This window comes from Paramisgurnus dabryanus, chromosome 20 (genome assembly GCF_030506205.2).
Source record: "Paramisgurnus dabryanus chromosome 20, PD_genome_1.1, whole genome shotgun sequence".
Classification (NCBI taxonomy): domain Eukaryota; kingdom Metazoa; phylum Chordata; class Actinopteri; order Cypriniformes; family Cobitidae; genus Paramisgurnus; species Paramisgurnus dabryanus.
The window spans coordinates 29,474,903-29,619,081 of NC_133356.1; the positions used below are offsets into that span (position 1 = coordinate 29,474,903).

The following is a 144,179-nucleotide window of genomic DNA, read 5'->3' on the forward strand; positions in this document are numbered from 1 at the left end:
TTCTATTAAAAACACAAAATCGCAAATGAAATCTATACCCTCGATTGTTTGGATTTGACAGCAGTGTGATTAACGAAAGATCAAATGTTCCTGCTCCTCAAATAATTTTTTCAAGATCCAAGTCATTTTTAGTTCAACTAAGATCTTATCAGTCTGCTCCCTTGACAAGATACCAAAATCTGCCATCAAAAATTAGTGATTTAAATATAAATCCAAACATTCTCATAAGACCAAATGTATAATTTTGAATTAAGTACAGTATGAGAATTTTTTCAGTCAATCAATCAATAAATTCTAAAATTAAGAAGCGAAATGGCCTAAAATATGTCATTTTCTGAACATAATGATCTAAAATAAGTTAGTTCAAATCCAAATGGGGTAGCAGAATAAACTTGAATTAAATTTTACCCTTTTTAATGCATACTTAATTCAAGTTCTCTTATCCCATTGGTAGATTTGTTTCTCTTGTTTTAAGCATAAACTGACTCAATTTTGATATATTTTTTCACCTAAAACCTAAGGTAATTTTGCTTCTCAAGTAAATAAATCTTTTGTTTTATTTTATGAAAAATATAATTTTTAAAGTGTCACGAGCAGCGCAAGAGCAACTTGAAAAACCTGCTTTGGGCTTTTCAGAGCATATCTTGAAATGAAATCCCACTATCAAAGGAGATCGCTGTCTATCTTGTTCCTTTACAAGACACCCAGACACCCAAAGACAAGCTCTGTGGGATTATTTCATTAAGGCGTGTCAGAAGCTGAATTTTAAATCAGTGCCTCCACCTCTTCTCTGTCTCAAGGCTAACCCATTCTCTCTCCATTATCCCTCAGTTAAATCCACACAGTTAAAGGTCAGGCCAGGCACAGGGGAGCTGCTTCTCAACAGTGTTAAAGGGCCGCCTTAATGCAAGTTGTGCTCAATGAGAGGTGTTGCCTGGAGCCTCGGGCCTCAGCGCCGAACGGCCAGCCGCCAGAGAAAGAGGTCACATACATATTCATCAAATTGGATATGCACATGTAAACTGCTTTTAATAGACTTTGACAGCAGACGTTGCGCTTGCCATGCGTGCATGCGTCGAAGTCGGATCACACGGTAGGTGACCCAGTAACTGGGACGCTCATCTTAGACAACAAAGCTTGGAACTGAGCCAACGTGTAGCAATTCTTTGTAGCGGATTAAAAGTCAACATGAGTTTTGGGATAAATACGTTTAACTTGAGGATGTCTTTAAACTAGTCTGGGGTGCGTTTCCCCGAAAACATTGTTAGCCAACTACTGTCGTAATTTTCGTCGTCACTGACAAAGTTCAACGATTTGGTGTTTCCCGAAGTTCAAACGAACATTCGCAAGTTGCATCGCAAACTTGTGTAGTTTGAACGACAGCTCTTCACCTGTCGTTTGAAGCATTGTTCCTTGTTATTATATGGAGACTTATGTTTAACATGCTTTTGAACAAAATAAGCAAAAAACGTGTAGTACATTCTACATCCATCATTCTTAATATATTACAATTTTATGTTACGTCTTTAATTTGTAAACAGAATTAAAGCGCTGCATTTGAAAACTGCGCATGTGCACAGACATATGAGCTTTAAGACCCTGGGGAATCCCTGGGACGAGTGACGTAAGCAGGAACTAGCACATGATTTAAATATCTTGAAAATAAACAAAAGATATGTAAAACACGATAACAAAATCAGTCTTCCGATACAATGTAAGTTATTTACAGCAATAATCTGACATTAAATCGATTTGCATAGATTAATTAGTACTTCACCTCCCACGTGACATCATCAACTATGTTGTTAAACCAACATGGTTCAAACGACAAATGTGCGACAAAGTTAATATGCTTTCGGGAAACAGTCGTGACAAGGTAGTTCATTTTTCCAACTATGCATCGTAGTATGTTGGTTCAGCAGCGAGTCCGTCGTTGTTCGGGAAACACACCCCTGATCCAAACATTGAGAAAATTCGCATTTATAAGATAAAAGCATTCGAAATGTACAGTCTTTCACTTCCACCAATACAAATCAACTATTTTTACATCACATTCAACTAAACGTCCTTCACTAACTTCCTGTTTCAGTTGAAATTATGTTAAAAGCATCAAACAAAGCTACATATTTCAAAACACTTCGTTGGGTCTTTAATATTACTTTGGACTTTGTGAATGCTTTATGAAGCGTCGTGCTTGAGTTCTTTGTACGACATTTTGTCCAGTTTAGCGATATTACATTCCAGAAACTTCCGCCATCCCCCTTATTGTTTAAGCATCATGGTGATTGAATAAGGCAGATAATCAAGACTAAAGCTTTTTGTTTGTTTACCCTTTTCACTTTCTCGCTAAGCTAGCTGTTACAGCCTCCCGGTCGGCATTTCAAAGCCGAAGAAAGAAAAAGCCTTTGACGTGACACTCAAAACCACGAGCGTGAGCCGGCAGCATTGACAATACAGGCGTACTGTGTCTGTGTCTCGCCATCATAAAGCAGTTTGTTGATGGGCTACCTGCCCTAGTCTGACTGGTGCAGGACCGGTAATACAATCTGTCTTATTCAAACAAGAGGAGACTGCCCCCAGGCATCGTACCATGCCCTTAATCACAACAAAAGCTAAGATGGGACTTAGATAGCACATCAGCCTCCCCTCCGATTGCTAATTATGATATCATTTTTCAGCCATAGAGGCTGGAATGGGCCGTTCACCGTGGAAGAAGAGATTCCATGCTCCGAGGGAGTCTGGGAGGAAAAGTTTTCGGTCTCCAGTGGTGTCGTGTGCTGCAAATTATCCTTTCACCGTAACCTGTATTTGCCACTCGTAGACGGCAATAGTCCTCAATCACGGTAAGGAGCACTCAAGCCCCGACATATTTTAGCTGCCTCCACATGCAGCGCCGTACCCGAAAAACTCCCTGGAAGTCCGTCAGCCGGTGTAACATAAGCGCTGAATCGGCCTTTGACAATGAAACCGATGTTGTTCTAAGAGGGCCCCCATGAAAAAAATGATTTAATCATTTTTCTCTTTCTCACTTATTTTCCCAGCATGGGAGCCGAGCGGCATTCCAAAACAGTGAGGGAAAGACATTACGGCAGCCGTTTCCTCACAGGAGAAGGGGAAAGCTCTTACAAGGCAGTTCTTAATAGGATCGTTGAGCGCTGAGGCCTTAAGCAGACTGCTCGTCTCCAAACATCTTCGGGGATAAAATACAGCCTTGGTTGGAGATGGTGTAATACATCTTCCCCCCTAGCAACAGAAATAGAGACCTAGTAAAAGGTCGAGGGGAAGTCGTAGGCGTAGACTCAATTATATTTTTGCAATATTGCTTAAAGGTGAAACGTATAATATGTTTGATGTTTCGATACCTTTTACTATCCCGGTTTAACAGCGGAGACAAATGTAGGTTGACTTTCTGAAAATAGTACAGTGACTGTTTAAGCCATCTCACAAGTTGATTTCTGTTTCACCCAACGATAAAAGTTTGGGGACAACTTGTTTGTAATGATGACCAATAAACAAGGGCGAAGTGTTTGGGGATCCAGTTTACAACTACGGCTTGCGCAGCTTATGGGACAGAAATTATAATCTTCACCTAAATGGGTTTAAATAATGCTTCAGATGATTTGGGGATTTTTTCGCCATGTTTCGGAGTAAACTGTTGGGGCAAATTTTACCTTTATGCTTTACACCTAGAGTCTTACAATGCATCCAAGCTATTCAGTGTGTAGATGTTTTCCCTAATACACAGTTTCTCCACACTAATGGAAATCTCGAACAAGGTGTCCCTTTAGATATGAAGAGCCATTCTTCATTCGTCCTCAAGCACATATTGTCTCCTGATCAATGGCTGACATCCACTTACAATCTTTGAAGTAGTGTGTATATATGTCACAAGTGCTCTTCATGTTACAGTAGATCACTTTACCATTTCCCATTATTTTGGATTTGACAGAGCAACTTAGTGCTGTGCTGGTGTCACAGGCTGAGTGGCACATTAATAGCTGCCCTCGCACAAAGCTTATTGTATTCAGATGATACAGAAACTGAGTACTTGTACATTGTAATTATACTCTCGATGTTGACGGACGAGTCCTATGTTTAAACGCGAGATGAATTACCTTGGTAAATTAACATTGCTCTAATTGCATGCTTCTTAAAATAACTGGGGCTGTGACCCTGACCATCAGAATCAAGCAGTCTAAACCTTTCTCTGATTTAATCACTTTGCCCTTAATAAAGACTATTTTCAGAACAGGGTAAGTGTTGCCTGCAGGTTTCTTTTAGATCGATCTGTCACACAGGGGGAACAGCTCAAGTCTATGTGCCGTCTTACATGGATATGTGCAGTTATGGTGGATGGACCATTTTGATGTATACATACAACCATCATTTCTTGTCCTAAATGTGATCAATGCTTTAAAAGGAAAGGAAAATATATTAGAAATTATAATTTGTACAGTTACACTGTTAGAAAAAATTGTCAAAATATACTATCACTGGGCCAGTGAACAGTACTGTACTGTGCAAAAGTCTTAGGCCACCACCACCAGACGTGTTGTTTTAGAAGTTTTAATGTCCATCCGTATTTATTGTTGAATCTATTTTATTAAGATACAGACAGAAAATACAGGAAATATGTAAAAACAAATTCAGGACTAAATGTCTTCTTTAGGCATCGTCAGTGTTTAGTGTGACCTCTCTTGGCACTAAACACATCTTGAACGTTTTTGAGTAAAAAGACTCCAAAGATTTCTTTAAAATAAAAAAATAGGATTTGATATTATTTAGGTTTAGGAGATCCTGCAGTTTCCTGCTATTGCTCAAGTGGAAGGGGAATTTACCCTAAAAACTTGACACATCAGTTTACATTTTTATACAGTTTTTAATACTATATACACATTTCCTGTATTTTCTGGAGGTATTCAATTAAGAAACTGAAAAACAATTATATGTGATCACTAACACTGCAAAAACAACAAATCTAATTGTGGCATGGTGGCCTAAGACTTTTGCACAGTACTGTATGTATACATTTGTAAAAATTAAGGTTAAATTACTTAAAAAAGGAAGCTATCTGGTTGTCTTAATATTTTTAGTTACTGTAATTAAACTTAAATATATTAGTTGACACAACTGTTTTGCGCTAACTAATATTTTTAAGTTGAATTAACTCAAATGTTAAGGCAATCAGGTAACTTTTCTTTAAGTTGAACCAACATTTTTTTTTACAGTGTACCAATATTTCTATGGAACCACTAAGTAAAAAAAATAATAAGTAAAATAAAATATAAAACTAAAACTAAAATATAAAACTAAAATCAAAATCCTTATGCAAAGCGAACCAAAATCTGAAGAAAAAAAGAAAAAGGTTAATGAGGATTTCTGGTTCCCATGCTTTGCCTGAGGCATTTATTTAGTTTTATTCTGTAAAGACAAAGACTTTTTAATGTTTAATGTTCATTTAACTTTAAACAAACTGTTGCCAGTAAATAACATAAATCTACATAATCTACATAATTTAAATCTACATTAATTTACTGGCAAACAGATGCATTACTACAGCAAATGTTTTACAATGTGCACTGTAAAAATGTCTGTATTTCTGTAGAAATAACAGTATTACAGGGTATTACTGGCAACTAGCTGCCAGTAACTTACTGTAGATTTTACATTTATGTTATTTACTGGCAACAGTTTGTTTAAAGTTAAATAAACATGAAACATTTTCAGTCTTTATCTTCCACAGTAAGTTACTGGCAACCAGCTGCATAATTACAGCTAATTTTTTAGCGTGAGGTACTATTATGAACTCTTTAGACACAAAGTATAAAAGGTACTGCCCCAGTGACAGGGTACATACGTATTTTGACCAATTCGTTTTTGACAGTGTAGACTAAATTAAATAAATACATTTCAAATAATAATGAGAAAATGTATTCATATTTTTATAAATTGTACACTGTAAAAAATTAGCTGTAATTATGCAGCTGATTGCCAGTAACTTACTGTAGAAGATAAAGAGTGAAAATGTTTCATGTTCATTTAACTTTGAACAAACTGTTGCCAGTAAATAACAAAAATGTAAAATCTACAGTAAGTTGGCAGCTAGTTGCCAGTAAAACCCAGTAATACTGTAATTAATACAGACATTTCTACAGTGTAAATTCATCAGTATTGTTTAAATATTTGGCTATTTTAAAAATAAAGTTGTTTTTCTTAATTTCTACCTTGCGTTTTGTAACATATTCCCTTATGACTGTAGTAAGACTATGACTAATATAACTTTTGTAAATAAAAAGTATTACTGTTTTTTATATGTACCATAATAATATAATGGTAAATGGACTGCATTTATATAGCGCTTTTAACAGACTTGTGGCCATCCAAAGCACTTTACATTGCCTCACATTCACGGCAGTGTCAGCCATGCAAGGTGCCATCCAGCTCGTCGGGAGCAGCTGCGGTTAGGTGTCTTGCTCAAGGACACCTCGACACTTGGTCAGGTGGAGCTGGGGATTGAACCACCAACTTTCCGGTTTGTAGAAAACCTACATGAACCACTGAGCCACTGCCGCCCAAAATAATGGTATTCTGTACTTTAAAGTACTATTCAAACATGTTTGCATGTGAATGTGGTAATTGCATATCGAAGAATAATGCATATCAATATCTCTTGCAGTGTCAGTGGACTTGTATTCTTTCAAAAAGTACATCTTCACACCTCAAGAGGTCATATCATTACCTCAGAGGTACCAAAGCTTATATCTTAGTACCTCAAATGTACATATTTGTACCAAAATGGTATACATTAGGACTTTTTAAGAAGTATCCCATCACAGTTACAACTTGAGACCATTTTTTGACCATTTTTTTGCAGTGTGGCATTACCATGAAAATCCAGGACTGCACCACACAACACGGTAAGAAGAAACGTGTGTCTTAAAAAATGGAGGATCGCATAGTCATTTACTGTTAGTTTTATAGACAAAGCATGTTTCTATATTCATTCAGCATGTCTATCTTACTCACAGTCTCTGTTTTTATCCTGTGCTCATATAACCTGTATGATAATCCCATCAACGTCATTTATGTAAATGTAATTACTGAGAAACACGATAGCAAGATGCGGGATATTTATTGCTCAGAGGGGTTTGGCTCTAAACATTCAATTAAAATATTACGTTTCCTCAGATTTAATCAAAAGATAATAAAATACAAGAACCGACTGGCCTTCCACCGCAAAAACGACTGTGAATTACTTGCAAGATGTGTGGATGAGTATTAAAGGCCTTGGTGAAGATGTTTGGTCCCATGCCATGTACTGGGATGTGTGCCAGGGGACTATGCCAGGTTTTGCCAAGGTCGACACAGGTGTACTACAATAGAGACCCTCGGATTCAGACATACATCAAAGAAAAGGGCCGTGCTAAGGTTTCACACTCTGCAATCATTTCGTCAACCTGTCTGAAGGCTTGCTTTTAGCTAACAGCTTCAAAGCCTTTCCTGCGTTTCAATTTTTCCTCTTTATAAATGATTCCACATAAGACTTTTGTTTTCACAACACAACAACTTCAGTAGCGCAGCGACTGCTTTGCGGTTGCCAGATTGAACTTTACATTTGTGAGATAATTTTTTCTCAAGAAACCGAAATTTAGAGAACCAACTGGATTTGTAATTCTAGAAAAAATGCACCATATTGTGCACTATTTTATACAGCATATCTAAATGTTTAACACGGCAGTCTGGATGCTTACAGATGTGTTTCCGAGGCGATAAACCTTTCACTTTGCAGGTGACGTTTGTTCGGGTGCCTGATTCACACTGTTATACACAGATGTCTCACAGGCTTAGATCTGGGGGGGTGTAGAGCATGTGTCCCGCCCACCAACAACAATTTACCAGCACAGCATTGAACCACGCCACCTTTTTAATTACAATAGCTGTTTTTCATACTATATGCAAACCAGAGTACGGTGAGGTGATGAAACAAGTGTGGAGTGAAAAAGACAAAAACAATTTATCATGTTACTGACCTGTCAAGAACTCCCATATGTGCACGTACCTTCCCAGAAGACACTGCTGTGGTGTTACGACTGTAAGTTCAACTTCTGAGAAACAACAACAACTCAACTATCCGTGTTCAACTTCTTTTAATACTTTATAACAGGGCTTAAAAACGAAAAAAATTATCAATCGTTTCACTCCGAGCAGAATCGATATTTTAACGTTTCCGTTTTTGCGTTCCTCATTGAACATTTACGTTCCGAAAACGGTTTACTTAGAAAAAATACCGGTTAATAACGTTATTTTAATTCAGGCTATACTTTAACAAATGCATGCATACAGACTAATTTTCACACAAAAATAATAACATAACACATGATATAAGTAAACTTCAACATTTCATTAATTGTTAAAACCACAAAAGAAATTCCTGCATTCATTTTAAGTATAAACAGCTGAAAAAAACGACCCGTTTTCAATCATGTCTTTTTCTGGTTGAAACCGCAGCATACTCTGCTGGATGTTTATGTTAAATGTGCCTCTGTAAGTTACCTCAGTGATTCCCGGCTACTGTACTTCTCCCCCACATCCTTCAATATTGCAGACAGACTTGTTAAGACAGCTTGTCGTAAGAAAAATAATAACGAAAAGGAATTTCTTGGTGGCGACCCATCTAAAAAGTTATTGACAGTGGTATAAGTCCCCTGGCTTTTTTGAGTTACAGTTTGCATCTTCATATTTCCAAGCAAGTTTTAACTTAAACATACCTCTGAACATTTGATGGGTAGCTTTGTGGTTATTTAAGACAAATGCTATCGTGCCGGAGACTCGATGACTGCTGCGCGGGCATTTCACTCACGCTATGTGTCAAAGTCACTCACGCTTGATGCGTCAAAGTCACATGTTGTACTGTTCAAATCATGATTGGTCACTGATAAGTACAATATTAAAGAAAACGATAAAATAACGTTATTAACCGGTTAATGGTAATTTTAAATAAACGTTTCTGTTCAGAACGATTAAAATTGATTTTGTTTTCGTTTTCGTTTTTGTTCCTGTTAAAATTTCGTTCGTTTCCGGTTTTCGTTTCCGTTCCTTGAACCGGTTCAGAGCCCTGCTTTATAATAACACAAAACATGTATTAAAAATGATATTTAGCTTGTGCTGTAATGTTTCCTACTTTAATATGTGGGGATATCCATTTATTATGTTGAACACATTGATGTGCATTTGTATGCTTGAAAATCATGCTGTTAAAAAGTTAGTTTTGCATTATTTTCTTTCCACTGAGAGTTTCGGATATTCTCATTTTTGTTGAATAATGAGGCACTTTGTCCTAATTTCTTAAAAAATTCACAATTGAATTGCGTCTCAGAGGACAAATCATCTAAAATGCCTTTGAATACTGTTTTGTGAGTTTCTCCTCCTTTGCTTTGTGTGTCTAATCTAGAAACATGACCTCATTCCTACAGCGGGTTTATTCCCATGATTCTCTGCAGCGTTTACCACATTTAGATTTAACCCATGCAAAACTCTGCAACCTATCTGGTGTATGTCGGGTGGAAAAATACCATTTAAAATATGTTGCACTTTAGAGTCAATAAATCTGACCTTTGAAAATGAAAGAGTTTTGATCTGAGCATTCAGTTTTACATAAAATGCAAATGTTATCACCCAGAATGCCGGGTTGATTTGATGCCATGCTAGAAGCGAAACATAAAGTAAAAATAAACAATTGTGCACAGTGAGGTGTGAGGAAGAAAAGTACTCATCCTCTTCCTTTTCTTACACTAAATGAGCTTTTCAACTTCTTAATGCTTCTTTTGTTCTTCATAGGCTTTGCATCCTTTTAAACACTTATTTATAATAATTCTGCCATGGTCTGTCACATGGTACAAGCTACAAAAATGTGTTATATTTACACAGCCTTAATGTACCACAATTTGTGTTTTTCCAATATATCCTGAAAATAATGACAGAGCCACCAGTCTGATGCTTCAGCTTCCAATGCACTATGATGCTTCCTGCACAGTGTATCAAAGATACTGTAAATAGAGGATTTCTTATTAATGATAATTATTTCCTGCCGGTTGTGTTCCAGTAACCTGAGCGCATTACAATACCATTGATCTGAAGATCCTTTAACCGAGCACTTGATCCCCTGGCCTGCGCTTCTCTGAGTCGCACCATGTTTTATTCATCTTTAATTAACTATTTTTATTTTACAATAACATAGATCAACATTATTCCACCAAAATAACAGGCTGCTATGTTGAGTTATAATCAGAGTGGTATAAAACCACACTCAAGGTCTTTATTATACTATACCTACTACAGCCTGTTTGGCAGGTTAAAATGTATTGATTTATATTGCGCTCATATCACTGAAATCAGAGCTGTAGTTATGCAAACATATTCTGTAAATTTATTTCCCCAATAAGCATTAATAAGAGCTTTATGATGCATGGCAGTCAATGCAATAGCTTCATCAATATTTTGTATTTTTTATAGTGCTGGGCAAAGATTAATCGCGATTAATCGCATACAAAATAAAAGTGCATTTTAGCCTAATATATGTGTGTGTATTGTGTATAATTATTATGTATATTTAAACACACACATACATATATACATTTCAAAACATTTTTATTTATATATTTATTTGTATTGTTAATATATAATATAGAATATATACAAAAATATAAATAAATATATATAAAAATGTAAATGCTTCTTAAAAGATGCATGAATGTGTGTTTTTATATATACATAATAATTACAAACAGCACACATTCATATACTATGCAAAAATTACTTTTATTTTGTATGCGATTAATCGTGATTAATCTATGCCCAGCACTAGTTTTTTACCATATTTAATTTCATTATCACAATGATGATTTATTTATTTATTTTACACCACATCAGCCATCATGCACCACATACACCATAATACAAACAAACTGCATATAAACACAAACCATTTTACACAATACAGTAATTCCTAAATATTTGCGAGATAACAATATTTATTTATTATTACTTGACCTGAGTGCATAAATGAAACATACATTGTTATTGAAAATATATTAATAACCGATGACATATCTAAAATAATTAGTTGCTTAAAGGTCTCGTTCTTTCTGTGTTTTTGAAGCTTTGGTTGTGTATACAGTATGCAATATAACATGTGTTCATGTTTCACGTGTAAAAAAACGCGGTATTTTTCACATCATTGACTTATCTGTATAGCGCTGGTTTGTCTTCAAAACGTATTCCTATGGGCGGAGTTTAGTCAAAAACTATTCTAGTGACGTCATTAATGCAGGAAGTAGAGGGCTGTAGTCCAAACCGGCTGTTCGCTGTAGGCTTTGAAAGGGGAATTCTGTTAAAGAAAATATATCGCCTGGCAGTGAACTTTGAGCTTTATCATTTTACAGGTATTATTTAGGATATTATAGCAAGATTACACACTAACTAGGGTTTAAAAAATGGAATCAGAAAGAACGTGACCTTTAAAAAGTAAGTAAGCTGGTTGCCCTAAAATAAATTTGTATTAATTCAACTTAAAAATATTAGTTAACTCCCAAAAGTTGTGTTAAAATGTTGTGTCAACTAATATTTTAAGTTGAATTAACTAAAACATTTTATGCAACAACAGTGTTAACCTTCATTTTGTTTTAACCCAAATAAATAAGTACACTTAACTTAAACCCTGAAAAATGTTCTCCATTACTCAAGTGTTTTAGTTTAATGCACAAATTGGATAATTTCCTTCACTCAACAATACATTTTGAGTTGAATACATTTATTTTAGCTTATTTAAATCTATGGAAGAAAATTTTGACCATCATGCTTGCAGCAAGAATAAATTAACTGCTGCTGGTATATGAGTTTTGTTTTGCTGTTGGTTGTCTTTATTTATACTACTGCAGTTGTTTTTGTTATCATTGTGCTTATTATTTTTGTGGTAAAGTCAAGAGCTCATCTTTTCATTTTATGAGATGAATTACTTAAATTATTTTAAATAATCATTGGACAGAGTCACCATTATTATGGTGATTATTGTCTGTGTGAAGTTGAAACCTTTGCTTTACTTGATGTTACCTTTGCTTTGCAATGTGTCCTCTTTTTTGAGAGTCAATGATTGCAGAGTTTGCATAACATTAAAAGTTTTATGAAACTATGTTTAAATAAGAAGTGTGAAATAGGGATGGCTGATACCACTTTTCTTGCGAGCAATGTGATGCAGATACTTATTTATACACTTTTAACGATAACAATACTGATACCAATGCAGCTTCCATCACGGAAAACTTACATTTTCAATAAACATAATTCTGTATGATTTATATGCTGCTTCCCTCATGGAGCCCTAAAAATTTTCACAGAAAGTTAAAATTGCTTGGTATTACTTTATACTGTTTTGATCCCTAACGTAAAAATACCAGAACATGCACACACACGGGCACTTTTATTTTTTTTCTTATTTACCTCATGGTTACAACAAAGAGAGGGACTACATAATTTAGTTAACTATGTGCTCTTTGTACCTGGATAGGGTTCCCTTCCTGAAATCTCTCCTGTAATGGACAGAGGAAGACTTGGCGGCTTGTTTTTGTTCAGCCTCTTTAAATGTTTTAGGGTGTGTTGTATGTAAATGTTTTTTTTTATAATAACGCTGGTTTCCTATATAGCCATGGTGCTGAAGTGTGTGTTGAATGGCAAGTCACTCGTGCTGCGCAGTCGCAGACTGATCGATGTGTATCGTCAAACACACAGGAACACTTACTTATGATGAAATCATTAATATTATTAAGATATCGATACTTTTTAGATAACACCGATATCAAATTATTAGCTTCTAGGCATCAATTTATCAATACCCGGCAGCGAGTTACCTGGTTTTTTATCAACTTGTCTGAATCAACCCATTTACGTCCAAAATGTTTTGGGGTTAACCATTATAAACATAACAGCAAATTACAGCATATATTTTTTATAAAAAAGAACTATCTTCCAAAACAGAGTTGAACTATTGGCTTTGACAAGGCCAAAATAATTATATGCATAATGACATACTTATGACTCTATTTGAACTTTCCAATCACAACATGTTAAACCAGGGTTGAACAGAAAGTGCATGAACAAAGACACATTCAGTATCCTGTTAATGACATCAGTAGTAAATCATTACATTGTTACTGTAAAGAAATGGCTCTGAGAGTGACCCTTTCTCTATGCAGATTAAAATACATTGTTGTTTGGTTCATTTGCAATAAGAAAATGTGTGCATCAGTTTTCATATCTAAGCCCGCACATGGTTTGACACATTAAGCCCAGATTCATCAATATTATTTCCGCTCTCTTGATTCTCAGTAATTTATAACAGATTTCAGTTACTTTATTCTTTATAGTTAATTCTCTGTGCACATGCATGTGCGTCTCTCGCGAGTCCAGTGCCAGGTCTGTGTGAACTGCAGATGTCTCACAAGCTTATTGAAGTAGATTTGACAGGCTGAGGCGTTCAGCAAAACAGCGAGGAAGCCTGCAGTTCATTTCCATCTCTGCACACATCCTAATTACTCTGACACCACTAATTCATTTACACCACCTTGCACCTTATGAAAAAGAATACCTTAAGCAAAATCTCAGCTTAGAGTTGATATACTGTAAAACATATTTATCTACCATCTCCACTGATCTCACAAGAGTTCATACATATTTTACAAGTTGACTTATTCGCATTCATTTATACATATACTCTAAAAAAACTGGGTTATTTTTTCAACCCAAATGCTGGGTTTTTGGGTAGTTTTGTGTAACCCAATCATTGGGTTCATATAAGATAAACAAGGTTGGTATCAATATATTTATCCATAAAACCATTACTGTTTACTAGAAAAAGCAAATATGTGTGACGACAGACATGACGTGAAACGTTATTACATGCACCGCTATGCTCATTAGCGGTTAGATTGTTTTATAAGTTGCGCCCACAGGATCGTAAACACATTTGTTACTCTTTGTGGGATGTTTAAAATGTCTCATTTAATCAAAATCCAAAATTTCGTCTTAAATATGTGAGTTTTTTTAATCCATATCTATAACAACCTAAGCAAAAAAAACATGTTGTGATTAAGTTACCTGTCGCGGGCATTTTGTACCATCATAAGGGCAGATTCCAGTCAACACTTTTAAAGATTATATACTAAAATTATTTTTTATTTTTGTAAAATAAATGTTTATTAATTATATTTTATTGTGATTAGGTTCTTATATGTTTGGCATGTGTTTTTAATGTGGTGTATTTGACATTTGCAATAAAGTAACAAAACAAAATTAAGATCAAATGAAAAGAATGATATTAACCCATTTATGAAGTAAAATTAACTTAATAAAAATAAAATAAAATAAAAATGAAACCATATTTTTGGCTTAAAAAACAACCAATTTGCTGGTTTAAAATGTACAACCCCACTTGATGGGTCAAGTTAGCCCAGGGTGTGTTCTATCCTATATTTATCCAGCCATTGGGCTAAAGACAACCTAATTTGGGTTGTTTTTAACACAATAATTTTAGAAAGTGGTGAATCCAACATGATCTCAGTCGTGTTAGAGTCACAAAATATTTTATTAATTTATTCGTGTTCATGCAATCAGCTTTTTTTCGTGTCTTGAGCAGGAATGTCTTTGTCGTGTCACTTGCACAAATTTCTAAGTTTTCCGTGCCCATGGCTCTTTTTTGTCCTATTTTTAAATGATTAATTTCGCTTGGGGTTATGTATTGGTTTCTTCATGTTTTTCTTCATCTTTTGAAATTATTCTCGCCTGGAGTTGGGGTTAGAGTTGGGGTTTGGGTTAGGATGTCTAAAAAAATAACCCAAAGTGATTCTAACCAACCCCAAGCAACAATGGTAAACAAAAAGAAAAAAAACTAAGAGAAAACAATATATCAAATGAAACAAAAAAGAAAGTCGTGCAACGGACACGAAAAACTTTTATAGAAATTTATGTGAGTGACACGACAAAAACATTCATGCTCAAGGCACAATTTTGTGCCAAGGAATTTCGTGTCATGGACGCAAATAAATTAATCAAATGTTTTGTGACTGTAAAACAACTTTCTGTGAGATCAGTCTGAGTGAATTGTACAAAAATGTACGATTATCATAAAACTATAATGAAACCCCACCCCTAGCCTCTCCCCATAAACCCAACATCACAGGGGCAAAAGCAAATCATACAAAATGTACGAATGTGGTTTTTTTTCACAATTCCATACTACAAAACTTAATATGCAATGCACTCCTTTATTTAAAGTTAAATATTAAAATAAATATTAACATTAAAAATAGCATTGAATATTATTCAAGTTAACTAAGCACTAACTTTCCTTCCTGCATTGAGTATTTATGTTATTATGCATAGCACTCATGTGAGCATCAGCCTGTCAATCATGCAGCAAACAGACACCGAATGAAGTTCATGCTATGATACCACCATTACTTTTGACCTCTAATCTCAACTCCTCCTGTGCACTAAAAGCAACAAATTCCGCACCAGACTCGAAAAATGCCTTGGTTGCACAAAGGCAGGTTCATGCCTGCATGAGGTCTGGGTGGACAGACCGGTCGGGCGTGGGTGATGGGGTCGGGTGCAGGGTCTGTGCTGACAGCAGTCAGGCCTTCGGCATGTTGTGTCAGCAGTGAGGACGCACTAGCTTCCTGTTTTTAGCGAGCAGGTTCACAGCACAGCAGGGGAATGTGCACACGCTTTCCACCCGTCACCTTCTTTCTCAAACACACGTATCATTAGCTACTACACTTTAAAGTAATCGCCGGCAAAAGACGGCGAGTGCGTCGACACTTTAAAATTCGATTTAGCTGTGCATGTGAAAATGCTCTTTGTGCTGCTTGAATAAATGAATGGGTAATTGTGCCGTCTGCGATGATACGGAGGGGTTGATGGCAGCGTGGCAAAGTCAACGCCAGGTCGTTTTTTCGCATACGGTGTCGTCGCATGCGTTAGTCTATCGATGAGATCTGTCCACACCTTCGTGGTCTGAATGCAGACGTCTGGTTGCGCTGGTGCCAAATTGCCAACACCGATTAATCACATCCAAATGAGCATCCACCACCCAACCGCGTTGAGCTTAATGAGCTCAGAGCTTGTGAGCGGGATGGTTTTCATTGCCCTCCCGTAAGCAGTGAAATAAATGAAGCTGCGTCCACATGTTCTTGTAGATTTCGCATGACCTCTTCACGACGAGCCAAACCCGCAGCGCCGTGCCATGAGCCAAACGGGAGCGACGAAAGGAAAATGATAGGGCGGCGGGTTGTTCGTTCGAAGAGGAGCCGTGTGTATGATTCAGTAGTGTGGTGTTAAATACACAGTCCATCTCAAGCTGAGACATCTACAGTGGCTCCTACAGGCAGTCTCTGTATGGGACCTGGCTCCGATGATGACCAAATAAGGGCCCGTTGGTCAGGGGGCTGCGTAACTCATTGCTGTTTGTGTCTGATGTGGAGATTATGTTACCTGTGCCCAGATCGTGTGCTATATTTCGTAGTGCAGTTGACTTTAGAGAAGCGCTGATGACTGGAAAGTTTGTGAGTGAGAGTCTTTGAGTAATGATGAGATATTAAAACTCCTCACTTTTAAACAGTGTGGTCATTTATTTTCGACTTCATTTTAAAGTGGTGTGCATTATAGAGTGCATTGCTTATTGCAAATGCTGTCCTGTTAAAATAATAGCCAATAAAGAAGATTTTAATAATAAATTATCACTCTTAACTTGTTCCAGACTGAAATGCTTTTAATTTAGTGGAAATATTAATCATTGCTTTTACATTTCAAAAAGTACATGTAGTCCATTCGACTGCTGCTACATATCCCAGGTCTTCTAAAGTCATGTAATAGATTTGAAGAAATGAAAAGTAAATGTGGCTTTGTAAATCTGCACTTTGTTATCTTATTCACAACATGTTAAATGATCTGTCATTTGTAAGTCGCTGTGGATAAAAGGTCAGAGGTGTAACGTATTTTTACTCACTACTACTCTGTACTTTATCAAAGTGATTTTTTTATACTTTGCTTCATACTGATGCATTATATTGTGCTTTTTGTTATACATTTTCATAGATGTTACACTTTAAAAACATAGTACTTTCTTATTAATACTCAAGTAAAACTTTTAGGGGCGGTTTCCCGGACAGGGATTAGACTAGTCCTAGACTAAAATAACTGTACGAGCTGTCCAAACTGAAAACAACTTGCACTGACATATTTTAAAATACATCAGTGCCCTTTGTTTTGCCTCAAAATGCACATGAGTAATGTTTTTAGTAAGGCATGTTTGTTAAATCAAGTAATATTTCCTAATTAAACTAAGGCCTAGTCCTGGTTTAAGATAATCCCTGTCCGGGAAACCGCCCCTTAATTTTTACTTTAGTAAGTAATAGATTTTTTTAAGCATTGAATGAGATTCAAAATGAAATGTAGTGGTGTAAAAAAGTATTTTATTATTTTGTAGAACGTATTGAAGTAAAAGAAAAAATTACTTGATAATTTAAAGGAAAAATTTCTCATAATTTAATCACCCCCATGTCATTCAACATGATTTTTTCTTTCTTTGTTCAGTCAAAAATATTTTTTTTTGAGGAAATCATTACATAATTTTACTCCATATACTGGACTTTAGTGGACCTCAATGGTTTTCAGTTTCAATGCAGCTTTAAAGGGCTCTAAACCATCCAAACTGAGGCATGAGGGTCTCAAAACTATCGTCATTTTCATTAAAAAATTACTTTTTAAAACACAACTTCTTATCTTGCACAAGCCATGTAATGCACCAGCATGACCTTACGTATTACGTAATCACATCGAAATATCACACATGACGTGATTGCAGTTTACACTGCAATTTTAAACTGCATTTAACAGCTCCACTAAAGTCCAGTATATGAAGAAAAATCCTGGAATGTTTTCCTCATAAAAATTTATTTCTTCTCGACTGAAGAAAGAGAAAGACATAAACATTTTGTGACATAGATGAGTAAATGGGTGAGTAAATTATAAAGTTTTTTATGCAAGTGCAGTATTCCAGTATTTAAATGATAGATATGTGACCCTGGACCACAAAACCAGTAATAGGGGTCAATTTTTTTAATTGAGATTTATACATCATCTGAACGTAAATAAATAAGCTTTCCATAGCAATGGTTTGTTAGGAAAGAACAATATTTGGCTAAGATACAACTGTTTCAAAATCTGAGAGTGGCAAAACATTTAAATATTGGGAAAATCACCTTTAAAGTTGTTCAAACCTTGAAAGTCTGACTCTTTAGCAACTGCATCCACTCACAAAAACATTGTGATGTTTTGATATATTTATGGTAGGAAATGTACAAAATCTTCATTAAAAACATCTGAAAATCTTTACTTATTATCCTAATTATTTTTGGCATAAAAAATCAATAATCCTGGCCCATACAACGTATTGTTGGCTACTGCTACAAATAAAGAGTTTGGTCCCAAATCCCAATAAATCTGCACAAGATGAAAAACTGATTATTTTTTCCACAAAATGATATAAATCTATTGACTCAATATATAAATGTGCATTCATCTTTGCCATGTTAAATTCATTTAGTTGACTAGAGGTATACATTGATAAAAAAAAACCATTAATGACAGTAATCAAAACTCTTACTTTGTCATATTTAAAACACTGTCATTGCTGCTGTCATTGGGACATCATCGCTGAACTTTTTTGACAGCGATCAGCTGTAAAATGTTTTGGTCCTGCTCGATTTTCGTTGGCTTGGAGTAAAATAATAAAAAGTTTTTCATAAGATTCCCTGGGGTCAATGTGTTAGCATGACAGAAGCTTGATGCTGTCGTGTGAGAACACGCAACAGCCGGCATTTTTCCATCTCCCAAGTGCCTCTCACGTAAATTATTTGATTTAGATGGCTTACGTTTCTTCCCTGTCACAGAAAACCACGAAGTACAAAGTAGATGAGGAAAACAATGATTCTGTGTGTATTCAACGCACTGCCATTGTTGTTTACAATACGTGGAATAGTGCGCTGTGATTTGTTAAGCGGATTTATTGCATTCTGCAGAGAAGGAAGACTGACGTTTATCACATTTTGGGGGAAAAGGAGACAAGATGACAGAACAACACGGCGGATATTGGATTTAGCGTAAAATTAAGAATTTATTTTGAATATTTACCTGATACAATACTGATTTTGGCGGTAACTCATTTTTTTTTTAATTACGTTTATTGTGTTTTGGAACCAAACTCTTCAAATATACCTGTGCCGTTATGACTGGTTTTGTGGTCACAAATCAGGAAATTTTTACTTTTGACTGTTCTTAATGAGTAAAGAAGAATAAAGATGTTTTGAATGATAAAGTGAAAGTATTTGCTATTCAGTAAATTATGTGTTGTTTAACATTTTCTAATTTAATGTAATTCACTTTATTGGAATATATTTTTCTCAGTTGTAGTTGTAAGTGAATTTGCCATTAGGTTTTTTTTTTGGGTAGAGATCTGTGCTGTTATGAGGGTCACACCTGCAGTGTGCAGATTCCATTTCTTAATGGTTTTTCACATTCTTTCCCATTAAGATGATGTGAGGAGGACCACAGATCTGCCAAAAATTCTCCATGTTCAAGCCAACTGTGCAAAGGTGCTGTCAGATTATCTTGGGCTGTACTTCAATTAAAACTCAGGAGAGCTGGCCAGAAATAAGCCTACACTCCAGTCACAGGCTAAGAGAAAAGAAAAAAGCAGGTGTGAAATGTACAGTCCTCTAACCTTCATTGCCCTTCTGAATTTATTTAGTGGAGATTTTGACAGTGTTGGAGCCATGCAGTGTTCTTGCTGTATATCTAAGCATATCAAACTGAGCTGCGTGTGGCAGAAACGACCACTGGACTGCTATAATAACAAACGTCCATTACATCAACTGATGTGATGTATATACAATGTGATTATTTTTATTTCCAGGGTGACCGAAGTGGTGTGTGACAGCATTGATGTGTAAAAAAAGCAAAGTTTGCATCACATAATAGACAGGGTTTGAGTGAACCAGGCAGTGTTTTGGTGAGATTTGTATGACACAAAGCACTGTGGTATGTCAGTATGCCAATCTTTCAAGCTTTTTTCCACACTGTATAATCATGATACTATTTTATTTTATATAAGTCTCTATTGATTTAAGGCTTTTGTTGCCTTTGACATTTTTCGAGGATCATGCAATCTGCCCTTTTGCACATCAGTTTTTTCAATTATACACTAGTCATAACCAATTACAAACCTTTTAAAACCCTGATAACCTTTCATGTATTGTCTAGTTAAGTTCAGTTTGATCTTGATGCCTGACAATTAAATTGCGGCCTTTCATTAATCTCAGGTTGTCGTCTTTGTTTATGCAGGTTGTCATGATGGCTGTAGGTTGTGTGTGTGCGTGCGAGCGTCTTTATAATAGCATCTGCCATCTCCAAGCTATAGTTGAGAAACCCAAGACATTACCTCAGGTGTCCTTGAGATATTTCCTGAACTGCTTTGAAATGTTTTTAATGGCAAATCACATGTATGGTAATTATTCTGCAATGCAATGAGGATTGTTTTAAGAAATCATTTTGAATATTTAATTTGAGATTTTTTATAAGTCTCTTTGAGTCTTAAAGGTCCCTCCGTATTTCCAATGATGTAAGGTTATTGATGTCATTTATTTTGAAAAGCTCAAACAATGGTGCTCATTTGGGGCGGGACTAACTGTTCTGCAATCAAAAGCAAATTAGGAGAATATTTAGGAAACCTGCTTGAAAACAGTTATGTTTTAGCAGTAATAATATACTTTTTTCTCACTAACTTTGTCCTATCATTTCAATTTCCAGTAAGACAAACCCAGCATTGGGACAAAAAGAGACAAACCCATCCCGTTGGGCTGTAGTTTAAACTATGCTGGGTTGTTTTAACCCATTGTTGGGTCAAATATAAAAAAAAATAGATTAATAAAACCCAAAAGTTAGGTTGGTCCCATTTTGACCCAATAAGCATTTTTAAATTGTGTATTTCCCAAACAATAGATTTTAATGCAAAGTTTTTCTTGAGATAAAAAATTAGATAATCATATTAACAGATGCAGTTTTGATCGTTCACTCGCTCATTGGTAATTGTCAGCCGTCATCATTTGTCCCATCGCAAATCTTTCACCTCATTCACATGGCAGGTATTTTCTGTATTAATCTTGTCTTCTGGCCTCCCACATCTTTACTTCTTGCAAAGCATCTTTTCATGCAAGTAGATGCTGTTGGTGTGGAAGAAATGAATGGGCCTGACACACTGCCAGTGGCTGAGGCGAATCTTTAGACATGACCCCTCCCTAACGGGACGGGGGATTCTTCACTCTGCTCCGAGGCTCCTGCATGCTAATTTGACCCATTGTTTCAGGGTGACTGCTTTCCCAGTGCTTCCGAACAAAAGACCTTTGCGTGGATCTCTGTTTCGCCTTGTTTAATATTTACATTTGAATATTAGCCTGGCTCCACCACAAGGATATCAAAGCTGATGTGAAGAAAGGAATTTTGCCTTTTTCTTTTGATGAGAGGATGTTGAGATGGGATTTGTGTGGATGTTATGAGGTTCACTCCTGCATTCCCTATAGTGCCAAATGCACGTTTGGCAGAAAGGCAGAAAGTATTTGTTTTATACATAAAGTCAATATACATTGCTTTATTTAAGTACCCTATGTAGCAAACCCACTGCATTAAAGATGAAATATGTGTTTTCTGCCAAACTAGCATCACCAAATGAAATTTTCCAGACAGGTTTCTCAACACTTGCCTGCCTGCAACCGGGCGGAAAACCAGTCTCACTTCAAACTCACGCCATTGGTTTAGCCAGTGTCACTTTGTCGGCTCGAATGCAGCAATGTTTTGACAGCTTCATATGTATCCACACACTGAATACATTTTTGTGAATTTTTTTAGACTTACAGAGCATTCAAGGTTTTGTTTATTTCAGTATATGTTTGGATTTCAACCCAGGACTTTTGCGCTGCTGACACAAAACTATACTAATTTGGATACATTTTTGGAGGAAAATAACAATCGCTTACACTTTTAAATAGGCTAGGTTATTTGCATCCCATGTTTGGGTCAAATGGAATAAACCCTGGGTTTCCCAAAAGCTTTGTTAGCCAACTATGGTTGCGAGATCCGTTGTTACAGCATAGTTCAACGATTTGAATGTTTCCTGAAACCATCGCACCAAACGGCATCGCAAACTTGTGTAGTTGTAACAACAGCCCTCCAGCTGTAGTAAGTTACCATAGCTTTGTGTTTGTCAGACATGTAGACTTATGCATTTTACATTTTTTTTATAAAAATCAAGCAACATGCAGAACATTTAAAGGGCAGGTCTAACGGTATTTCATCCGTTCTTACTTATTAACACAATTAAAGAGTTGGATTCCTCTTGCTTAACATGGGCAAAGGTTTATAAAAACAGTTGGAAGTGTGACAGAGTATTTCTTTTCCGTGGCATTCTCATGGATTGGTTACTCAACTGCTTTTTCCTATTTTCAAACCATTGTTGCTTCGGAAATGCCACGGAAAAGAAAGTCTGTGGCAGGGCTACAGAAAAATGCAGAGATCCATGAGAATGCCACGGAAAAATTAGCAAAAAATTCTGTGACTATGCCACGGAAATTCGTGAGATCGGGTTGGACTGAAATATCACCTTGTTCCCAATGAACCCAGTATTATTGACGCAATGGATATGGTTTGGTTGTCCGGGGGAGCAGCGGAGTTGTGCGTGTCTTTGTTTAATGGTGGATTGTACTGAGATAAGGGTCCCAACCAGGTCATGAATCGCAGGCGGTAAGCAAAACTGTATTAAATGTCTGTGTTTTGTTGGCAATCGACGCAAAGTGCATATACTGTATAAATGACATGAGCATGTGACTCGTGAGTTATCCACAGATAGTTGGATAATGTTTTGTGTGTGTTGCTTGCTCGTGACACGCTCCTCCTGCGTTACGCCTCGAGGGGGTCGGGTAGAGCTGATCTCTCTTTTGTAAATCTGATCAAACTAAAGATTTTTCTGAGATATGAAGGACAGGGTACTATTCCATAGGTAGTCAAGATTAACATGAGATAAGCAGAAACAGCATTTTAAAACCTGCTCTAGTACATTGAAGAAGCCAAAGTGGCAAGAAGGAACTATGATTTAGTGAAACATTAGTAAATAAAGCAAAACAATGAAAAACAAAAATTGCCAGTAGATGCCATGTTCGTTATTTATAGCAATAATCTGACATTAATTCGATCTCAAATTGATTCATTTGTAGACGCTGATGTTACTAATGTTGTTGCACAACGTGGACGTACAACAAAGTTACTATGTTTTCGGGAAACAGTTGTGACTAGCTAAATAGTTTCTCCAACGATGCATCCTACCATGGAAGTTAATGGGATAGTTCACACAAAAATGAAAATTTGGTGTTTATTACTCACCCTCAGGCCATCCAATATAATGGTGACATTTTTCTTCAGTAGCACAACCTACAAGGAAGATATTTAGCAGAAACCCCAGTGCTCTGCGATTCATATAATGCAAGTAAATGGTTTCCGCCATTTTGAAAGATACATTCAATACAAAAGCAATCCCCAATGACCCCTGGTGATGTATTGACATCTTGTAAAGCCAATCGATTGGCTTTCGCAATCAATTGAATGTTATTTACTACATTATTAGCGTTAATGCAGAGCCTCTGCTAAACATGAGATCTTGGACGCGATGAGAACGCGATCTTCTTCTTGTGGTGTTTGGTTGCGGATGGAAAATCAGCTTCTCATTGCCTCCTATAGAACAGGAGAGTAAAGCACACTTCTTAGATATACATACAGTACACAGGAAGAATACATAGGAAGTGGGCTTTAGTTGAGTTTTAGGAAGTGCTGAGTTGTTTCAACTCATGGTTGGGTAACAACAACCCAGCATAGGTTTATTTACACCCATGGGTCAAAAACAACCTGGGGTAAAAAAAAGTATGCAAGTATGTTACTGTTGAATATATTCATTGTAATAATAAAAAATAATAACTTCATTCGCCCTATAGATTTTTATTGTACAGTAAGTGCATTTCTATCGATGTGTGCTTTGCTATTTATAAAAAAATAATAATTGCGTTACAATCCATGTATACATTTTCTTACTTTTCAAAATCTTTTTGTTTGTTAACTCCAGCATTCACTCTTTGAATTCTTATAAAGGCACTTAAAGAAGAAGAAAAAGAGGAGCAGTGTACACGGCTGAATGAATCTGACAACAGTCTCATCTTAGTAAACCACCTCATCCCCCAACACAAACCCCATGTTAATTAACACAAACTCCACGTGTCCAACGTGTCTTGCTGCTGTGGACAGTACAATGAACCCGTGCCATGTGACTGCAGCGAGGCTGGCCGACCAATCGTGGATCAGGGTGTCTGCTGGATCCTTCAGGTCAGTGAGGAAGGAAATAGGAAATGCTGCTACTGAAAAGACTACTAGTAATTAGGAGAAACTGTACGTCTGCTGTCAGGATGGGCACGTGCCGTAAAAATGCCTCGCTGAAGCGCCCCTGTCATTTCTGGAACGTGTCCCGAGGAGACAGATTTGTGGCGGGTAGCTGTGCGGTAATTGGAGATTCTTGGGGTGATTAAAATTCATTTTTTGTATTCTTTCGCATCTGCATAGCCACAGGAGAGCCCCGAAGCTCCGCGTCTGTAGGTTTGGGACATGTCTGTAGAATGGATCACTTACTCACCCCCAATCCACCCCTCCACCTTTTATCTGCCTTCTGAACGAATGAAGCAAGACCAGACTTGCTGTTTCATCTAAGGGTGGATGGAGGTCAGAGGTCACTTGTAATGGCTTGTAATGGCAGAACGGTAAGGGAGCACCGGGTGCCGATCCACTCCACTACACACCCTGTTCTTCATGCCCACTGCCCTTCTCACACAAATGACCTGGGTTGGGCCTGTACTCGCTAATGGAGTGTGTCCATGTTTCTAAGTGAAATATAGGAAGCCCAGATATTTCAGTTGATGATCAAAGCTTTTTGCTTGTTTCCTGCCGTGAACATGTGAATGTAAATTATAATGTCTTATCAATGACCAATGAAGCATATGATTAAAAAAATCATAATAATAAATATAATGATATCCCATCCCTAACCTCAATGTCACTCGGGTGCAAAAGCGTACAAATGCATATGAATTAGCAAACATATAAAATTGGTTTGACCAGTATCAGATGGGTAGTTGTTTTGCTCTAAGTTACCTAACCCTAACCCAAATAAGTACAGCTTTAGCCCCCTAAGCAATAGTTGAGTCTCTAATGCCCTAACTCTTTCAAGTGTCGTTAAACACACGGCACATCCATTTAGTACTGCAGAACACACATACAGTATAAACTTACATCGGTATGTTTTGTATTCTCAGTTTGAGGTCTGTAAGCGTACAGTACGCACTCCTGCTCAGCTTTCATCGTGACATCCATCATGGCTTCATGCGGCTCGGCAGCGGTGCAGTCTTGTGTGCTGTGTGTGTTGGTTGCAGCGTGCGGATGTGTGGCTTGCCGTGGTGCAGAGCTGTGGTGAGTTGTGACCGTTGCTGTGTCTTTCCTCTGCGGCTCTGTGTCAGGAAGCAGCTCCACATCGCATGCCTAAGGAGAGAATGACTAAAGTGCCAGCCGTGAGAAATGTGTTCACCTCCTCTTCACAGAGGAAAACAGACACATTTACTCTTTAAACTATAAGGAAAATGCGATATCACTGTGGTGGTACCATTTACGTTACACACAAAAGATGCTTTGTGATATTACCATGGTGCATTTTATAATAACATGTATGCATTAGGCCATTAAGGGAGAGTATAGCTCACTCTTGCCAGTATGTTAAGGGTGTGGAGTCTGTGTGTGTTTTGGGAAGTGGCATTGAGTTCAGCGCTGGTGCAGGAGGTGTGCTGGTGAGAAAGATGATCCGCGTGATGTTGTTTTATTTTCATGTGCAGACAATGGCTGAGGGGCCAGGGATGCGCATACCTGCTGTCTCGTTGACGGGAACAGACATGACCTCCGAATGTGACACCAGAGCCTGCTGGAGAATGGAAATTTAAATCTGCAATTACGCCTAAATACAATGAAATTATGTTGTGAGTAAAAGAGAACCAAAACATCGGATGATGGAAGATGAGTCATATTATCCGAAGCTCAATACGTGACCGATCAAGTCGTCAAACTGTCTGTTATTAATCAGTCATGCATGTTAATTATTCCTTAAAAATGTGTTGCAACTAAAAATGGATAAAATGATTTGTCATTTCTAAAGGGAGCCATGCTTTCACTAAATTGCTCATTCTTAGGGTTAGCAATTAACCTAAATATGTATCAACTTTGAATTACTAAACTTAAACCACTTAAAGCAACACACCACCGTTTTTTTATATTTTACTATGTTCTTACCTCAACTAGATGAATTAATACATACCTTTTTTCAATGTGTGCACTTATTCTTTGAACAGCACCTTGTAAATGTGTTAGCATTTAGCCTAGCACCATTAATTCTTTAGGATCCAAACAGGGAAGAATTTAGAAACCACCAAACACTTCCATGTTCTCCCTATTTAAAGACTGTTACATGAGTAGTTACTCGAGTAAGTATGGTGGCACAAAATAAAATGTGGCGATTTTTTTAGCAGATAAGAAATGAGAACTATATTGTATGGTGAAAGAGCACTTAGTTTGCAGTACTTCGACGTCGGCGCACAGTAACATCATAACTCCTGACTACTCCCCCTCTCGCGCAAACTTCCATCAATATTACTGCGCCCGAGGAAGCGCTGCAAACTAAAGGGGGTTGCACACCGGACGCGCAGCTCAGCGCCACGTTGAGTCGCGTCTAGGACAACTCGGAGGTATCGTACACCGGAAGTGCACATTAAATAGCGTGTACTTAGTCAGATAGGTTATAGGTCAGGGTTTCATTATTTTTTATGATAATCCTACATTTTTTGTATGATTCACTTCCTACAAATTTATACAAATTAGCCAACTTGTAAAATACATAAACATTTCCGTGAGATCAAGCTGGCAATAATTTAGATATCTTAATACAAATGTGGTGATTTCGAAATATATGCCAAATATAATAGTATCTCTCTGTAAAATAATAGAGATGATAGGTGGTGATTTCCTTTGACTTGAGTAATTGCATAGCAACGCCTTAGCAACACAGGCACACAACTTCAGAAAATGTAAAATTTCGTTTTTTATAAAACCATTAAAATGTAAATGATAAAACGTATAAAAATATAATTTATGCAGGTTGGTTATGATGTTCTCGTCTTTTGATGTTCTCAAGGTCTTTTATTGTCACAGCAATTACTTTTGGACTTTTGGTCTCTCTCTCTCTCTCTCTCTCTCTCTCTCTCTCTCTCTCTCATTCTGTTTCATTCTCCCAGCACTCATCACTCAATACAAAGTGGCGACCTTGCTAACTGTGTGAATACAATGAATTCTAATGAGCACATTAAAGACATCTCAGCCTTTAAAAATATGTGTGTTTAAAGATCCACCTCTTAATCTATAAATGACTGCTGTATTCAACTATATGCTGCAGAGTCAATATTTACTTAAGCGTGTGTTTTTTTGATGCGCTGTAATTACTTTCCCCTTCCATTTCTGGCATTGGTTTGGGCATCTGTTTTTTGATCTCATACCGTGCATTGTGTGAAAACATTAAGACGGTGATGTCATAATGGAGGGGCTGTAGGGGGCAGCAGGGCTTTGTCTCGTACACAACGGCAGCTCTTCAAGAGTCTTTTACTTCAGGTCAACACACAGTGTGATGCGTAGCCTCTGAGATATCACAGATACGCCACAGAAGTGAGTGAGATAATGCAGTGGTGGGGCTGGGAATCCCTGTGATGCTGAAATGATGGAACCAAAAGAGACAGAAACTGTATTTAATAACCAATCTTTCAATGTATGCAAATAAATCACTATTTAAAATGATTGATAAACCTAATTAAGACATTTTGCATTTTGTTTATTTTTTTGTAAATGATTTCTTTGATGCTTTAATACTCTTTATTTTTTGTATGACATCATACCACCTTGAAATGTTGTGTATTGTGCAAAGAAACAAAGAAAGCACCAGGTGATGTTTATTCATGCAGTGAAGCCAAACAAATGAAATTTAGAAAAACAAAAGACAGAATTAACATGAAACATTGTGCAATGTGTCTGTTCAAAACTACAAAATAAAAAATAGCAACAGAATAAAAACACAGATTACAAAGAACAAACAAACAACTTGTGCTCCAGGAAAATCACATTTGCTTTGCATTTTCTGATAAATAATGAAAAAAAAAAGAAAAAACTGGCCTACAATCAGACTAGAGCTGTCATTGACTAATGAATGAGGATGCCAAACTCATTGTATTGTAAAAAAATATGCTTTTTCTTGTATACATGTTTTATACACACATTGTAGATACGCAATAAGTCTTCAGGGTGTTTATATGATGAATAAATATGTTTTAAAAGCACTTGGCCAAAATACTCAACTTTTAATAGATTGGTACCACATGCATTTTGGTTAAATAAATTATTCAGAGAAAGTATGCTCCGAAATATAATTTTATATCATTAGCCCATTAAAAGAGCCACACTGGCTTTATACTTCAACATTATGAATTTTATTTACTAATAAATCAAAAGAAATTCATTGGTGTATTTTTTGTGGGTTTGGGGCAACTTGTGTTAGATTATAGAGTTTGTGTGTTTTGTAATGGCCGTGTGTAGGTGACGGCTGGTTCTGCACCGAAGATTTATGGGTTCTGGTCTTTGCCTGTATATTTAAAGTCTCACGACCTGTGCAGATTCACAGTTCAAGAACAAGGTTCAAGCCCTTCATATACACAAACACACTGAAACGAAAGAATAAACCTTATTTGTCGACAGATGGCGTTCATATAAACAAGTCGTATAAATACACATTACATTTTCAAAGTATTTTGTGTAATGGTTAGAAAGGTCCCAGTCATATTAAGCGATACCACTCACTGTAAAAAATGTAACATGAAGTTAAAACACCTTGGTTTTGCAAGTCAATTCAACCTACTATTTTAAGTTTAAACTTGTGAAAAGTTGACATAACTTGTTGAAAATTGTTTAACTTAATTTTTAAGTTAAAGTAACATAAAAATATATGTTGATTTGACGAAAATGCATATTTTTTACTGTGTAGGTATTGCAAAATTACAAGTAAATGTAGCATTTTATAGAAGCATTATGTATTATATACACATGCAGATATACAATAATATAAGTTGCATTTTATGTACATAGATCAAAATGAAATAGCAAAAGTATAATTAAGTTTAATGGGAAATGTTCAAACAAACTTCTCAAATTTTAAAGTGTATAAATGTTAAATAAAATAGAGAGCTAAGTTTAATAACAATGTTTGAACAAAGAATAATTCACATAAATAATAATAACAAAAACAATAAAACCTACCAAGTACAAGCAAAAAACACAGATGCTTTTTCAGATATTGAAAGCGTAGCTCACAATCTATAATAAATGATTGATTATAAACAAAGTACAGCCAATTTGTAACAAACAGCTAAACCCCAAAGTGTTCGGCAGTAAATTCAATGCAATACCCTGAACAGCAATGGTGGCCACTGACAATGAAGCAGGATATAGTCTTTCCCTGACACGCAGTCTCCATAATCCCCTAATGCACACAAACTCTCACAGAGAGATTCAGCTCACATCTCTATTTCTCTTATGCCATTTCTCCAAGGCGCACATACAGCGAGTGATGGATTGCCTCTATGCTAACAGCATTTGCTGTCGTGCTGAGGGCAGACAGACAGGCTGAGTTTATTCAGCTCGAGCTGTATCTCGCAAAGCCTTGCACGCTCTGACCCAACAGTTAAAGACAGAGCATTAAATAACACAACAGATGCATGTTTATTTATCAAGCCCCCAGGCCGGCTCGACTGGTGAGTGAATCAACACCAGGGCCATTTCCATGTGAGCAAATGGCGCATGTCAGGGGTGGAGCAAACATGAATATGGCTGAGAGGGGTTTTTTAATCAAGAGACAATGCAAGATTTTTTTGACCCCCCTGCCAATTGTGCTGGTGCGTAGTGGCGTTACATCTGAATGGTTTTGAGTGAATGTTTTAACTCTTTGTTTGTGTTTGTGTGGTACTAAACTGGTTACATAACTAAACTAAAAACATACATCGTGATGTTAAAACAACTTGGTTTTGCAAGTCAATTCAACCTACTGTACTATTTAAGTTGACATTTCAGTTGTTTAATTTAATTAGTTAAGTTATAGTAACATACAAATATTTTTTGATTTGATAAAAATTCTGGATATTTTTTACAGTTCATTATTAAAAATGCTTCTCGATGTCAGAACCATTTTTGGCTGAATGCCTCCAGGAAGAACCTTTTTGTTTTTTATGTGGTGAAAAGGCTCTTTAGATTAAAAAAAGGTAAAACATTTGTTCTTTTAATAACCTTTAATTAGTGTCTTTTGAGGGACCAAAAATGGTTCTTGTATGGCATTGCATATGGCAACTACACTTACAAGAAAAGGCTTATAATCTTTGAGCTGCTTTTCAGTCTCTTTTTTTATATTTTTCAATGTCTTTGTGTATGGTTTTATGTATATTTTATTGTATATGTACAGTACTATGATCAACACTCATTGTTATATAGTGTTCTAAAAAAAATTACAATACAATACAATAAGCACCTCTGTTTTTTGTAAGAATGGGAACAAGTATGGTCCCAGAAGCTATACAGTTAAATCGCCATTTGGGGACATTCAACAGCATCCTTATTTGGACAAATAATTGAAATAATACCTTGCTTTTTGTAGTTATAATAAGCTATAAGCAAGGTTGCATTGACTGCAGATGTCACCTAAGGAAATGTACAAGCTGAAATAATCTACAGTCTTAATAAACACTAAATAATGTTGTTAAATCTAAAACTACAAACATAATTGTGAGGGTTATGTTTAAGGTATTAAAAAATCTAATTAAGTATAACAACAATAGAATTAAATGAAAAGCGTGTGTGTGTGTGTGTGTGTGTGTGTGTGTGTGTGTGTGTGTGTGTGTGTGTGTGTGTGTGTGTGTGTGTGTGTGTGTGTGTGTGTGTACCTGGTAATTATCACGTTGTGGGGACCAATTGTCCCCACAAAGATAGGAATACCAGTGTTTTTGTGACCTTGTGGGGACATTTTGATGTCCCCATGAGGAAACAAGCTTATAAATCTAACAAGATGATGTTTATTGAAAATCTAAGGTACAAGAAAGGTTTTTGTGATGGTTGGGGTTAGGGAATGGGGCAGGTAAGGGGAATAGAATATACGGTTTGTATGGTATAAAATGCATTACGTCTATGGAATGTCCCCACAAAACATGGAAACCAGAATGTGTGTGTGTGTGTGTGTGTGTGTGTGTGTGTGTGTGTGTGTGTGTGTGTGATCGTATTCAAGGTTTTCCTTTTCTTCCCACCTCCTCTCATGCCAGCAGAGCTCCAACTGTGGCCACTCACCACTGCCTTTCACTGCGCAGACAAAAAGAGGCGACACGGCGCAGCCATGAATAATGTGGTCAAAAAACGCACCGAGTGAAATTGCTGTGTTTTATGAGCCATTAAAATTTTATTCATCCCTCCACCGAAGCAGGTTTTGGCCAGGGGTCGTCATGCTTTAAATAAACTGAAATTACTGCAGCACTTCAACCGATATCAGCATTTACCCTTGTTGTTTGGTATTCTGCTGAGATGGTTTAAAGGACTGAAGCATTGCTATTTTCACCTACTAAAACACCAAAAATGGGGAAACTTTTTAACCTCACAGTTCAGTCCAGCTACACTGACCAGTTTTGAGCTCGGCTTGCACGTATTCTTGCTGACCCTCCCTTCAACTTTGACTCTTGACCCAAAGAGGTATCTGTCATGACAGGAGACTACTTAACACAAAATGGTGCCTGCTTCCAAGGGAGTGTAAAAAACAAGGCACACACACACACACAGAGGATTCTTTCATACCAGCCCTCCGCTTTTGTTTTGGACCGAAGAACGTGTTGCCTTCTTCCCCCTCCCTTTCGCTTTCTTACCCTCTCCTTTTTCTTTCCTTCTCTTTCTTTTTTCAGCTCCTAGCAGCGCTCTCGTTCCGCAGCAGGTAGTGGCTGGAAGCAACGGGATTCTGGGAGATTGTAAGAGAACGCCTTAATGAGCTGAAGGCCTCCTCGACTGGAAACAAATGTATGCAAATGAGATGCACAACCCAAAAAGGATGGTGGTCCAGGAAAAGAAGACAAACTGCAGTGAGAAGTGAATTCCCCCTCCCCAAACCAGCAGCAGGATGAGATCTACTATCTCTCTCTCATCTGAGAACTGGTAACAAAAGCACATTTTCTCATACTCCACCACTGTAGGCAATGCAGCTTTTGTTCAATTACACCCCATGGAATTGTACTTAACTAGTACAGTTAGGTAGAATCAGACGTCAGGGTGCAGTTGTATCTTGTTGTCTTTTTTTCTGTGATCGATTCCTCTAGAGATATTTAATCAGCTTAGTTGTGGAATCATTGGAAATGTCAGGAATATCCTCGTGGATATGGGAATGCTGCCATAGCAATAACGAATGTGTTTTTGCTGAATGTAAACTGCAGTGCTTGAGCAGCACATTTATTTCTAAATGTAACTCTGAGCTAGGCATGATTGAGAAATGTTATTTAGCTGTTGAGAGTGTATTTGTTATGTATGTCTATTACAGCTACAAAATTAAATATAAAACACTTTGCTTGAAATTTTGTGTGTGTATATATATACTTATAAAAGCTATGCATTGGAAACAAAAATAAATAGACAATATTAAAGATATTTTTGTGATTTTTTTCTTCAAGGCAGAATGCATTATTTTTTATTACCCCACCTCATATTAAGACCTTTAATCCGTTGTGTGTCTTTTTTCTGAAGCGTGTCATGTTCTGAAATTACCGCGGTTTTACTTTGTGTGCTTTTAATAAATGCCCGCGAGGGAATGTAATAATTTAAATTTTTTACAAAATATATTTTTGCACGAGTGTGTTTTATTCGTTAACCATCATCTTGCTATGTAAATAAATTTCATTTTTAAACATTCTGAAGGTAGATATGCATCGGATGATGTTGTGCAGATAAAATCACAGGAAAATGTAAACGTAAAACTGATCTGAGGTTTTTGAAAATTAATATAAAATCGAATAATTTGATATCAATATCACGGAGAACTGCACACGTACAGTAAGGTTATTTTGAAATCAATTATATTTTATTGTATATGAATAAAAATATGCTTTTATTTTAAAATATTGTTCACGTTTTATTTTATATTTATAAAATGCGTATTTTGCCCAATCATTAGAATAGAATACTAAACTTTTGAATAACTCCAGTCAATTTTTTTTTAATTGATCAGAAAATACAGCTACATTTTTTGTGATATTAAAGAGTTTAAGCCTGCAGCTCTGTCTATAAACTCTCGTTTGTATTTTTGTGAGCGTCGCGTCAGCAGCGATTATTTCTCGTTAAGTGCTCCGTCTGATTTCACTGCTCTTAAAAGAAAGAAATGGAGAGTCGAGTAATCACAGAAGAGCTTTGTACATGCGACAGACAGACAGTGCATTACTACAGCTCATGCCCCCGGCTAGAGAGAGAGAGAGAGAGAGAGAGAGAGAGAGAGAGAGAGAGAGAGAGAGAGAGAGAGAGAGAGAGAGAGAGAGAGAGAGAGAGAGAGAGAGTAGGGTGGATTACAAAAGAAAACAAGGCTGATCAGTCTGTCCTTTGATAATGAGAGAGAGAGAGAGAGAGAAATGCAGAGTTTTAGTGAGAAAATGAGCGAGGCACCTGATGATGGCGACTTTGACACGTGTTAATTACTCAACAGCTCTCCTCATTAGACATTTGAGATTTGTTCAATTACTGCAGGGAGGATAGCTGACTACTGCTATTATAAGAAAACTACAAATATCCATAATACTGCTATATAATTGGTATATGTACTAATTCCTATAATATATACAAAGATACAAGATTACACCTAGATATAAACGTATATATATAATAGGCTACTGCAAGTTGTGCACACTGAATAACATGCAGAATCATTGCTTATCTAAATAAATAATATTTGCAGGTTATTTTGATCATTATTTTGAGATTTCTCTGATAATGGCATCTATTACTGTCACAGTGCATCGTGTTTAAGCTATTTCTCTAATGGCCAAATTTCTGCTTCTTGTTATCATGTATGTTTCCAGTGGCTGGCTTTCATTTTGCCCGCAACAATGAAACCCAGCATGTATTGGGATCCATTCCTCTGGTAAATTACTTGTTACCTGCTGGCATTTATTTATGTGGCTGTGAATTATAAAGCTTTGTTATAGCTCTGCCTTGGGTGAATTGTTTATGACACCAGTAATCGGAGTAATTGTTATTGTTGAAATGACCTGTCAGCTGGCCCTTGCAGTAGAGCTTGTCCTCCTGACAGATAGTGACAGCAAAGAGGACTCCAGGACCCTCTCCTCTGATGAGTTCTCCGTTGATAATAAGGAGCACTGGGCCTCTGATAATTCGCCTGTCAATGGTGCCTGCACATCCCAGATCCTCAGCCAAATTGTTGTCATTCATTTTGACAAAGACAGCAAAAAAGAGAGGGAGAGATTACTAAAATAAATTAATTTGTTCACACTTCCCCCATCTCTGGGAGGTTGCTTTCCAACCCGACTCGTAAATTGTGCTCGCCTGGTAACGTCTGCGCAGTTCGAAGTGATTCACCTGTGAGTGTTTTTGGAGCACGCAGCATTCGTGAAACTGTGTCAGGCTGATTTAAAATCTCTGTCGACACAATTTCGAAAATTATTGGCTGCCGTGTCAGAAACAACACTGTTTTACTAAAGGCAGAAGAATTTAACCAGAGTCAGATTTCATTTCTATGCAGAAGCTCTTACTGTAGACATATGGCGTTAGCAGGTCAGTCTGACTGCGCTGGCGGGCAGATCAACCTCAGAGAGGCTGAAAATCATAATCAATGTCATCGCCGTCCAATGTGGTGCTTACGGGAGACACATCGTTCTGACTGAGGAATCTGTACGGCCGTGTTAAAAATCTCCAGTGTTTATGTGTTAAATTCAGTTTTCCATCGACTTTAAGGAGTCTGTCACTGAGCTTCAGTGGGAATTGATTGTTTGACGTAACGTGCCTGCTACTTACGTTTCTGTTTTTCTTGTAGCCCCCACACTCATCAATAGTGGATAAAATCACAGACAAGGCGATCCGTCATATTTAATTGAGCCTTTGAGTTTCTGATAATAATCTTTACTACTTCCTGAACCATATGAAAACTATGGAAATAGAATTATTTTGTATCTCTTATGTCACTTCATTTGGTTTAAGTGTCTTAGCTTTCTAGAAATTGCACTTAATAGTCGGTTAATCCGATTTTTTTGAGCTGGTACACACCACTACTACCGCTCTTGAATGACAAATGTGGATTATAAATATCGTTTTAAGAGTAAAAACAGGAGAATGAGTTTTGCAGAGGTGAAATTGGGATGTGAGATGAATAAGGCTCAAGTAGCAGGTGATGACATTGGCGTGATCGTGCCGATTCCATTATTTGGGAATTCTAGACACAGTGATGTCAGTGCATGCTTTCTCATACATAAATCAGATTGTATTTTTACTTTTATTGAACCGTGATTTTGTTTAAGGAATGCCATTACAGTGCTTCCAAGCTCAACACAACCGCATGGCATAGTTTTTCAATCCCCTCCTTTAAGCTTTCATTTTTTATTCAAATGATACCATTAGCAATCTATCCATTTATCACGGATGCAAAAATTGGGTTTTAAACAATGCCATTAATTATCATTTCCAGATGCAGCGTACACAGCAAAGTTGATTATGGTGATTTGAATATAACACAAGCCCACACAGATGGTTGGACTCTAGGAAAGTGAAGCCTATTTGAATAGGTTAGCAGACATTAATGGCAATAATGATTTATTCGTCCGGCCTGGGTTTTAATGATATTGTTATTTCACAGAGTTATGTATGCATAATCCGGAGTCCCAAACAGCAAATAAACTCTCCCACATTATGTGATCTCAGGGCCGCATAATGATTTGTAAAACGATCATATATTGTGTATGCAATATTTGTTGTATATCGTGGAAATAAAAAATCTATTCAAATACAGCAATCTATAAAAGCCGCATATATATATGTGCATAAGTTTTATTTTATTGTAAGAATCTGATGCACATAGACGCCCTGTCCACATCTGTTTTGTATTAATAACAGTATTTTTACAGAGCAGTCTCTTCAAGAGAAAAGGCCGGTCTGTGTAGGTGAGTTTTGTCCTCTGATGAGGCGTGGGGTCTCCACAGGGTCAGACACACTATGACACCTTCACCAGCCACCCCACCTCCCCTCTCTCAAACACTCACATGCGCACCTCCCTTCTGTCACCGAAGTCTCCCCCGTTGCATTGTGGGAAACGGGCACTGTAGTAAATTTGAATGCATTGTTTATTCCCCCAAATTCATCTGCAGAGGTGTTTCCTGTGGGAACATCAGAGGCTGGTTACCCTTTGTGTATACTGATCTCTGTTTAATCAGTGAGATATGGTGGTGAAGGTTGTTATGGTGAGAGTTGTCCAGATGCTGTCAACGGGTTGTTGCTTAGGGCAATATTTGGGTTATGATGTCATAAAGCTCACTGATGATCTGAATGTTATGTACAAAAATGCAGCAGGAAGTTAAAACAACTTGGTTTTGCAAGTCAATTCTACATACTATTTTAAAGAGGACATAACATGAAAATCTGACTCTTTCCATGTTTAAGTGCTATAATTGGTTCCCCAGTGCTTTTATCAACCTGGAAAATGTGATAAAGATCAACCCAGTAACTAGTTTTGGTAAACCATTCTCTGCAAGCATGTGAAAAGTTATGTCATTGAAATTTGGCTCCCCTTGTGATGTCAGAAGGGAATTATACCGCCCCTTAATCTGCACTATCCAACCACAGCACTACCATTTAGTGCAGAGATCAGCTCATATACATTTAATCATAACAAAAAACGCCACATTTTTTAACCTGTAAACCTGTATGTTTTGACCTGTAAATAGTTGACATAACTTAAAAAATTAAGTTAAACAACTTTAAGTTAAAAATAGCATAGAATATATGTTGATTTGACAGAAATGCTGCAATTATTTTTAAATTGAGCCTACCCACATTTTAAATGCTGAATTTATCTTGAGTCATTTGATGTTTCTTTTTTTACTGTGGACCGTGAAAGGTGAAATTTTGAAGATTCTTCACACAGCTGTTTTTATAGAAGAACGGTCCATAGTGTGCACAGCTGTCAAACTCTAAAATAAATAGTACCATAAAAGTAGTCCATATTATTCAATAGCTTTGTACGAGGAACACACTGAAATGAATATGATTCACTAAAATCTTCACCTCCAGCAAGCTTCCCTAAGCTCCAAAATTTATTTCAAATTAGCCAACAAGCTGATCCTTTTGTGGTAAGTACAATGTGGTTGGAGCGACATGAAAGTGAGTTAAAAGAAAAAAATATTTCGATTTTGGGTGAACTATTTCTTTAAGCCATGAACAGCCATTAGTTTGATACAGAGAGGCAGAATGAGGGCGAGAAAAAATGCTGGCATGCTTTGTGAGGTAGCAGGTGCCAGAAGAGAGGCTAATAAACACCAGCTACAAGCTGGATACTCACTCCAAATAATGTCTTTTGGCCATGCCTGGGCCATTGATGTAACAATCCTATGTTTCAGTAATGACGCCCATGTTGGGCATCAGTTACTGATCTCTCTGGCATCCATTCTCTATCTCCATTTTTTTTTCCGTTTTGGCTCTTCCTCATTCTTACCTTGCCGTCCTTCTCTCTTCTTCTTCTCTTCGGATGCGATGCAGGCCAGTTGGGACTTAATCAGAACCAGATGGACACGGTGTCGAAATTGTCCAAAGGGGTCTGAGAACGTGGGGAGCTGTCAGGCCTGTGGAGAGAGTGGAATTCTTCAGTAATAAAACGTGGATTTATCACCTCTCTACCACAGTCATAGCCTCGCCGTGCCTCTCTCTGTTAAAGCCGATAGAGAGAGAGAGGGGAGGCCACTGTCCATTATTCTCACAAAACTCAACCTCGGCTCCTCGGCAAGGCGCAAACTAGCAGCCTTCAGAGAAGGCGCATTAACCCAAAGCTTTCGCCTCCCCTACCGAGTCAAATGAACCTGCTAAAATAGCCGCTTTTCACAATAGGCTGTGTAATTGAAACCAGAATGTGGAGGATTTGATAAATTGCTTGACCCTGAAGGAATGTTAGAGCCATAAATTTTAAGTGCATTTTGGCTATGTGTTTGGGTAAATGCATGTCTGTGCATGCATCTTTCGGTGCGCAGGCGCGTCTGTGTTTTTATTATTTTAAATAATAGTGGGTTTTCACTGTCGTTTTGGTCAGGACACGCACACACACACATATTCGACAAAACCTTTGTGGGCCTTAAACCACCTTTCCATTCAAAGATCAAATGGTCCATAAATCTTCAGAACTCTATAGAGTTCCTTCACGTAGTTGCTGGTTTACATTAAAGACTGAAAAATCCTTGGAAGGCAAATCATCCAGTGCATTTTGAAGCATCAAAACATGTGGCAGAATGCGAGTCACATTCACTCTTTCATTACTAAAACATATACTGTATATATTAAACATGATATCATTTGTATACAATATTATAGTACCATTTACAATCTATATAAATAAACATTTTTCATTAGGGAAACAGGAATAGCTATAGTTTTGGGTGAGAAAAAAATAAATAATAATAATAATTGTTACTAATTTTCCTAATTCATTTCAGAGCTTGCATGACTCCAATGCTGTTATAGCCAATCCTGTTCGGGCACTGTGAGGTCAATGCAATGTAAACACAGCGTACAATTTATGACGCTTGCCACGACTAAACCAGAGGTCTGTATATTTTCACAATCATAATTGCTTTTTGCACCTTTTCAATCATGAAGAGCTTTTTTTGTTTTGTTTTCACCCTGACTGATGCATGCACAAGGGCACAAGGGTATTTTCACCTCATTCTTAACAAAGTTTTAATTTACGCCGTTTTTTTCTGTTTAAAGGACCACACTACACTTGGGAATTCATACCGCAGGGTTTCTCACTTGTTGACAGTAGTTACCTGTGCCCTGGTGGACCCTTGGCCCCGGTATAAAATGGCTTCCATCATGGGCCAGGCACATAAATATTTCCCTTTCTATTTTCCAAAATAGCTTTTAATTTAACAAGTTTTATGGCTCTAATATTAAGTGCATGTGTTTTACAAGACACCATGTCCTCTGAGTCACCCCAAGGTTCTTTTTTACCTTATGGAGAAGAGGAAAAGAGGAGGGGGGAGAAGTTTAACCGGGCCTCTCCCGGACACTCCCCCTACTCCCCTTGGCCCGGGCCTCTCCTTCTAAGGGACGGCCATACGGAGAGTCAGGGATTCTTGGATGGGCAGCTCCCTCTGTCCACACTAGTGTACTCTGGCCCCATGACCTCTCCCATGGGTTTCTGAAAGTCCAAAAAAACTCTCGATAACGATGGGGATTCCATGTGCGGAGAGGCAAAAAAGGCCAGAGTTTGTAATACTTCAACATGGGGTCTCAAGGTTATAATAAATATGGATTTCACTTTGCTAAACTTAACTTCTATACGGTTAAGACATGGCTCCCGCAGGCTTTGGAGTTGTGAATGAATACTTTATATTCATTCTTCAAAGTAGATTAAAGCTGGACATTTTCCCACTTTCATATGGACACTTGGCATCCTTTACAAGTTGGTCAAGCTCATTCATGTAGATTTATACACTCAAATATTTTAAAGAAATGCAAATAAAATCTATTCACTAATTTAAGTATAATTCTTAAAGTTTTTTGATTGGTAATGTAAATGTGCATGCACGAAATGAAGACCTGAGATTTGAACCGGCCATAGACCACTCTTGATTTGACCCCATTCTTCCCCCTCCTCTCCCTCCTCCCCTAGGGACAAATTGAAGTCAAGTTGTTCTCTATGTCAGGATTAAGTGTCTGTTTGCTTTTTGCTCACATGCAGTTGGCGGTCAAAACAGCTTCACTTTGCAAACAAAGGATCTCAACTTGTCCCTGTTACAAGCAAAATGGAAACCAAATTTGAATCTCTGTTGCTCATCTGGGTTGGTCATGTGGCGAGTCTGCCCTCTCTTTCTCTGGGCTTGCTGGCTTCCATTTAAAGGCATGTGTGAAAAGGAGGCTTTACTGGTCATCTCTCATTCTCTCTCTCTCTCTCTATCTCTCTCTCTCCAGGATGCTGGATTGAGTTATCCACACATTTCAGTACAACGATGCTCCTCTATGATTTAAGCTTTTATGCAACCTTTTTTAAGATGGAGTTCTGAAAAATTTTATGCATTTGAAATAGTAAAATAGTCAAAGTCCCTCTCTTTGCTTGCGCTGTTACCTTGTATTTAAATCAGTAGCTATTTCCAGCTCCAGCATAAATAAGCAGAAGTTCATACTTTCCAAGCTTTTCTTGATATACATATTCTGCTTATTGCATGTCTGTCAACATCTGACATATTTATGAGATTTTTTTATTTATTAAATTAATTTAACTTAGATATTAAAATTCAATAGGATATTTAATAATTAATTCAGTTTTATATAAAAATAACACATTGTCGATTTTTGTAAGTGCATTGATAGACAGATGTATTTTGAGAGTACAAAAATACACAATCAGTATGAGATAAGAATCTACACGATCTGTGTGCGCATGAAGAATAAACAATAGAGGTTTTCATAACAGAAAAACAAACACCTTCTCAAAAAAACATCTCCATGACGCCTTTCTCAGCTCTGAAATTCAACATGTCATAAATCTGCCCCTTTGAATACGTGTGGCAAGTTGCTGTGTCCATAATACCATATAACATAAGCACACTGCAGTTGATTGGTAGACATAAACATTGACTGCAGCGTGGACGCAGTTTAGCACCCAGCTACAATTCATCCGTAAACTGAACTGCTGCTGTAAGTGAAAAATCAAGGTCTGTTGTCCCAGGAGTGAGTATGGACGAAACCACAACAATAAGAGCGGGGAAGAGTAACAGCCAGAGACCAAAAGGTTTTACAGGGACATCAAAACTTTGTTTTATTTACATGATTTTTTATGTATTAGTTTTATGGTTCTAATGTTAATTTTTCCAAAGTCTATTCCTAGGGGTAAGTGTATTATTGTGATATTATATTTCTTATATTCAGACTCTTGTAAAGAAAAATCACACCAGGCAGAATATTGGCCAGTAAGACGGGGTCTAACTACAAATGTAAAATATTGGTGTCCTTTGCCGTGTAAAAGAAATTAGCATAACTCAGTTAAAGAGTGGAAACTGATGATGAATGATAATGTAGTCAGGAAATAGAAGTAACATTTTTAATACAACATCACAGCATCACATAAATCAAGAACAAAGACCGGATTTACATAAAACATGGCTCAAGCTGATGGATGTCGTTGTCAATGTAATATCTAGTCGAAAACACCTGGTGGCATTAGACCGGTTCAACCAAACTTAGCTTTGACTGTCCTCATAACCCCTTTGGGCCAACACCCTTCAGTTCAAATAATGCTTTTATACCGGATCTCAGATGTGCAACTCGGGTTACTCGTGCAGTCAAAGTGCTTATTATTTATCTTCAAGTTGTGTTTTACCCATTGACATGCCATTTAGTGGCAATGACCCTGCTTACACAAACCCTAATAAATTTTCAAATGTTACAGCTTGTAACACTAACATTCTTAGATGGATCTCAGGCTAATCCATCACAAACCTAACAATAGGCTGCCTGGACTGCGACACGAGGCACTAAAAGCTTTTATGCTAAATGTGTAGCCTTGTTTAAAGTAACGTGTGAGGGGTCGAGGCGAGGGATGTCCTATCATATGGATTTGTTTCCTTTACATACTGTATAAGCTGAGAGGGATTTATCTTAGACGTAAACAGGTTTGTCTACAGGAGTGAAGGTGACACATCTTGCATTCTGTTTAATTTTCTCACACATCACCGAATTTGTCTCTTACACTTTAGCTAAGTCTGAAAAGGGTTTGACTGTGTTATTTCAACATATAGGTAGACTTCAATTGACTGGATTACAGGAAGATAATAATATTAAGACAGACACATGGCAAGCCTAAAACAGAATAAAGAACGATTTACAATAAATAAAAAAATATGGAACATAGAACAATAGTCAATCTTTATCTATTTTCCATAACAGTCGTAAAGACATTAACTTGCGGCCTTAGGAACAGATAAGATTGAGTTCATTTCAGATGTCATTCTTTAAATGTCTTGGAAAAATAGGACTGGCATCAGAATGTCATCCACTCTCCACTCCAGCTCGAAAGTTTATAAAGACTTTTCCACTTGCTTTAATGTTTGGTTTAGGGTAAGTAGCCGATGGGCTCCCTACTGTTACATGACAAACTCCACAGCAGTGTGTTCACACTATTTCTAACTGAACCTCTTGTGCAGAGTCAGTCAGCCACTCTGATAGACTACATTGCTTTTTATAAACTGTCTATGGACCATAAACTACACAGCAGAAAGCGTGGCTTTGGGTTGAGCATGTCTGTGCAGGAACAGGACATTTGGAAGCATAGTTCTTCTGTTCAGCACATTTTAAAGTGTACATATTTACCAATTTCTTTGGACAAATATTTTGTAGTCAGGACTTCATAAAAGAAATGTTTCGAATTATAATAATATTGCACATCCATGTGTTGCCTGAAAGGGTGCACATTTAAAGTGCTAATATAACATAAACAGTCTTTTTGGTATAAACTTGTGGCCTGTCACATGGTCCAACGCCAGATTCAATCTCAGATATTGCAAAGTATTAAACTCCAAGGCGTTCATCGTGCAACCGTAAGCTCATAGTGAATGATGACTGAAAAGAAAACAAAACAAATGACTAAATGTATGAATATGAAGATTTTCAAATAAATGTATGAATGAGCCAACAGGATAATCCATTGTGATTTTTTTTAGCAGTGATGTAATCTCTCCACTCATGTTCAGGTTTAATGAGTGCTGTCATTCATGCTAAGATTGATCCTGCTATAAAGATAATAACACAACAACAAGAATTCAAAGCTCCTGATGCATTGTAATGATACCTGTAAAAAATTTAAGTTCATATTCGTGATTGTCTTGTGATGAAGTAGCCTATAATAAATCAAAATCTCATTGTCTACATGCCTCTTTTAAAAAAGAAGTTGTTTCCGTGCGCTTGCACGGTGTTTACAAGTAATGTAGTCGTGATAAAGTGTGAAAACGACTCTCGTTGATTAAAAGTATAAGGAAAAAACAGCTGCATACGACAAACTTATAATTAGTCTACTTAATAAACATTGCGGATCCGTTTCTGAAGCCTTTGCGTGCGCCTTGCTGCAACAATAACTAAGTATTTGCGTTTGATACACGCACTGCGACTTCATGGTGGGAAAGTGAAAACACGAAACTCCGACAAACTGACAAGGTGAGATAGTTTCTCGCTGACATTCTTAACCCGTCACGGATGTGTGCCTGATAATTATGCGCGCTGTAAGGCACAGATACACTTTGGGTGTTACTTTGAAATCGCTACCGGATTTAATTCATCATTAGGAAATGGTTGTCTTAAAACGGAGCTGGATGTGTGAATAAACAACTGTTTCATTTACAGCATTACTAGAGAATCAGTCCTGAACACAAAGACGCCGTTTGCATAGAGGAAACCATGCTTCAAAAAATACTACATGAAACTGAAGGCTTGTGTGCGTTTGTGTGTGTGCGTGCGTGCGTGCGTGCGTGAGTGATTACAATATTGTTTGATATTACCTTAAATCGGCAAATACAAAAATGCATTTTGTTTGACAACGCTGGAATGACTTATTAAGGTATGTAGGCCTAACTATTTTTTGTAAATTCTTTACAATATTAATTTAATATTCTATTATGGACATTTGCTTTGCTTGTGTAATGTAGACTGTGTGATAAATAACAGATCAGCACGTCATTAAGGCTTACGCATATAAATAAACTAAATGAAAATTAGAATGTTGATAATATTTCGTTGTTAAATAATAAGAGCTAAATTATTTTATATACATTTTTATTATTGTAAAGTGTTACACGCATTTAATTATTCAAGATGTATACGTTTGTGTTTTAATTAAATTATGAATTCACTGTCATTTAAATATACTTAATATAATTATTCTCTTTTTGCACCACAGACTGCAGGGCATTCAAGACGAAACTGAACACTATAATAATAGGCTACTGTAATTTAATACTGTAATATTGAAACCTTTCTTTTTTATGTGTCTGTTTTGGCCATTCTTGGCCCGCTGACCATCAGATTCTCGCACCAAAACCGGCACATCAAAAAGAAACGTTCCCATAGACCGAATTACAGCCTCCGAGAATAAATAAATGAGGAGCCCACTGGCCTCGGGTCAGAGGTTTATCACTCTTCTGCTATGCGAGTGGAATTTGTGACTCTCTGCCTTGTCTCAACTTGCAGCTCACATATTTACCTAAAGCAGTGGTGACCTTTTCACCTTCAGTTCCAGTCACGTGACAAACAGGGATTTTCTACTGTATCACAGTTTCTGTTTACACTCGACGCTTCTTTGTTTTCGAAATAATTGTATTTTTGTTTTTACAGGACATATCCTTTCATCGATTATATGCTCCATTGCATATATTAATAACGTAAATAAAACGTTTTTTAAAATGTTTTAATAGTAAATAATATTTAATACATATTGCATATAAATAAATAGCATTTTAACAACATGACCAACACAAATAAACGAAATAAATATATTATTTTAAAGACTAAAACTTGTTATATCCAGCAGCAACATGTTTTATTATTTACATTTTTATTTATTTCAATTGGAAACCTGTTTCACTTTAAATAAAATATACATTTCACAAAATATGATATATAATTTCCATTTTTCTTTTTTGTTTACAGAAATGCTTTCGCAAATACTATTTGCTTACGTAAGTGTTTGAGTTTCTTTAAACCTTTAAAAGTTCTCATAACTTGATAGGCTCTTTGAGGTTTAGTCTTTGAACATGTGTTGCGTTTATCTTTCTCCCCTAACAACTGATGCATCGTAACTTCACTGTCTCACCGCGGATCAAAGCGGCGAAAGAACATAAGTGGTTATTGTATACGCGAAACATAATACTTCATAACATAAAAGAGAGCGGAGAGATGATGCTGCTGAGTGCGTTTTGGCATTCATCAGGACTGTTGGGCAGGTGGGGGTCGGAGAGCTCTCATTAAAGCCTAACACACAACGGCTATTATTGGATCGGATCTCACCAGGTGAAGATGGGAGACGGGCTGGCGCACCTTTCACTGACATCCGAGGCTGCTTTACCAGCTCTTGTCCTTCGTAAGCCGCAGCCGTTGTGACCTTGATAGTGAGTGAGTGAGAGAGAAAGAGAGGGAGAGATACCAAGTGCGCGGTTATTTTGCACCATATATGCTAATTTGGTGAGGACCAGAACAGCAGTCTGTATAAATAGGATTTAATTTGTTTAACTAAAGTGGAGTGTTTAACTTTATTTGTTACAAATAAAATAATAATAATAATAATAACAATAACAATAATAATAATGTTAATCTCTCTAGAAAATGTATTACGCTTGTGTATTAATTACGCTGACAGCAGCCACAACAAAGCTAAAAGGTTCAGTAGCCTACCAGTAAACAAATAAACATAGCATTGCCGCCCTTTATTTCAAGTAGCGTAAAATGTAAAAACATAAACGTAAAATGTTAACACATGCAATCCTATTTCATTTAAATATTTACCTTTGGCTTTTTTAATTAACAACAATAAAATTCTTAATTTGCCATTAAAATAATTGTATGACCAATTTTATCCTCATCTTACTTCAGTTTTTATAAATATAGGGACCTTCGTTTAATCTCAGTTTCGTTGTGTGCTACACATGCTGCATTATCCGTGCTGGATGGAAAGGACGCATTTGCTCACCAAACCTCTAGCAGCTATGATATAATTACTTCATTTGCGTGCTTCATTTTGGTCTCAGTGTCTAAATTCAGTGCAATGTATAAAAAAATAAGATGCCACATGGTGTTTTGAAAATGTTGCTCTGGGCTATTGGCACAATAACAAGTAAATATAATTGCGTTAAGTCCTATCAATAGTCTTTACCAACCCTTACAAGAGCCTCATCTGCGTCATGCGTTAATAACTTAATTTGTTCTGTTTAGACACGCAAAGTGTCGCCACAGAAATAAAACGTAAAAAAAGCTGTCAAAAATGCTGCTAATAAACTGGAATTTGGTGTGCTTTGGGTTTCACAAGGTTTTTACAAAGTATATTTACTGTGACATTTAAAAAAAAATTAATTGTGGAGTAGACCAACTACGAAGCTGTTTAATAAGCGCTTATTAAATTGAACGGACAAGAAAGCAATCCTGCATACTCTAACCCCAGAATGCATGGCCCGCTTTCATTGATCACCCCCTTATGAGATAATGCAATTACAAACATCAATAAGGAGCTGCGAGGGGAATCATTACGTGGTGACAGTGATAGATGATAGTCTCTCCAACAATCCTGGAGCCCAGGGGCTTTCAGGGGTGGGCGAAGTCACCAAGGAAACAGATGACATCCAAAATGGCCATGGTGCAGTTTCGGACACTCCATCTCATCTCTCCAATCTTCTTTCTAGCAGCTCACCAGCTGCCATATAACATTATTCTGTGTTAATACACTTCCGTTGCTGCAGCAAAATTATACTTTTACATTCGCACATCAAACATTTTGCCCCACTTTTATGCATTAAATGGCATGTCTTTATATTTAGGGTAATTTCTTATTTGATTTATGAGATTGTTAAACGAATTCCTTATATTCCTTGTATTATATGTATAGATTTATTTAGATGTGATTAAACAATAAAATTAAAACTTTGTCCTTAAAAATGGCAATGTTTATTTGATATACAAGTGATGGTAAATACTTTATTTAGACAACTAAGTGGGCTGTTTTGGTTATACAACACTTTCCATGCATTTGATTGTAAATTATTAGATTTTTTCACATGGTTTGTTATGAAATCATATGTGTATAATGGTGTCATTATTAATTAAATTGCATTGTTTATTTTAGTCATTAAAATAAGTTACAATTTCTGAGAACATAAATGTGCTGAGGTTATGTTTTGTTTCTGCAGTATTTCTCACCAGCATACAAAAAGTCACAGACACAAACACAGTTCATGGCGAGTGGACATAACCCTCTCAAACATGACCAGTGAATCCGACGACATTTGCATTTGCCAGTGCTACTGCTGGCGTGCTGGGAGGACACATGACCCTTTGTGAAAGTTTTCAAACTGAAGCAAAACTACTTGAATACAGAGTACAGAAGGCAGAAACATGCAACAGCACAACCCATGTAGCTTTTTATGGGAGGCAGAAAGTCCTGTTTGGGCACCTCTGTGCTTATGGAACACATTTCTTTCAGTCATTACTCACAGAGTTCAGTATGTGGTCAAAGGCAGATAAAAGCTTTCTTCTTTCTTCTTAAACAACAGATGGAAAAGGCGTCGTCATTATATGTCTTTGACTGAGAATAAATGAAGAAAATCAATATTCATGTATTGCGAAGGGCAGTTGTTGCAAAGGTCACGAATCGTCGATTAATAAATTAACCGAGCCAACATCTAAACTCTTAACATGCCGTTTTATGCTCACTCTCTGATATAGTTGACACTTTTATTAAGGGATTTATGATATATGCAAAAAAAAAAAATCACTAACACTAAACTACATTAAAAAAACAGATACAAATGTTATTACAATGAGCTTATAGTTCGTTGATAGCCTGTTACAAGACATAACCACAATAAAATATGTGTTTATAAACCATATTGCAAAAAATCTAATTAAGTAGCCTACATACAGGCTAATGTTGATTAATATTATTCAGTATCTTAATTCATAGCAAAATATGGCCAAATTAAAAAGCTTATCATGTACGTGTTAACCTTAAATTATCAAAAATATTTTAATATAGTTATCATTTCAGTCCATAACGAAAAAACTTGAACGCACATTACACATACACATGCTCCCTTAAGGACAGTTTTCCAGATCCCCTAAAGATGGCAGTCAAACATGGGATTTATCTCCGCCTGTCTCCAGAGCAGCGAGTGGCGAACGGTTGAGGAATTCAAATCTGAGGAGCTGAAGCAGCGTCATTAAACCGTCGCCTGTGTCCCGCGTCGCTTGAGAGGAAAACATTCAGGAGAGAGACGGTAATAAAAACACAATAGCGATAGAAAACTGAGGGACGGGTTTGTGAAAGGGAACTTATTGATTTATTATGGGAGTGTAGTTTAAACTGGCACCCTTAAGCTACAAGACGGGTAACTTTTAAGCATTCCCTCAGGAAAATGCCACATTCCCTTTATTGGTCGTATCGAGACCACCGTAAACACACATTTCGATGAGTTGTGTCTGTTTTAGCGTCATTTAAGCGCCCAGTTTTCGCGGGTAGCTAAAAACAGCCGTCGTCTGGATAATGCCGTTTCGAGCGCTCTTGACGGAGCCATTGAGTGAGTGAAATAAGGCGTGAGGGGGAACTAATCTTCCCATTTAAGTGTTTGTGGCAATTTTATCTAAATGAATTTTAATGCTAAACGGGGGATAATTCTTCCTTTATCCGTCCCTCAACCTCATCTAGCCCCCAGTCTGAGCCTCTGTCAAATGGGCCGAACATTTGTTGCACATTAGCAATGTTAAACTTCAGTATGCAGCATTCAGGCAAACCTCGTCGTCATCTCTTTTTTCTTTAAGATTTTTGCAGACAAACCTCATTGCAACCTGTTTGCTTCTGAATTCCTCAGCTCTATTTACGCTATGCACGATGCCCCTTTTATAAAAGTTGTGAGCTACTTACCTTCTGCATTTAAAGGCAGCATGCAGGTAACGTTTACATTACACATATGCGTTATTATAATTGGGCTAACTACAACAAAAATGTGCAATTGCAAGTAACTCATAAAATAATTACATTAACTAGATGTTGTTTATTTGTATTACTCAATACTCAATTGCTGTAACATGGTCACTTTAATTTAAGGTGCTGCCAAGAGTTCTGGGATATATACTACGTGTGTGTGTGTGTGTGTGTGTGTGTGTGTGTGTGTGTGTACCTGGTAATTATCACGTTGTGGGGACCAATTGTCCCCACAAAGATAGGAATACCAGTATTTTTGTGACCTTGTGGGGACATTTTGATGTCCCCATGAGGAAACAAGCTTATAAATCAAACAGAATGATGTTTATTGAAAATGTGAAGTAGCTGAATGGTTTCTGTGATGGTTGGGGTTAGGGAATGGGGCAGGTAAGGGGAATAGAATATACAGTTTGTACAGTATAAAATGCATTACGTCTATGGAATGTCCCCACAAAACATGGAAACCAGAATGTGTGTGTGTGTGTGTGTGTGTGTGTGTGTGTGTGTGTGTGTGTGTGTGTGTGTGTGTGTGAGAGAGTTCTAAAACACAAATACTAGTTAATTATGTACCTGTGATTTGAACACCAACATAAGCTTTAGGTTTAAATATCTGTTACGACTTCCAATTTTGGTAATTTGACCAACAGGCTTAGTTTTGGATGGGAAAAGGATGTAATGTTTTCAAAACAGAAAACCGCAAATTAAAAATAAAACCAGTCTGCTGCTCACAGTTGCTATCCAATGGCAATAATCCAATCTACCTTATCATTCATAATTCATAATTAGACCCAGACCTCAGATGCTCTCAGATTTTTCGAAAATGTGTTTTCTGAATAAAAATATATATACACACACACACATATACATAAATCATAAAAAATAACCAGTATCTTTCAAATAAACCCATGCCCGTAATCCAAAAATTTATAAAATATAGCTTCTGTTCCCTCTTTTTACACAAAATTTATTCATTTACAATGTATACATAAAGTCTTCAAAGTTCAAACAAGTGATAGCAACATGTTTAACCAATATCCCAGAAAACAGGCTTGCTTAATCAAAGCATATGTATATGAATCCCAGATCCCATTTATAACTTAAATGCTGAAAGTTTGATGGGCTGGCCTTACGCACTCAGACTCACACACAATCACACACACAGACTTGTTCTTCACATTCAGCTTCTTCTCATACATCCAGTAATGGTAAATGAAAACAGTTTTCATTGGTTCCGATGTTGATGTGTTAAGCAGGGGGTGGTTCCATAAGGGAGTACAAACAATTTAGGAATGCAGAATGGAGAGCTCCTGAAAGACTGGGGGGATGTGGCTCAGACAGGTGGACGTCACACTGTTTTCCTAAGGCCCTGATGGCTCACAGGAAATCCACCCTCCCAAAGGACAAAAAAATGGCCTGGCAAAACGTGTATTCAATGACTTATTGATTTATTCACATATATTTTTTTCTTATTTAAACGCAATGTGATTTATGGAGGAGGCCAAAAGTCTATGGAGATGGCACACACATAGTGTGGAAAGAAAAAGTTCACATCCTTTTTTAAAAAAATCTATTAGAAACAACATAATATGCAGAACAATACGATAGCATTTACAATACTTTTTTCCCAGTTCTTATGAAAGTCCAATGCAATTTTACAACAGTATACAGTATGTCCTCATCCCTCCCACCTAGAGGCTGATATAGTAATAAATTCAATCTTTCTCTCTCTTTCTTTCTCTCACTCACCCACTCTTTGTTTCTAAGCAAAGGGCACATCCATTTAAAGTGTCCCATAGTATACAGAAATCGGCTTCTTTCTTGGTCCAAGTCTCTAGCCAAGATTCAAGCTCCTCAGTCTCTGTAATGAGTCTTTATGTGATGGGTGTGAGCACCGGGAAAACCAATCGCAGCTCCTCTTCTATCCGTCACAATCATTTAAAGAATCCATTTTAGTAAGTTACTGGGCATGGATGTCCATGAATTGTCCTCCCATTGTAGGGTCTCCAGGATTGAACATAGGGGGGCTAGAGGCTGACATGGGCATGGCAGGGTGAGGTGGTCCTCCGTGCATCAACATCGCTGGGTGGTGAGGGTGTCCAGGGATGTAGGAACGCATGGGAGGGCCGTGCCGCAATTGAGCAGGGTGGTGGGGCATCTGAGAGGCGCTGTAGCCTGGTTGCCCCATAGCCATACCCACGGGGCCACCGTGTGACAGGTAATCCCCTGGCATGCCTTGCAGTCCTACAGAGAAGAGAGATAAGGTTTAGGTTATTAAAGCTGGATCTGGAAAACATGACATTATTTTGAAGTTTATGGATCTATTCATAAGGAAGGTCATCATGCCAATAATTCCCTTCACAAGGAAAATATTATCCTGCAATCACAGTGTCAGAAAGTGTGACTGAGTCATGTGGTTGTAAGAGAAGCATTCGAAAAAAGGACTGTCCTTTGTAATGAATGGGAAGAGAGTAGAGGAGGAATACATGTAGTGGGAGAGGGTGTCTCTCTAGAGACTAACTCAGTGGCCTTGAACACAGCACTTTGCTACTGCATGCACCAGGGATCTGTACTCAGTGCTATATCCATCAGGCCTGGAATCAGCTGTAGTCCTACTAGCCTATTCAACCAGAAGGCTGCCCTTCACTAAGGTCAATACCAAATAACTACATTAAAAAATAAACAATGTTTTGAATATTCACAATATATTCACAATCATTTTTCCATGATATAACAACATTGTGAATTTTACTGTGTTACTCTTGCTTGTACTACAACTTGCATGTATGAGAAGTATTAAGACCTAGTTGAAATTAAAATCAAATTAAAAAATGAAACTGTTTTAATATATCTATTAACAACTCAAAACTTCAACTTATCGATTTAAGACTTTGTTTGGGTCATCAATGTTCCACATACATGTTTAAAAATATAGCCATTTTAGAGGAAATACAAACATATGTAGATATAATTTAAAATTGTTAAAATGTATATGTTCTATTTAGGAATGATTTATTATTTTCTGGGCAAGCATAAATAAGTGCGCACTCTCCATTAACCGCTTTCAGGTCAAAGTAATACCATTATGACATCTAACATTGAATAAATCGGAGGTGGAAATTAACTGGTATACGTTCCAAGCACGAGCAAAGTCTTTTTGCCAGAGGAGACCACAACAATGACAAATGAGGTAAAATAAGCCATGCTTTTATTCTGTCTTCTCCCCTCACTTATCTCACTTTAAACACAATGAGCAAAGGTCTGTGGCTCGCTCCGAGAGTCCCTCTGAGAAACACCGCCATTGTGCTCAAATTAAAGACGAAAGGTGAAAATTTACAAAGGCCGTCACTTGAGAGGCCTCACCTGGGTGAGTGCACGTGCCATGAGCAGAAAGGCCAATAACCTTGTGACAGCAGCAATACAAAGCAACAAATCAACCTCTAGTTTAAAAAAAACCCTTTTGTGATTGCTCTAGTTATGGGTCTTTAGGTTGCAGCTTTCAAATTGCATGTAGAACGGTTTGTGCTTTGCACTAGCACGTGAAGCCGTAATCTGTATGCCCCTGCAATTATTCTTTGCTGAAGGCCTGACCCGAGCTTTTGAGAGGTCGTCAGCTGTATTTGATTTCAATCTGTGAACATGTCGTTTGGTGAATATCGTTGTGAAGGAAAACATGCACTCTATCAGAAAAACAATGCTTGGCTGTTAAAAGGGCACACGTTGCAAATGCGGGTTTTCACTTAATAAGTTAATCAATACATTGAGTTCTTTGCCTGTCTATTTTCAGAGGCGCAATGGGACCGAATCAACAGGGGCTGTTTGACACAGACAATACAGGAGCCAAATCCTTCCCCCCTTAAAAGTAAAAGTTCAGAGTAGAAAAATGGGTACCTTGACCCTGCAAAAGGTTAACAAACTTCTGCTTAATGGTTGGGAGGAATGAAAATTCAAACAAAGAAGTCTCCAGCAGGGCTTCCAGCTCACCAAAGCATACCAGCGGCGTTCAAGTATGGGTGGGGAGGGGAACATTTTTGTCCATATGCCCATAATTAATGCTCTCTGCATTCGCTATTGTCTTGAAATTAAAACGAAAAGAATTTTGGCCACCCTTGGCTAATTTTGTTGAAGAAACACAAAGAACGGTAAGGGGAAATTGCCATAAAACAGTCATTCCCTCGTTTATCAAAAGCTTGCCCTCTTCTGCTCGAATAGCTAGGCTTTACCCACGCTGACAGGTGTATTGTTTCTGAGAGCTATAAGCTCTATAATCGTCATGGGCAGAAAGCATAACGCTTTCCTAAGTAGGTTTAATTGGCTTTGGTTTTAAGTAATGTTGCAGTGTGACTGCTTGGAACCCCTTAATTTCAGATCCTGAGACTTTGCAGCAAATAACTGCTTAATCTCGCCTTGAGGAAAATTCCTCAACTAATGAAAATTGCTTATAAAATAAAATGAAGCCTTGGTCTCTTAATCAAATAAGATAACGTTTTTGTAATAACCTATTAATTTAATTGGTCATGAAGTATAAAACACATCACTTACATTTAATTGACCTAGAAACTGAAGTAACAATATTTAAATTAGACAAGCTAGGACATTTTAGTGATGAAGCCATAAAGACCAGGCAGTCTTCGCAATGGCGACATATTTCTGTCACACTCTGCCTCCTTTTCTCTCCTCATTTCCCCTCATTCGCTCGCTCTCGTTTTCCCCTCAACCCTTCTCATCTAAGATTCCACACGCGGCCCAATTATAGAATTCGGCAAGCAAATTGAGGCTGTTTAAAGCAGGTTTCTCTTCTGTCTTCTGGGAACTACGGCAGCTGCTGTAAGCAGCCATTTGGACACGAGGAAACACTCACAGCGTTTAGATATGCACACAAAGACGATGCACAGGGGCGTGACGTTTTAAAGCTCTTGGTTAAATACAGTGAAGTAGAGAGTATCTTCGAAAACAGAGGCGTTCTGTGCGTGGCTGCATTAATGATCGCTATTTTTGTATGCCGAATAAGTCAAATCCATTTGTCACGCTGCTTGTGATGGCATATTTAATTTGGATATAGTCAATTAGGCTGGACTAAGCTGTGTACCCTGCTGCGCACACCTCCATTTTGCACTCCTTCATCTCCCCTGCCTTTGCTATTAGTAATCCTATTAGGAAAGACAGACAAGAAAACAGTGGACCAAGTCAGGGTCGATAGAAGCAGCTCCACCTAAAACATTCCATGAAAGACTGACATAATTTCCAAATGTGTGGCTATGTGTTTGGCTGTGAGGTGAGAGAGAGAGAGATTCTTTGTATGTCGCCTCGCAGGTTGGTGTATAAATGTAACCCATGCATCAACTGTAGGGAGACAGATTTATGACACTTCGGGGACATGCACTTTTCCTTCCTTGCACTGCTGCAGACTGCTTACATTTTGCCAATCAGTCTGTTGCTATGGTAACGCACCCCTCCCCTTCTCCGACCAAAACCCCAATCTCAATCCCCACACCCTCCATTTGCCTCTTTCCCCATACAGCTATCCCTCCTCCCTCTCTCTCTCTCGCCCACACTGATTTTCCTTTACTACTCAATGTACTGTTTAATCATCTGGCCAAGTTCACAAGTCAGAAAGGAGAGCACAAATCACAAAAAACACAAACTCCTGATCAAGGCTTGTCACCCACAAGAAGAAATATTAGTATTGGTAAGCAAGAAAAAGCAGCATGTTGTTTAGAAGGAAAAGATCCATTCCTCTCCCATTTCATGAAAGCAAATCAAGTGTATTGTCACATCGTGAATGTTTGGTGACCCTGCTTTTGTACTTACTTCCCCCATTGCTTTGCGATTGGTTAACTAGTAGGTTACATGTAGTGCCACTGTCCCTCCATGCCCATATTCATGCCCATCCCACTCATAGGCCCTAGAAGGAGAGAAAACAATCGAAGAAGAAGATGCGGAAAGATGAGAAAATAAACAGACCACGACTCAAGAGACAAGAGGTCTAGAAACAAAAGCATGATCCCAGTTTATTAAAAAGAAAGGAGTGGAAAACCATATGGTACAAATGAGACAATACAAGTAAACAAACCAGTAAATAATGCATTCAGAGGCTAAAGGTTGGAAAAAAGCCTGGCTTTGGACAAATCCTGCGGCTTAACGGGTAAGGTGGGAGGGGGATGAGTGGTAAGTGACCAGTTGTTCAGGATGGAAGAGGCGTTGATACAGAGAGGAGAGCAAATTCTGGTAGGATGGGTATTAGACAAGAAAGGTTTTTAAAAGGAAATGTGGGGGTACAAAGGGATTCGATGCATTTGAACACACCTGTGCTAACCAAGGGTCAGACCAAAAAGGGGGTAGTGAGGGGGGAAGGTGGGAGATATCAGAGGAGAAGAAGGCACGCCAAGGTCTTACCAGGTGGTCTTATTCCCATGTGCTGCTGGCCGTCCATCACAAAGCCTCCCATGGGTTGACCATCTGGGTTGTAGGGAGCTCCTTGACTTACTGCAGGAGGGCATGGTAAGGGAATGTGGGGGAAACGAACAGTGGTCAATTAGTGGTTTTAATTAAGTTTCAGTCACAGGAGAAACATCATCTGTTAATGTACGCACAGACTGGGGCATTCTGCTCAGTTTCTTTTGGTTTTGTGGGATATAACACACCTGACAGAACATGCCCAACAAAGCTCAAGTACTATGAAAAACACTATAGGATACATTTTGTGACAACACAAACTTGATCTTAACAATGACAGTACTCGTGAAATTAGTAAAAATATATATATATGAATGAGAAGAAAAACCAAAGTGATAAATACTTTCCCACATGAGCTAATTGAGATGTACTTATGTGATTTTACACATTTTTTTAAGTGTCTGTGCATTGGGTTATTTGGTCAAAAACAACAGCTCAACCCCAATGAATGCCTTTGAACTTTACTGAGACCCTAATGCAACCCTGCCCTCTGAACCCTATTACAGGTAATAAACTTTACAGCAGTCCACAACAAGCCATGCACCCAGGGCACTTCTAACTAAGGAGGAACTGAGAAGAAGCTGGGAGGCCAAACACGCTCACTAGACATAAAATGACATATTAATCTTTCCTTAGTTTGGCCAAATAGGTTTCCACCTTTCAGTTGTTTTAGATGAGCTTAACACGGAGCAGTCAAATATTGTTGTTGATGTTTCTAGTTATAGTTATATCCACTGGATATGTTTGCTTACTTCCCTCCATCATTGGGTTATATAGCGCCCAAGTCAGCATGATTAGTGCTTTGGGTTAATTGGATGGATTTTAGTGGTCAATCGTTGTTGACATCCAGGCTAGGCTAAGCATTTACCGGCAGGTGGGCCTCCGGGTTCATGGCTTGCAGGAGGCTTTCGCCTGCAGGACTTGAATACAGAAACTATGGGGGACTTGCCTGCTCGGTTGGACTGGTCGATCATCGGCTGCACTATTCTCCTTCTTGCGTTAATGAACCTATAAAACACAAAAAGAAGCAATGTATGATCAGATTCTTGAATGCATGAAGGAAAAGTTGGCTGAAAGTCTTTTCATAAACACAGTCACGTCCAAGCCTGCTGTTGCCCGGACCAGCCCAGATAACTAATCAGAGGGGTTATTGAGGGATTTTTTTTCTCTAATCCTCTAGTACTCCAGTGGGAGTGTCAGAGAGAAGTTGTTCCATAACACAGAAATGTTCACAAAGCTTATGACTTGTACAAACTTGTGCCGGCTCAATATATATTACCAACTAAGAACAAGTGTACAAAAGCACTTTTAAGAAAGTGGTGTTTTTCCTCTTTGTATGCATGTTCAAAAGAATTTTTCCTGCTTTATTTTAAACAGTCAAGTCATTCGAAACCCTCGTGCCAGATGTAACAGTTGATTTCCACAACAGGAATTAATTTGTTTAGGGGATGTTTGCTAACAGAGAAAGTGTTGCATTGTCAAAGAACACACTACAATTCGTGTTTTCTTTTCCTTTCTTTTCCCTAGAGAAAGAATAATACAACTGCAGGTTCATAAGGTGATCTTTTCTTCTCTAAAAGAATCGTCTGGCCTTACATGCACTGCATTTCTGCATATCGTGCATAATGTTTGTGACAAAAACATATCTGGCCCCTGTGGCTTCTGACCCCCAACCTCCGCACACCATACATTGGTCTTGTTCTGCCTAAATCCCCTCTGGTGACCCTTTGACCCCTGTCACCTCCAGGAGACCAAGCTCAGGGGTTCCAACTTGATTTATGTCCTCCTGCTGTTACCACAGTTGGACACTTCCATTTCATCCTTTGAGGGGGGAATTAGTAGACTTTTAAGGAAACAATAGGCCTGCTACTCTTTTCAGGCTCAGAAAGAGAGGAAAGCCTTGGGGTGGAGGGAGAGAGTAAGAAAAAGCGACAGACCTAAAAATAAAGAGGAAAATGCAGATCTAATAGACAATGAGATGTTCACATAGGCATCTGCAAAGCGGCTTCCTAATTATAAAGCGGTTAGTTACGACTCAAAATTCTGATTGGTTGAGAGCATTTCTATGAAAAATCCATATAAACACTCCTGTAACTATACTTTCTTTACTAACTAATGCTGTTGATATGTTACTTAAGGTTAATGAACTATATTATTATATATTGTGAACATTTTTATTAATAAATGTTACCTTTGCTTCCCATTGTATCTAAGAATAACCCTTTCCCATATTAAAATTACTGTAATGCACTGCGTCTTGTGGGCCTTCAACCTTTATTTAAATGTTCTTTGCTCCTTTAAATCTATTTCAACAGAGGACACAAGTTTCCCATATACTTATCACCAATATCAACTTAAAGTTTGAAAAAAAAACATGGAGGAATGTACTGACATGGCAGTGCACCATCAAATGAGGGAATGTCTGGAGTTTTATCACCAGCAGTGGGCTGGAGTACAGGGGGAGTCTCGGGACTAGGCATTCCTTTTACTGCCTTCATCTCAGGCTGGGGTCAAAGGGGGGGCACTGTTGTCTATCTGCTGACCTCTGCCGTTTGGATTTTCCTCCCTCGCTCTCTCTCTGCCTTTTTCTGCTCACTTTTTTGAAATGTGGAAATGGCTGTTCTTTCTCTTTTTTTTTTTTGAAGGTATCTTAAGCTTCCTCTCTCGCTCTTCACTATATCTAAGGCCAGATGCGCAGAATGCTGGAACAAAGGACAAGTGCTACACAATACCAGGCAGGGGGATAGAGGGGGGTGGTAGGAGTGCGAGGAAAAAGAAAAAGAATGGTCATGCTCTGTTCTGTGAGCCAGGCGGACGCCCTGGCGCTGACGGTTAAGAAGGCAATCAAAAGGAGCAGAGAGCCATACGGGCCCGCTAAATCTGCCGCCTCCATTAGGAGTAAAAGTTCACCTTTGCACGACCTCTTCGCGCTATAGGACTGCGTTTATGGCCTGTTCAGTTTCTACTTCCCATAGGCACACAATGAACACAACTATTCAGCCCAGCTTGGGACAATGGGGGGCTATTTTAAAGCAAAACGCCACTAGTGGCACCTCTGAAATAAGATAAAAAGAGGAGGGTTAAAAATACAGGGCTTTACTAAAAAGGAGAAGAAAAAGATTGAATTGAGAGCTTTTATGAGCCAAATGAACCTTGATAGAGGCCAGAGTTTGGTCTTTCTCATCTTGTTGTGTGTGCGTGTGTTTCGTAATGTGCTGGAGAACTGTTCCTCATTCCCGTCTTTACTGACAGCCGATCTGATCTCTGTCTGGTCTGCCAGGCCCTCTGCTAATATCCCACTCTCATTACAAACGCACAGGTGTAGCACAAACGGCACGTGAAATGGCCAATTAAAAGCAAGAAATTGTCTTTTTCATCAGCTGCCTTTGTCGCGTGACCAATTAGAGAATAATTTAATAAGCCCCGCTGGAAAGATCCGGATTGAAGATACAAAAGGTTACGTTTCAGTATGTCTATCTAAATGCATATGAAGTGTGCCATTTTTCTCAGAAATGCCCTCTTCGTTCGCTTGTTCGCTCTCCCTCAGATGTGTGAGGTGGTGCACGCATGACAACAGAGGACCAAATTCACTCATGAAATCACATTTCAACACACTCAGCTACATTTACATGTATATTAAAAACCCACAAACAGGCATATAATACTGACGGAATAGAGTGATCGGATAAATCAGATCTGCATCTGCGGCTCCGCAGGAATCTCACCGCAACAAATGCATTCGAACTAAAGAATGCATAGATGTTATGAGCTTAGTGTAATTGTTGCTTAAAATAAAGTTAAAGCGCTTTATCAAGTACCCCTAGGACTAGCTCGTAACTTGGTGTTAGAAAGTAACTAAAAGTAGCATGCTGTAAGCGCAACTAGATGTTTCATAACACTCGTTAATTTATTTTAACTAGCTGATGATTCACATTACAAAACTCATCTGATGACCAATTGTATTATCAGTGACTGCGCCAGAGATCTATTTACTTATTTCGCATGTTGGCATGCCTTAAAGGAAATTTCATAAATACAATCATCTCGTCTCGGCCTCAAAGTCATAAAAGTCCACCTTGGCTCCTCCCCTGTCAGAGTCAATCTGGGGTCAGTTGCTGTGTCCTGCCTGTGTTTAAATAAACTAGTCCAGCTGTTTGCTGCACAAATTCCATTTACACTCTTTACTCCCCCCGATCCGTCCGCTTTCTCTCTCTCTCTCTCTCTCTCACACACACACACACATTTACACACTCCCTTTAATCAGCGCATAGCACCCAGCATTGGAGGAGTGGTGATAACCTGTTTCATTGCTTGAGGTTTGCAGGAGGGAACAGGACGTGCATAAAGGACCAACGTACTGACACCCGCTCGCATCTCTCACCTCCAGACAATTCCATTCAACCCCATCACACCGTCTGCCTCCCCTCGCACTGCATATTGCTGCTTTTCTCACCTCTCCTCGCTTTGTTAATAACACCGGCCTCCCCCTCAACCCCAGTGTTGCATCTAAGACAAGCATGCATAGTTGGTGTCCCATAAGAATAATAGAAATGGTTCTTTCCTATGATACAAAGTTTATCAAAGCTAAAGTTTTTTACTGAAGTGACCATTGCATTTGATGCAAATCAAAACATCAACCGCGTGTTTTTGTGTGTTTAGGACCAAAATGAACAATTGGGACTAGATGAAATAATTTTTTGGACACCATCAACTCATCTTTTGTCTTTCTTTGCTGTAGTTGCCAACACCAGCTCCTGCATTATAAAAACCCATAAGAGCATAAACACAATATTAGTGTATTTCCTTAATCAAAAATAGCTTACTTAAATAGGTAAAGGGTTTATAGCAGCACTACTGGTTTTTACGTCCTGTGACCTGCCAAATTTAGCTGTGGCTCTCACTTTCAACCATCGCAAGTTCAGGAATCAACAATAATCAATCCCACTTTTAAATGCAGTTGTCCCTCCCTAAAAGGTTTTCCTTGGTTCTAATTCCCACAGACATTATAGGGATTACCTGGCCCATTCCAAGCACAGCAGAGCAGCCTGTCCAAAGAAAACAGAGGAGACGCAAAAGGGGCTTTTGGGTAAGTCTCAAGCAGAGGCTGGTCTAATCCCTGTTGCATCAGCCCCCCTCCAACAGAGGCTGGCCATTACTTCGGCAAACTCACCCCAAGTGCACCCCCACAAGCTCTGCTCGCCAAACAAAGTCGAAACCTTTCCATTAACAGAGCTGTGAAGTCCCATCTAAAGCTGCTTTTAAAGAGTGGGGCCGCCGCCTGGGGGCTGAGGAACACGCTTTATAAACACGCTGCCGATTGGTGAGAAAGTGCGAGAGGCGCAGTGGTGATCGCAATGAGTTGCTCGGGAGAAGAACGCAGCCAGGAACATGCAGGAAGACCACAGACCTGAACGCCTCCAGCCTGAGGCGAAATCATCGCTGTGATCTTACTCTATTGCAGCATTCAAACCGACCATTGAAAGACAAACTGCGCTATTGCGATGTGCTGGATGTGCTTCAGAGAAAGGAAGAAAGACAAGGTTCCCCACTACTCTGGAACTGGGGACTGTGAGGTCATTCTTGGCATGAACACGGCCTGCCTGCTCTCTTCTGATTCCCCACCCAGTCCAGAGAGAGTGAGTGAGAGAAAGCAAGCAAGCAATAATACATCAGTGAGGGAGGGCACCATCGCTTGCCCACTTCATAAACACAACATTGGAACCTTCTCCATTCCCTGCCAGTCTCTATCTCTGAGGGCTTTTTATGTTGGGTTATGCCACAGGCTAGCATTTGGGCACTACCTCTCTGTCTGGGCAAACAACCAGAGTGCATGGGTTTGTGTGTGTGTGGCAGCCATAGGAAATGACATCACGGCGGCAAGTTTATGGTTCTCCACCTAGCTGTCACTGTGCAGGAGTGGAGAGCTCTTGTTGGCACAGCCAATTCTATTGACACGCACATAATTTAATGACTTATGATCACACTTGCACATAAGACCTTACTGGCATTACAAACTATCGACTAACAGCCGGTGTAGAAACAGTTTTTTCCTCAATAACAAATGTCATGTTAATTTGAATAACGAGCAGAGACTATCAATGAAAGCACAGCATGTGTGTGGTCTGACCAGTTTAGTCACTTTTTATAGCAATGTATTTAATATACTGAATAATAAACAATTACAGGGCATTTGGTATTTAATATATAGTGGGATTTTGGACTAATGAATTGCACAATCAGTATGATGCGGCAAAAACCAAGCGGACAACAAAATTGCTCATTACTTTTCATCGCACTTGATGATTGCGGCACTCTGACTTATTTGAAAGTAGTAGCTTTTATGTTTTGTTGCTTTATTGCGTCGCATTCGGTTATAGGACACTGTGCTGAAGATAATGTAGGTGTATGCAAAGTATGTTAAAATTCTTGTTTCTTAGCACTCAAATCAACTTGCCAAAGCAGCATTTGCTCAGCCAATGAGCTTAGGGGAAAATTGTTTGTCCGACCAACAGAAGATAGGTGTAACTTTTAAGAAACCTGCTTGTCGGAAGTAATTTCCGATATTTGGTGACGTTTCTGTTGCAGAAATAATAATAATTCAGGCAAAACCATATTCGGTTAATATTTATAATACAAATATAGAACGTGTTACTCGCTCTTGTATGCTTATTTTGGTGGTTGTTGTTGGAGAGGTGAAGTTCGGCATGACCTTGCAATCACTGTAATGCTAAAAGCTCATTAGCTAATCAGTGGTCTGCTCGCTAATCAGCAGTCCAATCTGTTCCTAGATTTATAAACATAACCAATATGCTGTAGTGCAAAGCCGTCTGTCATGTTCACATTCCCTCACAAAAGAGAGGATAAAAAGGAGAGAAATGAAGAAAAAAAATGTAGGCAGTGCCTGGGGCTCATTGTGATGTAAGACAGAGAGAGAGAGTGAGCAAGAGAGGAGGGGTGCACCCTTGTACGGTTCACAGACTCGGTACGAAGGCATTCGCACACACATGCACACACACATATCCTACGACAACTTACTGCCAAGTCATCCATGCACATATATCTCCACATATAGGAGACAGAGAAACTACTTTAACTGCGCTGTTCTCATTTGCACACGCACATTCGCGCGCAGTCCAACGCACACACGCATGCACAAACACACCGAGAACCACTCCAACTTGTCTGCTGTTGACACAACACAGATAGAGATCAGGTCTGAGCAAGTGCTGAAATTCCAGTATGGCAGAATTGTTAGCAAATACTCGAGAACTGCATGAGCTCAACTGCGCAGAAAGGCAAACAATCCTTATATCCATCCAGGTTTAAGGAGCTGAGCTCTCCACAATGTCTCCATCTTTGCCTGATGCAGCGAGGGGATTTTCAGGGTGTAGGCTGCGTCGGCATACTTGGTGTCTCTCTGGTGTAAATATGTCTTTTGTTTGCCGGGTTTGACCCCAGGGTGTGTTGGTATTTTGTTGAAAGGCCACGGATATTCAAGCTAAAGCACCTTGACAGATAGGTTGTGCGAAGACCGCTTCGGGACACCTAGACCTGCTCGCGTCCTGTGAGCCGGTGCTCATGCATGGCCATGCACACACACATATTTGTGTACAACTCGCTCAGGCGCGTTGCATACAAAAATAATTATAGTTTTAGAAACGCATACACACACAAACAGCTCATTGCTCAAATAAGGCTTTTAGGTGGCTCACAAGTCCTCAACTTTCTCAGATGGGATTTTTTTGACTTGCACAAATACTATAAACCACTAAAATGTAACATCAAATTTAATAAGAATATTTTGACTATTTTGAAAATCTGCTAATGTATTATTTTGGAAACTCTGACCCCGGTTTTTGTGATATTATTTAGGAGACATGTGTGACATTACTAAGGTATATAGTGAGATACTAGGGAGATGTGATTTTTCTTTCCTTTAGTTAAAAATGTTGTCTGTCATCTCCTTAAGATACCTGTTGGGTCAAAGGTCACATTTTCCCTTTAGGCTAAAGGAACGTTGCCAAATGCTACACACGAAGAGCGCACAGAGCTTTTCTTGAACAAGTTTCAACTTCTCTTGACATGGGCGGGCTTGGCTGTCAGAGAAGTGAAGCATGCCAGTCATCCAGTTCTCGCTCTCTTTATTTCTCTCTCTTGTTTCTTCTCTAAGGCGCAGAAACCTGATCCCGGGTGTGTGGACGCTGTTTCTCTAAAGTAGCCCCGCCACACTTCACTCCATGCTTTTAAGACTTTCATAAAAGCCGCCTTATTGACAAAACAATCCATCCCTAAGGTTTAAACAGCATCTTTAAAGGGATTATTAAATTCCGTCAGGAAGGGAAGAATGGGCAACATGTGAAACCCGATGACCGGCCCATTGATTTTACATCACTGATCTTTATGGAGTGTTCTGAGAATGCTTCGTCTTATCGTAACGGCTCAAAACTTTACTCTTTCTGTCTACCCCTTTCGGTTTTATTGCTCCACCGTTTTGTCTTTACATAGAAGCTTTCATGATTGTATGTAAATTGAGTAACAACTGACTGTACCTCCACATCTTAATACGCTTGCAAATGATCCCTATTAAAGCTCTGACATCTGCCTCCAAAAATAGCCCGGGCCGACGATCCATATTCCCTCCTCGACGCCACATTCGCTCACTGCGCCTCGGACTACTCTGTCTGCTCATGCGTGCCCTTTGTGTGCGTATGCGTGTGTTTCTGTGCTCATGTGTGCGTAAGGGTGTGACTAAGTGTGACTATTGGGTATCATTCGGGTTTGACTAACGGTTTTTGAGCATTCTCAATGCATGCTGACTAGAGTATGCACACATACGCATGCTTATTGTTAATACGTGAGCCTGGATTTGAAGCAGTCCCTTACGTTATGTTAGCGCAAATAATTCATGAGTGATCCGCACCTCATGCGGCCTTTAGCATTTCTTATTTAATCTTCAGTCTGCGGATTCTCTAAGTCCTCATCAATAATAAACACATACATGTGTGTTAACAAGTCTAAGGGAGCAGAGCATCTTAAGGGAACTGTAATTATTGGTTCATCCTTTGTTTAGCTTTGACTGTTTGTTTGGTGTTACACTTTAGTTGGCACCTGTTCAGTTTTGGTTTATACATCAGCAAACATTTTGCTTAGAGAAACGATTAAATAATACGGATGTTTTTGTAATTAATTGTAACATTTTACTGTTGTTAATGTAGAGTTACTAGTCCAATAAACAGAATCACAGCTAGGGAAATTGCCTCTAAAAATCAGCAGGTCAGGAAGTAACATCACCAGGGGTTGCCATAGAGACACCCAATGGTGAGCTTTTACAATACCCAACCACAGGTCTATGAACAGCAGATTCTACTTTCTGTCCACAACATCTCTCTCTCGCTCGCTCTCTTTTCATACACACATTCAGCTGCACCCTTACACACATACCTAAACACACACACACAGTCTAGGAAAGGACAGCAAGATCTCAGCATGGAGGGTTTAGCAGCTAATACAGCTTAGATTGACCATCCCTGGCTCAGACACATGTCTGCATGCACACAAAAGATGTGATGGATCTTTAAAAAGACAAACTTTGCAGCCAGAAAGCTGGAATGGGACGCGATGTAAAGTGATTGTGCGTGTTCTCCACTAACTAATATGGATAAAAGAATTGATCTCCCATGGGTTGTCTTAAGGTGACAGAAATTGATAACCCCAACAAAATTCTCTTGTGTCTGTCAGACTGTGTCCCACTGATAGGCTACTTTTGAAAATTAATCCTTATTCACAGTCACCAGTTGTCTCCAAGGTACCAAATTGAACAATGGTAAGGATTATGTTGTCAGAAATTACATTCTGTGTAATGGGCTTTAATACATCTCCCATCATTCTGTCTTTCCTGGCCTCTGGTGTACATAACCAGAGATGGTTTGTTAATAGCTTTAGGAAGTAACGGAATACTTGTCATGGCGTTACGTAATCTGGATACAAAGGGAGACACTATTTGTAATATATATATAGATAGATAGCAGATTTCCAAAGCTTTAAAGCACCTCATGTCTCACCTCAGGACCACCAAAGACTTAAGTATGTATTAATGACACATCTCCTACAGAACAACAGCACTGTCAAACCATTGGCAAATATTTACCCAACTGAAAAATGCTTTAACTGTGTGGAAACGTCACCATTCATTCCTCAACCTGAAAGAGTACCATGCAATTTGTTTGCATTTCGAAGACATTTTGATTATCTTGACGCCACATCTACAAATAATCGTACTTTTATATTGTGAAATTTGGACTCGGTTAGTCATTACAAGTCATTAGTACTTTGTATTAGATCAGAAATAGGGTTAGGTAAATTGAAAGTAACCGGCCGCCAACATCAAGGCCAGTTTATTCAGCAAAATGGATTAAGGCATGCAATCAATGTTTGAGCAATATTTGTCTCTGACACTTAAAGGCTCAGAGAGTTTGCGAACAGAATTTCACGTGAGTTTGTCGAGAAGAAATGTGTGGCAAAGGTTTTTCTTTGTGTTCCTACATCAAACGTTCCCGCCTGCGCTCGTTTCACCTCCCCACTCCCTATCCCAGGCCCTTTATTAGACACAGCTAATAACTGTAAGTATGTGCTGATAGCCATCTCTGATAACAAAAGCTACCTCGCGCAAAGGATCAGTCAAACTTTACACAACTTTCAGCGGTGGGAAAGGCGAAATCGATAGCAGGTTAGACGGAAACAAAGAGTCCCACGTCACAGCGAGCGAGTACTGGACGGGGTTTCGAGAGAGGATTCAGAGAGTATCTGCTCACACTGGGACGAGACCTCGAATGCGCGAAAAACGTCAGAAAAATCCTGGAAGCAATATCCCTGTGGGTGAATTGATTTGAAGGGAGATGAGGCAATAAGTGGGAGACGGATGGGAGGGGTGGCCAAATATAGGGGGAGGGGAGTGTATTAATTCAAATCATTAGGAAGCGCTTGCCAGAGGCGAATCTATTGATTGCATGTAAACACAAAAGTACAATTGACTTACCAGTTGTTCACTTGTAGTATGGTGAGCCCGGTGTCTTGTGCCAATTGCTTTTTCTGTTCTTCTGAAGGGTAGGGGTGCTGAGAAGAGAGAAGAAAACAACAAGAAATGACATGAGAAATATTGTAAATAAATCAATTAATGAGCCCATTTGTTCGTGAGGGAAAGGTCTGAGGTACAGGAGGGAGACGCCGCTGACACCTTTGCGAGGAAAAGTGGCAAAGCAGCTGTTAATTAGTGTGAAAAAGTGAGGTGTGTCTCTTTCTTACAGTCATTAATGGAATATGAAATCGTGTAATTAATGGCAGCGAAAAAGGCAAGCCAATTATAAAGTTAAGTGAAGTGTGGGAACAGAAACAGTAATTAGAGGGCTATGCCATATACAACCTCACTGAAATTTATTCGAGGCATCTTGCTGCCATGAATGCTTGATGGAAGCCTTGAGTGGAATATAGATCCTTGACCTGATATATTTATATATAAATAAATAAATATCACTTTAACATAACCCACATTATATTAATGCTTGGCTGAAAATGAACCACACACGTAACACTAAAGCAGTCTCAGATGCAGCTCTTAAAGTTATGACTTTGATTTGAGCTGATCCAGCTGTTCAAATAAAGCTGAGGTGAGATTTGCTTGATTTATATTAGCGATGAGAAGTATGACACTTGCTAGCTTAGAGTCTAAACAATGTGCTGTTCATGGAAAAGACAAGACAGAGCCTGCGTTGAGGCACATGCAGAGCCTGTAAAATGGGAGGAACGGTGCGCGAGGCTGTTTATACCACATTTATACATGAAGCGATAGAAAAAAGAGAGAGTCCTGTTCATGACCTCATGCCACAGCAATAACCCATCAACTATTTTTGCGTAACACTATTTTCAAATGATGCTAGGACCTGGACTCCAATCTTTGTGAACAGGTCAGTGTGCCGTCTGTGCTAGCAGATCCAGATCTTCAAAGTCTATTATCAAAACACAGCCCACCAGGGATTAACACATGCAGGGGATTTGACTTGGCCTGTTGTTGCATGTCAACCGGTAAGGATCACTAAGTTAACTGTACAGTAAAGAGCAATGACTTTAAGATTTAAACCCAAAACAAGTCAACAATCTTAACTTCACACTAAAGCAACTGATCAAGTTGTGCATCCAGCAAAGCGCTACTAAATATATTTTTTTCTTGTTAATGATAACACAGTATGTGATACACATCTTGTGTATCAAAGGAAGAGGTCTTCAATTCAAATTTTTGTTTCGCCCTTTGAGAGGTATAATGAAAACAAGGCTTCGAAACCAACAAACAGAAATGTAGAAATTGTTGGAGCCATCGGTTGTCTGCTCTTTTTTTTTCTAGCAATAATAAATTGGAATGTCTTTTATCTTGCTGGATGCATTTTATTTATTTACTGGTACTGTCAGAGAAAGCGAGCTGTTTTTCTGTCGCTATGTCATTTTCATGTGATCCAGTTGTACATAAATTGGAACAAACTGTGGATAATCTCATGCAGAAAGTTATAATTGCAGTTTTGCCTCCAGCCACTTCTGAGTAGATTTTTGTATTCTTTCTTTTCTTTGCCTTATCATTTGTGTTTAGTGTCCATAGCCTTTTATTTTATTTTGAGGTTTGTGTGAAACCACAGCCAGGGCTGAAAATGAGCGTAAACTGTATTTTTAAATATTCTTAATATTGTAATAATATTATTTAATAACAGTAAACGTGTTAATATATATTGTTATAAAGTAAAATCCTGGCTCCTGTTTAAAACTGCTGCTCCCTATGTTTTAGGTGTCCAAACTTGTCAAGTTCTTGAGGGAAACTAAATAAATCAGTCTAAAAATAAACATTTCAATTCTAAAGAAATAAGTATCGGAAGAGAACACTGATAGAGGAAGAATGTATTGTGCCAACTTAGCTTTTTTTTAGAAGGAGTGGGTGGAAGGATTTCAACTAAGGCAACTTGTTAGACAACTTTATAAAACGAAATGTTACAACAATGCACAATGGGTGGAGAAAACGAGCAGTCAAGTTTCAGCTCAACTTTAACTGTAACCTAATCCTATCCTAACTGCTCATTAAATACTAGAAACCTCATACAAAGGCCTGTTCTGTGATTGACAGGTGACCTCGACCATGAGCATTCAGCAGTACCCAAACAGGATTCCTGTGCAAACGCCAACTAGGTCATGATCTTCCGCCCACAGCATCGTACATGCCTCACCTTTGTTGTCATAATGGCTTTGAGTTGGCCACACCTGTATTTGAGCAGAATGGGGCAGCAGTGACTGAGGTCCCATTTACACTTGCTATTTGTCATATCTGGATAATATCTGACTTATTCAAATTTCATTAACACCTGCCCACACAAAAGACTCTGTAAGCTGGTTTTGAATGTTGTGCACCCGTACACACCTAGAGGAGCTTATCTGTGTCTTTAGGGTAGGTGGTACTGAAATTTCGAGGTTATTCTGTATTTTCGGAGCTACATTTTTGGGTACTATTATTGTTGTTGACATTGGCCTTTCTGCAAAGTCTGGTACATCTGGCAATTTTCTTTGCAATTTCTTCCCTAATTGCTGGGTTGCAATAATATTTGTCCATATTTGGTGTCAGTAGTCTCATTGACATGCAAAGCGATTAAGACTTATTTTTGTTTGTGCCCAAACGATGTAAGCTGGTCTCCACACACAGGTTACTGACAAGTGCCATTGGGGATGAGTACAGATAATATGTTTGGTTTGAATAATTAGACACATGATTTTTGCAGGTTAGTAAAGGGGGGGGGGGGGGTAAAGGGGTTCTTGCCAACTCCTATCACACATTCTGCATGGTGTGCTGATGTCTGATTTCAAACAGGTTACTCTAACTTCTCACATCCATATTGGATTTCTGCCTCCCTTTTTCCCAGAGTCCCTAACTGGCTTTTTGTTTTTTTCTTTTACAGTTTGCTTGCACATTATTCTGGAGATTGCTGACGTATTTCATTATATAAAAGCATTCATGACCTCATGAAGAAGATTTCTTCATTGTCTTAGTCTCCAAACACCAAATTATCGCTGTGCGTCAAAAGAGAGTGGTTTACATTATGGTTTAACTGCGAGAAACCAACAGATTTTATTATCGTCAGAAGACACTGAGTATTTTAATCCTCTTGGCAGCAGCACTGGGTGAGAATTGTTTTCTCAGGGTCTCGTGGTGCTTTAGCGAGCAAGCAGTAACATTGCCTGAAGAACAGATGGAAAATCTCAACGCATCCTCCCTGTTTCCTTTCGCCTATCTTAATGATATGTCTTGTCCAAATATACTACTCCTTTCATCAGAGTTTCCAGCCGCTTCTGCTCTAGTGGATGCCAAGCCAATGATGTCCACCCTGTGCTCATTTCTTCGTCATGTATCTTATCTGTGTTTTTGTGTGTCTAGCAGTGCATCAACAATAGTACCTCCCAGTCTTCCTCTACAGCCCTCTGAAATGGAGGGAACATGGGGAAAAGCATTGAGTTTGCAGCCTATCGGTAAGATAAGAGAGGTTGAACAGGTCTTTCCCCTCCTCTGTTGCTCTCTGCTTGGGCAAAAGATTGCTGCTACAAACTGAATTCAGACTTTTCCCCCCTAACCCTCGGTTGACTCTACTCTCCTTACCCACAATTCAACGCAGCTGCAGAGAATGCTGTTTTGAATACAGCCAAGATATGGAGAGTCAAGTTGTGTCAGGAGACCTTTCCGTGGGAGCGGGTTGGATTCCAGTATTTACTGCACTGTACCCTGAAAGCCGAGAGGTACGAGCCAGACTCTGAGAGCAGAAACATGAGAGGTGTGTACTCATGGTCTTTATGTCTTTGTGGGGAGAATTGTGTCTATGTAAAACAAGGAGAAGGAGGTCTGGATGAGCTCCAGCTGCGCTCCTTATCAGGTCCACAGACAGGATCCTGTGGTTCACTGTGAGGGGAGGACTATTTTGGAAGTTCCTTTCATCTCTGCCTTTTCGTCATCATCTTGCTTGCAACACAAAAAAGGGCCTGAATCCTAGCCAGGTCTCTTTACTCATCGACTCCCAGTGGTGGTTAGGCTACGTACTGTAGTAAACGCATCCTCCTCTTACACTCCGGACACATCTTTTTGTGTTTCACTTAACTAGTTAATTACAATCAGCCACAACCGCCCTACTCTGCCGCCTTCATTACCGCATTACTGTCGTATTTAAGGGAACATTTCTCTGTATCCTGTGTGTTTTGGATTAAAGAAGCTTTCCACACAAGATTAACTTAATAATATAAGTGTGTGTTAAACATGGTGCTCATTACATTATCAGAAAAAAGTGGGGAGGCATGGCACAAAAACAAGAGGCATGCTTTATAGCAGTGCTAGGTCAGTCACTTGTCAGTGGCACCACCTAACAAATGTAATCACTAAATACCCACCTTCCTGAGACATCATGCAATCTGTAATATGTTTTCGAGGTCACCAAGGTTATTAGGCTCTTTTAAGGTGACTATGCAAGAGTTCATTTCAGCTAGGTCTTCTACTGCAGCCTCATTTCAATATTCCTTGTGGCTAATCCCCATGGAAGCCGAACTGCCTCTAAGGAATGCCTGAGGCTGAATCCAGGGGCCATTTTGGCCAAGGCATCCTCTGAGTATCATTTCATCATCCCATCTCAGAACCATCCCTCATACGAGTAGGCCGTGACCATCGTTTTTTGGTGGGTCGGCTCTTAAGAAAACAGGATTAGGTATAAAGTTTTGTGTTCCACCTACTTCAGCTCTGCTATCATTAACACACACCACAGCTCAAGAGCCTTTTTCCAGATACAGCCACCTACAGCAACCGGACCAAACCTTAGGGTGAGGGAGGAAGGATTAACCTTGATTTTTGGTTAAGAGCATTATCTTCTCACAGAGACAAAGTTGTTGTCTTTGTCACTTTAAACAAAGTTATACATTATTAGAAGGTTGACAGTATTTTCTCAAGATAGCACAATTATTTTTGGCCTCAGAGATTTGCATTGGCAGAGGAAGAGACATGGGCCATTTTAAATTCTGTTTTGTGTACGTGGCATAAACATGAAGTTTTGTCCTTCATTAAAGAAAAACAAAACGCACTTCATGGAAAATTGAAGAGAGAGAGAGACTGCAGAAAAGACAAAAACACAAAACAGCAAAGCTTCTGTAACCCAATTTCTTTCTAAGACAGATTTACCAATAAGACAGCAACAAAATAGAGACAAAAATCTTAAGATTTCAAAAAACAACTGGAGGCTAGGGTTTAGGATGCTCTGGTGAAGTTGGTGACTGGCTAGCTAACAGAAAGTAGGAATGCTTTATTGAGGCACCTCAAGTTTGAAGCAAGCTAAGTCATTGCAAAGCTTGCACATGAATTATTCAGGCACAGTTTTTAGCTGAGGAATGTTCACCCTTGGATTTTTTTCCATTTAATTTCTGCTTCTGATAACAATGCAAATACTGTATGTTCAGTTTGGTTACTAACACTTTAATTACTCTTCCTCTGTTAAAAACATTTTTTGTTTAGGGAAGATGGTGTAACACAAGTGCTTTTGGGTAGGGAGTAGGCGCCTTTGGTTTTGAGGCAGCTGAGGACATAATGCAAGTCTAAAATTAAAATATGGGTGTGAACTAGAATACAAATCAAATCTATCCATATCTGTGTAAACGTCAAAACCAGTATGCACTAAATCAACATGATCAAATTTGTTCTATAGGCTTTGCATTTAAAAATGCAAAGTGCAACAGGCAAAAGAGAAAATAACACATATCTGGACACCCGGATTTGTAAGCCACTTCATTTGAAGACAGTGGCTGGTATTTGAATAGCTTTACATAGAGGAGAGGAGAGCTATATTTTTCACAAAAATGCTCTTAGCTCCCAGTGTAAAGAGCTAGGCCAGGTTCAGACACTGATCTGAAGACAGTCACATTAGGGTGGACAGCTTCGTATTCGCTCTCATTACTGATCCCAGTGGAAGCGTGGGGAGTTTAAGGGTGGATGTGTGTTGTTCCACACCTGCTGTTCACAGTCACACGGTAATAAGAAGGCCAGCCTGCAAACACTGACTGGAGCTTGGTGGACTGCGGCTGATGAGCCTGGGCTAATTCAAGGGTGATTATGTAGTTTACTGGACCACTAAACCTCTTTAAGCTTGTAATTACAGCCTATTTGAGGGGGAACATTCAAAAGCAATTCATCCGCACTGTGCCGTGCCACGCCAACCGCAGCTGGAGGTGGGCTGCCGGCACTCGGTGGGGGAGGCTAATATCTGTGGTGATGGGGATTTTAGCACAGTCGGGCAGGTAGCATTATGGACAAAGAGCTACGCATTTCCACAGACAGCCCTGCTTTGGAGAGCACCAGCCAGAGCTCACTGCTTAAAATCACAGCAGCTTGTGCTTGTTTAAAGCTGATAAAACCTCAAATGATTGTTTTAGCTATTGTCAAGAGGAATGGGAGTAAAATGCAAAGCAGCACTATTAAAACATGCTTCGGTACACAAGCTGCTCCACCCTCCTGCCTTCCAGCAGCCAACACTGGGTTTGTTAAAGGTGGGGGCAGAGTGGCAAAAGCAGGAACTCATGGTGCATTAAATGTTAAGGGAATCAGGTTACCATATTGCACCTTGACCAAAGAATCCATCCCAATGCCTTTACTTTCAAGGAAATTATCCTTTAGCTAATGCCACTGAAATGTGATACTCAAAGGAAGCAATTTCGGGACCGCAAAAAAATTCTAATAACCTGCGCGATATTATTATGTTATTATCATAATTACCCTTTTGCCCTTGCCATTTTAATTAATGTTCAATGGAGGGCCCGAGGGGGAGGAGAAACCTGGTCACGGTTGGAAAAGAGTTAAAAGAAGGTAAAGGTATTTTACAATTGCTCCCTTATGCCAATTCCCTGCCTGCTAAAAGCAAAGACAGTGTCTGAGTGAGGGAATGAAGAACACAGAAAAACATGGTTGTCCTCTCTGCTTTTCTTGTGCCGAGTCCCTTTATCTGCTTCGCCCACCTCCTCTCTATCTCTCGCTGAGCAGAAGAAAGATCCTTCTTCATCGGTGCACAGCTTATACAAATCGATGACTTAATCTGTCGTAACAAACAAGTGAGCAGCACCTTGCCTCTGTCTGCTTCCACTTCCAAGCCACATTTAAACACTGTGCTGATAACAGAGAGAAGGAAGAATAATGAAGACCCTGGATCAACACTCTCTTTTAGTGATCTCACACTTTCTATTAACGTGTGATTCTAATCTGATGAAATGTAGGCACATAGTGCACATGCCTCACACAGAAGGGAGTGATCCCCTGGCCGCACGCAGCAATCTCCATGGGGACGACATGGATCAGCAGGTGCTCTCAATGTAGCTCCCATGCAACCATGCATCCCTTATTGCGACAGGAAACACCATGCACTCAGTGCAGGAGGTAAAGGTCAAGATCCACTATCAGAGCTAAATGGAGAGAATCCTATTCAATAGTTGAGTGTGTGCCAGCTCCTGGATAAAGTTAAGGCAAATAAAACAAATCTAAGAGGTTTTAAGTGTCCAAGACCATTTCCCCTTTGTTCATCGCCTTGGGAAATCAATGACAACAAAGAAAACGTCATTTGAAAAAAAGATCTTGGTTAAGCGTGCCGGCCATGCTAGCTCTATTAAACAATTCATATATGGTGGCATATATTTATTTTTTTTATCTCCCCTCCAAAACAGCACTGTTATAATAGATTATAAAATGCTTGATGTTTTTTTTTTCTTTTTTTGCTATTATGTTTAAAAACAGAATACAAAATGAAGCAGTGCTGGTCTGGGTGTGCCTGATACTGATGCGGAATAGAAAGAATGCATGTGTGTTCTTTTTCAGACACATTGCCAGACAATTACACTGTTGATTCTCTGTGACTCTCCCTGACGAGGGGAAAAAGCCCCATCAAGAGGCCTGAGGGTAGTGCAATTTTTCCTGAAGAACTGTTTGTCCCCGGATGAAAGGCACAATGAGCTCAGAGCAACACGCATGGCTGAGATTACAAGTAGGAGGAACTGAATTGATAAATTAGTTCAGCAAACGTGCAAACTGATTACCACGTCTCTTCTGCCATATAATCCATCAGGCATACGCTGGAGCGCACATTCACACACAAACAGTCAGCCAAGAGTATCTGGGACAGACTGCTGGAGCTTTGCTCTGTGGGGGAATGCTCTGCAGTGGCTGTAAGTAAAAAATATTGAGCTGCTGACTGCAGGCAGAAAGACTGCAGATTACAGCATAGCCAAAGTACAACAGCTGAGCTTGGAGCAAATGGGACCTGGATGAAGACCTACACATCATCTAAAATGATGGCAAACAACCAATTGGAGAAACTTGCACCATGCCTGAGTGCCCAGCTCCCCCCAGGAAGAGGCTGAAAAGTTCTGACAGAATGTTTGGTAAGATTTACTACTTAAACTTGAACCGGTTGAAGAGTGTTAGCCAGCACAGTTTAACACGTTAAAGCTATGGCTGGTATGCGGATGTAAGACTGCACAGGTCTAGCATGATCTCATGCCCATGCTTCACAAGTGGCTGATAATGAAACACAATCCTCTTTTGATGTAGCAAGTCAGTGTATAACCATCCCTAACTGACAATGCAGTGAAACTGCATATACTAGCAGTTTATGTTAACAAGCTGGATAGGTGGAATTCAGAGAGACCCACATAAAACATGAACGCTATCTTCTCCAGTGGTTTGGTAGCAACAGTGCTGACCCTGTGGGCATTATAAAGTTGTCAGGTTTTTGGAACTGTGAGGTCGATGGATGGGTAAGTACAACTGAGGAATAGCTCCTCATCTGGACCAGCCATTCTCCAACAGTTCAAAGGTTACATGAAGTAAAATTTAACTGCCCTACAGAGACATTACAGAGGATTTAAGAAGCAGAAACTGAGAGTGGTGTTGATTAAACCTGTTCTTTACAGACCTAATGCATAGGTACAGCTGATGTTGGAGACGCTGTGGTGGGATTGTGTAGAATAAAGAGTCACTGATGTGCTGCTCATCAATCAGGGCACAGATGGCTTGTGAAAGGCCACGTCAGCAGTGACCAACCACCTCTCAATGCACCATGTGGAGTCTGCCAATTCAATCCATTCTGCCTATGATACACCAATGTCTTTTTACGCTGTCACCCTGGAAGCCTTGCCAATGATGGATATACAGTCTTTTCCACCATGTCTCTCTTTGCCTCTCTGGGGGTGAGGGGTGGGGGTGCAGGGGGATGTCTGTCCACAAAGACCAGCCCAAAAGAGTTGCCTGCCCCACATCCCAGGGGCCTGTCAGTGGGGTAATTGATGATGTTTTCATTACAAGATGTGGGAGCAGGGGGGCGCATCCTGCCTCAATGGGCAGCCAAAGCCCTGAGATTGACTCAGCTGCCGCTTCTTTGACACCAACTTTTATAAAAAGCATCAAGTCATTGCTTCCAAATGTCTCTCTCTCACACACACAAACATGTATTCTCTCAAACAAAAACACCACAGAGACCAAACAGAAACTACAACAGCTGAAGGTAGATACCCAATCAACTGCAAGAAACAACATGAAAGAGAAAAGACTCAGTTCAGAGGGAGACACGAAAGAAGATATTTTCCCCTGCAGTTAAAATGCTTGATTCTCACTATGAAGAGTTCCTTGAAGCTTTTTCAATTTCATTGCACCTCCAGTACTCACTACTACTTAAATGAAATATAAAAATAACCAGAGACCTTAGGCTGCAAAATTAAATTTGCAAAAATTAATCTGCGTGGACCTTCTGATCTTGTTATAGATGAATGAATATATACTAGGATCTCAAACTGTTTAATTGATTACGGCTACGGTCATTTTATTTGTGTATGCGCATGGCTTGAGGTTCGGCCTTGTCCAGTGAGGGACTCCTCACCAGGCTAAAGGCAGACTGCCATGCTGGGGTTGCCATGGGTGACCAGTATGCTAACATCCCAGAGGTTCAGCAATAAACAACCATGGACTAATGGCATCTGAGGCCTGGTTGACCTCTGAACTTTAATGGCTGGAGTTGCTTTTTGACAGGGCCATTCAGAGCGAGCTTTCAACTAACTGTTACCATGCCTAAATTCTGTTTACGAGGACGTCACTCTTCCTGACAAAAAAAGTCAGACAGGAGCCTCATTTGCAATAATGGCAGCCATGTTTTAGGGCTATACAAAATGGATGCTGTAATGTTGTGTATCTTTAAAATGACTTTTTACTCTTATGAAATGTTTTTGCCCCGACCATGATGGTTGTATTGAAGTATTTACTTTAGTTACTCAAAACTTTCCATTTGAGAAGATAACTGACTAGCATTGAGGATGATGACCACATTTGGTCAAGGATATGATTTCATAGAAGGATCTGTCAGGGCTGTGCTATGGGGATATCAGTGGCAGGATCAAACTGATAGAACAATGTCAACACACTGCAGTACATTTTCAAATAATTTTTCACATATATTCATGTCTTAGTGCTCAATTCTGATTAATGTGGGAGACATTTAACAGTGTATTAAAATGGACTTGGAGGGAATTAAAATGGACATGTAGGAAAATACACTGCTCTTTGCCCTATGTATGACTCTCTACCAGTGTTCCTTTATAGTAAAACTGAAAGCTTCAGCCTCTTGAAAACCCCTCTGTGCTTTCCAAACACTTTGGAGGAGGTCATATGCTGAACATCTGTAATTTTGCCCAGGAAATCATCGGCAGGCCAACTCAAAACCGACTCTCTCCCCCCGACTCTAACCTCCAACTATGGGGCAACAACTCAACCCAACTCCCTGAAGACGGCACAGCCCGCTCACCCCCCGCCTGCTGGGCCAACCAGCTCAGGTCCCTCTGCATGATTCAGTCCATTGAGTGCAGAAATGAGTTATAGCGTTTTTCACACCTGGTTCTGCTCAAGATGCAGCACAGTTGAGGTTTGGCAAAACCTGCTCCCAGCAAGAAAGCAAAAAACAAGAATGTTGCCTCCACCAGAATTGTTACATGTGTGTGAAGAGGGTGCTAAATTGCAGCCTAATTGCATTAAAAGCGATTATGCTTTCCAGTTTCATTTTGAACACAAGCAGAACGTAAAACAGGGAGAAAAAAATGGGCGATTGCGCTGCGGTTTGCATTTTACGAGCTGCGATGGAGGCTCCCTCCCGCTTTTTGGTTCTGTGTACAAACAAGATGAAGCCCATAGCCTGGCGTGCCAGCCCAATATTCGGCTGTTCCAGGATCGGGCCTCAACGAGGCTGCATAGCAACAATCTGAAGCCTGGCTTTCATCTAATTACTCTATCACATAATTTTGCAAATTGCCCTTCCACTGGGGAGCTGAGTGCAAAAACATAAGCACAGCGGGATTTGGGGCAATGGCTTCCATTTATTACTCATTTCTTGTTAAATTAAACAAGAAAATACTGTTTGTGAGAGAGAGGGTGAAATCAAGGGGAAACGAGGAATGGTGGGGGGTGGCAAAGAGTCCAATTTCATGGCTACAGGAACAGGAAAGCAGCCTGGTGGACCCAGCATTCCTCTCCAGGATGCCTGGCACAATTACACTATCTTTGTTCAGATAAAATAAAAAAACAAACAGTTTAAGCAGGAAAAATAACAGTAAAGCTTAGAGCCTCTTGTGTTTTTTACTTTTCCACAAAATTTATATGAATGTGTTTGCACCAGCTTTACAGCATGCTAAAATGCTCATGCGTGGCTAGTAATTAGCTTACATCGCTCCCTCACATTGTCTTACTATTCTCAGACCTACAAACTGCCCTCTTCCACTCATTCTGCAAGGCAGATACCTCTCTGTTCTCTCTCTTTTCTCCACCTAATGGTTTGTAAAAATAATCTCATGCCAGCACACACCTCACATTTACGTCTCGGCTTAATGGTTTCGCTGGCTGATTCATATGTAATCCATATTTTTCTGATACAGAAGGCAGGCATGTTGTTTCTGATGCTTGCTAATTGCTGCATCTTTATCTCCAAGGACCAGACCCTGAGGACTAGTGTTGGGCGATATGCCCCATTTTGAGATCGTCCTATCGTCAGCCTGTGAGATCGGCGATACACGATAGTATCGGGGGTCGGGCCAGTAGTTTACTCATTTATTTATTTGTTCATTTATGACAAGACTTGATTGGTGGAAAAAAGAACAAGAGCAACACCGTCATGAATGCATCTTTCTTAAAACTAATGCCATTAATCTGAGTGCGTCATTAAAGCCCAGACGCTCTTTGCGTCTTCAAGTTCAGACAGAGCGCAGCTCTGTGCAGCGGGTTATATTTTAAACAAAAGGAATAGTTTGCCTCAGCTCGCATGAAACGCATTAAACCGCACAAATACATAAGGATTACTACTTCAGTTTATGTTTAGACTTCGGACAGATGCGAGAGCGCGTGCATGTGAGACAGAGGGAAGCGTAGCTGCTCATCCACGCGCTGGATTTAGGTGCTAGAACGAGTCCGAGACGCGCGCATTAAGTGCATCTGCGTGCAAGAAGGAACTCTCTCTCTACAAGCTCTCCACGTAAAGTGAAGCACAAACCCTCATGCGAGGAAAAGCATGCAAAACTATGATGATGATGATAATAACAACCATTCGCCAACTATCGTCATGACTATCGCCATGAAAGCCTGCCATTGGCGATATGTCGGACGATCGTCGATACACGATACTATCGTCTATCGGCACAACACTACTGAGGACTGTTCCTTTACACATTGATTCAGAGAATAAGGGACATTAGGGGTTCAGCAACTACCTCTCTCATCAATCCTATACTCTCAAAAGTTCAAGCGCTCCTTTGTGGCCATAGATGAGACTTTCCAACATCCTCGGAGCAAGAGCCGGTTAGAGGCGGAAGGCTAGACAACTTCATTGTCTGGAAGGTCAGTCAACCGTGCCTCACATGCTGCGTGTTGTTTTGTTTGTACAAATGCTGATCTGTCAGTGTTAGGAGGTTAAAAGCAGGAAATGAAACTAGTCTAATTGCCAGATTTTGGTGCAGGTCTTGAATCTAATACTAAATCTCAATTTATGCTATAATCTTAATCTATCCGCCTTTTCCTTTTTCTCATGCTCTTTTAGCAAGTGTTACTGCATTTTTTTCTATCCTTGCCTTATTTCATCTCAGCCAACTTTTGCAAACAAGTTGATCCCCAATGCATGGCAACTTAAAATCATACACACAAACACTTAGGCAAAGGCAGAGCAAGCACTCAATGACACAATACTGTCCAGTGTTTTCTCAGCCAAGACAAACAGGAAACTAAGCTTCCATCCCTCTTTGCTCTTGTGGATATTCCACACCGTTGTTTGTGGGTACGTTTGTGTGTGTGAACTGGCAAATGGCTTTCTTTTCACACACCTTTCTCCTGGGGCCACTAAAGGTGATAGCTGGTGGGGGCTTTGAGAGGTTGTGTGTGTGTGTGCTTTGGGGGCGTGCTTGGGGCAGGTGAAGGTTCTGGGGGGCTCGGGTCTAGTTTCTGTGCCACAGATGTAGGAATGAGGAGTGAGCATGTGGGGGCTTTTGGCACTGATCAAATGGGCTCCCTTTTGGTTAGAAACACATTTCCTTTCAACACCTAAAAACACACATTGCCGGCCCCTAATAGCTACTTCAGCCCACAATCATAAAGCGAACCACGTACAGATTAAAAGCTTAAGTAATATGTGCATTGAAAATACACCTAGGTGAGCTTTTCACTGTCTTTAATTATGTTGCATTATTATTATTATGATTTGTACAGTTTATCGGAGTGTATGCATGTGTGTTTACAAGACTTGCAGAAGTGTGTTAAGTCAAAAACAAGGGTAGATGTGTGGAGATAAGTGGTGTCTTGACAGCACTCAGATTACTTTGTGGTAAATGAAATAGAGGAAGTGAAATCCATCAAAGCGAGAGGAAGAGTCAACCACATCAATGGCCCCTGCTGCTCTATCACTTCTTTATGGCAGGTGTGGACAGCCACAGTAAGAAAGCTAACCGCCAGCTTTAAAAGCACACGCGTACCTAACTGTATATTGACATTCATTGACAATTCACTTTTCTTGACATTTTAAGAATTACTTGAAAAACTTGAAAACATGTGATTTCACCTGTGCATGTGATTTCTGTAATACCGTAAAACTTCAAATAATAGCCGAGTCCCAAATAGACGCCCGTCTCTTTTAGACGCCTGGTGTGACGACAGGTTTGGGTAAATAAACGCCTGTCTCAAATAAAGGCCTGGTCTGTTTTTTAGTTTCGGGTTGTATTTAATCTTCTAAAACCCGTCAGATAGTCTGTTCAAGACAGTTCTATGGTGCAGATTGAACACGCTAAAGTTTTTTTTGTTTACCGGTAGATGTCACGTGACAGACGCAGTCGTTCCGTTACTCATCACTATGACAACACAACAAGCTTCATCGCCAGGATTGAAGTGATGATGACAGTAGCGAAGTGGCAATCGGGAGAGTTGGGACTTTTCCCGGTGGGCCGGTAGTGTTTTGAGGCCCCTGATAATAGCCGGGCTTTCAGTCTTTTGTCATGCATGCACTCCCGCCACACATTGTATTTCTCGCGCGGAAACACTATTTATCATATTTAATATGCTGCAGCGCCCAAAATGTATCTGGCCGCACTGCTCTCTCTATCAAGCCCGTCTTCCCTAGAGTTCTAGTCGAGCGAGCCAATTAAAAAAAAAGAGAAAGAGGCTACCCAATAGCCAATCAGAAAATAGCACTGTTGTATCTGGGTAAGATTTCCCGCAACAACCAATAAAAAAAACATATCCTTGTTTGCTTTATTTACACTGCCAATAATTTAAGACTGTTGTTATTACACGAACTAATTTGTTAAACACATTCAAATTAAAAATAAAACGTTATATGTGGTAACCTCCTGGAACAATTAAATTTAAAGCCTGTCTCTTATACAGTGTTGGGTAAGTTACTCAAAAAAAGTAATTAATTACTAGTTACTAATTACATCTTTAATCATGTAATTAGATTACTTTACAAATTACTCTCTCGCAAAAGTATTTAATTACTTATTACTAATTACTTTCTAAATCCTATTTAGTACATGATACAAGGATAGGCTTGAAATGGCTCGAAAAAATAATATATAAAAGTACATCAATTATTCTGGTCCCACTTTAGGGTCCAATCATCTCTATTAACTAACTATTAACTACTTTTGCCTCAATATACTCCAAATACTGCTTATTAATACTAAAGAAGTTGTTAATTTTAAGTATTGGTAGAAATGGGGAGGGTTAAGGACGTAGAATAAGGTTTTGCAGAATCAGATATGTGCTAAGCATTAATAAACAGCCAGCATCTCATTAATAATAATGCTAATAATCAACCAGTTAATAGTGATAATTTTAAACTTAAACCATGTTAAATCCACCTTTGTATTACTGTTAACATAATAGTTTTAGAGTCCATACACAGTATTTAGTTACATCAAAAGTAACTGTAATTAGATTACAAGAAAAATAAGAGTAATCCCTTACTTTACTTTTTCAAGGGAAAAGTAATTTAATTACAGTAACTAATTACTTAGTAACTAGTTACACCCAACACTGCTCTTATAGACGCCTGTCTCTTTTAGACGCCTGGTATGATGATAGGTTTGGGAAAATAAAAACACGGGCTATTATTTGAAGTTTTACGGTAGATATCCTCTCAATTTAATAATTTGTTATGTAATGCAAAGACATTCATACTTGCAGGCCTCATATTTGATGCCATAATGGCCTTCCTTATGACATTTTGAGCGGTGCAGTTATCATTAATACAGATAATACCCTGACACACTTTTTTAGGGAGAATTCCTAAAACTGCACAAATACCAGCAGGAAAGAAAGGAAAATGGTGGCTTACTTCTGTAACACATATCTCTGCTATCTTTAGCTGGAGGCTGTTTTTTCTTGGCTTAACTTATCGAGTGTATGCGGTTAAGGCTAAGGAAGATAAAGTGAATGTGTGTGTTTGAGGGAGCCATTTCGCTCGCTTGAAATACAACGTGCAGTGTTGGCTGTACCAAACTGAAAGTTGCAGAATGAGAAAGGAATAGCAGTCATGGACTCACTGTCAAATGCTGGAAGAGCCATGCCCTCATGATGTTGGTCGCCACTTTAGGAAAGATACCGCGTTTTTTATTCCTCTTTTTCTCCTTGTCGGGGTCGTCGTCATCTCCTGTGCTGGGCGATGCCACGCTGTTGTCCAGCCCATCACCTATCAAAACACACAATACACATTTTTAATACATCTCCTAATTTCATAACAGAAGTCTTGTTTTGGCATATGTAAGGTGAATGAACAATATATACTGTATTACACTACCAAAGTAATATAGTCGTATGCCTTTAGTGATCAGATGTTTAAGTAAGGTGTACACTGGCAAACAGAAAGGGCTTGCAATTTTATTTTCACAACTAAGCAACACGGTAAGCTGGCGACAATGGCGCTTCAATACAGCTTTGAAGCCTCACATCTGAATGCATTCATTTTTAATACTTTTATAAATAACCCCCCTTCTCATCCTCCACAAAATGCTTTAAAAGCCAGAAAGAAGGAGCACAATCGACTTGTAAGGTCGCATTTCCCCCCTGCCTTCCAACACAGTGAGTCACCAAAGAATTGAGAATGACAGAGAGATTTAGTCTTCATTATCCCAGGGAAATATTGATTGAAGCTCGCCCCGGTGCCTTTTTTACCTTTGGTGGGGGAGTTACACGCTACACAGCAAAATCACCAGTGTTAAATTTTCAGGGATGGTGTTAAATACACAGTGTTGATGCTGTTTTAACACTATCTGGTAATAAAATAACACTGCCATTGCTAGGCCAGTGTTATATTCACGACAGTGTCAGTGTTAAACAAGGGTGTTATCAGATTTCACTCTGAGCGGTGTAAATCAAGCCACGCCTCCACTAAACATATCCTGTCAGGGATTTTACCGCCATTTTCTTTCACAGGAGGACTGAAGAGATCAGGTAAATCAGTCTCATAATATTCACATGGTTTAGCTAAATTAAACTGTTATTTCTCTGTCTGACTCTACGCAGCCATATGCCAAAAAACCTAAATAAGATATTTTTCCCATTTTATTTCCCCTTTGTTCGTTATTTGGTTCAGTTTAATCAGAGCTACCTTGTGTTACGTTGTTCCCTTGTTAGTTTAGTATAAAGTTAAACTGCTAGCTAAAAGTTTAAAACCAAGAAGGATAATTTTAACAGGAGATGTGAACGAAAGAATTGAACCATGATAAAACGCGACATGCACTACAAATTGAAGGTATCAAATTAAGTTAAATGAAAGCTCGTTTATTCACCATATGATGCTCGTTATAAGGTAATCATATAGGCTAGATACCGTGAGTTAACGAGGTCGTTTACATGCACGTGAGTGCACGGATATCGGTTAATTATTCAAATTACTGAAAAACACGGAGAAAACCGCAACCGCATCGTCATGTGTTTTTCTAAGATGTATGCAAACAGGGGAAATGTCGCCAAACCAACAATTAATTTGACCAAAACCTCACAATATATCATCATTTGTATGCACAGATTGGATGCATTGTGTGTTGTAAGCTTTTCGTGGTGCTAGATGTCAGACAGATGCAAATGGCAAATACATACGGAGGTGTAAAACGTGTATGGCGAACATTTGTTTTTCTGTCATTATAGATGCTAGTTTGGTGAAAGTTCACACTGAGTGCTTCAAATCATTCAGAAGAGATGCTGTTTTTAGGGCAGTTTATTAAAGAAGACCTGACATGGATGACTTCCAATGAGAAACGACTGCTAATACTTATATAAATTCATTACAGAAGGTAAGTTTATATATTTATACATATAAATCATTTTATTTGACATAACTGAACAGTTAACCAATCTTTTAAGTATATGTAGTTTTGTACATATTATGGTTATTAATCTGGCAAGAAAGTCACATGACCTGCTGCCAACTTTAATAAAGATATTATCTTCTCATACATCGTTTTGCTATTGATATCATATTAAATAGCAATCAAATTGATTACTAATTTGAAAATGTATAAATGAAGATTCATATTTTGTCTTGAGTGCGGTTTTTAATATAAAAAGAATGTTGAGTTTTCAGAATCTTTATTGTCATTTTTTGTGATAGGACCCTACCAGACTATATTTGAATACGGCATACCCATGAATTCTGGAACTGTTATTCCTTAACCCAGTTTGGAGGATAAGAGCTTACCAACTAGTTATGTGAGTACACACAGTACATTTGTACTGTACACTGTCTCTAACATGATTTATTATACTGAGATGATTTTGATTCAAATAACTGTTAAAACCGCACCCTTTTTGGTATTTTCTTGACTCTTTTTGTCTTTGAAAATCTGCAGAAATATGCTGAGGTGATGTATTGCAAAATAGCCAACATACAACAATATGGATGACCCTCTGTCTGGTCAACAGGAGTTTAAATATGGTAAGTGTACATGGGTTTGCTACTTTTACGGTTTTAAAGTTTAACTGTATACTCATGGTGTTTAAATTCTGTTTTGCTAGGACGGGACAGTGATGTGGCAGCTCTTCCCTGGCTCATTCACCTCTTGCCTTCATTTGTGAAAGGAAGAAAGAAGAAAGAGGGTCAATGTGCAACTGAAGCTACTGATTGTGCTGTGTAAGTTTTTTAGTATTTTGTTCTACTTATTTATTCAGCAGTTAGTTTGCTTGCATTGTTCACCCCATGTAAATGCATACAAGTTCATAAATACACATCAAATACATTCATCAAATACACTCTTTTAAAACACTTAGGTGATGAGCATCAATCCATGCTTTGAGGGGGATGAATCAGCACAGCCCTGCCTGCACTGCGTTGGGAACAGAAGTTGCATCCAGAATTTTTGCATCATTCTGGACCAAAAAGCCATTCCCTCCATGATGAAGACCACTGATGCAGCCTTCCACTACATCATGAGTAAAACAACTACAGAACTAAATACCAGGTTGGAACGTATTTAAGAAAAATGAAACGTCTTTTGAATTGAAATGTCTGTTTTGTTATGGAAAAATCTTTAGTATTGTGAAGGATAAGCATTTCTGCCTGCCAGTAAGGTAATTGCAGTGTATTTTAATGTTCAAGTTTTGAGTAGGGTGGCTAATTTTTTTTAAACTCTCATTTGATATATTAAAGACCTTATAATAAGTGGTTTTCATGTCACTGCGCTGTGGTATAAGATAACTTTCATTATTCCATACTGAATTCTGTTTTCTAATTGTAGCTGAGGTATTTAAATAAGCAGTATTAAATGCAAAGTGTTGTGTGTATCAATGTAAATATTAAATGTGATGTACTTTAATAAAAAGAGGTTTTGCAATATTTCTTGTCATTTGTCTTTTATAGAAACAACCCATTAGCAACAAAAGTGGCTATTAATCAGTATTTTAACACTTAACATTGTTGAATTCACATTACACTGGTGTTGACTTTAAATTAGGAGTGTTAATTTTTAACACTGTATTTCTGTGCCAACACCAGTGTAGTGTGGAAACAACAATGAATAGTGTGAACAAAGTGTAAAATTTAACAATATTGAGTGTTAAATTAACATATAATGAGTGTTGTTAAATTAACACTACACTTTTGACTAAATTAACACAGTGTAGTGTGGACACATATACACACTTTTCCAGTGTTAAATTTGACACCCTGGGTGTTATTTTAACACCAGTGATTTTGCTGTGTATAAAAAATGGAATAGTGTGAATATGGCTGCTGCACAAAACAGCTGCTTTTCAAAGCATTGCATTTTAATAACAATGCTGCATGGGTGCTCGCACCAACCTGTGGGTGCTCGATAAGGCTTCATTATTGGCATTTCCACGTACCAATGGAGGGGAGATGGCTTACACAGCTTTCTATTTGTTTGTGTACGCAGATATTATTCAGATCTTACGCATTCTCCACCAATGTGAATCAAACATTCCGGCAAGAAGACTTTTGTTAATTGTTATTATGAACCTGCGATTCATAGCCACATAATAGAAACACAAGCATGGTAAACAAACTGCAAACTGCTGGGGTTTCAGTAGCGGAGGTGCGGGAATGAAGAAAGTAACTTATTGATTACGTACAAAGTACTCCCAAAAGCCTCTGCGCTATTCGTAGGGAGAGATTATGGCGGGTTAACTCCTTCTCTCATCGTAGCTTTCAGCCGGCGACATAAGGCACCTGTATCATTGATAATTAATGGAAACGTCTGCAGTAATCCGGTCGGAGATAATTTTTTCTTCCCAGCTTCTTGCATCAATAGAATAATCAAGGGTCTAAAAGAGTCTTTGCTCCCCATTACCTCAGGCAAAAGAATTCCTGAAAGCATGCCTTGCGGGCACCTGAATTATATACGCCATTAGGAGAGCGAAGGCTTTCTACATTCCATATAAAACACTCCGCCAACCCTCTCCGCCTAGCAGAGAAGCACCAGAAAAGGCTGAGACTTTTTAAGTGAAGACTTATGTAGATCCGGAGTGTTTGGCTTTTAGACAAGGGCACTTTCCTTTAGTTCTTTACTTGCTGAGAATCTGACCAGAGTCAAATCGCCCTCCCCCAACACATGCAAACACGAAAATAAAACACACACTATAGGACGTCAAAGGCAAGTTTCGATTACATCATTAACTTGGGCCAAAAACAGCCCTGGCTTAAAGAGCAGTTTATCTTCCTACTGTTTTTAGGCAAATACAACTTCCCATCTCCCATTTGGGAAGGCAATATCACCGCTGGTTTGTAATCTAAGACACCATTTTCATTAGAAGCAAATGCTCCAAATCCGGTGTAAAGACCGGTTCGTGTTCAGCAAAGCCTAAAATAATAAACCAAGGGCTTGTCCCATGCGAGTTAACAAAACAGAAGCAAACACTGGATATCAGGTCAGAGGGGGAAGAGAGAAGGGGGGTAAAATCAGAGGACAGGGCAAGTCTGAGGGATGTCTGAGGTAACTGTTGCAAGTGCGTTCTCTTGAGCTTTTAACTTCCGCCTCATTTTAACCCCCTTCCCCAATATTTTTCCTGAAAAACTGACCTCTGTAGGCCTAGACCTTCAAGGCTAATGAGGGAAAATAAAGCTGTGAACTGTATTTATATTTTTATGCAATTTGATACCGATTTATTTCTAAGTATGAGCTTGGAGTTTCTGCAGTGTTTAAGTATTTTGGTTAAATACTGTATACACAAAAGCAAGCAGTTATTGGCATAAATGCATAAATAATTGGCCTCCTTACTACGATTTACAGCAAGATTATAACAATGAGATTTTGGGTTGGATTTTGCAATTCACGTAAATATAAGTAAGTAAAGTAACTTGTAATTTTATGTTATGAATTGAGATTAGTTGTCAACACTAAGGCAAAAGTTGCAGATTGCCGTTTTAAATTGATTCTGTTAAATTATGCCATTTCCAACCACACATTCTCTGTCCAAAACCCCATCTCTTAAATCTGCAATCCCAATCCTGATTCCCAGGCAAACAGAATTTCTTGTTGGCTAAACAGGAATCGGGTGATTCCATAAATTCTATTTTTTGTTTACCGAGCCTAGTGCTGTTACAAAGACAGGTGTGATTTCTCAAGACACCCATCTCTCCAGAATGGTAGGACATTCTTACCACTGTCCATTTTATTGCTATTTCCATTTTCTACATGATTTAAAACAAATCCACATGAGTACAGTCAGATGCTAATTTCACCTCTATTTTAGTACCGCCATGTCAACGCAGCCTTATGGCAGCGCCTGTTTGTGTCAAAATGTCAGCCCATCGCCGAGCTTCCGCGCTCTTCCCGTACCGAATAAAGACGAACGATGGCGGCGAGTCTGAAAAGGTGGAAATAATCATAAAAATGATGCTAGTCCATAAACAAGCTCACAGCCTCATTAGTCCAGCAGCAGGCTCCACGGGCAGATTTATGCGCCTTTTCGCTGATGCCATGAGGAAATGCCACGGGCGAACTTTGGCCAACTGCTAATGGGTTATGACAGCGTCTTAGCAACTAGCGTGGAGGGGAGGGGTGCGGTCCGGTTCGCCACTGACAGAGAGAGAAAATGTCATCTCATCTGGCCATGTGTGGTGGAGTCTATGCAGCAATTAGAGAGCAGGCCAGTGACTGGAGCAGGCCAGAGGCTGAGGAGGATGCCCCGCGGCTAACCAGGGAGAGAATTTTTTATGACCCCCTCGTACGCGCACACACACATTCACGTGTGAGGACAGCCCGTGATGCTCTAGCAGCCAGGCTGCTGCTAAAATCAGGTTAGCTCCTAACATGCCTTTGTCAGCCAGCTCTCCTGATTGGTTCATCCGTTCCGTCTCAATACCTGCTCTTTCCAGCTGTCTCTCTATCTCTACCACTCTGTCTTACTTACTCAAGGCGGTCTCTGACATTATCAGAAAGATGTGGGCTAATCTGTTATGATCCGATTACTCAAAAAGGGCACTACCTGCTTCTCCTGCCTTGTGTGTATGCAACTCCAAAGTGTCAGCTATTTTTCTTGATGGGTTACAAATTAGCGGAGGGGCACTTCCAATCCATCAAGCACATTGCCGCGTCACAATGTCAAACGTTCATTTATGTGCTATGAGAAAGACGTGACTTTAGATTATGTAAGCGGGGCGGCACAGTGGGTAGCACTGTTGCCTCACAGCAAGAAGGTTCCCGGTTCGAGCCCCGGCTAGGGCAGGTGGCCTTTCTGTGTGGAGTTTCTGCATGTTCTCCCTGTGTCAGCGTGGGTTTACTCCGGGTACTCCGGTTTCCTCCCACAGACCAAAAACACGCAAGTTAGGCAAATTAGTTAGTGCGTGTTTGGTGCTAAAGCTTGTAAAGCTAATTGATCAAAGAAGGTTTTAGGTCATGGGTGCAATTGTAATTTTTGGAGCACCAAAATGTGTTTGCCTCAATAAGTCGCATTTGCGGTGGGTTATTACTGTATGTTTGTCTGAGCAACGGCATATAAGGAGAAAGGAGTGTTTCAAACTTGACTTTTTGCAATTCTTGGTGCTGCAAGTACCACAGAAATTACACCCATCACTATTAAAAGTGATGATGAAAAAAGCAGCATGCTAGCATCGCATGCTGGGAACCAGAATCCAAAGCACAACATATGGGGGTTGATCAGCTATGCTGTTTTTTCATCAGTTTAATTTTAATATGCAAGCCAAGAGTTATAAGTCAATTTGTCATAGCTCGCATCGTACAGCTTCTTGCCCTTTAAAACAATTTTAAGAAGTGTTTTGACAAAATTTTATTGGCCATGGCCTGATGGATGGGGCCAAGCTGTGGAAACAGATTGTCTTTTGCTTTACACCACATTTGGTCCATGGATGATTTCTAGAGCACCTCTGGCCTTTCCCCGCAGAGGGAGTCAGGTGACCTGTGTTGGTCTCTCACTCTCCCTTAACATTTAAGCACACACACATACGAGTGGCTTTCCTGGTCCAGGTTTTAAGGGACCGCCATCCGCCTTCTATTCACTATGCGCACATTCACACACGTTCACACTCTTCATTCTCTGAAACACACACACACAGAGTTGCACATAAAGAGAGCGAGGGAAAGAGAAGAGGGGAGGGTCGAGGAAGAAAAGATAAAGCCGGGTTCATTGTATTCAGGCCATTCACATGGTTAGAATGGACCAGGCTGCGGGGGTTCCCTTTGCATGGGTCACAAGCGCCTCCCACCTCAAAATATTCCGAACATGCAGGAATTCCTGCGGTATGATTCCCAACAAGAGACACTCAGAGTTGCAGTGAGTTTGCTGTGCACGCGGTGCCCCACCATGCATTTTCTGTTCCTAAAATACATACAAACATTAGTAGCGGTCTGCTGACTGCAATCACTTGCTCTTCTACAGAAATATGCCAAGAAATTCTGGTTTCTTAAGATATAAATATAAAAGCACAGGGCTTAATGAGATGCGACATGGCGGCAATATGGCAGATCTCTTTAGATATGTTTGCCTCTTTGAGATCTCATTGCTTTTGTGATGTGAAATTGCCTTGCACAGCTGTGCATATTTGTATTTACACTCAACTTCCTAAGATAAATACGTTTTCGATTTGTAATTACGAAGGAAAAAAATGCACTGTAAATAGGAATACATGGAGAGTCATAATTAAAATATGTAATTACCCGGGATTCATTTTAAATAATGACAGTTTTAAATAACTGCAGGCATCTTAAATAACGAGTGTTTTTTTTTCCTCATGCATATGATGACAGTGACAGATCTGTAAGTCATAATTTGGGGGAAAAGAATGTAATTTTAAGTCTTTCAGCCGTACCTCATGCGTCTCTGTCATTGCCTCGCAGCAGGGCTAACTGAGAGGGTAATAAGTGCATAATGTGGCTCGTATTCAGTGCTGTAATTCCTCTAATTAAACTTGAGTCACCCTAGCTGAGAGCTCCTCATGCATATTCCCAGGTCTCCAGGATCAGGACGTTGACATACCCACAGGTGATGGCAAAAATGTCACTGCAAATGTTACGTCTCGCTTTCGTCCGTGTCTGTGTAGGGGTCACTTCCACTGAAGCCCCCGACACGTTGGAAAGCGTACTGGGGCCCAGGGGCACAAACACAGCATTAAAACTGCGGTCGCTCTCTCACTCTTCACCCCCCACCCTTTCCATTCTTCCTTCGGCCTGTGTGTCGAGGGGGAAAATGGTCAAATGAAAGTGTAGGGCCCCGAGTTTACCCTTTCATGTCGAGCACTTTTACTGTGTAACTATTGATTTTTCTCCTTTGTAATTTTTTTTAATCTGAAGATATAAGGCGGGCAGAAAGGCAGGCTGGGAAGGTTCAAACGGGAACACTTTAAGAGCCCTCTGATTCCACCGAGGCAACACACACACTCACAAAGAGTAAAAGAGTATACTCTCTCTCTCTCTCTCTCTCTCTCTCTCTCTCTCTCTCTCTCTCTCTCTCTCTCTCGCTCATTCACTCACTCTCTCAGACAGCTTTTGACACCTTCTCCAGGGCCAGCTTTGTTCGATATCCAGGCAGACCGGATGGCTGAGAGGAGTGTTTTTTAAAAAAACGAACATGACTCGCAACAAAGGCTAAGAGCTCTTGTTGGCTCGCAACAACGGCACTACTGCAGCAATTTGCCTGGAATTTAAGTCATCTTCTAAAGGATGCTATTGAACCTCTTGTTTTCTCCAGATGAGCCTTAAACAATATACTGTGCACACACCCTAATAAAAGACATGAAACACGTTTCCCTGACTTTTGATATCGGTAAGAGACCAAGGCCTATCGTTTAGAAATAAACGCTGTCTTTTCTATTGTTCCTTATGGTACATTTTGGTAATGAGCGAAACTGTACCGAGGCCGCCTGGTTAACTGCGGCAGTCTTCATTATTGGCTTCTGGCAGATAATTTTCCACATGGCGGCTATCTAAATGACACAGGCTGAGATAAGTGCTCTAATGCACAGGGATTTTCCCCAACCGCTGCGTATCACCATCCATTGGGCTGAAGTACAGTAGATAATACGAGGGTATTTCGCTACTAATAATAGCCCGCTTGGCTTCTCCTGCGCTTGTTAAACAAAGTTAACATGGAGAGCGAATTGTATAGAAGAATTACACATGATGAGCCCTACTTATAAAGAAAAGGGGTGGCACTGTTATGACTATAAAGACGGGGGTAAAATTAAGTCATCCGAAAGGATGAACTGTAACATCAGGGGGATTTCTGCATTTGCTAGGCTACTCTGTGTTTAAAGTGGCAGTTCAATTACGACTATAAAAGCTGCATTGAGTTAAAAGAACATCTTCGCCTAAACAAGAAAGCATTACTGTGAATCTCAACAGCAGTGGCTTGGCTGGCATGTGTGGTGCCACCTTTTCTTATCGGCATTCCCAAGCCTATTACTAGTGACTATGTTTAGCTATGACATCAAGAGCAGCAACCTTAAGACAAAAAAAATTAATAATACCATGCTATTTTTCCTAATAATAGTGTAATTACATAATCTACCAGTAGGGGCTAACTGAACCATGCTAAATAGGCAAACGCTGACCCATTGGTTATGTTTTGACAAGACAGATGTTTAGATTGATGAACTGTTACTTCAGGGGGCTTTTCTATTTTTGATAGGATGCCTTTCACTCAAAGTGGAAGATCAATTATGCCTATAGATATTGTATTGAGTATAACAAAGACCTCAGGAAGCTGAGCAGAGAGAATGTGAGGGAATTGTAGTTCTATCAGCTTGGGGTGAAACGAAGAGATAAGGCTCAGGGCTGGAAGTGACGGAAACAGAGCTGGGCTGACTTTTGCTTCCTGACAGTCACAGAGCAGGGGCGGCTGGACATGGGCGATACCAATACAACTCGACTGTACACTCCTCTATTGAGACAACAAAACACACACATATACTCACAAATAGCACGGACCACTCATGGGAGTTTTTTAGTCAAAACCTATAGAATTTTATATTATCAACACGGGAATCTTTTTGGTTCCTGCCATTCTTTGATTTATTCAGGCTCCCAGGGCACGACTGGTGATTGGGTTACTGCTCGGAAAAAAATGCATGCATGCATGCATGCACACACATGCATTTACTCTCTCTCAAGCGCACATTAAAGCAAACACTCCCTCTCTCCATACACATACACACCCTTTAAAAGCATACACACTTTTGTTTGTTTGTTATCTTTCTTTCACTCCTTAAATCTTTTTTTTTTAAACGCTTGAGGAGGTCTTTATCTTTCCCCCTAAATCTCTTTAGCAGGTATCCATGTCAAAAGAGCGGGGCTGGGCTCTGGGAGGGGATTGTTTAGTAAGGGTCAGTCCCGGGTCAAGCTTTCGGTCTGTTGTTAACACAGCCCTCCCCCCGAACCTTTTTGCACCGGTCTCCATCTGCACACACCTCCGTTCACCACCACTCCAAACCTCCAGCACCCCAACAAATAATCCCTCACTGTGAGCGGCCTCTGGTGACAAATACTAAGGTCAAATAGCTTTAGCACACAGTGCAGTGGAAGCCAAATTCCCCAAATATGGAGCTTTGCTGGTGTTTGTTCGCATGAAATTGGGTTTCTGGGGTGTCGTCTCCAAACAGGCTTGGTAAATTCTTTCGTTCTTTGTTAGGCTTCATGCTTTAATAGTCTTTGAGATGGTGGTTGATATTGAATGATTTTAAGTCGAGCAGTAAAAGATTCATTCTGTTTCAACTTTGTCAATGTCCAAGTCAACGAAAAACAACAATCAAACATATGCACATACCAAACAGTCTAAAGAAAGTCAATAAATGTTGTGAGTAAAGCATATGAAAAAGAAAGCAGACCGGTCCTTCAAAATAAAGCATAATTTTGGCCTGTTACCAAAAATATCCTCATCATATCTTTATGCTTACGCTCTACATGGCATTGTAACAGTCCCAGGACCTCACACGCATAGTCTCAGTTGCTATCGGCAGGAAAATATTCCTCATGCAGTATTATCGGCAGGGCAGCATATGGCAAACTAGCAGCAGGCCACTCATCCTCATCCTCTTTGGAAGCTAAAATTAGCACAATGCTGTTTGTGGCTTTAAGCTGGACTCAAACCCACTGTGATACCGCTAATAAAAAAGGATGGCCTCCTGCTTACAAAAAGAATGTACATCCCTACAGATCACGGACGGATTATCCTGCCGGGATAATGTTTTGTCCTGTAATAGCTTGTTGTAAAATAAATATTCATTGTGACCAAGTAAAGTCTCTCCTACAGGTCAACAAGGATACAGTAAAAACCAAAAATTCCCAATGTATCTTCTTGCTAGTGGATAATCTCTTTAGCAAAGGCCTAAATAAACTAAAGATGAGTACGCATCACACAGCCAAACAAAGGAGTTAATGCCTGTTTGTTTACTGTCACTCAGTGTTCCTCAAACTCCTTTCTTAACTTCCCCCTCTCCATCCCTCCCTTTCCATTCTCTTCCTCTCTGCCTCCCCACCGTGGCCTTCTTGCCCTTTCTATCAGGCGAGCCAAGCGGTGATAGCATATCTCTTTGGGTGATAGCAGCTCTTTCCTGAAAACTTGGATATGCCGTATCTGATGGACGCCCAGTGGGGCCGCGCTTCTCCTCTCGGGCCGTGCCGAGTAATGTTCACTCAGGTCTTCTGCAGCCAGACCTAATGCATTGTGACACGTCAGTGATGAGGCGCACTGATTTCTGTCAAATTCACATGAACCTCTACGACACAGATCTGATGACGGGGCACATCGTGGAGATTTTTTAAATGGAGCCAAGGGCTCTTTCAGCCATTAGGGAGAGATCTAGGGAAGGATTGTGCAACACAACCTGACCCCTCTCACCACCAGTGACCGTGCATCTGGCAAATCAACTATGAATAAAAAAAGCATGTCGTAACCTTAAAAATAGCTTTTGGGTACAGCTTGATCTCTCTTCTACTCTGTTTTCATTGCTGCAATCAATATTCTGATCATGAAATATTTCATTAGTTGCATGAATAATCTGATTTTACAGTAATGATTATATGACATTTAGCTTGCTGACCGAAACGTCTAATGAAGAGAGAAAAAGGAATAAAAGTTTTCGATCTCAAAGTTTACTACCATTCAAGCAGAAGAGCAGTGATGACAGTTAGTCGCTGTGAAGGGGATATTTAGCAAACACCAAAATTCTGGTTTTGGCAAGAAATAAAGGATTGGTTAAGAAGGACTTCCTGTATACATGGAGACAGATGCAAAGTGTCTACATCAATACACCACAATTATAGCATTTGATCTAAATATACCATATGCTCCCCACTTAAAACTGAACATCACATAGCAAATGAGTCCTGCCCAAACCTCTCTCTCTCTCTCTTTCTTTGGGACAAAACATCCGAAAAACAACCTAAAAGGTGAACTGTGTAATTTATGCACCAAAAAAACTCAATCTCAAAAATAACGACAAAGTTTCAAACACTCCGTCTTCCATTGCTATGTAAACAGACATGTTGAGTCCCCAATTCAACGCATTTGTTTGAGTGCAGAAATGACAGACTATAAGATGATGAGGACTGTCTTTACAACAACATGAAACGCAAATGTTTCATGTAAAACTGAGCTGTAATATAGCTGAATGGAAAAATACAACCAAGAGCGGACGAGAAAGATGTCAACAGCACTACAGGCAGCGATTTCCTGAGTACACACGGTCAATGTGGGGAAGGGGCCAAAGAAGAGAAGTACTTCAGGAGTAGTTAAATCCCAGAGCAAACAGAGTAGCAAACACAACAGTGACACTTTATCATACCAGCTTTATGAGTATTATCTGCCCAGAGACAAGGTGCTCATTTAGGCTATGAAAGCAGGTTTAAGGCAATGATTAGAAAAGCAGAAGAAACAGCTGATATATGGTAAGCGGAGGGTGGGGTGTTTGCCTGCACTCTCGCTTTTCACTTTCCTTGTTCCCACATGACATCAGCCTAATCCCAAAGGCAAACTGCCCCTCGCTGTGGGAACCAGTGCTGTTTCCCCTTTTCGCCATGGGACCACTAAGCATACACATGGTCTTATCAGGAGCTGGGCCATAAAGTCATTGGCGGCGATGGTTTTCGGAGAAACAAGTGGTAGCTTGTTGGTTGTGGCATCAATGCTGAGATTCACTGAGGTCATAAACATGTCAGTGTTCGGATTGGACGCCGCATCGCTCCCCTAGGTAACCTAACAAAACTTGCATGCGCCTTCTGAGAACACTGCTCTATCCGTGCCCCTCACCGCTATCTCCATGACTTTGTGCAATGGCTAAATTTAGCCATTTGTGGGCACGATGTGAAATTCACAAGTGCATTGTGCATAAGGGCTTGGAAGAGAACATGATGTGCCGTGTGAAATAAAAACTGTTTTTTGTTATTGCAGTTCCTGTGAAACACGTGCGTTCCCAAACACTTGCACTTACTGGAAACGGCACCTTGCTCTCTTTCCTGTGTTCCTTTCTCGGTCTTCCCTGGCTTTATTCTCTGCTCCTTGTGTGTATGGTGTGATGTGAATGAGAGAGAAACACAGCAGGGGCGGCTCGGGCCGCCCGGGTACCGGTCTCAGATCCCTGCGCTATTAAAACCGCACACCTTTTATCAGCCATTATGCCTCTGATTTAACCAGATTACTCCACCAACGCAGTGCCACTGATACACAGGCAGCGCGGCGAATGCTCAGCCTCCCCCTCCTGCACGTAACGCTTTTGCATACACAGAGGAGAATATAGCAAGGCAGGAACAACCGTTGACTGACTGCACCTGAATGACAACACAGAGCTCCCCTAGCTCTTTGAAGCACGGCACACATACAGGCACGATTAAAGCACAAAACAAAGTCAAAGATCGAAGGCGACGAGGGAGAGAACGGAGAGGCTTCCTCTTAACAGCTCAAAGTGTTCGAGCTAAACAAAGCCAGGACCCTGCTGTAAAAATAAAAAAGAAAGTGAGCATCAGCATTGTAGTGCACTCAGCAATTGAGGAGAGCACTGAAAATAGCGCATGAGAAATGCAAAGGCATGCGGGCACTCGCAGTCAGAGAGGGAGAGAGAAAGGGGGCCGGGTTCTTCCAGTCTGCTGGACAATCGTTCCAATTAACGGGTGACTTTGACAAACACGGGAGGCGGGGGATCGGTGGGCTGATCCAAGCTCGGAGGTTTACTGACATCCTGTCTGCTGGTCCGTCTTAGATGCCAGCCAATCGCAGAGCAGATATGGTGGCCGAGAGCCAATGAGAGCTTTGGCTCAGACTGACCTTCAGCAAACTGACCATTAAGTCAATGATGACAACAGCACTCACTGCAATCAATCTAACGGAATAATGATCAGTTTAATGCCATGTAATTTTGTTCAAGCTTCGCTCTACACAGACTGAAGTATATGACTATGTGACATCCGCAGGAAAGTACAGTACATTCGGCACTGTACATGCACATGCCAAATTGTTTACATATTTGGGTCACCATACACCAGACTGGCCTGTTTACTCTAATGCGAGCCATTAGTCAGAATCAGTTAACTTCTTAACTTGCTTTGAATAACTCACACAAGCTCTCTCCAGCTCCCACAGTCGTACAGCCGTACAGTATTTGAGTCCACATATCTGCATGTAAATTTATGCAGACAATAACAAGAGCCTCACAGGAACTATTTGACTTGGCACACATGGGGCCGTTCGCAAATGGGTCTGGTAATTGCTGATACATATCTGACTTCTGTAGTCATCACCTTGTTCCTGGACCCTTTGATGAGGTAGAGGAAACCCAAAGCCTTTCAAAACACTCAGCGTGATCTCTGCGTGTGAGAGAGTGTCATTTTCCATGCGCCCTGCCCCTTTTTTGGTAGGGGTTGAGAGCGCTTGCGTTCCAGCTGCAGCCCAAGGGTGTCTCTTTTAATCTTGGGCGGGCTCCGGTCTCGCCAAAAGTCCTCAACAGTCAGAAACTCGGAGGCAGCAATAATGAATTGTTTTTCTTTGTACTCTCCGAGGCTGGACGCTCAGAAAAAGATGGCTTTAAGATACAGTTCCAGAATATGTCCCCTGAGAGAGCAGCTGTTAAACAAGGCGTGTACGTTCAAGCACCGTCCAAACGGCTTCACTAATAGCCAGGCTCTAATTAGAGATGGGTCGGACTGCGTCTCTGCTTGACTCCGCTAAGAAAGTTTCTGTTTTGCACAGAGAGGGAGGAGCGCCCACCACCCCCTCCCTTAATGGTGCAGAGTCATGAGCAGGAAAATGCTTTCCCGAGTCAGACTAAGATGATATTTAGGTGCGGTATGGAAAACATGGTGTGGATGGTAACCACTAGAACCATCAGCGATGGTGCCAATCTATGCATTGATGGGTAACAGATGTACAATGCAACGCACTTGGGCATAGCATAGCATTTGTCATGATCAAGTGACTATAAAGGGCATTCCCTTCTCGTATTTAACACAATACTTTCACTTCAGCAGATATGAGACCTTTCTTTTCTGTTTATTAGTTTAGGGTAAAGGGAGTCCTGTAACTCAGCTAGTAGAGCATTGCATTAGAATAGCAAAGGTCACGGGTTTGATTCCTGTGAAACACACATACTCATAAAAAATGTATACCTCAAATGCACTTTGGATAAAAGCGCTTTCCAAACGTGTGAATGTAAATAAGATGTGCTGGCAGATAGCCAGAAGCAAATAATGTATCGAAATGATGATAAATGAAAAGCAGGTTGAAGCAAAAGAGAGACCGAGTTTGGGAAAGAGTTACTTGGCCAACAGGAGAATTGTGACTTGGATATTAAAACGACTCCTTACAAAGCATGCTATCACTAACCCACCATCAATGCTTGGGTCAAGCTTTACACTGAATAAATTCATATCTCAGCCTCTTTGGCCCCATTTCTACTACTACACAACAAAACAAACACCCATCCGAAACACAGGGGTTGAGCACAGGGGAACATGAGGAGAGGCAGGGGACATTAAAAGCCTGGCGATAATTGGAAGTATGTGAAAAATGACGTGTCACTTTGGTCAATAAAGAGCAAAGGTCACCGCATGCAGGAGCCCAAACTCGGCACAAAATGTGCTCATTAAGGCGTCCAATCAGAGTGTGGCGAGCGACCCGGGCTATTAGTCATCAGCCATCTGACCGACTCAGCCGGGCCGACCTCTCTCGCTCTCCTCGGTGGAGGGAGAAAACCGGCGCTGGTTTATAAATCGTTGCTCAGTCATCTGGAACATAATATGGTCCTTTCTGCTCTCATCCTACTTTGCCTGCTGGCTGTGCAGCCCTCAAACTGCTGCCTTGACATCCCTTTCAATAATAAATGAAGTTGCCTTTTGCCACCGGTTTGTTTGAAACCCTCCTCCACTCTTCTGTCCAGCACCTCCCACGCCTTCAGTCATTGGCTGGACCGCAATCATAGCCAATCAGATCAAAGAAAGGCTGATTCTGCTTACGGTTTGAGTTTCTTTGACATGAGGCGAGTAAAGGGAAATCCTAACAAGAGGATATTCAAGCTTTTTGAGGATTTCAGATATGTACAATACTCAAATCACTCTGAGACTGGGATACAGCAGATCCATCAGTGTAAAAGCGGTTCTCCAGTGGCTTTTTTAAGACAACCTTTAGTTCAGTCCACATCACAACCAGCTGATGGACCTGAGCCACATCACCCCGAAACATCTGCTTTAACTCATTTATTCATGCACATAGCTTTAAGTTTACCAAAGCTGGATGTATTTGTTCTGTAGAAGAAACACTTCTTAAAAGAGGTGTTACTTTCATGTTTCATTTGACAATCTCTAAACTCAATTTTTATGTCGGTTTATCTATACATTTGCTAAAAAGCAGTGCTGAGCAAAATAATGTAGATGTTTTAACGAAGACTACTAATTGTCATATTCTTTAACATACAGGTTTAAGGGTGCCTTACCTTGCTCGCTGCTGTTGTCACCGCTGTGTGATGTGTGTCCTCCGCTGGACGGTCCCGGTGTGCCTCCGGAGCGTGTAGAAGCTGTATCATCATGGTCTCTGTTCCATGAGGTCTGCACAGTAATAGAGAGAGAGAGAGAGAATAAGTACCACAATCAGGCATTAGATCACAGGAAAACATGCACACACTGAGTTACAACGACAGCCAGCCATATCAGATGTTCCTCATTTTGTTGTTTTTTTGGGGGAAAGGCCCTTGCCTCGCTCCGCAACCTCACAAGACAATATAGTCGGTATAGCTGGCATAAGCAATAGATGAAACTTCGTCGCCCGACGCTTTCTCACAGAATATAGCAAAACGACTACTATTAAACATTACAGCACCTTAAATATAACAAACAGTAAGATTATAAGTAATAAACTCTGCATTACCCGAGGCAAGATATCCATAGTTAAGAAATAAATATAATAAGCTAAGACTGTGTGTGTGGCAGCAAAAAGCTTTAACATCTACACGCACCGACTAACTTGCGATCTCTGAATATGACAAGAGCCAGTCAGCCTCTCTTATATCCCAGAGCGAGGCGTGTGTATGTGTGTGTGCGCTCGCCGGCCTAGCGAATCAAAATGAAATCAAATAAGAGCCCATTCTGCTTGAAGATGGAGGTGAAATCCTATTGACAATTAAGCTTAGGTGTATAAAGGGGTAGAAAGTGTCAGCTGTTGGGCGGATGGTATGTGGCAAATGGAGCAGACATGAGGATAAAGAGAAGTGGACCGAACAATGGCGAGCCAGGGCCTGCACACACTCAGCCCCATGCAGCGCCAACTCCTACTATAGAACAAAACAGATGTTGCCTCTTATCACTGGGCGCCTCCACAAAAGTAACATTAGTGTGGGAGGAAAATAAGCTCGGAGATGAAGGCCTCAGCATCCTTTCTGATGTAAAGAGACCAATATTAGCTTTCAGATAAAACTCTTTAGCAGGCCTTGACAGAATCTGCAAAGTTTGCATGTTAAATTTACACTGTCAAAATATGTACCCCAGCTTTCTTAAAAAAGTACAGCTTCGGACTTGAACAGTTCATATTGGTACCCAAAGATACATAGGCCTATTGGTACCAAACGTAGGCCATACATATCTGTCTATATATTAGGAACTCTTTAAAGGGTCCTGCCACAATTGGGGTACATAACAGTAAACCAAGTCGGATTTAAACACAATAAAAAGTGTTAAACATACACTGTCAGGAATAAAGGTACAAAACTGTACCTTTTCTGTCATTGGGGCTGTACTCTAAGTTTCCGTTTGGTTCATTTACAGGAATACAAAACAATTTTGGGTAGATTACCGTACCTTAAGGACCTACATTGTTAGAAAAAAGTCTAAATATGTACCATAGCTTTCAGTGGGGCAGCACCCTTTAAAAAGGTAATTGTATGGACCATTAGGTACAGATATGAAAACATTTAGTACCAATATGTACCTTTGAGATATTGAGTATTTTATGTATATGTATTTTAAGGTACTAATAAGCTCTCTTTGGTCCCGGAATGTACTTCTGAGGTACTAAAATGAAATCCTTAGGTGCAAAGCTGTACTTTTTGAAAGGGTACAGCCCCAGTGACAGAAATGGTAAAGTTTTGTACCTTTAAGAGTGTAGCTGGTATTTCTGTTAGTACAGTCGAAGAAATCAAAATATTGCAGAAATGAACACTAGGATGTGGAGTACTTTGTGAATGGTGGGCGTTCCGATTTTGTTAAAACTGCTGATGCACAGATTCCAAATAGGCCTGTTCACATACAGTCATGCATACTTTTTAGTCATGGTTTATGTTATTGTTACGTATATTCCAGTTTATTTACGTGTGAGAAACGCACAATTATAAGAGAGAAAAATGTCAATTTTTGTAATTAATTTAGCATTAGTCAGAAGTAAATATTGGCAATTATGTATAGTTCTCTTTTTTACGCTACGTTTTTTAGCTGGCTGGAGCAAATCACACTGCTTTGATAGATTTGCCATGACTCCTATATGAGGCATAATAGTGCCAGGCATTGTAGATCTATCTGAAAAAAAAATCATGTTCAGAAACAGTAAGAACAAAATGGTGTATTCTGCAGCATACCAAAAGAATGCCGTAAGAGGTAATCTAGAACACATGCCCAGGGAGCAAACAGTTAAAACTGAAATTGCCAGTTTCTACGACTCCTCTTTTTGTAAAAGAAAGAGAAAAAAAAATGGAGGGAACTTATTTATTCAGAGCTTTGTGGAAGAGAATAGTACAGCACCCTGGAGACTGAGAACCCCTGAGCCTCCGCGCCTTTTTAACGCACAACAAATCCCACTTGAAAATATAATTAGAATGAGGAAAATAGCAAACTATTGCATTAACTGTAATTGAACAAAAGAGCAGCAGGGCTTGTGGGAGGCTGACGCTCGGCCCCATGGGAATGGGGGAGGGTCTCGGCCGAGGGTGAGTGACATCTCCAGGGTGCACTCCAGTCTATTTATAACTGCCCCAACAATCCCATCCACCACAGATCTAAGAGCTAATTAATAATAAAATAAAATAATAGTAAATCGCACAGCGGTCCACCAGCCAACAGACACCCGGAGGAAATGCACAGTAAGAGTAAATATGTGGGCAGCGGGTGGAGACGATGTGGATGCGGACGGTTATGGGAGAGACAAGTGCCATGCTGTCCTGCTGCACACAACAACACACTTGATATATTCACTGTCCCTCTAATGAGCTAGCGAGGATTTATTCAGGGATTTTTTGGGGGGCTGCGTCCCCTCCCCCTTTACATTTTCTCATCTCTTGCTTCGTTTCTCTTTCCTTCTTGTGTCCGTCTCTCTCCCGTGTAGGATATAGATTAATTCAATGCTTAATTGTTTAGTAAATTCAATTTTCCACGTAGCTTTCGCTAAAGTTCTTAAATCTGCAGTGCGTAGCCCAGGGAGTAGCATTTCTCATCTGCGCCTTTCCTTTTTTTCATTACCATTTTCTTCCTCCACCACTTAATTCGCCATGAAAAGATTTTCCTTGCTGGAAATTCTGATTCTGCTATGATCGGTGAGGCATTCCAATTCATTGCATTTGCATTGTGTTGGGTCTTAGATAGAAGCTCCCTTTCTTGCACATTTTACAAGCACTCGTGCGATAAATGCTGGGCTTTCAATTCATTTATAAAAATGAAGAAAAACATTTTTGGGTTACTGTACATTTACAATTTACAGGGGAAAACCGTTTGTTTACAATTTCATGCTCTTTTTTTAACACACAGACCACCAGTTTCACATTGCACTATTTTTGGTACGGGCTTCATCTAGATAGCACAACTAAATGCAGTAAAAAAAGAGAGAGAGGGAAAGAAATTTTTATATGCCTCATCAAACGAGGTTAGCGAGGACACTTGAACAAGATCACACAATACTCTTTCGACTCTGTTGGAAAACACTTAGGAAGCACAGGATTCACACATGAGCTTTGCCCAATGAATTAAGACCAAAACGAAATCAGGACTCTTGTTTATTTGTTTTCTCCAGCTTGTTGATAAGGCTGAGATCCTGCTGAACAGACTATGTGGCTGCTGGTTCAACATTGGGGCTCTTGAGATGAATGCAGGTGGTAATGGCATGCACAAAAACAAAAGTGAAAGAGAGAACGCATTTACCATCCTGTCCCCCAAACTCCTACTTCTTCCATTAGTCTTATGAAGCTAAATTAAGCAAAACTGGGGAGGGGGATAATTGCTGGTTTTAAGTCTAAAGAGAAGGCAGAAGCTTTGAAAATGGCCTGTGGGTAATATCTTGTTTTAGAACCGGTATAGTCGCCCTTAATGTCACTGCAGGATAATCACACATCTATAATTACAAATACTTTCACATCACTGGCCATGATGTGCACTTTGAAGTTAAATCCCAAAATGTGCATTTTAAAACAATATGCATGATCTTTGATTCTAGCTTTAAACAAATTATTTGAAAAGTTTTTTATTGATTTGGAGAGAAACTTAAATACATATAAATTAAATATATTAAATACAAATTAATATATATATATATATATATATATATATATATATATATAAAGAGAGAGAGAGAGAGAGAGAGAGAGAGAGAGAGAGAGAGAGAGAGAGAGAGAGAGAGAGAGAGAGATTACTATTTGATATATTCTGCAAAGAGACAAACAAAACAAGTCACATGCTTGCTCTTTATATAAGTTGTTGCAACATTGACAGCAGCCAAAAAAATTCTATAAAAAGATGGATCTTTTTATATTGTGATTAAAGTGCAATAATAATTTCAACATTATCCAACAAAATAAGCTACACTTAAAAAAAATAATTGGTTCTCGTTAACAAACCAAACATTATAATAAAAAAGTTTGTGCAGTTCTGGAAGTTCTTAACCGAGAAAGCTTATGAGCACGAGCAACAACAACCAAACAATTATTCTTAGCAGGGATGTTATTCCATCATTTTAAAATATCAACACTCTAAAATATTACTATCCACATTCACTTAAAGGCAGAGCATAAAAACCTTTTGTATCATAAATTAAATAACATTTCCAAGCACAAAAAAATTTATTCTGGGTGGCCTCCTAACAATAGTACATCAATAACATTGTTGGCTCTGTAATAACACCCCTAGTTTTAAAATTGGGTCTGAACAAAACAGAAAGGGAAACTGCAGACAGAGAAACTATTCAGCATTTCAATTATTTCAAACCCTCTTCAGGCCGCAAAGAATAAACTAAAGAGCCCTGGAGAAGTGCAGTCTTGAGCACTGCAGAGGTTTCATGGCGTTGACTTCATTAGCAAATGGCAGCGTCTCTCTGCAATTAAACACAACTGTGTATGGAAATGTCCTCAGACTCCTTACGTCCAAAGCGAGCAAAGACGTCATGAAATCACCAAGAGCCAGCCAACAGAAAAACAAATCAGAGTCGACGTACAAAAAGCCAATAAATATGCATAAATCAAAACATCACTAAGCCGTTTTATCTAAATAACGATTAAATTATTTCTACAAGAAATGTTAGATCTTTCAAGTCTAATATGAAAAAAGTAATATCACACTTTACATTACTGCTCATTTTTGCATGCATGCATAAGGAATTAATTGCAAGCAATATATGGATTTATTTGTTTTGTGAAACTGCCTCTACATATTGTTATTCTTATTACTGTAATAATGAAACTAGAATGCAATATGATTGACACCAAAATGTAAACAAGTTAAACAAATGAAGTCCGTAGGGAAAGGGTTAACTAGTTGCTAACTAGTCCCTCCGCTCGTATGGCACCTGAGGCTCATGTGGCCTCGCGTTTATCAGCTCAGCCTACGAGAAAAACAACGCGAATCCAAACTGGCTGGGCCGCATTCACGAGAGAGAGAGAGAGAGAGAGAGAGAGAGAGAGAGAGAGCATGCGCCCGTGTGTGTGTGTGTGCGTGTGTGTGTGAGAGAGAGAGAGAGAGAGAGAGAGAGAGAGAGAGAGAGAGAGAGAGAGAGAGAGAGATTCTGACTTTTTCACCCCTGAGCTCTGCCCCTTTTTCTGTCCTCTCTATACTTGCAAAACAATGCTAAGCTGGAGTTGAGTTATTATTGATACGATGCTTGGGTGCCCGGACGACGAAAACACAAAAGAGTTTAATCAATTCTATGTATATTTCTGATTTTTTTAAGCTGCTGTATTCTTGCTGGAATAAATTGGCATCTGAGCAAATGAACCGCCTTCTCCCTCTTGTTAAAATTGCTGAGAATTTGCACAAAGGAGATTTTTTCCCAGTCCAATTCAACTTTATGCCCGAGGGCATATATTAAAAATACATATGGAACGAGATAATGCACGAGCGACGCAAATTCGTTAGGGATGTCACCACACAGTGTAGTCACAAAAATATGAGATGTAAAATACATATAGTGCCTAAAGTTAAATTGCGTGGTAAAGTTTTTTGTGAACTAAATTTTATTTTCGATTTTTCCATTTTAAAATTGAATTAATCTTTTAAAGCTGTTTTTGCTACACACTGTACAAGTAAGTACAAGTCTACCCAACTGTGTTATATTGTATAATTATAAAATATATAATTATGTATAATTTTATTTCAGCCTGCATTTTAAAACTTTTGAAAAGTTGGTGAGCTTACATTAGGTAATCGGACTTTTTATAAAGATGTAAACACTTAATACTAGCCCGATATTTATGCGCCATACGTCATCGGGAAAAATATAGGACATATCTTCATCTTAAAGTCAATTAAAGCTTTGAATTCGTGCCCTCGAGCAAAGCATAAATTGCTCTTATCAAGTTATATACCTACGTACCCCATGGGTCTTCATATAAGCCTAATTTATTTCTCTCACTTAAATTCATTTTTGTTCAAGAATTAATCTATTCAAGAATCCTGACAAGTGCCCCCCGACAGAGTTTGTTAAACTTATAAACACAATTACTATTTAACGCTGCCTTTGAAATGGGCATATAGGCCTATTATCAGTGCAGATCCGCTCATTAACATAATCATTAATACAGCCGAGATAGAAGAGAGTAAGGCAGCCAAAGGTCGTTTTATTGGAGTCCCTGTTTGGTAATGAATGGGACTGAATTTTCTCTCTCTCATATTAAGCTGTTGACCGACGCACTCATTGGAAAGCTACAACTGGTCAATGCTTTATTCAATCACTCAGCCATATGGAAGATGACGGATTTAAATTATTTAGCCTAATCGCTTCATTACGTTTAATGCTGGTGAATTTACAAATCCTCTTAATATAAGCACTTAGTTTTTTCTTAACCAGTATCTGTTCCGTGATTAATACTGTCAATTAAAAAAAACACAAAAGTTTTTTTTTATATCTGTTATGTAAAATATTGAACGCGTAAAATTAAACCAACACAAAAATCTCCAGCACAAGCTGCCGCATAATGTAAATTTAAGAGAGGCACGGAATTACATAGTTTTCCCTATACATACATAAAACGGTATGGTACAGTGCTAGATGAGAGCGCATTGCTTATGCTATTCAAAGCGTCTGGCATAGAATGCTGCGCATAAGTAATGCGCGCTCTCGGCTGAGGAAAACACTGACAAGGCAACTAATGAAGCTTAAACAACAGCAGAAAAAAAACAAAGCACCAAACCCCAAAAAAGTCTGCTATAGATGCGTCTTCATTTATTCTAAAAGTAACAAATACCACAGACAACCATTTCGTTTGATTAAAAAGCAGGCGAGAGAAAAGAAGTGGGAAAGGACTAAATTAAAATCGACAAGAAACAGGTCAAGTTTATGGCAATGCTTTCACGAGCTAATCTCCTCGGGTCAGTTCCGGGATCAAACCTTAATGAAGCAATAATGGGCCATATTATTCAAAAATTTTCAATCCGATGGAATTTAAAAGCCTTAATCATATGCAAATAACAGCGAGGCAGAGAAAGTGACCCAAAAGACGAGCTGAATAGCCAGAAAAGAAATTGACTCTTTCACGTACCTGATCAAGGGGCCCCGATGATCTCGTAATTTCTTCACTGTCTGATTTTGATCCTCCTTCTCTGTCGTCTATAACCAAGTCGATGGGCATCTTGCCCTTCAAACAGCTGATGTACCGATGACAGAAATTGTCACAAAGTTCATGTACCTATAGATGCAAAAGGAAGCAGGGAGGAAAAAAATCACAAAGGGTCATCACAGCGAGTTGACAAGTGCATACAGAACTGCTATTGACATGGAAAACCTTTCCCAATGGCATTCTCTGATAGCTATCAAACGCATCCAGAATATGAAATAACTTTACTCTGTCTCAAAATAGAGATATCGCAGAAAATTGACACTGACAAGACGACTCGCGGGCTACACCGTATTCAACACCCGTGTTAAATTCATCTGCTCCCGGGGTTGTGGCCATTAGAGAGATGACCTGCTTGACTGACATTTAAGGTAAACTGTTTAATTTCTGTTAATGTCTAGTTATTTCATTACCACCTCTTTAAAAGGGAATCATGTGACCTCTCAGGACATTCGGTGACTTTAGGGGAGATTTCTGCATTTTTGGCTAAATGCTCAAAGTAGCGCGTTGCCGTATTATCTTAGCACATATAACCATAGAGCTTCATGCAAATACTGGAGACTTGTAGCCATTGGTTATTACGTGTATTCAAAACTGTAAAGCTATATGGTTTTATGATAAATCACTTGATAGGCCCTCTCTTGTCCTGGAAACAGGTGTTGATAAAATTCCACCAAAGTGTATTGCTGATAACAGATAAGCGCGCAAAACGTGCAATCAACATGGGCGACTAAATTTAGGCAATAACAATCGATTGTCAATATTTTGAAATAAATTTAATACAAAAAAGAATCAACTAGGCCTACATAAAATATAACAAGAGGCGAAGCAGAGAAACCGTGAAATTATCGCTATGAAATATCTGTGCCCGTCGTAGCATGTTGCATTGTAATTAAACTCGAGGAGAAATAGGCAGCATGATTGATTTTGACACTAATTACAAAAGACTAGGAAAATACATTTATGTAGATGAGTCTCACAGGTTTAAAAAAAAAAAGAAGTGGCCAGTTGAGGTAAAATGTTAGGGAAATTTTTTTACCTTTTCGAGCTCCAAAAGATGAAACCGTAAAACTTGAATGGCTTGTATCATCTGAAAAATTAAAATAAGAAAACAGGCTAACTATGAATGTTGAGGTTCAAATTAACTTACGGCAAATAAAATAAGTCATTGACATTCAGTATGATTTATGAGACAAGCATTGTCTCTATATCGAGGCAAGCATTGCTATTAAGTCAGATAATATATAATTTATGAAACAATTATCACTTCAGTCTATGTTCTATCGAGTGTATCTGTGCTCCGAACACGGGTGACACGTCAAAATAACATCAGTAATACTAAACAATAATTTGCACAAAACTTTGCCAAAGAGCAAATAAAAGACAACTGGAAGTCCAATCTTAAAAAGTTTTGAATGAAGAAGCGGCTCTAACAAATTACAACTAAGGCAAATACATCGAAAACTATTATTTTGCACTTACCAAATTATCCAGCTCAGGATTTGATGAAAATAACGGCTTTTCTGCACGAATCTGAGACGATGTGCGTGTAAATAAGTCCAAGTTGTCAGGAGAAAAAAATAAAAGTTATTTAAAAACAGTAAATAAAGCATTTTTTTGAGGTAAATGCACAACGTTAACGCAACAACAATGCAGCCGTAAAACTATGCAAAAACTTTTTGCGCAATAAAACTCTCTGACCTGTTTTGCAAACACTGCTATATCCTCATTGAAAGACTCTGACGAACACACATCGCCTCCAGCCACACCGGGCTCTCTAGGTGTGCAAGTGGCTAATTCACATTTCTCAAAAATCAGTGCTAAAAGTGGGAACAGAGGGTGCCTGGAATCAAAAACAAAAACGACAGTATAGAGCAAAAAATTAATTAACACATAACAATAACTTTTTTATAACAATATATAAAAGTTCATATTTAATTAACATATTTGACTTAATGTAAAAAACATTAGCTCCTCGATAATATGGTTAAGGAATACTTAATACATACTTTACGCCGACCATTTTTTATTAGTCTTATTAGTTGCGCTTAATATTGTTTAATATGGAAATTGTTTTTAGGACATATTAGCAAAGACAACCGTCAATATAAACAGTGGGCTACGAGTTTAGCTCAACTTAGAATTGCTCATGTTCAGTCTAGGCCAAACATGCAATTTACCCACGGTTCACTTACTCAGTGTATCTCTTGTGTAAATGTTTAGGGACTTAACTAATCCATAATAAATGAGAGTACCTTCTATGGCCTTCTTTTGTTACTAAATTGCTGTTTTGATCGGCGACAGCATTTATATACTGCGTTTTCATGTAAACTTGTATGATCCAGCAGTTTTTGTATGATACGCATTTTTTAAACAACTGCGGAAAATAGGGAACTAGCACATCAAGATATATATATTTTCATATTTTATGAACACATCACACATGTTGAATATATTATCTGTAGCGCTAGAAAAGTTCTTATTATAATTTTTACCAGGGCGGTGTCATTTTGTCTAAAGAGTTTGTAGTATTTTACAATTTAATAAACTTTATTTATAATGAATTAGATTGTAGTTTTAGTTGAAAGTATTGCATATTGAACGGAGAAAATTAGGTTTACAGTATTTATACATTATATTAGAAAAAGTTTTAAACGTTAAATATATATATATATATATATATTTTAAACTAACAGAGAAAAAATTATGTCTCATAACACGAAAGGCTAAACAAACAGAGAAACAAGCCTGAACCTAAACACAATAATAAATGTAGATAAAATATATATAGACAGAAAGAAGAATCGTTCAATCCGCCTGAAGTAAAACGGGTCAAATAATGTGTTATTAACAAAGTAAATCATATAATATGTTTTGGCCATCCACACGTACCCGTAAATGGCGTCTTTATCTCTTTTTAGGGCGTCATTGACTGATGAGCCCATGCTGGGCGGCATGGCGTTGGCGTGGGCGGTGTGCGGGTATTGGTGGGAGTGAAGCTGCGGCCCGTGATTCAGGTGAACAGCCTGCATGGATCTGGGGCCGTGCGGGTCTCCGTACATCGTGCTCGGGATTCCTACTCCGTCCATCCCATAGTGGGGTATATCTTCGTACTGCACACACACCAAGGGCAACATGTCCATGTTGTCACTTTTATCTCAAACAGAACAAATCAATAAAAAGCCTAAACAAAATAAATTATTAGTAGTAGCTAGATCGAGAGTAGAGGTACTAAAGATTTCGGCCTTCGACTAAAAATATGAGTTATCCAAAAATGAAAACAGTATTGCTACATTTGCAAGCGAACTGCATTGATCTTCTAGCGTTCTGCGTAAATACACGCTTTATTTATTGTTAAAAGTATAATATGCTTTAAAATTCTGACTGGAGTTGATTAGACTAAATACAGCGTCGGAGGCTTGGAGCATTGAGATACAGCTTTGAAATATCACACAGCTACAGTGTCAAGTATGCTGTTGTGCCACATTTCATTAAGTGTATCTTTATTTTTGCAAATGCAGCTCAACTTATAGGAATGTGTATCATATAAGCATGTAATTATAGTATAGTAGCATGTTAAATTATATTCTTAGGAAACTATGATTGTTAGGAGACTATTAACATATATGCAAAATTTAAAATATGCACACAGTTTTACTCTAATCAAATTTAAATAAAAATTCACATATAGACATTTTGGCCAGTCTCTTTAAAATAATGTATGGTGACAATAATCACTGTGGTGACTTAACAGGGAAAGTGTAATGAGAATAAATTAACATTTAAACTCTAAAACTATCAAGGTGCAAGCAAGACAGCAGGGTGCTGCTGTAGTTGCACCATCAAAAGCAAAAGGTCGGTGGGTTGCTATGAAATGTAGTTTCTGGTTGTTTACATTTGATTACAAAAGCAAAGAAAAAGTGGCCAACCAGTAAATGTCAACTTTACAAGTCCCCTTGCACATTCACGTTTCATAGCAATGGTGCAGAAAGACTATTATCTAGCGAAGACAGAAATACTAAAGGTCAGTTGAATTTGCTGCCTATTGATATATTCTGCACGATGTGTTAAAATAGAGTATCTTGGAAGTTGTGAAAGTTTACCTTTAAAAAAAAAAAAAAAGTAGCTACGGCTTTGATAAGAGATTATAGAAACGTTGCTAAATAAATTTGGTGCGTAAAGTAAAAGTGGTAAAAAGCATAAAACTGTTCCTCGTCTAACTTTTGGATGACGGCATGTCATGACTAATATAAGAGTATTTAATCAAACAAAAATGTAAGTCTCAAAACTCCAAGTCAGACACTACTCAAATAGACATGCATGTCAGCGAGCGATTTGATAAAGTATAATATAAAAAGGAAAAGAAAGAAACGTATTGAACTGACAAGCAAAAGAAAACGTTTGACTGCGAGACTGTCATCGGCCACGTCTCAGTATTTCCAGCTGCATTCAAACAACATACGGAGTCGCAGAAACTTTTCGGGATACGTACCCTCTGCGCCATCGCCCTCCACACTCCCTCGTCTTCCTTGAATTAAAAATAAATCCCCTACGAGGCCAGGGTGAATAAGAAATAAACACGCAAATTCCAAACGTGGGATGTGTTTTCCCCAAAAATCCAAATGCTTCTTTCAAGCGAGCGATGAAGCCAGTCCTTCACCACAAGTTCAGCCAGACGCGTTCAGCGATAGCTCCTCCGCTTTCTTTCCCCTGGACAGCGACAAAGATCGAGCGAAATCTTCTTTTCCACAGCAGTATGAAAATACCCCCTTAAACAAAACTAGCAAATCTCATGGCTTTTTGCCACTCCGGCTGTCAATCAATCAAACGCGAGCTTGTCAAAGTGCTGAATGAATGATGATCCTCTGCGCGCTTCCACTGGTTAGCACCCCTAACGATAATACTACTCAAATGCACAAAAATGAAGCTCTCTCTCGTTTCTTTGATCACTCTCGTCTCCTGAGTTGATTTTTTATGCAATAGCTTCTAAATGAGATCAAGAGGAGGTGGGCTGATAATTCTGGCTTAGTTTTTCTTAAAGGAGCCACGATCGATGCTGCGATCTGCCTTTCCCCGTTTGTGTACAATGAGTGTGTGTTGAACGCGGCTCAGCAACTGAATCTGGACCAGACTGCTGAAACCCGGAAGTAGTGGTGGCCATAACAGGTCGCGTCTTACACAATGGGATGGGCCACATCAAGTTCCTGCCAATGCAGGGGAGTGGGGGGTGAAATTTGTCAGACTCAGGAAAGCGCACATCAGTACCGCGAATCGAGGTACAGTATAACGCTGAGATCACATTACGCTTTTCATATTTTCTGCACAAGAGACTGCGTTGAACATTTATACACGACATAAAATATATGTAACAATGTTACTACGTATAATAACAATGCATTCAACTTTACAACCACACGAGGATGGAATAATAATTATCTGAAGGCAGCTGGGAATGTATAGAATCATGACAATTTCAACATTGTTCGCGTTATTGTTTAGCTTCATTAATGAGTTCATGAAAACACCAATCGCAACAGCCAACAAACTTGGGAACTTCAACCAAGGTGCGTAATTAAGTTTTACTATACACGTTCTGTGTTGCGCGGTAGCTTTGCAGCGCTAACACCAAACTACTATGAGATAGGTTTCATACGTTTATATGGCTTACGTTTCACAGCATCATTCAGCAAAGCATCTTTATTTAGAGACGGCATATGCTGCACATCAGCAGTGCTGTGTGCGCTGCGCGCTCCACGCCAAAACACCCCCATCGTTTGAGAATGGACTCATCCACTTACTGTAGGATCTAAGGAGTTTGGTGCAGTGTCCAATGGAAGCGTGCTACAGTGAATCGCGCTGTCTATTGGTTCAAATAATGATCAATCAATAATTTATCACTCGATACGCAGCCATAAATGAAGGAAAGCTGGAATATAATATTGTAATCTGGAGGAAAATGTTAGAATTGTTTTGTTAAAACCCTCTCTCTATTCTACTGAAACACACAGAATACACACAAACACAATGTGTGAACTTTTTAATTATAAAAAATTGTTTATTAAATTGTTGTCACCTATATTAACTAAACGTACACATTTAAGATTGTATGTTACAATGCGTTTTTTTACAAAGTGCCAAAAATGTGGCCATTACAGCAACTTCCTCGTGCCATCACATTTCTGTTAATTCCAAGGCGTAGATGAAACTTTTCCCAAGCATTAGCTAAAGATCCAACAGCCAGTAAAGTGATATCCACTGCTTTCCTTTTAGCTCTGACAATTTGGAGAAGTGGATATTGTGTTCTGGTCAATTTCAAGAAACATCTTCCTAATTTAAAGTACCTTTCTACTTTCGTAAACATGCTGTTAGCATATAATACATATATAATACACACCTCAAATAAATTAAAATTAAAGCTGAATAAGTTGCTTCAAACATACATTGCACAACTGTGGGCGATACAATCGACCCGGGGACAAGGTGTATGAAGTGTGTCTGATGTGCATCTGTCATCGATCAGAAACGATTAATGGAAGGATCAGTGTCTTATCACACAACCCTCGGCTTCCGCGCAAAAGCAGCGGCAGGATCCGTCGCGCACATTTACAGGCATGAAATTACTATCAAATCCCCAAAGCGCTCGGCAAACGAAGGGTGCGCGCTGCACGGGTGTGGGATCTGATTTGGACTTAAACACAAATGAAAGGAGGATGCATGCAACAGATACATAACTAACCCAACACTACAGATAAACGTGCATGCATGCGCGAAATGGTAAGTGGGCTATGTTCTTTCTTTGAAAATACTTAGTATACTGTTACAAAATTGTAGTTGATCAAAAACGAATATTTCCGACAGAACATAAACGAATAACATTTAAACACTAGTGTATTTTGTATCCAATATATTATGCTATATATTTATTTGGGAAGTTAACGCACTGTTTTTATTGATGTTTGTAATCTCAACATTAGTTTTAGTCTGTCTCAATTATGTGCGAACCAAACGGGATGTCATGAAAGCCGTGCTTACCCAAACGCTTAACTGCTGTCACAGTACCAGAATAGCATTATAAAGTAATTAAGTTCCTTCAATTAGCATCTATAAAAGGACGTTATACAGCACAATGAGGGCATGGACTTTCACTGTTTAGGTTGCCTTTTAGTGAGGGTCAGCGGACTGCAACACGCATCAGTGAGTTAATACCATCATTTCGGATAAATTGAGCTTAGAAAGACATGCCAGCATCTCGATATAAAATGAGAACGTGAGTGAGTCATATTCTTTATAGATGCATTTAAAGATAAAAGAGGTATTTGTTTTTGCAGCACGTGCATCGTTTATACAACTGCGCAACATGGTTTATATGTTGCAAATGTCTGTCTGTGGTATTATTTTAATTGTCAAAAATTGTTATATTGTAATAAGGTTTAGCCTACAATATGTTAAACTATTTATAGCGGCCTATAAAATTATTCGTCTCTGTGTAAACAGAAAATAATTTTTGTTTTACTCAAGTCTCAAATATCCAAATGTATTTGGGTGTTTATAAGAATATTAACACCCCGCTTTAATATTTGTGATTCATTTGAATCCTTTTCTACCAAAATCGCCATTGCAAGAAACAAGCGGCTGTGCTTCAGAAGTCAAACGGAGGTCATCCTTTATATCCCCCCGCAGCAATCTCAAAACAGGGGCCAGTCTGCAGTGAACCCTGCCTTCTCCACCTCTGACAACTGCCTGAAACTTACAAGACTATCGGGAATGGGTAAGACGCACTGGGATAACACAGTAGGCTATTAACTTTTTTCTTGATCTTGCAACTGCGTGGACATAATGCTCTGTCAACATGCTTAAAGTACTCAAATGTAACTTAATGTTAATATATTCAAACATTCGTTTAGCAACTTATGTTTGCATTATCTTATATAAGCGCAGAATAAAGACGCAGTAGACAACTGAACAGTTTAAAATAAAATTAGAGAATTGTTAGGATATTTGTTAATACGTTATACAGGTTTAGTTAAAAGGCTATAATTGATCTAGAAACTATAAACGCATCATGAATTTAAAAAAAAAAAAAAAATATGTATAATATGACATTGCTAAACTAAACAAGAAACTTTTCTGATAAATTATGAAGATTACGTAAATTAACCACGGGTCTAAATTGCGGCCGTCAATTTATAATACAGTTAATCGGAGACTAAAACGACGTCTTTACATAAATATTATGCTAGAGGTAAAGTTACAATAATGTTTTCATTTACTGGATTGTTATTAGTTAAATCGGTAAAAAGAAAGCGCTATTTTGACAATGAGTAATTTGTTTTACAACTACTAATTTTTGCACAATATAATCTAAATAAAAAACAACAACAACGTACGTTTGATTTCATTTTGTGATTTTTATTTAGTTTGGCCTTATTTTGTTACTTTTTATTATTTTGTTTGCTTTGTATTTTATTTGTAAAAACATTATTAATCAAGTAACTAACTGCAGGTCTATTGCATTTAAAATAAAGTAAACTACTGAAAAAAAAAACATTTTCATATGTGAAGACTTTCAATGACCTGTATGCTTGATCATGTGCGCCTTCTACTGGATACATACAGAATTTTCCTTCTTTATGTTTTAATGAGAGCCGTAACTACTTTCATGAAATATACAAAATAGGCGAATTACAGTAATAATGCGGCTTTACTTTAAAATAATTGTTAAAATAATCAATTATGGTAATTCAAATCAATAACACTAATATTATTATTTGATCATGTCAGTGTCGGATACTGTATTTACCATTAAATCATTAAAATTACAAGTTTGGTTAGATGTCAACATCGTTAAAAGAATAAAATCGAGACATTTTTATTTCTAGAAGTTTTGCTAAATACATCTTAAAAATGCCCGTTGACCTCATTCCGTTTTGCCTTTTATTTTTCTGCCGTCACGTAAAATGATTAAGAATATTACAAACACACATTTTATCAAGAATTTTAACAATATTTTATGATTCAACTATAAACGTAATTTAAATAATTTACTATTGCTTTTACAAAAAAAAACCCGTATTATTAATGTTTTATTTGTTAACAACTTTATTATTAATTATCATATTATTAAATTTTTTGTTGTTATTTTGTAAAACAACTATATTTGTATTTATCATGGTTTATTATTTAATTGCATTTCACACCTTTTTATGCATTTACAAAGGCTTGCCAGTGAGGCAAATGAAGCATGTGTCTTGTATCAATGAAACTGATGTGAATTCACTGTAAATGTCTGAACGATTTCATTAAAAAAAAGAAAAGAAAATACGTCCTCAAATCTGTTTCTTTTTTTATTAACATCAGGCTTTACAATTTTCACATACCAGATTATTCCTGAATTTGTCAGTTTTCAGTGTTGACGCATTGGGGATTGGAAAATACCGTGTCTAAATCTCTAAGAGCAAGGTGTGCTCTCTCCCACCCTTTCTCTTGGTCTATCAGCTATAAGTGCCAAAACATTTGTCACTTGAGTTATTATTTCAGGTGTGCTAATGGGCTCAGAGCCACGAGAGAGGGGGAGAAAGTGAGAGGGAAAGGGGGAGAGTTTGATTACTGTGATTTCATTTGACCGAACCCTGGCCGATTTTGCGGTGTACGGAGCACCGGCTGGCAGCCCAGAGGTGAAAAGAGCAGGCCGCTGCCCTGGATGAGAGCTAGAGATAGGGGGAACGAGAGCGGCAGAGGGTTTGTGCGCCTGAGCCAATCACAAGGTGCAGGGATGAGTCTCACACCTCAGAAGGAGGCTGTGAATTGATCAGCACCTTTGAGAGACTGGGAGAAGAGGAAAAAATTAGGTGGGGGTGATACGGTGGAGGTTGGAGACAGCAATGGAGCGAAAGAGCGGAGGACTTGTGAAGCCCCATATATTCTTGCAAGGACACATGGAGAGCTGGGTCCGGGCTCAGCGTGCCAGCACACCCTAATGAACTCTTCAGAGCTGCTGTCCTTACTCGACGAGGGGGTGTCTCAAAATTAGGACCAGCAGACTTCATGTACTTCATCATGCCTTCCTTCTCACATTCAGAGATGTTATTTTGCATACTGCACTAATGGGATATACAGTCCCCTAATCCTGTCCCAGGTAAAATGTGAGCAAGGATTTTTTTGTCTGGTGATATAAAAACGTCTTCACTAAATTAACCTGTTTATATTTGTTAATATGATCCTAGGATTAACCAACACAAGTCACATTTTTTAAGAGAATGTTTTTGCTCAGCTTTTAAAAACTAGCATACATGCTTGGTTTTAAGCTAATAATTTTTATATTTACTGCAGAAATGATGCATACTGCAGGAAGTACGAACATGACTTTATCTTATCCCAACATCTAGATCAAGTGAAAATATCAATGTAACTTACAACCACAAATATAGTTTTATAGTAAAACAATTAAATTTGCCCTGTGGATTACAACGAGAAATAAGCAACCTTCAAGTCAACCGCACAATCAATCAAGAAAATATTTTTGGAGTTGCTCATTAGCTCATGAAGCCCTCGAGTCCCCAGGCTGGACCTCATAGCCCTACGATGTAAAGGAGGTTGCTGGGCTTGTGTCCCCAGGGGCCGTGCTTTTGCCCTGGGGTAGGCCACAATCACTAAGGCTCCTGACCCAAACACTCCACACTTTGATTGTAGACGCTCTCCATTAACAATAGACTGAATGGGGTCTGACGCTGTGGGTCTCGCAGAGTCCCTAAAGGAAACTTAAACCAGAAAGAAAGAGAGGTGCTTCAAGGCCAAACAGGCCGGCAAGCGTTTGCTTGGCCATCGCTAGCCACGTGTGTGCTAATCTCCAATCAGATTTACAACAACTTATCGTATTTAAATAAACAGAATTCAACTTTTGAATGAAAGTACGTGCTACATTTCACAGAAGAGATCTAAATAACAGTAGGAGATTTTCTCAAACGCCAAACAGCTCACACAGACCGGGTTCACCAGCAAAGGAATTCTCAACCTCTCGTGCTACGGGAAAGTGGGATCGCATCTGTGAACAAATGGTATGGGAATGGGAGTGCAGAGCTGGGCCACAGGGAATGTGGTTTTACACCAAGGTGCTGGATGAGAGCAAAGTTTACACCACTGTCACATGAAGCACCCCGTTAAATGAGTTAACAGCTCAATAAAAAAACACACATTAGGTGATAACTACGACACTGCAACACCTTTAAAACATATACAGCAAATAAGAATTGATGTTATAACAATGTATAATCACAACATTATCATGTAAAACAAGCATGCAAACCAGAGTTTTTCATCATCCTATTGTACAAACTGTGTTGTTTGTTCTTGCAGACAAATATAAATCATGCTTTTATAAATAACACTATATATGAATGTATACAATTTTAATTCAAAGTTCTCGACTGGATGGTGAAAGCGCGCAAATGTTCAGCACACATGTGAACTCCTTCCTTCAGTATAGTTTAGGACGCATCCCATGACATAATGTGCACAGAGCTGAACAGGCAACATCGTAAGATTTCTAATTGTTTTGATTTAACATTTTTGGTTAATTCCCATACACCCATTTGTGTTATTGCAACGTACAGTAAAGTACTAACGAAGAATGAAAACTTTCGACTTTAGTTTATATGATTTGACATGGCCTAAAGTAATCTGAAACGAGACTGCTGGACCACTTTCAAGGGGGGTGGGGATGGAAAACAAAACTCCAGTTCAGATGCAGGCCAGCGGTCCATGTACGCCCGAATTTAATTATTGATTTTCTGAGAAAGTGGCATCGGTTACCTTAGCAGTTACCTAAGACTACCTCTTAAACAGAGTAAAAGGAAGGTCGGGGCAAATGAAGGTCATACAGTTTATTAGGGAGCCGTTTCGGCTTGGAAGTAATCAGGACTAACTGGGATACCTCTTTTCTTTAATGCAGCCTGTGTTGTTAGGCAAGTTTAAATATGATATGTTTGATTTTGTTTGTTACAATGCTGAAATACACTACTCTGCAAAAGTCTAAGGCCACCACGCCACCATTAGATTTGTTGTTTTTGCAATTATGAGCATATATAATTATTTCTCAGACTCTTTATTTGAATACAAGCAGATAATACTGAATCAAATTATAAGATATGGGGGCGGTTTCCCGGACATGGACATGGACTAGTCCTAGACTAAAATAAATGTAAGAGCTGTCCAAACTGAAAACAACTTGCACTGACAAATCTTAAAATACATCAATGCCCTTTGTTTTGCCTCAAAATGCACATAAGTAGTGTTTTTAGTAAGATATGTTTGTTAAAACTAGTTATATTTCCCAATTAAACTCAGGTCTAGCCCTGGCTTAAGCTAATCCCTGTCTGGGAAACTACCCCAAAGTGTCAAGTATATAATCTGATCTCCTCTTAAACTTGATCAATAGCAGGAACCTGCCGGCTCTTTTAAACCTAAATGAAATGAAATCCTAACTTTTAACTCTATTCGAGTGACATCCAGCTCCTCAAAAGAGTTCAAAATGTGTTTAGTGCCAAGAGAAGACGACATTTTGTGCTGAAAATTGAAGGGTTTTGTGTACATATTTCCTGTATTTTCTGTTTTTATCTTAAAAAGAGCGAAAAAATAAATGAAATGTCATAAAAATTACCAGTCAACCACAGATAGTTGACAACATAACAGCACTGTCCCATCCAACGGTCACTATTAAAGGAGTGTTTTGGAAACCTGTTGGAAAACCATCATTATTTTTACCCGGCAATTACACGCTTCACCTTGAAATGACTGAATCTGGCTTAGTGCCACATCTATTATATAAAAAAATTCAATTTAGACCGCACCACGCTCAGATGTTAACTCAAGCAAAGACCTAAGATGTTCTCTCATCACCAGAAAATACATTCTTCAATTTTCCTCTCCTTTCATCTTAACACCTGGCCGGGAGAATTACACCGCGCCGGCGTCCTTGCGCCTCACTAATTGAACTGTAAAGCCGTGTGCAGATCCATTCATTTCCCCCTACGGCTCCCAGAGCTTGATTTATCTCCAGTGATGGTAGTGTGCATCAGCTAAAAGCAATCCTGTAAATCACGGGCCTCTCCCGCACCACTTTCATCACTTCATTAATTTAAGATATCATTACGGCCACTGGTGACATAACTCTGAACAATGGTACACGCTTAAGATATTAATCTGCACCGTGCAACAAAGAGCCTCTCTGTCTCTGACTGATTTAGCCGCTGCTTATTTTACACCGCTGATTTACATTGGTATGGTAAGAGGCGCTGATTTGGGGTCTGTCACTGAGAGATAACAAGCTGTCAAAGTTTTACGCCCCTGACTCGTGATTGCGTTGTTTTACAAGAATGATTGTGTATGCTTATCCTAAGTGGCTTTGTTGACACATCTATGATATTTATTTCATGAAAAGTTATAGTCACAGAAATACAATTTTAGTGTGAATGACGAATATTAAGCTGGTCAGGTTTTTATTTTGTCATGAGTGTACAGTAAGTATGTTTTATAAAATATTATCTTAACGTCACTTAAAAAAGTAGAGTTTTACTGGCAGCAGATTTGTTTTTGTTAAATAAAAAAGTCATTAGCAAGGGTTGATTTTATAATGCAGTAACATCAAATAAAACCTTCATTATGGTGACCAGTTTCCCCATAACTGCCCGATTCATTACGACAAGAATTGCAGTTGATCTTCACCATCGTCGACAGTGTTCATAAACACACCCCGGCAATCTCTCAAAGTTCCAGCCTGTGACAACAAAAATACACATTTGAAGTCATTTTGAAATTTGGGGCTCCTACCAAAATAGCAGAGAGAGTTGAAAATCACGGGCCAAAGCATAAACATTTTAGAGACTGACCCCTGACCCTTCGGTGTTGGCGTAGTGCCTGGCGCGGGTGGGGGCTTTGGAGCCGCAGTGAGAACCGTTTCTGTCTCCATGGGCAGGATCATAGTTCCCAGACCATCATCCCTGCAACATGAGATCCCTTGATAAAGACTCATACCTGCATTTACGGCACAGTAAAACTACACTCGTGTTGTTCTGTTGCTTTACAGCACCATAATTACACTTAAACAACACATGGTTTACATTTGCTTCTCCGATGACGACAAGAGCAGAAAGACAGAGAGTAGCCTTTATCATCTGGAATGGGTGTGTGTCTATGGATATGCGAGCACGCATGTTTGCGTGAAAACATCTGTGCATGCAAATGTTTGATAAGACCAGGAAATAAATGTTTAGCATTTTAAAATATAAAACTGTACTGTAGCTGTAAGTGTATATGGGCAATAATTGAAATATATACATATTTCTTATATTATGATTAATTTATGTTTTATTCCAAATCATACTTGTCCTCCTTTATTTGTGAATATCAACTGACTTCAGTTGTTCATAAATTAGGCAAAGAAAATCAAAGTACACTGTAAAAAGTGAAAAGTTGCATCAACTTAAGTTGTTTCAACTTACATATTTAAGTGAAAAACAATTTAAATGAAATAACTTACACTTTTTGTGTGTTACCAACTGAATACATTTTTTAATATGATCCAACTTCTCACTTTTTATGTTGTAGTTTTAATTTTCTCAACAGCTTTTAACTTAAATGGTTTAACATACATCAAAATATTATATGCCGTTTTAGTCTTGCACTGTAAAAAATACTTTGCTGCCTTAAAATGTTTCATTGAATCAACTCATATTTACAAGTCATTTCAATTTACAATTTTTTATCTTGACTAGAGATGAGTTGTAATAACTACAGGTGAGTTGTTATAACTTGAAAAAAGTCAACTTCATTTTATAAGTTGTAACAACTCATCTCTTGTCAAAATAAATAATAGTAAGTTGACATGTTTTGTAAATTTGAGTTGATTCAACAAAAAATTTTAAGGCAGCAAATAATTTTTTACAGTGTGGGTGTATATGTTTAGTTTGAATAAACTTACGATTGTGTTTTGTACATTTTTATCAAACAAACTTGATTGTTGACATTTGTTTAGTTAACTGTGGTGTCCTCTTATTTATATTTTTACATACTAGATTGTGATTAAGCATTTCTAGAATTTAATGGAAGCATACAAATGTGTTATTTCAACTTAAAAAATGTAAGTTACCAGGTTGCCTTAAAAATTTGACTTAAAAATATTATTTGACACAATATTTTTATACTTTTTGAGTCAAAATATTAAGACAACCAGGCAACTTACCCTTTTAAGTTGAACCAACGAATCCTTTTTCACTGTGTATTATTTGCTGTGATGAAAGATGCAATGCAATTACCTGTAGTCCTAAAATAGGCTTAAGTTTCTGTATGCAAATATATAAATATACAGGTATATTAATAAATAAATGTAATAATCAAATTATTATACACTGTAAAAAGTTTAATCACTTTGAAAAAATACTTCAATTAGTAATTAACACTAAAAAAGTCAAACTTAAAACTTAGTTTTAGTTTTGGTGAAAATTTTAAGTTGAAACCTTATTTGTTTAGGTGTTTCCAATTGAAGTTTTTTTTGTTGTTGTTGTTGATCCAACTTTTCACTTTTTACAGTGTAAGTAGTTTATTTCCTTAAATTTTGGTATAAAACATGAGCCAGACCAGCCTGATCTCACAAGAATTCATACTTATTATACGAGTTGGCTAAGTTGTATGAATACAAATAGAAATGTATTTATACAAAAACGTGCGATTATAAGAAAATACGCACAAACTGCAACTGCCATGAGATTATGTCGGCTAGACATGTTCTTGACAGACTTTAGGAAATTTCATTTCAATGAATAAAGACATTTTTAAACTGTGGCACTCAAACATTTACTAAAACAATTAAACTCAATGCACAATGTATTAAAATGCATCAGCAAGAATAGTAGGCGTCGAAATGTTTTTCCATCCCACCAGGCAAGATACTATCTGCATGGGTCACTTCTTGACCATTTATTTCCTGGCTACCTCAACGTGTTTACAAAAGTTTTGGCTGAGTTTAATTGCGCCACATCTTCTCAAGTAATGTAAATATCTGCCAAAAGCAGTCCAGCTCACCAGAGCCGAGCCCGCTCTCTCCACTGGCTAACAAGCCCCAGAAAGACACTTTATAAACACTTCCCTCCAGTGCTCTTGAGATTCAAATGGTTTAAACTATTCGAGCAATGCACTCTTAACGGTGTCATCCAGCAGACAACTGTGCTTTAAAAGCCAGGCCAAAAATCCACGGCAGGAGACGTCAGACGTGTCTGCATCTTCACAACCAAGCACGCTGCAAAACAAACCTGGCACATTTCATCATCAGAGTGAGACTTTATTCCTACGGGAGCCATACAGGAGTGGGGGGTGAAAAGGCAAGAGAAGGGGCAGAATCATTAACGGCACTCCATTAAAGTTTTTGGGAGGTTTGAGCCTCAAGATCTGAGCTCGCTTAAGAGAGGAGAGGTGCACTCTGGGATGCTCTTAACTAAAAGTTAACCGTGTCTATTTGCTCCATACAAAGGGCATTTTAGGGAAACCCGGACTCTGACTCCACGACTTCAGATTAGGTGGAGTGATAGGATTAGTCCTTAATGACTCGGACTTTGAAGACAAAGAGAGCCTCAGCAAAGAGGCTTAGATATGGAAGAATTAACAGCGCCCCAGCAGTGCCCTTGCCCCTCTCTCTCTCTTCTTTCTCTCTCTCTCTCTCTCTCATCTTTTCTCTGTTTCTGCCTCTCTGTTTGTGCTGCAGTGCAGGTAGAGGTCACAGAGGGCACAGGGTGACTGCACAAAGCACTGGTCTGTTTTAAAGCAGTTGCGAGCGTGTCCACTAAATACTACGCACTAAAACTCCAGAAACATTTACAGATGGGCCTGCACCAATAAATGCAAGCAGCCGGACTCCATTACGTTTCTAAAACATCCAAACTGGTGCTATACTTGATACTTTGCTGGCATCAGTACTCACACAACCCTGATACAATTTTGCAGTATATAAATGTCAATCTTTCACAAATTGTGATACACATCCTTATCTTGTTTGTTCATGAAATTAGGCTAATAAGATTAGGCTTTCAGGTCACCAATAGTGGTGCTCTTATAAACATCTTTGTGTGTTTTTTCAAACAAAGTCTCACGGGAATTCGTACGTATTTTACAAGGTGGCTAAAGCTAGAAGTATAGTTCAGTTTTTATGCATACACGAGGGTCCACAAACAAATCCGCAAATTTCGTCATCACAATAGTACGAGCACAGTGTACGCACCCCACTGGATTTTTGTAAATGCGCCTACTTATTTTACGCGTAGGTCACGTGTACAGGAGAATGTAATATGTAGTCCAGGAGATGCATGTGCATGTGTTGATTGTCTGTGTACACATACGAATCAAATAAAGTAGTCTGTAAAAGTGAAAAGTTGGATCAACTTTAAAAATTACAAATTTTCACCTAAAGTGAAACTAAAATAAAAAAATAAGTTGATTGAACTTTTTACAGTGTATGCTTTGCAAGGCTGTGCTTTCGACCTCGCGCGTACGTACACGTAAAAACGAATAATACTCCGGGGTTAATTTGTTTTAATGGCAGGCTGCCGACTACCAAAACACCCTTGTAGCCAATCAACAGTAAGGGGCGTGTCTGCTAACCGCCAACGTTGCCTGGGTTGCATATGTGTGGGGCTGGTCTATTAAAAAAAGGTTCAGATTCTATTGGGGTAGGGGCGTGTTTGTTTAGGTGATTTCAAATGTCAACATTGTCTTTCAGAGATCATGCACCCTGCCTTTAATTCAAGCGATCACACATAAGTCTGTTTTATATGATTTGCTTTCGCCTGCGTAACGTTGGGGTTAGGGGCGGGGTTTTATTATTGTTTTTTTTCAATAATCATATGTTTTTGTACGATTCACTTCGTACTAATTTATATGAATTTGCCAACTCATAAAATACGTAGGAATTTCTGAGAGATCAAACTGTTTTTTCAGTAAAAGTCAACAGTAAGCAGTGTTTAGTGTAAATGCAGATATTGGATACGAGTCGCATTTAAAAGATGGTGTAAGTGGGTCATCCAAAAAATCGTATAGAGGCAACAAATCAGAATTGGGCACCAAGATTTGCTGTGTAAAACCAGCCTAAATTACCCATAACTTCATTTACATTTTGTTTAAATCTATTTTGCAGCATTCTGCAGATTTTCCAACTAAATCTACGCAGAAAGTGTTTAAAAACCCCAGCAGAAAGCAGATTCGGTCTGGGCTTGGAAATAAGTCATGAGTGATTTGTCCAAAACAAGGTGTGAGCGTAGCTCATGCCAGCATACCACATCATTTACCACTTTATTTCATTTCATCTGACTATAGCCAAGATTAGTTATTGATCACTGAGCTTTTAAATTATTCTAAAGCAAAAGTCTAACAGCGCAGTCATTATGGATCGCCTATTGACAGAGCTCTGTATTTCATTCCAGTTTCCTGGCCATGAAGCCATCGTGCACAAATGCTCTCATAATAAGATTGAGGATTGTTTTATGACTTCTCCATACTCTCATTAACCTTTCTGCTGAGGAAAGTAAATAATAAATGCAGCATATTTACAAGCTTTTGTATTGTATGATTTGTGACATCAATGTTCTCGTGATGTGTTTTATTGTTTGTGAACTTTCAAGATAACTGATCCCATGGTCATTTTCAGGGGTGTTTGCACAACCAGAAACTATAGAGGAAGCACCAATAACATTTTTAAGCCAGAAGCAGCATGCATGCTTATCAGATTGGCTTTGCCTGCTTAAGAGGGCAAAAGGCAGCAGGGCTGGGTCAACACCGGGGGCTTTGGTACCCACAGTGCCAGAAAGCCTAGGGTAAGTTTATCTAACATAATCTCATGAGAATACATGTGTATTTTTACGTAAAGTGTGGTTGTACCACACATACATTTACTTATAATATAGACGTGTTGACAGGACTAACACGTTGATCATTTACGTATTAACAGCTTTACAGACGTACACATTTGTACGTATTCATATTCATAAATATTTAAACCGCAGGCATTGGCGTTTCTTACTCATATCAATGATATGTTTTGACAAAGTTTACTCTTTTACTAAATTAAATGTACATGAAAAAATACACAATATTAAAAAAGACTACACTTTAAAACCTTAAAATGAATTAAATTTCTGTAATCATTTCAGCATTTTGTAATATTTAGTTTGTTTACCATGATTCACAAAAGGCATTTATTTTCTCCTATACATCAATAACCACACCAAAACACAACATAAATTCACAATTTGATGTTAATTTTATTAATTCACTGTAATCTATATCATTAAAATTCATGCCCTTTATCCAGCGACAGTGGCGGACAGTGACTTTTTTCGAGGGTGCACGATGCGCAGCTCGTCACAACATGTATTTAGCCCGTCATATGTGTGGCACGTCATTATAAAAATATGTGGTTGACATGTAAGTTTATGTGCATATGACGTGTGATGTCAAAATAAGTGCCTGCTGCAGACGCGTCTAAAGGGTTTATGATAAAAGAGACCATCGTGTTTGATACTCGCTTAATCTCATGTGTAATCAAAGTTTAGTGTTAAGTGAGTGTCTTGCAAGTATTTTGTGAACATGAGCGTCTCTCTTAGCATAAATCCTTTCGATGCGAGTGCAGCAGTTCATATTTTGACAAGAGGCATGACGCACATGGTTATAATGATGCAGTGAACACATATTTTGAAATGACGAGCAACACACGACACTGCAAACAAACATTTTGAATTCGCAACCCTCGGAAGAGAACTTACAGCCGCCACTGTCCAGCGATCTTGATCCCGGTTCTCATCAGCGACCATAAACCTCAAATCTTATTTTCATTATGAATTTGAATTCAATTATTGCGCCTCAAGAAGCTTTACAACACATTACATTGCGGCACTGATATCAAAAGCTCATTGGCTCTTGCGTGCTAGTACACAGATTTACATCATTGCCGTCTTTTAGTCGATGTACTTTAGAAATATAAAATGTGCACCTTGACAGAGAGAAGCTGGACTGACGTCCTTGTAATAACTTTAATACTTCTCTGTACTTCATATACTCCAGAGAGGACCACAGCTGCAGCACATCAGCATTTTAACTACTTTTGGTACTGCTTTTGAAATTTTGCAATAAACAAATTATGATCATTTATTGTGAAACTGCTTTTTATTTCTAACAGTACATGATTTTAATAAACTGTTTTGGGTAGGACTGTTTTAGCGTCTTAAAATATCTGTTTATGCTATATTGTTATTATTGTTACTAAAATTCTCCTACACATGAATAATATAAAATACATTATGTAATTTTAAAACACTTGTATTAAAAAGGTTTGGGGTAGTGTTAGGGTGGTAACATTATCAATTAAATGATTAAATGGAAATTATACAGCAATCTTTATGGTATGAAATATTTGTAAATGTTTTACCTTTTGTAGCTGTAAAAGTGTAATAATGCTACGATTAAATGTTGCAAATATGTCTACATTGTACGCTTGAGCATATATTTCAACATAGAAAAAAGTATGTTTTGTGTTTTTAAAAGTTATCTATTAATAATACGTATTAACAGTGAGACCAGGCTGGTTTATCAAAGTGTAAAATGTTTAAACCAGCAGGGCAACACAATCCTTGCTGCTCAGCGTGTAAATCACCATATATTCTTATTTACAGGGTTGCAGCTAAGCCCTTGTTATGAGTAAATACATCCCCTGGCAGTGATTGTATCTGAGTTCATGGGAGAAGTAGAAAGCAGAGGAGAAAGAGTGCGAGAGTGTGTATGCGTGTGCGTGTGTGCGCATGAAGCAAACCACTCAGAGGAACTAAACAAAGATCAGGGTGAATAAAGCACTTGCATACAATACCTCAAAAGGATTAAACTAAATAGTTGGAGGCTTTTTGTTAAGAGAAGGAGAGCAAATTTATTTTAGTTTAAAGCTTTTGGCTAACCCAGATAACAGGATTTTAGGAAAATGTTAACATCCAACAAACCTAACTTCACCACTGAGATGAGAAATGTGGTATCTGCATAATGCACTTTATAGCTCTAAACCTTTTACCAAACAACACACCAAATTACAAGTTTTAATCTCTAAGACTGTTAGTTGTTGTTTTCAATTGCATCTTTTTCACATATGAACCGAGCTATTTTTTAAACCTTAAAAGTGCTGGCAAACTGAAGAGAGAAAAACTTGGCCTTAATTCTATCTCACGCTGAAGACTTTGCATTTTAACTCCAGTAGGCTCAGTTGGCTGAAGTCCTCTCGCCCCGTAAATTGGATATTAGAGGGCGATATAAAAGAGGCTATGTGTGCTCTCCTAGCAGGGAATTATTGCATCCAATATCCCATCCGCCCGTGCAGATCCTCATCTAATAAAAGCACAACTATATTGGTCTTCAACTTTATGAAGCTCCATAGTAACACGCATACAATGGGATTTGCCGAGGTCTCTCAAGCAGGGTTAAGGACAATGCAGATATCATTGCATTCCCCTGCTCTTTAAAAGCCTCCGCTCCAATCTACATTCAGGCATCCAAACAGTCGAGTGGATACGCATCTATGGTTAACTGTTTTATCGTCTTTTGCATTGGAAGGGCTTTAGTCTTATACCCTAGGCTTTCTGTCCAAGACCCTAACCCCAACCCCCACGTCGGTAATCCTAAAAAAGGCCAACAGCATCAGAGAGTGTGAAATTAAATACATTACAGCATTAGGGATTAAAGTGTTTTATGGGCAGTTGCTCATCCACATCAGACTTTAGCTTTTTAAAGCCTAACATTTGATCTGGGTTAGGAACCATTGGCTGAGAAAGGACTTCCACCATTTTTAGGGCCCACAACTAGGGAGAGAGAGAGAGAAAGAGAGAGAGAGGTATAGACAGTGTGTGAATCTGTGTAAAAGAAAAACAGTGCCACTCTCGGGAAAGAGAGCATTTACGGCTGATCCTGTTGGTGGTGGAAAAAGGCAAACTGACGAAATGGACGCCGACTTTGCTTAAGCTGTGCCGCTTTTCATAAGTGTGTGTATAACTGAAGGGTTCCCTTGATGCTTCTGAAGAGTGGTAAAAAAAGATACTTTAAAATAAAAGATAGCCCAAAACTCATTTGAGAGTAAAAAAAATAAATGCGAGGAATAATTAAAGTATAGCTCAGTGCTATGAGAGCATTATGATAGCAGCAATAAAGGTCATGGGTTGAAACCTAGGGAAAAAATCCTTATAAAGCTTTGTAGAAGCTTCGGACAAATTATTATTTATATATTTATTCCCTACAATGATCATACAAAATGACCAGGGTCTGACAAAAAGCACCATAAAAATAAATGTAACTCATAGATATGTGCTATTTGTCATAAAAGTACCTTTGTGTGAGAAAATTTTACTAATAAATTTTCTCTCTGCCATAAACTGCATATCTTCTTAAAAGCTCACCGAAAACCCATAGAGGCTGAAGCGTCTCATAACCAGATGCGAAACGTGGTGCCGGAAAATTAGGTTTGGGAGCTACAGGAACAACAAACAAGCTTTGTTGAGGACTCGATATGTTGATTTTTTAGCTCAAACCTTTATCTCAATTGACACAAACAGCTAGCACACTTCCTACAATGCTCTGCTGTCTTAATGGCCTCTTCCTGTTTGTGATTATCCAGTAAACCTGTTCCTTTCCTAAGCTACCACTGTCAGACTGGCACCTATCTTTTATCTTTCACAGGAAGAAGGACATTTGTCCTTGTCACATTTTATATGAATAAACTTCTGGTTTTTGTTTCAGGTCAAATATGCAACATCATTTATCAATCACTGTGGGCACCAAACATCCAAGCTTTCACATCTTAGCCTGATCGATTCAAAATTAAACCCAAACTACAACTTAGGAACGATTGGGTTGCGAATTATGAACCGAAAGTGTTGGATGGGGTTGATAGGAAACCAGAGGAGAGGGATGGCAGCTGCCTTCAGAATCGCTCTAATGAAGCTCTTGGGATTCAACTCCAAACTCCATTAATTGGTTTGGGCTCTTTTCAAAAGGTTCAAATCAAAGCCTCATACGAAGGGTCACATTGTTTACTTTGATCATCAATATCAATTTACACATCATATAAAGAAGTATTGGTTTACATCTGTGTGCAATTCAAGCTGAAATGCATGAGATCCAAGGTAGTGTCATTGAAAGGCATTCAGCGTAGACTACACATAGTATTCTGTTCAAGGCTTTACTGTCAGTATTTGATATGAGATGGGAAAACGTTTTTAAAAAGCTAAATGTCACATGCGAGATATCATGACCCGAGAGGGGCACATTGGAAGCATTTGATTCTGTGGATTACAATGCTTATTCAGTGCGCATCAGGGGAAAATATGAGATGGATCTTTAATCTTCTCTCTATGGTCTCTGATCCTTCGCTGCTGTCTCCGACCGCAGGATTCGATTTCACCATCTCCAGAGCAGAGAGCCGGCTCTGTCACTGTAAGACCAGGAGCCAGGGCAGTCAGGGGCCACCCACTCAAGTAGAAAGACATTGGGAAATTGTGTAGTGGGGAAGGCTTAGATACCTTTCCCTCAGGAATAATACAGGCCAGTGGAAAGGGCTTGGCTGAGATCTGGTTGGATCCCGGCCCAGGCTTGTGGTCCAGAGTAAAGGATGAATGATCCACCAAGAGTCCATGTCGTGTGAACTTAAACCACTCCGCTTTCTTCGTTTTCTCATGCCTGCAGTATTCCGATGACTTACTGTTTTTTTTTAGCATCGAATCTTGGGAGCTTGCGTCGACAATGGACCCAGGGTGCTCTTGTCCGAACAGAAAGAACTCCACGTTCATTTAGTCAACCGAACAGCTTGCTCTTAACCCCTGTACAGAGCTGTGTTAAGCCCAATAAAAGCAGCCTAGAATATCTAGGTGTCAGGTGGGTGCACTGCCCCGGGGACTTATGGGAGAAAGTGCAAACAGGGTAAGTCCCCGAGGATTAACTCGATTACTAGACCGAACAGGATTACTGCGAGTCAACTCCAACACGTTTTTCTGCTTTCACCTGACAGGGGCATAAACAGTATGCACCTACGCTGCCAAACATGTCTGTGGATTTAAACCCATAAGCAGGTTTCTACAGGTGACAAGTCAATTATTCTCTTCCAATGTAAACATGATTGGGAAGCCGACACCTATCCAGAACTGAGCGTGTCAGCAATGCCAACAACGGCACACAAACGCAGGCCAATACACACAAATCAACGTAAGAAAGAAGAGATAAATGAAATATCAACACATAAGGACTCGGCCCTGGCAGTGCCTGTAGGTGAAATCCTAATGGGACTGTATAATGTGGGCTACATCCATGGCATTCCTCTTCACATTTCCATTCTTCCAGTTAGAATTGAAGGATTATAGGAAGGAAGTGCTTTGATTAAACACAATGGGCATCTATCCTCTGTTGATTTGAGGGATTCTGGAGGCAAATCCCTTAAAAACCCAACACAGAGAGTGAGAGGGGTTGGGGGGGGGGGGTGCAGGGGTTTGAACCGGGTGAAGATGCTCCCCTGAAATGCACTAGATGCTCTTGTAAACACTCTTCTCCAAAACTGGATCTTGATTTTTCTCATCCCGACCCCTTAAACCACCAATTCATGTTTAGGTGCCAAGTGGGTAAGTTCTGCAACATCCCATAAAGCCTTGTATTGATTATCACTAATTTTATCATTATCGAGTGGCCATGTGGATGTGATTCCATGTACAAACCCGATCAGCAAGTTTATGAGCTTGTGATTGTTTCGACCTTGTGGTTTCGTGCGAGTAACAGATAATCAAATAACACGCCGACAGGGAATGCAGTCCAGCAAAAGCAGCCTGATATCAAAAAGGTGTTTAGCTGTGTTGCTCATAAACAGGGTCTGTAAGGCATAATGGCAGTGTATACAAAAGACAGCACCATGCAAACAAAACCCTTGTCCTTTATTGTTAGCATGAAACAAATAAATAGAGGAAGATTTGGGAACAGAATGTATTCATTTATTTTATTCGATTTTAACAATATTAACTTGATTCCAGTTATCAAAAGCCATTCAATCACATACCACCCTAAATCCAATTTTAAACTCCTCAGTCCAGTATTCAAGAGGAACGCAGAAAACGCCGATAAAGCCCAATTATTCCATGCAAGTTACCTCGTGTCCTCATTAAACCACTTTGAGCCAACTTTTTTCACCTTGGTTTTAGGTTACAATCTTTTCAAATCGTGACCCAGGTCCTGCCTTGTCAAGACCCCTTATCCCAAATGAATCATGAGGTCTTGTAAACAGTGCAGTGATCCAGTTTCTTGAGGGAGTCGGGCTGTGAGGGGGAAAAAGGTCTTGGGGATTTGCAATGGATTTACACATATACAGTTTCAGCTAAGTTCCCCAAGGTCGGCCCGAGAGACCTTCACCCGTCAGTGCCTTAAACAAGGCGTTTACCACCCAGTTTCTTCCTGACCATACCACATATGAAGGACCAGAACGGGGGGGACGGGCCGTCCCACACATCAAACGCATGTTCTCATTTAAATTCTTCTGTGCGGGCTGTGGGATTTCATTTAATGAGCTGAGAAACGTTGTTAGACAGCTGACTCCGGAGTTGCCCGGTGAAGGAGACGTGGGCAGACGGTTCTCACCTCAAAAGTCGTTCTTGCCAAAAACAAACACTCAAGATCCAGAATGGAGAATGCAAGTCTTTCTCCATCATGCAGATCATTGCAGATAGATGTTAAAAGCATCCCTTTGCATTTATGTTGAAAGTCTCAAGAGAACAGTCAGTGTCTCTCTAGTTTCAAGACTCTGGTTCTGATTTGTGGCTTTGTTGGTAGTGGTGAGCTGTTGTTGGTGTATTGTACAGTAAGCACAGCAGAGCATATTCGAGCATAGAGCACAGGGTTTCTGCTGGCAAGGTGAGCACAAAGAGGCTCTTCTGTTCCTGTGGACCCATCCCGGGCCTCTGCCAGGGCACTTTGGCAGCTTGGCGCTTCCCTGGGGCCCGAGCACCGGAGCCTGCCCAGTCTCGCCCTACCACAGCAGCTGCCAGCTCTCTGCCTCTCACACACACACTGGGGAAGCTCTAGTGCTTTCTCCCCACACATTCAGTCTAACCCCTCAAATCTGAAAACTCTGTTTCCTGAGTCTGACACCACTAAGCCTCCCTTTGGCGAGGGCTTTTTTCCCTTCACTGTTTTCTTTTTTCTGCTTTCCATGAACGTCATCCCTCTGCAGGAAATGATAGCCCACATTCTTGACTGTTTGGCTCCAAACAGGACTGTGCAACAGAAGGAGACTGGGTCTGGAAGAGTTGTCTCTTTTTCATTATCTCAGTATGTCGCTCTGTATCTTCAGTTTTTTTTTCACTCTTTCGTACACACACACTCTCTCTCTCTCTGTCACACACACACATGCACATACTCCATGGCATTCCACAAGACTGTGAGAATAACTGTGTGTTAGCCTGGTTTGTGCATAGAAAAAAAAACTAGGACTTGAGCATAGTTTACACTTACTTTTTGTGTACACATTGTTTATTTGTTTAAAAGTAGTAGTTTGTTTTAAAATACAATTTCTGTGATTATTTACTTACATTGAAGGTATCATTCACCGGAAAATAAAAATTCTGTCATCCTTTACCCACCATCAAGTTGTTTTTGTATACACTTCTTAATTCTGCTAAACACAAATAATGATATTTTGAGCAATAGATCTGGGGCACCATTCACTTCAATAGTATTATTTCTTTCTTTTATTATTTACTATTATCATTCTTCAAAATATATTCCTTTGCATTCAGCAGATTAAAGAAATGTATACAAGTATGTAACAATTTTTTCATATTTTTTCTTTGGAATTTCATTTTTTATTTATCTTTTAAATATTTTCCCAAACCCCTATGTTGTTTTTCTGGAGAAATTTAAGAGTCACAAAGCTATACTGCATTACTTCAGATGACTTGCAGTCTAGCACATGACTCATATGGACTGCTTTTTATTTTTATATATTTTTTTATATTAGGTTATTGAATGCATTTCTGTAGTTCACACCCTTTTCCTTCTACATAACTTTCTAAATTGTATGCTTGTCTGTAGCTGAACCATGTTTGTAACTAAGTCAATGCAAACATGCCTTCAATATAAATGTAAACAGATGTTTTTCATATTACACTAGGAAAACAGGGACCTGTCAAACTGTGGAGTCCATGCAGTGTATTATTATTTAATCTTAGGAGCTCTGGTGTTAATCTCCATCCCGCAGGGTTGAAATGCATTCACAATTTCCAATTAAACACTGTTGGGCTGATGTGTCTCATATTGAATAGTCATGGTTCCATACATTTTTATCAGTATCCCTGGTTTCAAACCCATGACCTTTTGCGCTGCTACCTACAGGAGATCTATCATTTATAAAAAGAGGAAATATTTAAACAAAACATTGAATAAAATAATAATTTTCACTTATGTTGCAGGAGAGTATGAGCGCAAGCATATATAAAGATGTTTTGTCTTGCTTTATGCCAAAGCTTCATTTATAACTCAACACATAATGTGGTCTGACTGAATTTAAACATACATTAAACAATGACCATTGTTAGATTTACATTTTTGACTCCGTACAAATAAAAAACATCAATACTGCATCTTAACTTGTGCATTTCTTACAATTTATTTAAAATGCATCATGTATTTAAAACAAAATCCTTTCTCATGCTGCTTAAATCCATGGCCTACTAAAATAATGCAATAATAACAGAATTATTTCTTGTTTGCATATATTGAAACATTCTGGCAAAGTGCTTTTAGACCCTGAAAACAAATGAAATTTGATCAAGGAGTCTCATAATAATATTGAAATCATTACAGTGAGCTGGCAGCCGACAGACGAATGTTTCAGGACATCTGTGTGTGTGGGTGCTTGTGTGTAAACACACAGGACGAGGGCGAGTATGGTGTCAGTAAAGAGACATCTCTATTGGCCGGCTCTGTGCACTTGCTAAACAGCTTTCTGGCAAAGCCAATGCAGATTCCTCAGCGATGACGCATAGAAAGGAAGCTATGGCGTAACATTAGGCTACAATTAAAATCAGATGATAAATAGGGGATTTGCTTTCACCATGCATGCACTGATTTGTGGATATAGGAGAAATCCAACATGACTTGTAGAGCACGTGAAGGAGATCTGTCCATTACTGACATTTTTGATGGTTTGATGGCAGAGAGCAGTAAAACTGACTAAAGATCAAGAGAAAAGATTGTTGCTAACAATCCATACTGATAGGAGGTCAAAAATTTGGTTTGACCTTTTTAATGGCCTGAAGCTGAAACTTCAGATCTAAAGATGTTGTTAAGAAATCACAATTTAAAAACTTATTTTCTACCTTGTCAATTTACTTAACTTAAACACATTTTGTTCATGTTCAACCCACTTACTTTAAAAAAAATTACGTTAACTTAATAATTTTGTGTTATGACTATAAATTATTTTTTGATACTAACTGGGCTGTGGATCTGCATATCCCGGCATGCTTACAGGCAACTGCATTTGGAAAGTAATGTATAAAATTAAGTGTTGTTTTATGCATTTTTAGGTAAAGACGAAGACTTTTTAGTGTTTAAAGTTTGTTAATCATACTGATTTTAAGAGTTTGTGTTATATTTTTTTAAAAATGTTTGGTTTGTGCAGAAAAGTGGCACTTGTTGTTAAGTTTTGGATGTGAGGTATCTCTCTCAATGAGCTCTAACTGTGTTAATGACTGTTTGGAGATCAGTCTCTTCTGATGTGCTCATCCTCATATGCTATTATTATTATTAGTATGCTAACATGTGCTTATGCTAATTAGTATGATATAGAACAGCGGTTCTCAAACTGGGGGTAGGGCCCCTAGGGGGGCCACGAGATGGTGCCAGGGGGGCCCCAGTTTTATGATATTTTATAAAATACATTAATTTATTATGAATTCTGTGTAATTAAACCAAAAAATAAGCCTACTAACCAACAACACTAATTTTTATAATTTAATATGTTTTGTTTAATTAAAATGTTACATTTATGAACTGTTTTTGTCATAAATTTTCTTTGGGGGGGCTGCAAAGAAATGCACCGTACACAAGGGGGGACGCATGATGAAAAAGTTTGAGAACCACTGATATAGAAAACTGACATTTATTAAGTTAGTTTAACAAGAAATTTTTTGTTTAGTCCTTGTTGAAAAGACCAGTACTTATTGCTTGGAAAAGTTTTCAACTTTTTTATTCGACAAGATATTTTTATGACCAAGAAATTTGTTGGTGCAACAAAATATTATTTGTTTAAATTAAATATTCTATTCTTGTTGTATAAGCCTGAAGTAAATTCATGGAAAGTTTTTTCTTAATTAAATTAAGATTGAAAAAAATTTTTTTGTGCAGAAATGTAATGATTTATAAGTGCAATATGATGCATTTGAAATAATAAAATACAATATTATGATTTTAAATTCAACCAGTTTCGCTATGCTATTGTATAAACATGGCAAGCCTTTATACATCTATATTAAAAAAAGTTTTAACTTCATATAAACAGAATTTTTCGTAATTGTTAATTTTATGGTTATTCCAATTATTTATGCTTAATATTTCCAAGCATTACAAGTTTAATATCATAAGAGCAATACTACAACAAACTACCTGTTAGTCCTGCGGACTCACAAATGGCATTTTATTATATTCCCTCCTGATTGGTCAGGACCATAAAGTTTCAGAAGTGTCTCATATCTCATTCCAACCTAAAGCTACTATCCTAGCTCCCTCTGGTGGCAATTACAAATTAGTGAGTGAAAATCTTTACCTTCCTGTTCCCCAAGCTTCATACTGAGGTCATCCAATAGATGCTATTCACTCTTAGTCAGATCAGACATATGATTAAACACACACCCATAAGAGACAAGATAACCGGGTCTGAGGCCAAAATGAAATCACACACTTTGTACTAAAGTTTGATATGTTTAAGTCCACATTCCACAACGTACACAAAGATGATTCAATGTGACATCTAAAAAAGTCTCACGCTCTCAGTCGGAGAGTCCGCCGTGTGTTTAGACTGAGCAGACGCTCGACAGCAGCAGACGCAGAGCAGGCGATGGTCTGTCTGGAGGAACGTCTTTCCCCCCGGAGGCTTGGTCACGGTGGTGCTCCTCCTCACCTACTGCATCATTCAGAGGTTTTTGAGATCCAAATGCCTTGTGAATCGCACGCAGCTCCTGCACGACAGATCACAGTGGGGAAACACGTGTTCACTGTCAGCCTAAAGCCCTAAAGAAGCCTGACAACCTTTTAACCCATCTCCCTGTGAAACAAACACGGGAGGGACGCTCCTCTAGCCGGACTGGACAATACACATTTAAATAGTTATCAAGGCACCAAAATAGAAATAAAAACATAAGGTCCATCGATAAGCCGATACACAGCGTGCGAGCGATTTAACTGCGCAGGTGGTTGGGTGTCAATCACTTTGATTGGCAGGCATATGTCAGAAGTGGAAAATGTCACGGCGAGGAATAGAGTTAGGCTTTTCAGCCTATTTTAATATTTCATCTAGCCAGAGAGACTCTTTCGCTCCGTAGTTTAAATTCTAATCTTGTTATGGCAGAGGTGCATGTAGTCTGCGGGCTGCAGCACCAAGCAGCTCTAATTCCCTCTGTTTCTCTCTCCAGCTAAACAAATTATTATAAATTCCATTATTTTTCCATTATGCATATATGTTTTGGTGGCAGAGCCACTCTCTCCATTAAGTGGTCTGGCTTTTCCTCATCAAAGGCCAATACTTCTGGCCCTAAACACAGCTGAGTCCTGTAGGGTCTGTGGAATAGGTCATCATTATTATATCATTCAAATGCCCTTCTTTGGCTAATGTGAAGTTATATCTATAATAATGCTTTTTCCCAAACCCTGGCCATTCTTCTTGATTGTCCGCGAAAGATGTATCATGGCTTTCATCTCTCCTAACAGATAAAAATCTGTATACATATATGTGTGTGTCTGCAAACAGAGTTTGAGAGACATATGGGGAAATATCTTTCTAATCGATGCACCATATTATAGCCTTTGAACGAGTTATTTTTGGCAGGAAGCGCTTCTGTTTTCATATGCGTAATGGGCAGCATATTTAAATGTCATGATATCATTTTTACTACCTCGTCCGAACTTCCTTTTCCATAAATCCCGGGGTCAGTCCATAATGGAGATGAGTTCATAACTCGCTCCGTTTTTAAGCCTCGTTTCAATGATGCATCTCATGTGAAACGGAGACGGGAATTACACTGATCTATACTTTTCCCTGTGTTATCCATGGAATCATTTTAGAAGAAAACAGCACGGAGAAATGGTGTCACGGAATAACATGAATCATGTTTTCGGACCATTGATTACACCGTACAATTGAATCTGGCGAAAAGAAGAAGTACTAACTCACGAGTATAAATCTACGTTGGAATTGGTCGGTTCTTCCTGAAGTGGTGTCATGCAATGCCTGGGAAAAAGCCAGTGGCTCATTCATTTGACTGCCCGTGCAACACAATCATGCTAAACAGCTAATCACTCACAGTCTTTTTCCTACCACAACAATGTCCTCTGTAAGCCGACAAACAAATTACCAGCGAGCGAGCGAGGCGACACAATAAATCCATGTGTTGCTTTTTTGCGAGCGTGTGAAGCTCTTTGTGTGCGAGGGGAAATGGGGTGTAAGACACACACAACACATACCAATTATCTCGCAGTGTCCCTGAAGCAGTGTAGCATTACCCTAGACTCCTGAGTTATGCTGTTTAGCTCGCTGCTGTGCCCGCCTTTGTTTTAATAGACAAACACAAAGTTTAATTCCTTCTGGGTCAGACGAGAGAGCTCGATGAATGGGCCAGACCTTTAAACACCCACAAAACGAGAGGCTCATTTAGCATTAATTACTCTTTGTCATTCGGCATCTATCCGGCAGCGGCGCGGTAAAATGTCACCGCTGAAATTAGCCTCCGAGCCGGGCAATTTTCGCAGCTAAATTGCTGAATAAGTAGCCCTCCGTAATAGGTGGCAATCTGCGGTAATATGATGAAATCATTTGGAAAAGTCGGGGGGACTGATCAAAAGCAGACATTATCCGCACTGATGTGCCGACCCCGGGAAACATGTGGACACAGCTGTAGCGTCATGTGACGTGCGGGGAGCAGGTGCCTGTTGGCAGAGGCGCAAAGGCGGCGAGTGGCCGAACAATTACTGTTATTCATAACAGAGCCCGCTATGCTCGCACAGGGTCAGATTTATGAAACAACTTCATATTTAGACGTACCGAAAGCGCAGAAATATTAGTAATCACCTGTCAGTCTTCACACTGGACGGGTGATAAAATGTTGAAAAAGGTGCAGGTTATTATAAGATTTCTACAAAATTCTTGCATGTTTGTCCTTGTGTTCGTCTATTAAATATTTTAACTAATCTGATTACACTTTTAAAGAGATATTTCACCCAAAAATTCTGTCATCATTTACTAACCCTCATGTTGTTCTAAACCTGCATGAGTTTTTTATTTATTTTGATGAACATAAAAGAAGATATTTTGATAAATGATGGTTAACACACAGACGATTGTAACCTTTGACTTCCATAGTAAGAAAACAAAAATGATGGAAGTATTTTGATAAATGATGATAAGCACCGTCAGTACCCATTGAATTCCATAATATTTGTTTTTCCTACTATGGAAGTCAGTGGTAACAATCAGTGTTGTTTTCGTGAACGATGACAATAACGAAATTAATTTGTTGACGCACCTTTTTTTATGACGATAACGCGACGATGACTAGCTAAAAATGGCTCTAAGGTGACAAAAACATGACGAGATGCTTTCGAGTTTTCGTTGACGAGACGGAACGAAAATGATTATAAGTCTGACGTTCACAATGCATGTCATTTCTGCCTATTTTGCGTGAAATCTGTCTGGTTTTAGCTAAAAAGTATCAGGAATGCTTGCGCTTCCTATCCTTGTTTTAGGTACGCCCACCACCCGGCGGCCGCCATGCCATGCACACGCACCAGATTTCACACAACAACAACCCAGCTCTGGTGAATTCGAAGGACCGTGGCAGTGATGCCAATAAACGGAAACGACGAGATGATTTATGGACATACTTTTAGTATAATCCATCAGAAAGAAAAACGGAATGCATATTGGGAGACGACAGTAAATGTGGCAACAAACTAGGTGGGAAGAATACCACAAACCTCAAGCGGCAACTGAAGGCTCATCACGCTAATATTTTTTTAAAGGAAACTAACAGGTCACGTTGTTAAAGGGATAGATCAGCCAAAAATGATATTAAACCCATGATTTACTCACCCCCAAGCGTCCGAGTTGCATATGTCCATCGTTTTTCAGACAAACACATTTTCGGATATTTTATAAAATGTTTTAGATCTTTCAGTTGATTAAATGTAATGTTACGGGGTCCACCCATAGTCCACGACCTTCAAGTCCAAAAAAAGTGCGTCCATACTTCACAAATTAAATCCAAACGGCTTCAGGATGATAAACAAAGGTCTTCTGAGGGTAATCCGCATGGTGGTGTTGTTGCAGAAATATCCATATTTAAAACTTTTTTTAACGTAAATAACTACCTTCTGGTAGCGCCGCCATCTTAGTCACATTCACATTCAGGATGAGAGCTTACGCAGCATACGGAGGCTACTCTGCTGCTGCTCTGTGCCCCCGCCCTCCGAATTTGTTATACGTCACTAAGAAAAGTGCGTACACTACGCTAATACTCTCTCCTGAATACAGAGGAGTCTAAGATGGCGGCGCTACCGGAAGGTATTTATTTTCGTTAATAAAGTTTTAAATATGGATATTTCTACAACAACACCGCACGGATTACCCTCAGAAGACCTTTGTTTATCATCCTGGAGCCGTTTGGATTTAATTTGTGAAGGATGGACGCACTTTTTTTGGACTTAAAGGTCGTGGACTATGGGTGGACCCCGTAACATTACATTTAATCAACTGAAAGATCTAAAACATTTTCTAAAATATCCGAAAATGTGTTTGTCTGAAAAACGATGGACATATGCAACTCGGACAGCTTAGGGGTGAGTAAATCATGGGTTTAATATCATTTTTGGCCGAACTATCCCTTTAACATATCATATACATTACATTTTACTCGACAATCGGCTTGTGTCACATTTCATGGTAAGCCTAAGGTTTTACATGTATCTGCTTGTCAAACCAAATCCCATTTCCAATACTTTTTAACCTAAATTAATTAGTTAAAGACTACTTTTTTTACTAAAATTGACTTAAACTTGACCTTTTTTGTTTTCTTTGACTAAAACAAAAGGCACGAATTGATTGTTGTGCGCGGTACGCGCTAATGGTGCTTTTTGTGCATTTTGCGGTTCATGCGAATTTGCGGCTGACGCCCGAGTTGAAAAATTTTAACTTTGGCGGAATTTCGTGCCACGTTAACCAATCAGGAGCCTGCTTGCTGCCTTGCTGCTGTGGTGGCAGCCCCGCCTGGAGTCACTCATTCAACCAACGCTTGATATTGTCCATAGCTATACGACACAAGTTCTTATTTCTATAGAGGAGACAGGAATAAAAAGGACCTCGCTTTGAAGAGTGTCAGTGAGGACATTGGGCAACCTGGTAATTGTAATACACACTTCACTTTTGAGTCACGTGACGTTTATTGACCCGCGTTGTTTATTTCCCCCTATAGTAAGGTTACCAAATACAAACTGGTAACTCTCTCGATAAATGCACAATCAACATCAGTCTTTTTGCAAACAGACAACCGCATAGCACTTGCCCCTCCCACAAGAAGCGGAGTTTGCCTCTGACGAACGTCAAATGCATCCAAATTGTTCAAGCCGCAAACCACGCAGATTTTGACACCCGAAACGCGGTTGGTGTAAACTCAGCATAAGACTAAGACTAAAACTAAAAGGGCTGCCAAAAACAACACTGGTAACAATCAAGTGCTTACCATCATTTATCAAAATATCTTCTTTTGTCTTCATCAGAAAAAAGAAATTCATACAGGTTTATAACAACACAAGAATGAAAAAATTATAACAGAATTTTCATTTTTATGTGAACCATCCCTTTAAATACCAAAAAGGCTCAAGCTGTGAAAGCTCTTTTGTATTGGAAAATCAAGAAATTTTTAGTTTACTACGATAAATACATCTTTTAACAACAGCCAATTATTATAAAGTGGTAATTGGGAATTGGCCATTGAGCACTATTACGAATTTGATCATCGTGAAATCTAATTTACATGAGGAAAGGGACCACACTCGCATCTGAATGGTAATTAATCCACACCGAATGGAAATCAAACCCCAAAGTGTAGCTTTAATCTGAGAAGATAGAGCTGTTGGTCTGTGCGTGTGTAATTCACATCCAGATGGTTTTCAAACAATGGCTGAGTAGTTGCTTCATTATTTTACGCCATAAAATTGTTAACAATTGTTGTTTACTGTGCATTTACCTCAAATTTCAGGCTCAGTTTGACTCTGCACTTCTGCTCTCTTACTATGCAAGCCGCATTGCTTGCAGTGGCAATGTGAGGACTGGAACCTGTTAATACACTCACCAAAATAAATACCAGCCACTTTTGCACATGGTGTGAAACAGGCCACATGTTTAGATACGTTCCACACGTTTTCCTTTCAAAACAGCACTGCACACAGAAAATAGGTTTAAATATTCCGTCTGGCCCTGGTTAGGATATAAAAAGTGTGGGAATAATATTGAAAGGAGTAGCTGATATCGCCAGCTCAGGTGTATTGGCGTACAGGGCTTTCTTTGTCTCAGCTGTGCGGCCGAATGAAGTCCCGACGTTCCCTGTAACCCACTTTTTCTTTGAGTAATTGTTATTAAAAGAATTGAAATGGGGTCAGCTCTGGAAGCGGTTCTTGCTTCTCGCCCTGCGTGTAATTAACATTTCACAGCGCATATCTCATTACAAAAGACAAGGCCACTTTTACTGCATCCATTAAGATTTCACCGGGCTATAATCTGACTTGCTGTCATTAAAGAATAATGTAAACTTTCAAGTGATTTAATTGGATGTCTATGGAGACATTATAGTGGAGTTAAAGTCTTTGTTTAGTATTCACTTAAATTGTCTCTTCTTTTCCTCTCATCGCTGTATGATGTCCACAGCTAGGACTTGATGGTATGTGACAGTACTGTATGTGCCGTATGACAATAAAAATGTGAGATTTTGTGTTCCTGAGTTTATACAAAGTACTTTTAAGGAAGTTGGGCCACTAGACGGCCATGTTTGCAACGCCTCTGGGCACTTCTTTTA

The 144,179-nt window shown here is 39.0% G+C and overlaps 1 protein-coding gene and 1 long non-coding RNA gene across 3 annotated transcripts; one reads left to right on the forward strand and one right to left on the reverse strand.

Moving 5' to 3' along the window:
* Positions 1–50,227: 50,227 nt before the first annotated feature.
* On the reverse strand, positions 50,228–112,914 carry meis1b (Meis homeobox 1 b). Of its 2 annotated transcripts, XM_073812889.1 has the most exons (13): positions 112,295–112,914; positions 110,695–110,915; positions 109,504–109,645; positions 109,285–109,335; positions 108,842–108,892; positions 107,728–107,874; positions 100,222–100,333; positions 82,880–83,025; positions 66,768–66,844; positions 56,682–56,740; positions 55,673–55,762; positions 55,088–55,181; positions 51,380–51,520 (listed from the first exon to the last, which is right to left on the reverse strand). In XM_073812889.1, exons 1-12 carry the CDS (start codon positions 112,304–112,306, stop codon positions 55,123–55,125), a joined length of 1,167 nt encoding a protein of 388 aa, XP_073668990.1. In that variant the 5' UTR covers positions 112,307–112,914; the 3' UTR covers positions 51,380–51,520; positions 55,088–55,122. The 2 variants fall into 2 exon arrangements, with proteins under 2 accessions (XP_065107023.1, XP_073668990.1); XM_065250951.2 differs by lacking the exon at positions 55,088–55,181 and having other exon boundaries at positions 50,228–51,520; positions 112,295–112,913.
* LOC135732704 (uncharacterized) lies at positions 83,532–86,074 on the forward strand. Its single transcript, XR_010526798.2, has 6 exons — positions 83,532–83,786; positions 84,483–84,628; positions 84,946–85,043; positions 85,184–85,269; positions 85,350–85,464; positions 85,602–86,074. It is a non-coding gene; the product is annotated as an uncharacterized lncRNA (long non-coding RNA).
* Positions 112,915–144,179: the final 31,265 nt, after the last annotated feature.

Excerpts from the sequence above, each read along its gene's own strand:
- meis1b (XM_065250951.2), bottom strand. Across the intron at positions 66,845-82,879 it reads GGCTCTTCCAGCATTTGACA|CACCCCTACCCTTCAGAAGA; the intron begins GTGAGTCCATGA and ends CTCTCTTCTCAG. Across the intron at positions 56,741-66,767 it reads ATACTACAAGTGAACAACTG|GTTCATTAACGCAAGAAGGA; the intron begins GTAAGTCAATTG and ends TGTGTTTTATAG.